Source organism: Microcaecilia unicolor, chromosome 1 (assembly GCF_901765095.1).
Source record: "Microcaecilia unicolor chromosome 1, aMicUni1.1, whole genome shotgun sequence".
Lineage (NCBI taxonomy): Eukaryota > Metazoa > Chordata > Amphibia > Gymnophiona > Siphonopidae > Microcaecilia > Microcaecilia unicolor.
This window is the reverse complement of record NC_044031.1, coordinates 577235668-577374090: the sequence shown is the minus strand read 5'-3', so window position 1 is coordinate 577374090 and position 138423 is coordinate 577235668. Positions and strand designations below refer to the sequence as shown.

General features: G+C 41.8%; 1 protein-coding gene across 1 annotated transcript; it reads left to right on the top strand.

Annotated features, from left to right (window-relative positions):
* The first annotated feature begins 18394 nt into the window (after positions 1–18394).
* Positions 18395–98665, top strand: HAS2 (hyaluronan synthase 2). The gene is made up of 4 exons (XM_030218627.1): positions 18395–18528; positions 75108–75734; positions 93107–93208; positions 95981–98665. The coding sequence occupies exons 2-4, from the start codon at positions 75108–75110 to the stop codon at positions 96905–96907; spliced, it is 1656 nt and encodes a 551-aa protein (XP_030074487.1). The 5' UTR covers positions 18395–18528; the 3' UTR covers positions 96908–98665.
* Positions 98666–138423: the final 39758 nt, after the last annotated feature.

Below are 138423 nucleotides of genomic sequence, written 5' to 3'. Positions count from 1 at the left end.
CTAAAACAAACTAAAGTATGAAACATCTTAAGATTTTTAAGTTCCTCTACAACATTGTCCTATGTAGTTTTTTGAGAACTACTTTAAGGCTGGCAAATGTGTCCAGACTTAGACGTGCATGCCAGTCTCTAAGATATCAGAGAGAAACACTGAAAACAAGTGTTGACATTTGTGTCCTGAAAATTGTGGTCTTCACTCAACATTAATCAAGGTATTTTCTATTGTGAATGAATGGGAGCAGGCGTCACTATTTCTATGATGAAATATTTCCATGGGTTCCCTATCAGGAAATATTTCTTCAGAACAAGGGAGGGTGGATACATGTAATAACCAAACAGTAACAGACTTGAAAAGAGCATAAGATAAGCAAAAAAGATCCTTAAACACATTCTGCTGCGAGAGTAAAATCTTTCTGGGGTAAGGTTTCTGGATTAATTCTTTTTTTTTATGGCCTCTCTCTATGGGTCCAAAGCTCAGCTGATCACTGGAGAACCTTAATTTCTGAAAAATATGCGGGTCAAAGAACAGAATGAAGGCTGTCAGCAACAAGTGAGGAAGGGATGTGGCAAAAGAGCAGAGAAGTGAAAGTGGGAACCGAATGTGACAGGAAAAATTAAAATATGAGTAATGAGTGGGAAGTGATTATACAGAAAGCAGGGCTTAGTAATGGATATATTCTAATTACTTTATGAAAAATAACTATTGTAATTGTTTTTCCTAAACTCCTTCCAATGAATTTTACTGACAACACTCCATTTGCAATGAATGGGATCTCTGATTAGAATGAAAGAAATACGTCAACGTACATTAACATCATATACACAAGGTTTTTTTTGTCTGTTTGCATCAATTTGAGAAACATGGAAAAATAGAAAATAAAATCAGAAAAAGACGAAAGGGGTTATCCAGTCTACTCAAATCAACAGCTCAGTCACTATAATCTCTTCTTCTCCCTCAGAGATCCTCAGTGCTCATCCTATGCTTTCTTGAATGCTTATAATTCACAGTAATACAATTTATATGTATATATGTTTGTTGAAGAGTATCCAGCTTATTTTCGAAAGTGATAGCCGGCCATCTTCCGACACAAATCGGTAGATGGCCGGCCATCTCCTAAAACCAGCCAAATCGGTATAATGGAAAGCCGATTTTTGGACACACTCGCCGGCATTCCATCGCGGAGGCGGCTAAACTTCAAGGGGGCGTGTCGGCAGGGTAGTGAAGGTGGGATGTGGGCATGCTTACGAGATGGCCGGCTTCAGCTGATAATGGAAAAAAGAAAACCGGCGATGACGAGCATTTGGTCGGTTTTACTTGGTCTATTTATTTTCACGACCAAGTCTCAAAAAGATGCCCAAACTGACTGGATGACCACCGGAAGGAATCGGGGATGACCTCCCCATACTCCTCCAGTGGTCACCAACCCCCTCCCACCAAAAAAAAAACCCTTTAAAACATTTCCTTCCTAGGAGGGGAAGCCAGTCGGCCAGCTCGTAAAAAAAAAAAAAGGATCTTGCTGATCAGTTATGTTATGACTTACTTGTTCTGGAGTGCTGTATTTTGTGATACTGTTTTGAGAAATGTTCAAGAAAGACTTCGTACAAATTAAAAAAGTCCCTGCTGTTCATTTTCCCTTGATGTCCGTCCCGACGTGCACTTCCCTTAATAGCCGTCTTTCTCTCCAAAAGTGCACTTCTCTTAATGGCCGTCTTTCTCCCCAAACAGGGAAATCAAAACAGTTTTTGCTCACAGTTTTTTTTAGTAGTAACAGTGGGATTTGAACCAGCCACCTCTGCATTACAAGAGCCATGATGTAACCACTTGGCCACCGCTCCACTTACTTGGCTGTCCCTCCCTTTTGATTATACCCCTTCAGGTCTCTGTCAGCCAATCACAGTGCGTTAAGCTGTCTGTGAGTGGCTGAGAGAGACCTGGAGGGGTATAATCAAAAGGGAGGAAGACCCAAGTAAGTGGAGCTGTGGCCAAGTGGTTACATCACTGGTCTTGTAATGCAGAGATGGCTGGTTCAAACCCCACAGAACTTGAATCACCCAACCTATGGGCTTGGAAAATTTTCTATCAGGAATCTATTTATTAACTTTGGCAAATAAAATAGTCACATATGTGGTTCAAAAATATTACTCATAGAACATGCATACCTTATAAAAGACAAGTTACTACTACTTAACATTTCTAGAGCGCTACTAGGGTTACGCAGCGCTGTACAAAATAAACAAAAAGGACGATCCCTGCTCAAAGGAGCTTACAATCTAAGTAACGAAATGTCAAGTTGGGCAGTCTAGGTTTCCTGGGCAGAGGTGTAGAGGTTAGGTTCCGAAGGCGACATTGAAGAGGTGGGCTTTAAGCAGAGATTTGAAGATGGGCAGGGAGGGGGCTTGGCGTATGGGCTCGGGGAGTTTGTTCCAAGCGTGGGGTAGGGCGAGGGAAAAAGGGCGGAGTCTGGAGTTGGCGGTGGTGGAGAAGGGTACTGAAAGGAGGGATTTGTTTGAGAGCGGAGGGTACGGGTAGGAACGTAAGGGGAGATGAGGGTGAGAGGTAAGGAGGGGCTGTAGATCGAGTACATTTGTAGGTTAGTAGCAGAAGCTGAATGAATACGGTACCTGATCGGAAGCCAATGAAGTGACTTGAGGAGAGGGGTGGTATGAGTGTATCAGTTCAGGCGGAAGATAAGACGTGCGGCAGAGTTCTGAACGGACTGAAGGGGGATAGGTGGCTAAGTGGGAGACCAGTGAGGAGCAGGTTGCAGTAGTCAAGGCGAGAGGTAACGAGGGAGGTGGATGAGAGTTCGGGGTGGTGTGCTCAGAGAGGAAACGGGCGGATTTTGCTAATGTTATAGAGGAAGAAGCGACAGGTCTTGGCTATCTGCTGGATGTGCGCCAGAGAAGGAGAGGGAGGAGTCGAAGATGACACAGAGGTTGCGGGCAGAAGAGACGGAGACAATGAGGGTGTTGTCAACCGAAATAGAGAGTGGAGGTAGAGGAGAAGTGGGTTTGGGTGGGAAGACAAGAAGTTTGGTCTTGGCCATGTTCAGTTTCAGGTGGCGGTTGGACATCCAGGCAGCAATGTCGGATAAGCAGGCCGATACTTTGACCTGGGTTTCCGCAGTGATGTCAGGTGTGGAGAGATAAAGCTGGGTTAAACCTGTATTGCATGGGTTTTTAGATTGGCCCCTGTTTAAACAGAACAATACCAAACAGCCTCAATACAATATTTATAACCCTCATTGTTCAGAGCTAAATTTGAGCATTGAGGGCCCCCTTACCAAGCTGTGGCAAAAGGGGCCTGCGCTGGTGTCAGCGTGGTTTTTGATGTACCCAAGGCCCCCTTTACTGCAGCCGGTAAAGGTAGGTCTTTTTTTTTTTGTTTTTTTTTTTAAGAAATGGCCATCCTGCAAGTGAAGCACTTGCTGCACGGGCATTTTGGGGGGAAGCCCTTATTGCCACCTATTGAGGTAGCATTAAGGGCTCCTGCACTATCCCAGCGCTAAGTGGGCAGCATGCGGCACTGCCCGATTACCGCCAAGTACACACTGGCGCTACAAAAATAAATATATTTTTGTAGCACCAGATGTGATGCCACACTGGGCGTGGGAACTACTGCTGGGCTGCTGTGGTAGCCCACGGTACTTCCTTTTTAGAGAGCAGTAAGCCCACGTTGGGCTTACCGTCACTTTGTAAAAGGGCCCCTGAGTGATACCTATTTTCTCTGATGTGTTTTTAAATATGCTATTTAATAACTTCAAGGAATATCCTTTAGTCATTGTACTTTTTGAGAGAGAAAATGACCGATTCACACTTACCTGTTCCATTCCACTCTCTCACCTTTCCACATAGGGACGCTGTTCCATCCCCTTTATGAGTTGATTGTTCTTCAGTGTATCTTATTCTAGTTCTGCTTCTCAAGGTGTGGTTGTATCATGGAGATTATATATATATATATATATATATATACATACATATATTGCAATCCGCTTAAAGAAATACATGCAGTTAACCAGAGCGTGCATTTAACTGTTGTGACCCAAAGAAACTTGACATCTGATAAACATATGTACAGTACTGTTTATTATACGTACAGTATACAATCTCTGTTAACTGACGTTATATAGTCTCCGTTAACTGACATTAGGCTTACTTGAAGTAATCAGTCATACTCGTCTGTACACTTTTGTGTCTGTGAGTTCCATAGACTACGTCTGCCAGACGGTAAAAACTGTCATAACACCGACATCCAGAGGCCTCCAGATAGGCCCACATGGTTTTGAGTCTCTCCAGCGCTCTTGTAAAAGTGACAGGAGGAGATTGTTGAATTTCGTCAGCATGTGCCTCGCTGCTCATTTCATCATCTGTTTCATCATCAGCCGTTGCCTGCGTGTAGGCGCATATCTCGACATTAGTGCTGTCGTCAGCTGTTTGTAGATCGTAATCAACAGCTACGTAGTGATGAAACTCCTCTTCAGTAACACCGGGTGGGATGTCAATAGCCTGTTCATCTGACGCGTTTGCAACAGCTGCATCTGTTTCGGCCCTCTCCACATCCCTAACAAAGCTTGCCCGCTTGTAGCAGTTCACAATGGATGCCTGTGTAACATGATTCTAGGCTTCTTTCTGCATATGTAGGGAATCCAACAGTGATAGATTACGAGCTACTTCAACAGCACGTTTATCCTTGCCAGGCTGGTCATCCATAATGCTCATCAGACGACATAGAACAAGAGCCCGATAATGTTGTTTGAAATTGGCTATTATGCCCTGATCCATAGGTTGGATCAGAGAGGTAGTGTTTGCTGGCAGGAAGACCACCTTGACATTAGACAGCCTGACATCATCATTGTGTGCAGTACAATTATCACAAAGCAACAAAATCTGACGCTTTTGTGCCCGCATTCTAGTGTCTAACTTCTTTAGCCACTGCTTCCAAATTTCCCCAGTCATCCATGAATTTGGTTAGCCTCGCATGACATAGGAAGTTGCTTAACATTCTTCAAGAAACAGGGCTGTTTCCAGTGACGAGTGGTTCCAACTTCTCACTCCCATCCATATTGCAGCAAAGGAGGATTGTCAGTCGGTCCTTCAAAGTTTTACTTCCTGTAGTTTCAGCTTGTTTGAATGCAAGTGTTCCATCAGGAATCACTTGCCAGTAGTGACCGTTTTCGCCAGCATTGAAAATGTCAAGAGGTGCAAACTCGTTCAAGATGGTAGGAAGAACTGAAACAACCCAATTTTCAGCACCAAAGTCATCAGCGTCTTTTTTCTCAACATGCTGTTCTTGAATTTATGTTGTTCCTCTCCTTCCATCTTTCTAACCATCCATCAGTGGCTTTGAATTCAGTTAGTCCAAGACTTTCAGCTGGCTGATTAGCTTTCTCCATAAGCAGTGGACCACTGAGAGAAAACTATCTGCTCCTGACTTGAGAAAACCACCAAAGAAGAGCATCTTCTAACTCCTCAGCTTTTCCCGCCCGTTATCATTTCCTGTGTGGATTTGTATTGTTTTGCCAGTCTTCCAGAAGCTGATCTTTCTGCTTCAAGATACGTGAAATTTGACTGGGATTGACACCATATTCTTTAGCAATAGATACTTGACTTTGTTTGTTTTCTAATTTTTTAAGAACTTCTATTCGTTCAGCCAGTGTTAAAGTCTTACAGTTGTGCGACGACGACTCCAGTGTACACTCTAACAACATTCTTTCTCTTATTGTGCCTGTGGCAGTTAACCAATGAGATTTCAAATTTACCACTCCTTTGTCACGTGCCATTCAGCTTCCATATTCCGTGCGTGCGCTTATGCGGAGTCTTTCCTGCAAACGAGTGGTCTTAAACCATGCATATAAGCGAATCTTGCACTTATCAGTGGTGCGCTAAACCAAAGTTTGTCCCCATAGAAATTGATGGCGCCAAAAACGGGACCGAAGTACGGCATGCAGTTAAATAGAGCATGTGCTTATCAGACGTGAATTTAAATGGAGTGCACTGTATATAAAAAATGTATTTTTTATTGCATTTAATATTACAATTCCAAGTTTATTCTTGTACAGAAAAAGGAAGAATATATAAACACATTATTATTACTTACTAATTATTACAAGAAAACTCAGTATAATCTTCCTATCTTAGTTCACCATTCTGGGAGAAGACAAGGCACAATATTCAGGAAATATAGTATCAATATTAATTCAGATATGTAGTCCTGATGGGAGAGATCCAAGGACATTCTAAATCAGATTAGGATGTAGATGTCAAAACCGTTCCTGATTCCGGAGATGGTACTCCTACCCTTTTGGATTCCAGAAAAGAACTTAAGTGTAAAGGATCAAAAAAATATATATTTAACAGAATTGAGTTTCACTCCACATTTACATGGGAAGTTTAACCAAAAAAGACCACCTAACTGATAAACTGGAGAACGAAGCTTAAGAAAACTTTGACACCACTTTTGTGTGGCTTTAGATACATCAAGAAATATTCTAATATTATAATTCAAGAAGGTCTCTTGCCTATGTCTGAAAAATTGTTTTAATATCCAGTCCCTATCTGGTTGTAACCCAAGTTGTCTTCTTCTATTATTTGTGTTAAATTTAAAGTATCAAAAACAGCTTCCGTACCTTCAATTTCAGGTTGATTAGCAATACTTTTTTTCTTCTAAGGCTGCAAATAATAAATCTGTGGGATTGGTGGACAAGTTTGTTCCGGTATCTTTAAGATTTCAAACATATATATTTTAAAAGTTATTAATGGTGCAATAGACTCTTGTCTTGGAAAGTTTATTATACGCAGAGTTTTAGATCTCTGCTGGTTCTCTAAATTTTCAATTTTATTCTGTAGCCACTTGTTTTCCTTAATGATATTTAATTGAGTTTGTTGAACCAATTTTATTTCTTTACTATTGTCCTCGTTCTTGTCTTCTATTTGTGCAACTTTTTTTTCTCCAAAATAGATATAGATTCATTGGAATTGAATTGTTTTAGAGACCAAAACCACTTTGAGGAAAACGATGACTCTAAAGACAAAAGCACTTCCCATATAGTTTCCAGCGTTATAGTTGGTGGTTTAGAGGAAATAAATGACTTACTTAGTGAGACTGATAGAACTTCGGAATCGTCAGAGAGATTAGACTCCATCTCCGTAGTTGTTGCAACTGGAACGTCGTCGCTATGTTGAATCACACCCAGCTTCACAAGGGTGTTCGGCAGTTGATCGCTCGGGTCTGGCCCCGCCGCAAGGCTCTCTACTGCCCCTTCGGCTTGCAGGAATCCCTGTACAGGCAAATGTTGCCACCCCTCTCGGCTGGACTGTAGTGATGTGCTCCCAGATACCTGATGTTTGTAGTCGTGGCGAATATCCAGAGAACACACACTCACAGCCGAGGGAGTGGAACAAATAAACTAACCTCGTCCTTTACTCTCAAAGAATAAAGGAGGAAAAGAAGCTAAATCTAGGATTTGTTCCTGAAATGGAAGGACCAAACTTTCAGATTTGCAAATTATCTCTTTCTTTATTGAATACAAATGCAAGCAAATTTTCATTCAAATAAACTCAAATTCACAATTAGTGTGAAGCTTAATAGAACTGCAATAACATATTCAACATTCAAATGTAGAACTACATGTGTATACCCTTAACTTTGTCTGTTTCACCTAAAAAGGCGGAAAAGAACCTTTTCAGATAAGTATTTAAATTGTATTTTATCAAAATCAGATATTTGTGGTTATTCTCTTTCCTGATGTAGAAATTGGTCTCTTTGTGTGCACTATTGGTGTTTTTGCAGGGATCTCATGGATTTTTAATATCTGATGGTCTGTTCCTTTGTTTTCCCTTAAAATGTTGTGAAAAAATAATATATTTCTTTCAACACCCTTGGCAATGTCACTTAGCTGTGGTTGAATTTATTTAGGTGATGTCTTTCTTGCGTTGGAGCTCATCTGGAACCCTTCAGAGGATGACTCCCCCAGATTTCTTCTCCCTAAACCTCACTTATAAAGAAAATAAATGGAGGCAAGACCCTTGAAATCCCTCTGTTCTTGTTCAGGCTCTGGTGACTATTAACCAATTCTCAATACCGTGGCCAAACTCTCTAATTGAAATCAAATAAGTTAAAGGTTTTCTCACTACAAAACCTATTTCTCACTGTTGTTTCCCTAGTCTAAAATGATCCAGCAGGCTTCAACATTCCATCTCACAGACTTCACATAAAAGCATAACTTTTCCCTTCACAGCTATCAGATCAATCTGGAGAATACAGCACACTCAGACAACAGCAGTGCTGGATTTCTTTATTCTGAAGTCAGATTCCAAACCTTGCTTGCACTGAACTCCGAACTCTCACAAACAACACACCTTCCCCCCAGACACAGCTTAATGGCTTCTTTCTTCAAATCACAGATTCACCTCTCAGTCCTTCCCCTGTGTCAGAGTTAAAATCCTTACACACTTTTTCCTGACACCCTTATAGTTTCTTTCACTTAGTATAACTACCAGCAGAAATCACAGTCTCTCAGAACCCGAGTCTCAATTTTTTTCTCCTATTCTAAAAAGAGTAGGCAGCCATGTGTCCACTTAATACCTGAGCCTACAGACTCTCATTCCACCTTCCATGACCTTAAATTCCCTTAGAACTTAACCATTCCATTCACTGCATGCTGGGACATACATACCTCTGTTTCACTCCAAACCAAACTAAATTTGGTTTAAAACTTCTCACAGCTTTCTATTAGTACCCCACCCAAAATACATCAGTTTTTCCTCACATGTATTCAGCAACACAATCATGAAAAAGGCAGTCTATTTATTGAAGTACTCACTTTTAAGCTCAAATCTCAGCACCAAAGCTCACCTTCACTCACTTTCAATATTAAAGTACCCTTTTTCAATATCACATTTCACTTTAAACTCACAAAATCCATACTTTTATTCTTACTTTTACACAGACACATACTATACGTTTTTTCTTTCTCAATCCATGTTCACAGCCCTGGTCTCTCTGCTCACTCCAGTCTCCCTGTCAACTCACCTCCCCCCCCCCCCCTAGAGGATCTGACATCACTCAACCAATCAGTTTGTCAGAGAAAGACAGTTTTTTTTTCTGATCTGTTTAGAATCTCCCTCCCCCAAAGAAGTAAATGCAAAACTTCCTATACAGAGAATTTCAAAGTCAATTTTAACCTGACTTGTACCCACAACAAAAAGGAACATTTTAAAGTACAATCAGGGTTGCCAGATGGGCAGTTTTCCCGCCCAATTGGGCGGTTTTCCGCAACCTGCCGTGGGAAACTTTGCCTGCGGCGGGTTGCGGTTTTTTGGGCTCGTTTTCTTTTTTCTGTGCGGGTTTTGGGCGGTTTTTCGGCCGGCGGGGGTGGGGCTAATGGCGACAGAGGCGGGGTTTGGTGACGGTGGGGGCGGGGCTGATGACGGCAGGGGCGGGGGTGATGACATTGGGGGTGGGGTGTGTGCGGTTTTTGGGCGGGTTTTGAGCAGTTTTGTGTGGGAATTTTTTTTTTTATATGGCAACCCTGAGTACAATCCCCACCTAATCAAGGTTTATTTCTTGAAAAATAAAACCACATTTAAGAAACATCTCACACTTTCTTCAGCTAACTCCATTAACAATTCCCAAACTAAACTTTAAACCTTTTCCAGCCAGCAGCCTCCACCAAAACCCTGGAACAGCCCCCCCCCCCCAGAGCCCCAGAAAAAAACATTTAATATATGTTACCATATATTATACAAACCTTGCTCGACTGCTGGCATAGGCAGCGGATTTCTTATCTCGGGGCCGAAGGAGATGTCAGCTTCAGGCTGTGGGAGCAGTTCACCTCTCTCCGTTCCCACCAGCAGCGAAGACTCATAACCACCCAATGGTCCTGGAATTGCGAATCGATCCATAGGTCCAACTGTTGGCAAAACAGGTACCGCGGGGCCTGGCTGTTTGCCCTTCGTTTAGGCATATGTTAGAAGAAAAGATATTATTCAATTCAAATTGGAACCAGCTCAAGTCCAGGAACAACTTCGCAGTGCTCCCTTCAGGACACCATCTTGTATATATAAACAATGTTTCTTATTTTTTCCTTAATGGGTGGCGGTAAGTGCTCTCGCCAAAATGGCCATACGGCAAGTGCAAACTTGCCACACAGCCATTTCTTTTTTTCCCCCCACCTTTTTACCTGCTGCAGTAAAAGGAGACTCTGCATGTGGCAAAAACACATGTTACCAAAAGTGCAGGGCCCCTTTTACTGCAGTTTAGTAAAAGAACCCCCCAAAGTTGCTCAGTGTATAAGTGTGAGGGGTGAATTCATAGGAGGAGCCTGTGAGACCCATGGGTGTGTTGCCAAGCAAAGCACACAACTTACAGAATACTGTCAGTTGCGTGCATTGAATGGTACACTTAAGTGCACCAACTTATGACCTGTCATAAGTGGGGATGCCAACGTGGCTTGGCACTGGTATTCTGTAACAGCTTAGGTGCTCCCTGAAGCCATTAGCAAACTGGTACTCAGTGTGCTCCATTGTGGCACCTACATCTTGGTGCCAAGTTATAGAAATGATCCCTAATTTCTTAGGAAGACAAGTAAATATCTTCTGTAGCTGAATAACACCATGAGCTACTATGACAAAGGTGTGAGCTAAATCTAAATCTATCCCACTGTCCTCCCTAAATAGCAGCAGATCTATGTACTTTAGCTGGGCACATGTAAAAGAAAAATTGTGAATAGAACACACTACAGGATACTCCTGTTAGCTACATGCTGCAATGTATTTGGACTCTCCAATACTGGTGGAACTCCTGCACTCAGAGGTATAAGTACTAACCCCCAAATTCTATATACTGTGCCTTAATTTCTGTGTGGAAATCGAAGCGTATTCTACAACAATGCACATAACTTAATTGGCTAACTAGCTGATCAGCACTCTTAACTGGATGTTAACAAGCAATTATCAAAACTGATTGGCATTAAGATTTATGCGCACAACTCGCTAAGCGTATTCTGTAACGTGGTGCACCTAAATTCTAAGTCACATAGTTGACAAGATGGCAGGGCACGGGTGTTTCTAAAATTTATGCGCATTATTATATAATACATTCACTCTCCCCTGGATTGTATATAGAGTGTCTAGAAATCAGCACTGAAATCAGTGCAGATTCTATATCAATGCATATAACTTAATCTAATGAGTGCTGATAACAGCACTTAAACAATAATGAGCACTAATTGGCACGGATTAGAATTTAGGTGCACAACTTGCTAGGCGTATTCTGTAATGATGTGCTCCAAACCTCTAATGCACACAGGCAAAAAGAGGTGTAGTTATGGGTGAGGAAATGGACGTTCCTAAATTAGGCCATATCTTGCTAAAGATGTAAAAAAGACTGGAAGCGGTGCAAAGAAAAGCTACAAAAATGGTATGGTATTTGCACTGCAAACCATATGAGAGTCTTGCCGACCTGAACATGTATACCTTGGAGGAAAGGAGAAACAGGGGTAAGATGATACAGAAGTTCAAATATTTGAAAGGTATTAATCCCCAAATGAACCTTTTTTGGAGACAGGAATGTGGTAGAAATAGAGGACACGAATTGAGATTGAAGGAGGGCAGATTCAGGAGTAATGTCAGGAAGTATTATTTTCATGGAAAGGGTGGTAGATACGTGGAATGCCCTCCCATGGGAGGTGGTGCAGATGAAAACGGTAATGGAATTCAAACATGCGTGGGATAAACACAATGGAATCCTGTCTAGAAGGAATGGATCTACGGAACCTTAGCGGAGATTGGGTGGCGACGCCGGTAATTGGAGAGCAAAACCAATGCTGGGCGGACTTCTACGGTCTGCACCCTGATCATGGCTGAATAGATATGGATGGGCTGGAGTGTAAATTTTAAGGGGCTTTGACGTTAGCTTCATAACTTTTAGTAAAGTAACAGTGCTGGGGAGACTTTTACAGTGAGAAAGACAGGGACAAATCAAACTTGGGTATACATATAAAGTATCACATACCATGTAAAATGAGTTTTTCTTGTTGGGCAGACCGGGTGGACCATTCAGGTCTTTATCTGACGTCATTTACTATGTTACTATGTAGTTATAGAATATGGTCCAGTGCGCATAATCTATGTGCTGGGATATATGCCACATTTTTGTTGGTATAAATGAAGCTACGCAGAATTAGGTGCTGAAATATCAATTAAGCATATTCTATAATAAGCACCTAAATCTAGGCACCGATTATAAAATACGCTTAGTCGGCACTGATTACAGAGCTAATTTTTTAGGTGCCATATCTCCCCCTCTGCGCCTAATTTAGGTATCCGGATTTATGCCAAGTAAAACATGGCCTAAACAGACTTAACCAAATTTAGTCACGTGAAGATGCGATCAGCGTAATTCTATATACCACACAGAAATTCTATAAAATTTAGGTGTACTTTAGAGAATACACCTAGACATATGTTTTTTTACTGCACAGATTTTTCAGGTGTCATCCCCCAGAGTCCACAGAGTGCACCTAGAGATCTGCACTGAAATTGGCATGGATTCTATAACAGTGCGCACAGAATCCGCACTGATTTCAGCACGGATCTCTAGGAACACTATATACAATCCAGGGAAAGGCACCTGAAAATCTGCAAGTAAAAAAAAAAAAATTAACAACACTTAACAAGCAATAATGAGCATTAATTGGTACTGATTAGAATCTAGCACTATAGGAATTTTTCATTTGTCATAAATAGTGAACGTACACTCTTCATGAAAGGTTGCTGTATTTATGACACCTGAAAAATCATTTAGATTCCTATCATTTTGTGCTAAAATATTGCTGACCTTTCCTGTTTCCTTTCAAATGAATGCACATCCCTAGCCAGCATTATGCAAAGGAACCTTAACTAGCTTCTAGCTGTGCAAATTGATTCTCCTTCATTCTAGGAATGCTCCTCCAATAGAGTGAAAGCCTATGGGATAATTTACAGCCAAATCATCAAAGCTAGGTACAACATAGCAAGAGGAAACCAATACAGCTTACAATGCAAGCGGGCACAGTTTTTCATAAAGGATATTGTACCTGGAGTGTTGCTGGATGCACAGAAGTGTAGTAAAAACTAACACAGTACTTTCCATAATGAAAAACCGAGGCTCATTACAACTCATTGTTTCAGGAGAAATGCAGCACATGTTGAACATAATCCTGTAAATATAGTACAACTGTCTTGCAATCACATCTTGCTGGATGCATCTGCACTTCTTTGGAATCACGTTGCAGGATTTGCATCTGTAGCCACAAAGAGGATTGTTGTAGTCAACATTAGGTGGCCTAGACTCATTTCTGACAGATCACAGACATTGCTCCTGATGTATCACTAGATATCAAAGTTATCCAGATATACAGCAGGAATTGGGGAAAGTCTGCTACTGATTGTAACAGGTTAAAGATATCCAGATAAACCTATCTGGATAAATTTAAGTTTAAGGCATGATCTGACTAACTGAGACAGCAGGGTAGTAGTGGTTGGGGGGGGGGGGGGGGAGGAGGAGATAAAAGCCAAACATTAGTTGAGGTAACTCCTACTTATCTAAACAAATCTTTTAAATATCAACCACTAAATATTTAGAAGAGGTTAAAGGTTTCCCATAGTATCTTCTTTAACAGAGAATACATAGTTTGGAGTTTACCTCCAGCGGCAAATTCATAAAGTTAGTATACCAGTAGCAGTGTGGTACATTCAGTTTATATAGATGTGTAGTCGAAAACACTGACAATATTTTTAAAATTATTTTTCTGTCATTCCTCATTTGAATTGACCCCCCCCCCCCCCCCAAAAAAAAAACAGCTAACAGTTAGGGATCATTTTACTAAACCGCACTAAAAAGCAGGGGCATAGTTATGGGGGGCCTGGGCCCCCGCAAATTATGTCCGGGTCCCTGGTTTGGGTCCCCAACCTCTACCAGCTGAAGCCTTCTTCAGCGACGCCCGTCTCCGGCACAGCTGCGTTCCTGCCCTGCTCTTCTTGCTCTTCCTGTCCTGTGCACGCTGAAGCTGAATGGCACACTGCTGCGGGACGTGACTGCGGGATGCCTCAGCGTGTCCCGCAGCAGTGGGAATGCGCTAGTGCCTACCGTGGCTTAGTAAAGATAGGTTGAGAGTGACAGAAAGACTGCTGCACCACATATAAGAGAAGATTTAAAAAAAAAAAAAAAGCATGGGTTGAGTACTGTTGGTGACTGGAGAGTGACATCACAGTAGAACTGATCTCTGTGGTAAAATGTGCCATAGCAGCTAACTTTGCCATGTGTCTCCATGTCCATTTTTCTCAGTGATGGAGTAGACAACTGAACAGGGCAGTGGGCCTCTAAAAGACAGTTGAGCCCATGGCCCCAATGTGCAAAGCTCCAGTGCTATAGTGAACAGCACCCACCCCATACCGCAGGAACAGCGCAGAAAAATAGCCCTCCAATGCTCAAAGCTAATGCATTCAAATTATATGCATGCTGTGAGACCGACAGTAAGGGGGAGGAACGTGCATGTGCACAAGTTTTTCGCAGTAAGCACAGCTCTTGTGTACATGAGCCAGGCAAACCCTGACATGAAGCACATAAGTGCCATTCTTCTGCGCCTTTTCAAACATTTTTTCTCACTTGAAAGGCTTATATTTAAGCACAGAAAACAGGCACCAATATCTGTTTTTACATTTCGGGTTGTTTGGACTCTCACACATTTTTTTTCTCAGTACCAGCACTTAGAGGCTTGCTTGGGCTTCTTCCCTTCTAAAACACAAGGAAACTGGCAGATTTTAAAGAGAAAAATCTCAAGAAATTCTTTCAACACCCCCCCCCCCCCCCACCCAGTGCAGCTCCAAGCTGGTGTTATTTTTCCAGTGGTAAGCGCAGAGTTTGTGCATTCTTCTCTGAGCATTGTGAGGGCACAGCAAAAGACCTCATTAACATTGGTTTGACTACATTTAAATATATTTTGTGGCCATCTCTGGTACGAACATTGTTTCCTGCACTAAAGCCCTCTGAGCATTCTGCGCAGATTACCACCAGTGCTAGTCATACACTAATTGGCTCTAATGCCAGCATTGCGGTCCCATGCTCAGAACCTATCTGCGTAAATCATGCTTCTTCATGGCCTCATTATTTTGAGAGGGCCAACTGATTCAGCATCAGTGGGGGAGGGGGCTTGAATCCACTGCAATGCCTTATTTTGGAGGAAGACCAGACAGCTGTGATTGCCCGGGGGAGGGTCTTTCCCAGCAAGAGAGACAGCTGGTTGTCTCAATACCTATGGGCATCTAGAGGGTTAAATTGGCCACTGGTTTTCTTTCTCAATCAGCATTAGCAGTTAGTAGAGAAGCAGGCATCCTATTTTCTCAGTTTACTGTCCATCAAGTAAGCATGTTCCCATCTTGGCATAAAAAAAATTAAAGTATCACATCTAAATGCCAACACTTTTCTTTAAGGGGTGGGAGACTCAAACATATTAACTGGATTAATATGAAGTAGGAAAATAGTCACATCATTTTACAATGCAGTGTGAACAGTTTCATTTAAATCCCCTAAGTACGCATGTTTGTAAATACTATAACCCATAACATTTCTATGCCAAAGGATATTTCACCACACCTCTAAGAAAACACTAAAAAAAAAAAAACCACTGGACTGTCTGAGTGCTGTGCCTTATTTCAAAGGTACACACCCTCCCTCGTCAAACTTCTGCTACATCATTAAAAAAAAAAAAAAAAAGTAGTAGCCCCCTCCCTCCAACCAATTCCCTTAAGTCCCTGGGAGCAGCCAGGGTGGTCAGAACAGTGCCCCAAATGACCTCAAACAGAAAGTGGAACCATTGGTTCACAGTGTGTAATGTCATTTCTGACGGCACAGCCAACGTGCATCAATCAGACCCAGTTAAGTGTGAGGTAGTTCGTCTCCTTTGCCAATAGGCCTCCTCCCAAGATGTTCCAGGGAACTGCTAAAGGAATTTCTGAATTAATGATGAGGATAAGCCTTTAACATGCCCTGCCTGATTTCAAAGCCAGATACATCACACAGCAGGGTCCACTTTACTCCTAAGCACACAGTCCAGCTATATAGGTTGTTTTAGTAAAGTTGTAATCATTCCTTGAACAATTATTACTGCATATTCATGTTTCATATTCCACATGAACAGCTGGGGGGATCCACAAACTGGCATAAATGCTCAGGTAAAGTCAATCACAGTAGCTATTGTGGCTTAAAAAAAAAAAAAGCCCCTAGCTGATTACTAGATTAGAGTACCTCAATCAACCTCCTGACTATGTGTGAGGGCTGTGTGTGTGATTGAGTGTGTTTGTTTATAGAGGGGGAAGGGAAGATCGGACATGGCCTGCCACTTGGTGTTCTCTTACCAGACTGAGATAGATTTCCAGCATCACTCAGATCCTGGGCTGCAAGGCTTTAACAACCCCCCCCCCCCCCCCCCCCCCCCGCTTTTTTTCCCTTTGAAATAATAGTATCACGTCAATCACCTACTTGAAAGTTAGCGCACCTCAGAACTTCCTTGTTTTAAAAATTATAGCCAGAGCTGTCCAGTCCTACCAAATGTAATATGAAACAAACATTCATTAATTCGTCATCCAAGCACCGGTGAAGCCAACTGTTTAAACAGTGCATGTTCTGTGCGCTTCAGGAACAAAAAAACAAAAAAAAAAACCTTTGCGGCAAACACAATTTTGAAAGCGACTATTCTGGCTATTGAAACCTTTCAGCAGCCCTCTTTTCTAAAGTGCCTAAACAGCGCCACTCCCCGGTCACTTTCCGTATTAGCTTTTGGTTGCAACTAGATTAACAGTCACATCAAAATAGGGAAGCACCTACTGTACGGATAACATAGAGGTCACAAATTGGCTTCTGAGCTCAGGCTGTGGCGAAGATTTTATGGGTGGAAAATTCGAAAACGCCACTGGATACTGGATGAACGTTTACAACAAAATCTAAAACATTGGGATAACCCCCTCTTCCTTCCCCACCCCAGAGCTGCTAAGTTACCCATTCCAGGAGGGAGCCTTTTTGGCCGGTCCTGGTTTTAAACGTACATCCCAAAGCCGTGTAATATTTGTAGTACATTCTCAATCCATCGAAATCAGTGGTGCAGGTCCCATGAACCATAGGAGCCAACTTTACAAAATTATTGGGGGTGCTAAGCCCAATGGAAATAACCCCTCCCTGGACACATACAAGGAATTTTCTCAATATTGGGGGTGCTCAAGCACCCACAGAGTCGGCTCCAATGCCATGAACTATGATGAGGTTGGTAGAAAAACAGGACCGGCCAAAAAGGCTCCCTCCTGGAATGGGTAACTTGGCAGCTGTGCTATGAGTAGTAAATAAATACGCAAAAAAAAAAAAACCCAACAACATTTTTTCCCCCCAATTTAGAAGTCTGGTGTTTAAATTTGAGCTTGTTATGCCGCTGCTCTGATTTTGTGCCGGAATGAATAAGGCAAGCCAACCTCGCCTTTATTTATTTATGTGACCTGTGGCTAAATACGGTGTATAAAGGGCTGTTTTGTTGAAGTCACTGCTCGATGTCAAAACTGAGGAAATGGTGGGGGAAAAATATGAATCGTCAGTTTCGTTTAAAGCTATAACCGTACACAAGCTGAAAACTCAATTAAAAAAAAAAAAAGACTTTAAAACACACACAGAAACAGCCTCTCCAAATGTTGGTACATGACTAGGAAATCAGGTGGTGGGAACATGCATGTCTTTTGCAAATGTTTGCAATTAAGCTAGTTGAATGCACTGCAGTTTTGTTTTGTTTTTTTTAACTGGTCCTAGCCAGGTCCGAGACTTTGAATGGGCAGGGTTTTTCTTCTTCTTTTTTTTTTTTTTAAGTCTAGCAAGGAGTTCCCTCCTCCCTTCCTCCGCCCTTAATAAAACAACCTCCACCAAAAGTCTCACTTGTTAAGAGACCCCCTTGACTTGGGAGAAGGCAGGAAAGCAAGCTGGAGCGAGAAGACGGGGAAGAAAAAAATCAAGCCAAGAGACGTCTGGAAAAAATTACCCACTTTGATTTTGAGAAGGCTTCTTGAAACTGGGACTTGTATGATGCATCACCCAAGGCTGCAGGACTGAACACTGATGCTTGCTGCTGCACATCTCAGAACACTTGAAAAAAAGTATTTCCGTAGCAGTCCTTCAGCTTCCAAGAGCAAGTTTGAAATTAACACAAAACTTAGGGAAAGTGAGAAAACCTGCTTTTTTAATTTATTTGCAGTGACTCGGTGCAAGTCTAACTAGAATATCAGCTATTTTTTTTTTCAGCACTCGAGGACACGTGGGGGAAAAAGTACTTCATTTTTTTTAATTATTATGTTTATTTTTACTTGCCCTTTTTATTCGGCTATATTTTTATCTTTTCTTTTAAGTAATTTGAGCTGATATTACCTCAGATCTTGGAAACTAGTCACAAGAAATTCAATACAAGACCACACAGCAGGCTAAAGCTACTTGGAACCATATGATCTAAGGAGAAGCAAGGTATGTGATTTATAAACGCATTAGAGAAAATTCACCACTGAACATCTTGCTTACTTTTGACACTTTTTCTAAACACATTAGCTTTGAACTATAGGGCGCACAGCTGGGGTTCAATAAGTATGCATGAACAAACTTATCTATAAAACTATGAATTTTTTTTGTAATGAGAGTTGCAAAGCACAGATGATTAAAAAGATGACAGCAAAGAAAAAGTTACTTGCAGAAGATAGCGTTGTTCATATTTAAACTACTAGCTCAGGTTTTTCCTCTAATATACATTGTAGTATCTGTAGTTTACCTAGTTTAAAAAAAAATAGGAAAGGTGGGGGTTGGGGGAGGTGCCAAATGTTGAGACCTAGGTACGAGGGTGTCAAGTATCACCTCTGCCACTAGAAAGCGTAACTTGTTACAGTTCATATATCCAGTTGCCCACTTAAAAGAAACAACCCTGGCGCCTGAGAATATTCACCACTCTTAAAGTCCTTTTAAGCACTTACCTGAAACACAAATTACGTGAAAGGCAGTTTAAAGGGGCTGTGGGGGAAGGGTAGAAAGGTTCATTTACTATTCTTTAAAACAACCCCCCCCCCCCAAAAAAAAAATGGTTTATACCATAGGAGCCAGCTTTGTGGGTGCTTGAGCACCCCCCCCCCCCCCCACTATTGAGTAAACTCTTTTGACTGTGTCCAGGGAGGGATAATTTCCATTGGATTTAGCACTCCTAATCATTTTGAAAGGTTGTCTCCTGTGTTCTATGCAAAGGAACTAGACGAAGGAAAACGGAACAGGATTCAAAAAGCATTTGCAAAATGAAAATAAAGGCATGGGAACTAGCGGACTTACAAAAAAAAAAACTGGAACGTACAAAAATTGGTGTCTAGCCCGGGGGAGAGGCTATTGGAAGGCAGGAGAGACTGAGTAGCTGTACGCTGAAATCACATAATTTTGTTCCTCCCTAGTTGGGACACTATCCAAATGGCAGATACAATTGCAGTCTGGCTTAGAGAACCTCTGGGAGGGCGAACGAGACTTTTAATCCCCCACCCCGAAAAAAAGGCAAATGAGCCAATTCAGAGAGAGTGAGCCGAGCATGATATTAAAAACTTTTGGCTGTCACTTTCGAAGTACATCACTAACGTCTCAGATCCCATGTGAAAATGTAACTTTGTTGTTTTTGGAAAGTGATATCCTTAATGGTCGACCTTGTTAATCAGGTGAATGACACGAGCGTTCAAACTTTACAAAATTTCCCTCGATAACGGAAACAAAAGGAGCGAAGAATAGCTTTTTGATGTTCTTTCTCTGTCTAAGGCAGAGCCTGCTGCATAGCCTTCAGTCTGGAAACCCACGTGGCAAATGTGGGGGAATACCTTTGACGTCAGGGTAGCCAAGCCCTCCCTGAGTGACGCCATAGCTGGTTAATGGCTGATTGGTTGACTCTAGGAACTGGGGGTTTCCAAAGGTAGGGGGCTGGAATTGAGCGGGGAAGGCCCCTTGTATGTCAAATGCTTCAGTGATGACAGCCGAGAGATTCCACGCCTCCTTATCCCGGTGCTGTAAGGACAAGCATGTTGCTATCACACTAAAACATTTTCCACTGCTCCTGTCCATCATGTTTTCCTTTTGATTCTAGTGCGGTGAAGGCCTAGGCTCCCATTTAAAAAAAAAAAAGTAACAAAAGATAGTCCGCTCTCTTTCTCTCAGATCCCTCTGTGGCTATTTCCTTCTCTGGATTAGTAAGATAGTGGTTATTGTGGAAACGAATACATTGTTGGGCTGGATGCCAAATCGGTGGCTTTATTCTCAAATTAGATACAGCGAAACTTTGAGGATGTGCTTAGTGAAACAAGTTAAAACAAATAACCTGTTGGATAGGTTTAGTAAAACATGTTTACTGTAAAGGTGCTATTTAAAAAATAAAAAGGAAAAAAAAAACGATGAACCTGAGGGTTCTCAAGTTATGTTTGGCATGGGTGAGGTCGATATATTAAGCATATCAATGCACATTAAAATACAATTAGATTGTGAGCCCTCCAGGAATAGAGAAATACCCAGTGTATCTGAATGGGCAACTCGGATTTGAGCTACCAGTGAAAAACGTGTGTTTTACCCAAAATCCAAATAAATTGGTAATTCCCAAATAATATTTAACTGAAGATGGGTCAATTACGGATGTAGGACAGGTTTTATTTGGACAATATAAATTTAGGTCTGCAGGGTTTGGCCCTCACTCTAGATGTGGTAAAAAGTGCTTAATTTCATTACAATTAGTACTAAGTAAACAACTAAAACTTTAGCAGGATGTATTCATTGATGATAAAAGGCTTTGTGGCTATTCAAAAGCACATTGAGAGGGGGAGTTTCTTCCCATATTTACAGCTTGTTTTAACAACATGAACAGCTCTAGACTGAAGCTAAGTTTACATGAGCTGCACTTAGGCCATCTGGGGTGTAGTTTGAGTAGAAGTGGGGCAATGTTAGAATGTATGAACATATTATATGTAATGTGTTCACACTAGGGTTGGGCTGCCATTGGAAACATTGTCCGCCAATAAGAGTGAGAACAGTGCACACACATACTGTGCTCTCATTAGAATGTTTGCTATTTTGCACATACCCCAGATTCTATATATTGCGCCAAGATTTGCACGTGGAAAAAGAAGCGTGTTCCATAACCATGCATATAACCTAATTGGTTAACAAGCCAACAACCCAATCAGTGCTGATTGCCAATTGGCACTAATTAGAATTTATACACAGAACTGTCTAAGCGTGTTCTATAGCATGCTGCGCAGACATTCTAAGTCGCTGAAATGTGAGCATGGGCATGGAGAGGGCAGATCGTGAGCATTTCTAGAATCTGTGCGCATTGAGGAAAGGAGAAACAGGGGTGATACGATATGGACATTCAAATATTTGAAAGGTATTAATCCGCAAACGAACCTTTTCCGTAAATGGGAAGGCGGTAGAACAAGAGGACATGAAATGAGATTGAAGGGGGGCAGACTCAAGAAAAATGTCAAGAAGTATTTTTTCACGGAGAGAGTGGTGGATGCTTGGAATGCCCTCCCGTGGGAGGTGGTGGAGATGAAAACGGTAATGGAATTCAAACATGCATGGGATAAACATAAAGGAATTCTGTTCAGAAGCTTAGCTGAGATTGGGTGGCAGAGCAAGTGGGGGGAGGCGGGGCTGGTGTTTGGGAGGCGGGGCTAGTGCTGGGCAGACTTCTACGGTCTGTGCCCTGAAAATGGCAGATACAAATCAAGGTCAGGAATACACAAAAAGTAGCACATATGAGTTATCTTGTTGGGCAGACTGGATGGACTGTGCAGGTCTTTCTCTGCCGTCATCTACTATGTTACTATTTTACAATGATCTAAAACACGGTCCGTGCCTAATTTAGGTGTTGGCATTTACACCAGGTTTTATTGTGACTGCCCTTGACTAAATTTAGTTGTGCAGACTGGTGCTGGGCATAGTCTGTAAACCGTATGGGGAAATTTAGGCTTATTCTATAAAGTACACCTAAATTAATGTGTGCTATATAGAACAAGCTTAGGTCAATTTTATTTTGGTGCTGAATTTTTCAGACCTGGAGGAGATTCTATATATGGTGCCAAAAAAAAATCGGCGCTGAAATCAGTGACAACTAAGCATATTCTATAATCGGCACTTAGATTTAGGCGCCGATTATAGAATATGCTTGGTTGATATTTCAGTGCTGATATCTGTGCGCATCCATTTATGCCAACGAAAACCTGGTGTAAATCTCAGTACATAGATTTAGGCGCACTGGGCCATATATTCTATAACTAGGCACCTAAAGTTTAGAACGCCCATGAAATGCCCATTTCCCCGCCCATAACATGCTCCTTTTTGCCTCCATGCGTTAGAAGTTTGATGCACATCATTACAGAATACGCTTAGTGAATTGTGTGCCTAAATTCTAGTCTGTGCCAATTAGTGCTCATTATTGCTTAAGTGCTGTTATCAGTGCTCATTAGCTTGTTAAGGCAATTAAGTTATGCACGGTGTTACAGAATCCATGCTGATTTCAGTGCCTAAATCTATATGTAGACTCGAGTCGCATGTGCCTCTATCAGGAAAGAGCTCACACCTATGTGGAAATAGTTCACACTATGCACATAGGAGAGAATTCTAGTGGCCTAGTGGTTAGAGCACCAGTCTTGAAATCCAGAGGTGGAGGAGTGGCCTAGTGGTTAGTGGTGGACTTTGGTCCTGGGGAACTGGGTTCGATTCCCACTGCAGGCACAGGCAGCTCCTTGTGACCCTCCATTGCCCCAGGTACAAATAAGTACCTAAGCCGCATTGAGCCTGCCATGAGTGGGAAAGCGCGGGGTACAAATAATTAAAAAAAAAAAATCCCAGTGCTGTTCCTTGTGATCTTGGGCAAGTCACATAACCCTCCATTGCCTCAGGTACAAGCTTAGATTGTGAGTCCTCCTGGGACAGAAAAATATCTGATGTACCTGAATGTAACTCTCACCTTGAGCTACTACTAAAAAAAGGTGTGGGCAAAATCCAAAAATAAATGATGTCCAATTCAGCACCAGAAAAGATTAGAGCTAAACATGATTCTTTAAAGGCACACACCCTTTATAGGGTCGTGCTTAGCACCAATTCCCACACCTAACTTTAGGCACCAGCCTTAGGCTGCTGAAACCTGGTGCAAATGCTGGTGCCCGAATAAGGTGTGCTGAGTCAGTTTATAAGTAGGCAAGAACCTTTTGGACTGCCCCGAGACGATCATGGCCACAACCCCTTTTGAGTTATGCAGTAGTTAGGCACCGTGCCTTGTAGAACAGTGTGTAGCCAGATGTGTGTGTGTGTTCAAATTTTAATGAGTGCAAATTAACTTCAATGATTGGTGGTTGGCACATAATTATTGATAGCTATGGGCACGTTACTCAAGTATCTTGGGTGCATGCATAAATCTGGCTGCCATATATAGAATCCAGGGAGGTAGTTTGAATGCTCTTAATATTCATTTCCACAGGAGAAAAAAAATAACATACAAACAATGCATGCATTTACATCTTTAGAATTTGTGTGCTGATAGGGATATTTAGGATTGTATATTATAAAGCTCTGCAGGCACCTATAATGCCTTTAAAAATAGGGGGCATGCCGTCATGCTGGTGTTAGTGCACAGAAAGTACAGGCTAAAGATTGGGGAGGGGGGAGGCTTGGGTTAAGGGGGGGCATAGAGAGAGTGACCCCTGGGTAAGGAAAAAGTTATAAAGTAATTTACAGGAGTACCTGTGTTATGGCTCAAAAATATTAAGGACAAAAATAATTGTGAAAATGTTACTTTTCTTTCACTGCAGACATTTGGTCAAGGCGATAAGTTGTGGCAAATCATGAGTCAAAGATTGTGGCATTAAGATCTGTGCTACGGGGGAACAGCCCTGGCCAGTTAAATACTACTGGTTGGCTTAAAATAGACATAACTGAACTCGCATAGCTTTAGAGCTGATTAATCACACATTCTTTAAGTTAATTCCCACGTTCTGGATAAGTCCACAAATTAGCCAATGCCATACACACGGTATGACACTCATCCAATAGGAAGGGAAGGGAACTGGATACTATCCTCAACTCTCCCAAATATAGCAAAGGCAGCAGTGTTCCAGGTTTAGTTTTGGGCCTTAATTTCCTGTGCCCTGGGATTTGACTTCTAAAATTATTTTTAGTCTGTGTACTTTTTTTTTTTTTTTTTTTTAGTAGCTTCTATGACTTTCCCTGTACCTCCTAACATCTTGTGTAATCACTATTTTACATATCCTCTACTCATTACAAATGTTCCAGCTTCTCCCATTTCTCCTTCTTTCTCTGAAGAAATACTTCAGCTGGGAGGGGGTGGAGTCAAGAGTATAGAATATTTTTGCAAATTAAATTTTTGTTCTCTGACTTGACCTTTATCTGAGGAGGGGTGGGGTAGGGAGGACTGGCTTTTATGGATACCAGTATAAGTGCACAGACATCTTCTTAGTTTTGTTTGCTCTTCTAAAATCAACTAAGTCTGGCAATTGTTTGTATGTGGGATTTTTTTTGTTATGTTTTGTTTGAAAGGATTACTGATCACATTTCTTACATAGAAAAGGGAATCCATTTATCATTGCAAAACCAAATTAAAACTGCAATAAGAATGCAAATATCGAGTAACATCAGCCCAAAACATTTATGGGCCAGTTCTCAGAACTTTGGTAGTATAGAGAATGATGTCAGAAAATACAATAGAACCAGCACGTAGAAATAATTTCCCAATGCTCAACATTAACAGTTATGAGTATATGAATGTGCAAGGAGGAGGAACGAGCCCAGTGCAAAGGCCCTGGAGCGAAGGCTCTGGGTAGCTCAGGGTGGACCTGGGAGTCACCCCGGAGAAGTTGGTGAGGATATGCAGATGGGCTGCAAGTCCTCCACAGAAGCTGGAAGGCAACTGGTGGAAGCACTAGGCACATCGAGCGAAGGCCATGGGTAGCTCGGGGTGGACCTGGGAGTCACCCGAAGAAGGCTGTGAAGACATGCAGATGGGCTGTAAGTCCTCCATAGAAGTTTTTCTGCTCCTTAAATATAAGCTCTTCAAAAACATTTTTTTTTTCACTTGAACAGGCACCAATGTGTGCTTCTGCTTTTATTTTTGCTTGGACTCCCACATATTTGTTCCTAACCACCAATACTCGTAGGCAGTGCATTTTTTTCTAGCGAAAAAGATGCCAGTACTCAAATGACAGGCCACCTTTCAGGGGTGGGATGAACATTGAGGGATCCACCCCACAATAGCCAGGCCACCTACAACCAGTCGCAGAATTGGTGTGTAGAGCCTGAGCTCTTTCATTAAAACTTGGAAACCATGGGTCAGTTTTAGCAGACAATGGAAGAGGTGCCAGTACTCACTACCCGCTCAAAAACAAAAAAGCCCTGCTTGTAGGCTTGCATGGACGTCTTTCCTATTTCAAATAAAATAAAAATAATTTGCAGATTTTAAAAGGAAAATCATGAGAAATCCTCTTCTAACCCAACAGCAGCTGGCAGTAGGTTTCCAGCATTAGGGTAGTTTGTTTTGGGTTTTTTTTTGTGTGCACTGTTTCTCTGTGCATTGGGAGGGAACCACTAATGACCTAATTTGCCTATATTTAAATGCAATTTGTGCTAATCTGTGGCACACAAATTGCTTCCTGTGCTGGAGCCTATTGTGCATGTGGACGCTGGTGCTAGTCCAGTGCTAATAGCCTGGTGTTGGGTTTTGAGCGTAGGCCCATGAGTTTGTTGGAGCCAGAAATTATCAAAAGCATGCCAGTAAGGCTTGTTGCTTTTTCAACAGTGTCATTGGCACCAAAGTGCTAAGACTGCCCAGGGGATTCATTAACACATTAGCGGTAAAGGGAGAACTACTGTAGGTTGGATGTAAGCTAGCCATCAAATCAGATGGCTTAGTAGAGATCATACAGGTGGCAATATTACCTACAGTTTCAAATATGAACTTCCCTGATTGATGCCTCCATTTAACTTCTAATGGGTCTTTGCACTAAACTGTTTTAGGTCTAATGCATGTTAACTTAAATACATTTGTATAATCCCCTATGTACAGCTTGACATAAAACTTAAAATTTGGTTAGTAGCATAACGGTAGTAACATGACCAAATAGAATTTATGCTTATCAATTAGGTAAACTTGGAGGGGGTAAATTGAATCCAGTAACCCCCAGACCAGTATATGAATGTGTGCTGGACTAGATATACCCTTGGATTCTGTTTGCTCAAAGATGGGCTTGCAAACTAATTAGCTTATTAGGTGATAGCAGTTAAATATTGGTGTTAACAAGCACTTGGCAGTAATTAGTTATGTGTGGATCTGCTCTACACCTTATTCTATAACACGTGTGCAACTTCAAAAGGGGTGTGATCATGGAAGGGGGTATGGGAGGGTCAAGGGCACTTTCAAAAATGTTATGGAGAACCTGAGTGCCTAACTGCCAGTTGGGCGTAAGCCTTTGTCAGCCTTTGGCAGGCGTAAATACTTGCGCCCAGAGTTAGGCACAAATTCCCCCTCCCCCTTAAATTCTATAAATGGTGCTTAAAATTGTGCACACACATTGGGTGCATGGCGCCAATTTGTATGCACAATTTAATTGAATCAGCCAATTAGTGTTGATTGGGCCCTTCCAATCAATTAGCGGTAATAAGTGGCATTAAAACTTAACATGTGCATTTTTAGGTGCTGGAATCTGCATGTAAATTTTACCTGTGGCTCCTAAAATGGGGTGTGGCCATGGGAGGGTCATGGACAGATCAGGGTTGTTCAGAAAGTTTGTTCTTTATAGAATATAGAATAAGGGGGATCTGCGCCTGATTTAGGAGTGAGGGTTTTCACCACGGTTTAGTTGGTGTAAATCCTCATGTCTAGTTAGGCACAGTACCTGGCATTAAGTGCTGTTCTACAAACAGTGCCTTACATTTGAACACTGTTTATAATAGCTCTTAATGCGTGTGTGTGTGTGGGGGGGGGGGGGGGGGTTCAGCTCTGTTTACAGAATTTAGTCTAAATGTACCCTAAACTAGTAAGCTATAAAGGTTGTTCCATACAGAGTGACCTTGACAGAATACTAGCTAAGCACTGGGATGATCCATACTAACTTTGGGTGCCTCTTATTGCATTTCCCCATGATATATATGTGTGTGTATGGCCAATTGTTGCTCATATCAATTGGCCAATAGTTGCTAATATCCGACATACAACTATACCTAAAAATCCAAAATTGAGTAAGGACAATGTTACCTCCAACAGGGGGAAATTTTCCAGAAAGCAAATAAAAATTTAGCCATTGGGGTAAACGCTGCAAGTAATGCTGGAGAAGCCAATTGTGCATATGTATGTATATGTGTTATATATATATATATATAGCGTCTACCCCTCTATTTGTCAAGATCATGGAGGGCTACATGGTTTAAGAAATGGACTGTTTACAAAAATTTGACATCCAGCATCCTCTCAATCTCGGTTCAGGAAGAATCACAACACTAAAACCGTGGTGTCAGCTTTGATAGCTTATGCTAAAGATCTATCTTATAAAGGTCACTGTGCAATTGTTATTCAATTTGACTTAAGCAGCACATTCATTTTAACTGACTTTGAACTAATGACTGAAATTCTGAATCATTTTGGTGTTCAAGGTTTTCTAATCACTTGCTGCTATATTGTCAAGAAAGATGGTGGTGGTGGTTCCAATAGATGGAGCCCTCTCAGCGGAGTCCCTTAGGATTTCCCACCCCTCCCTCTTCAACTTATTAATGCAGTCTTGATCAAGCTAAGGTTTTATCTATACGGACGATATCACCGTAATTATCCCTGTTTCTCAACCATGATCTGACAAGGCATCCCTTATCAGATCTTGCCTGTGTCTGCATGATAGGAAACAGTGCTTTCCATAGGCTTAAACTTAACAAGAGCAAAATTAAGTTCTTATGGCTGGGCACTGAATCAGATCCTAGATATGCTGAGTCACTACTATTGGATGGAAACCAATTTCCTGGATCTTCACTCAAAAATCTTGGAAGTAGCGATAGATCACCTGCTGTCTTTTCAGAACCATACCCAGTTAAACAATCTTTCATTACACTCAGAAAACTGAGGATATACAGAAAAAATTTAAACCTAGAAACATTCAGACTCTTGGTCCAATCTTCAAGTCTCCCTAGACTGGATTACTGCAACCTAGCACTAGCTGTCTGTTCAGGCCTCTAAGACTTGTAGCTTCTAAATCTTGTATCCTGACGTATAACCTCGGTACACCAGTTCACACCTGAAGACTAGCTCTCTGAAAGTCCTTTATTTGAATGACATAATGTTTACTCACAGTCAACTGTAGATCAGAGGTTCTGCCCCAATAACAAAGAGTCTCCGTGGTACTGAGAACAACATTAGCTCAGAGTTGGTTGAATGGGGTACAATATCTTTTTTAGTAAGATATATTCAAGGTATAAAACTAAGTACTCTAACAGAGGGTAACACAGGAAAGGGTTAACAAATGGAGCCTACCTCAGACTAAAAGGAACAGAAAAAGGGCACACTGACCCAGTGAGCAGGGGGAAAACCACCAATGGGAACAGAGCCTGCCAACTAGCAACAGCATAACCAATCATATAACAGTTCTATACAGACAGGCTAGTGAAGTCGCGTTGCCTGATAACTACACCCCCCACAATGCATCGCTCATGTGGCTCTGCAGTGAGAATGACAGAAAAAGTGTCACACTCACCCCAGAGCCACATTACAATCTGGGAAAGGCTGTCAGAGGACAGAAAACTGTCTTCTAAATCGGTGATTTGTTGATTTTCAGCTGGCTCAGAATTCTGCGGTTCGACTGATCTTTGGACTACCACAGTTTAAACCACCACAACCCTATTACCCCAAACTGCACTGGCTACCAATTAGCAAGAGAGTACAAATCAAACTAGGTACTACTACCATTTAAAATTCTTGTAGGGGGTATTCCCAAAAACATATTGAATTAGTATCCTTGCTCTGTGATCCTTCTTCAAAGCACAACACCCACAACTCCCTGCAGTTTAAATTTCCAATGTACAAGAACCTAAAGTCAATCAAGCATCTTACTCTGGCTAGCTGTTATTGAATGACAATCTATGGAATCAATTGCCATTATCCTTGATCGTGCACCTATTATCTTCAATTTAGAAAACTCCTAAAAACCTTCTTATTTTGCAAGGCAGGTCTATCAAATGCTTAATCTATGGACTATTGCCTTGATGTTTTAAATTAAGTTCTTAGCTGTTCTATTTATTTGTAATTCCTGGTCTGGTAGCCCAGCTCTTTAACTAACCATGATTCGTCCTTGAACTGGAAAATAAGTATATATTATACTGTTAGAGCAGCCTAATTTTTAGTGCAGTGGGCTAAGAACCTGGGTTTGATTCACACTGCAGCTTCTTGTTTCAATGGGCAAGTCACTTTACCCTAAGTACAAAAGACTTAGGCTCCCTTTTACATAGCTATGTGGCAATGCCGACACAACCCATTCAAAGTGAATGGGCTGTGTCTGCATTACCACACCAGCAACCACTAGTGCGGCTTTATAAAAGTGGGCCTTAGATTGTTTGTTTATTCATTGGATTTAGCTCTGACCTTTTTCAGTGGTAGCTTAAGGTAAGTCACATTCAGGTACATTAAACCCCCTGTTTATTAAGACGCTTTAAACGCTAGTGTGCACTAATGCTAGAGACACCCATATATTCCTATGGGTGTCTCTAGCATTAGTGCATGCTAATTTTTAGCACACACTAAAAACAGCGTGCCTACAGTGTAGCTTAGTAAACAGGGCTCTAAGTATTTTGTACCCCTGGAGGACTAAGTACATAAGTAATGCCACACTGGGAAAAGACCAAGAGTCCATCGAGCCCAGCATCCTGTCCATGACAGCGGCCAATCCAGGCCAAGGGCACTTGGCAAACTTTCCAAACGTACAAACATTCTATACATGTTATTCCTGGAATTGTGGATTTTTCCCAAGTCCATTTAGTTTATGGACTTGTCCTTTAGGAAACCATCTAACCTCTTTTTAAACTCTGCCAAGCTAACCGCCTTCACCACGTTCTCCGGCAGCGAATTCCAGAGTTTAATTATGCTTTGGGTGAAGAAACATTTTCTCCAATTTGTTTTAAATTTATTACACTGTAGTTTCATCGCATGCCCCCTAGTCCTAGTATTTTTGGAAAGCATGAACAGATGCTTCACATCCACCTGTTCCACTCCACTCATTATTTTATATGCCTCTATCGTGTCTCCCCTCAGCTGTCTCTTCTCCAAGCTGAAAAGCCCTAGCCTCCTTAGTCTTTCTTCATAGGGAAGTCATCCCATCCCCGATATCATTTTTGTCACCCTTCGCTGCACCTTTTCCAATTCTACTAAATCTTTCTTGAGATGCGGTGACCAGAATTGAACATAATACTCAAGGTGCGGTCGCACCATGGAGCGATACAATGGCATTATAACATCCTCACACCTCTTTTCCATACCTTTCCTAATAATACCCAACATTCTATTCACTTTCCTAGCCGCAGAAGGTTTCAGTGTATTATCGACGACGACACCCAGATCCTTTTCTTGGTCCGTAACTCCTAACGTGGAACCTTGCATGACGTAGCTATAATTCGGGTTCTTTTTCCCCCACATGCATCACCTTGCACTTAAGTCTGTTTTGTACCTCAGGTAAGAGAGTTAACTGATTTTTGCCCAAGATCACAAGGAACAGCTGCAGAATTTGAATTGGGCATACCTGGTTGTCAGTACAGTGCATTGACCACTAAGCTCCTCATTTGTGGAACTAGTTGGGGCATGTCATTTTTCTTCCATTTTATTGATTTAAGCTCACAATCTAAGGAACCCTGGCCATGTGCCAGTTGTAATGCATTGAGAGAAGGATGCTTTCCTGGAACGGTGGAAGATATACAGATAAAGATGTCTTGGGCATGTTCGGCCATGTTACATTCTGCTTACCAAGTACAGACTTATTTGTTAATTTTACAGTGACTTGGGTTGGCCACTGTTGGAAGCAGGTTGCTGGGTTAGAGGGACTTTGATCTGACACAGTATTGCAATTCCTATGTTCTTATCTGTGGAAGTCAGACCGTGGAATACACAACCCTAATTTTATGTGGGAAGAGTTTTAATTGTATATAGCTCAGACTGCTATTATGCTATTCATTCAAACCTATGAATAACATAGACCGAGAGCAGTTGTAAATCGTAACTTCTGGCCCTGCACCAGCACACTTTTAATCTGCTCAACTTAAATCCACATAACCTTTGGTCATATGTAATTCTACTGCAAACAATTCTGATTTCCATTCTAGTAAATGGAGGGAGGACTGTTTGATGCCTTCCACTACTAGAAACACAGACAAGCAGTCTTATTGCATCTGGGGAAATACATCTGAATCCTCTTTACAGTCCATTCGTTTTTTTTTTTCTTTCTGTTTGTATTGAGTTCTTCCATTCATATTGTGTGCATGTTTGAGAAGCTGTAGAATTACTAGAATATGCTTTACTGTTGGTGAATTTTCAGTTGTGGCAGCAATTACTTTTTAATGCTTCTGAGGTACATATCATTTAAGATTACATATTATTCTTATGCCGATGACATTTCTTTACTGCTCCCTATGGGGGTGGGGGGGGGGGGGAACATCAGAAGAGACCTCCATCTTGATGACAGTGTTTGATGAAATTTATCAATGGGTGTTATTAAACAATTTTGAAGAACCACCTAGATAAAACTAATATCCTATGGGTGAGAGGAAAAGATGTAGAGGTACTGCAATTTAAAATAAAACGTACTTCTGAAATCCCCCTCCAGCCACACATCAGAATTCTTGGAGTGACATTAGATTCTTTGCTGAGCATGGATAAACATGAAACAGTTAAAGCTTTTGTTAAACTTGTTGCGTAGAATTAAACTGTTTTTAGATCTTCCAACAGTTTACAATAATCTAATTGATTTATAATTGTTGCTACTTTTCTTGCCAGGTCTGCTGGATTTCCAAATAGAGAGATTACAGATTGTACAAATCATGGCAGCCAAACTGATCTTGGGGGGGGGGGGGGGGGGGAATCTACTGACCAGGTCATCCTGTTTTTAGTAAGGTTACTCTGGCTCCCAGTAAAGACCTCAATACATTTTAAGCTATTGATGTTTTATTTAAAATTTTATATGATTTAGCCCTTGCATGACAATCTCTTTAGTCTGTTGCTAGACTACTGCTCTCAGCAGAAGAAATTAGGTTAACAATACTTTCCAAATCTGTATGTAGAAAATCTGCTACTAGGAAGAGATCAATTGTAGGTAGTGGTCCTAATCTGTGGAACAAATTATCAATCAGTTTAAGAGATTAAAGCCTACCACAAATTTTAGGAAGGGTGTGTGCGTGAGAGAGCGAGAAAGCCTATCTATTTGTCCAGAGACAGAAAGGTGGTAGAACTAGAGAACATGAATTGAGGTTGCAGGGAACTGACTCAGAAATAATGTTGAGAAATACTTTTTCATGGGGAGGGTGGTAGATACCTGAAATGCCCTCCTGTAGGAGATGATGGAAATGAAAATGGCAATGGAATTCAAAAATGCATGGAATAAACACAAAGTACTACTACTACTATTTAGCATTTCTATAGCGCAACAAGGCATATGCAGCGCTGCACAAACATAGAAGAAGGACAGTCCCTGCTCAAAGAGCTTACAATCTAATAGATGGACTGCAGTTGGAGATGTCCAAAATCGGGTTTCGATTATACCGATTTGGACGTCCCTGGGAGATGGAAGTCCATGTTCCGATTTATGTCAAAAGATGGACGTCCATCTTTTTTGAAAATGACGGCACAGAAAGACCTGCATGGTCCATCCATTCTGCCCAACAAGATAAACTCATATGTGCTAATTTATATGTATACCTGACCTTGATTTGTAGCTGCCATTTTCAGGGCACAGACCGTAGAAGTCTGCCCAGCACTAGCCCCACCTCCCAACCACCTGTGCTGCCACCCAATCTCTGCTAAGCTTCTGAGGATCCATTCCTTCTGAACAGGATTCCGTTATATTTATCCCATGCATTTTTGAATTCCATTACCGTTTTCACCTCCATCATCTCCCGCGGGAGGGCATTCCAAGTATCCACCACTCTCTCCATGAAAAAATACTTCCTGACATTTTCCTTGAGTCTGCCCCCTTTCAACCTCATTTCATGTCCTCTAGTTCTACTGCCTTCCCATCTCCGGAAAGGTTTGTTTGCAGATTTATACCTTTCAAATATTTAAACGTCTGTATCATATCACCCCTGTTTCTCCTTTCCTCCAGGGTATACATGTTCAGGTCAGCAAGTCTCTCATACGTCTTGTAATGCAAATCCCATACCATTTTGTAGCTTTTCTTTGCACCACTTCAGTTCTTTTTACATCCTTAGCAAGATACAGCCTCCAAAACTGAACACAATACTCCAGATGGGGCCTCACCAACGACTTGTACAGGGGTGTCAACACCTCCTTTCTTCTGCTGGTCACACCTCTCTATATACAGTCTAGCAATCTTCTGGCTAAAGCCACCTCCTTGTCACACTGTTTCGTCACCTTCAGATCCTCAGATACTATCACAGCAGATCTGCAAAAAAGCACTTCCATTTATAGAATAGCACAGGGGTTCCCAGACCTGGTCCTGGATGCACCTCATCCAGTCAAGTTTTCAGGATATCCACAATGAATATTCATGACAGAGATATGCATGCACTGTCTCCACTGCATGTAAATCTCTCTCTCTCTCTCTCATGAATATTCATTGTGGATATACTGAAAACCTGACTGGTTGGGGTGTCTCCAGGACCAGGTTTGGGAACCACTGGAATAGCACCTAATTGTTTCTGTGCATGGGGTGTAAATGATGGGAGGAACATAGGCAGGTCGGAGACATTCCCTTAAGATGCATGCAGTATTACACAACAGTGTGGTTTGACATCCAGCTTGCAGGTCAGCATTTACACCAGGTTTCAGTTGGTGTGAATCCTCACACCCAAAGTTGTATGCAGATCCCAGCACTACACACTATAATAGGTACCATCCCAGAATACCCTTTATAGAATACCATTCAGTCCTGATTTTTGACCCCCAAATTTTGAGCTTCATGTTAACTGTATCCAACCTATAATGCTGGTGTGTCTTTATAAAATATTTCCTAAGTAAGTGCTCACTTGCCTCTTTAAAACTAGTCACTGCCTTCATGAAATTGCCCTTATTGTGACTATAAACAGCCTCACAGTCTCTATGTAGCCCACCAGACAGACTGAGCTATAAGTGCACCTGCATTTCCACTGGACTCTCCAGATATTACAGAACTTGGCAGGATGCCAGACAGACTCCAGCTGCTGATAAGTCTATATGGCAGCTTGACAAACTCCTCGCTCACATGGATGCTTGTGCAGCCGCCAGAGCTTCCATCTTTCAATATTAACTTCTTTTGCTATCTGTAGGCCTAACACCCATCACCAAACCAGATGTGCATGGTTCAATGAACTCTCTTGCAGGAAATAAATGAAAATGTTTACAATGCTTTACAATAACATTTCTACTTTTCTTTTTCCTTAAGTAACTTTTTAATGTTTTATGAGTAATATTTTCCAGAGGGGAACTTTTTAATATGTAATGAATTATTGTTTAATATGAATTATGACGGTCTTTACTACAGTGATCTAAAATGATGAATAGAAAGCAAACAACCAAAATAAAATCCACATGCTAATTTTACAATAAGCAAAGTTTGTAAAGTTTCCAACTGTTTTAATTAAGGCCAATTGAGCTTTTTGAGTCAAGAAATAGCCTAGTGGTTCAAAGTTGAGCTGCGAACCAAGGAAGCCAGGGTTCAAACCCAATTGCTGCTCTATATAGGAAGCTTTGGTATAGGGCAATATACTTGCTTTATAATTTACATCAATTTGTCTGTGAAATCTAGGGTTTTGTTAAAATCCTGTGCTTTACAGTTTTTATATGAGTTCGGTCTGGAATATCTGAAATGAAATCTTGGACCATTTTCTGCAAAAGCAGTTTGTGCTACATATGTTCTTTGGGGGTGCTGTACCAGCTCTTTGGCATAAGCTTCCTGTAGAGTTGAAAAGTTTGTCTAATTAATTATATGCTTTTTCATTGTTATTTATTTGACGACCTGGCTTTTTGTGGGATATTTTGGGCCTTTGATGTTTTCATGGGGGAGGGGATTGTTTTGATATATTTTCTCTGTGTTTTAGCTATTGTAGCTTGCTCTGTACACTCTGGGTTGAAATCGCAGGCTATAAAAGCTTAAGTTAAATTGTAAGATTAGGTAAAACATTTATCCTTCCACTGCCTGAGGGACACATTACTCCCCTCCCCCCCCCCCCCCGATCATATAATTAGTGCCCAGATTTGGGTGTGATCCTGAAATCTGTGCTCAAATTAGTTAACAAGTCATGGCATACCCCACGGAACCAACATAAATGCAGAGCAATGAAATACAACACCTAAACTAGGAAACGTACAATACTCAATCCCTTGCCATACTATCCCACCCCTTGCAACCTGCTTGGGACGGACCACACCAGATCTATTATACTCTACACTCTGTATCTGTATTCACCCCAGAGTCTGTAACCACCTCTCCAGAATTATGTAAGCCACATTGAGCTTACAAATAGGTGTGAAAATGTGGGATACAAATGTAACAAATAAATAAACAATGAATTATTGACATTAAGTGGCACTAATTTGGATTTGCGCATGGATCTGGCTGTATGCAATTCTATAATGATCCATGCCCAAATCCTCTTGTGTGGAACCCCAACTGTTGCGTGGACATGGGAGGGACATGGGCAAATCAGGGGCGTTACAAAGAATTATATACTTTTTTTTTTTTTTTTAAACAATAGAATTTGGGGATGTGTGCCCAAGTTGCAAGTACCAGGATTTGTACCAGGTTTCTTCTGGTGTAAGTCCTCATTACCCTAAGTTCTATTACCCTATTAATTCCCCGTTGTCTCTTTCCATTGTTCCATTGTTCTTTTCCTTGTCCTATTCCCTAACGATACCTTGACTCTGCCTTCGCTTAAATTCTCACAATGTAATCCATAACTGAATTGTAACAAATCGTATTTCCATTATTTACAATGTATTGTAAGCCACACTGAGCCCGCAAATAGGTGGGAAAATGTGGGATACAAATGCAATAAAATAAACAATAAAATAAATACCCAAAGTTAAGCATGGGAATCCCCACTAGGCGCTGTTCCATAAACGGTGCTTACTTTTCCTGGCACCATTTTTCTTCAGCATCATTTAATGAATCTGACCCTTAACAGTAAACCCTCTGGGGATGGGGAAATACCTACTGTAACTGAAAGAAGCTCACCTTGAGCTACTGTGGAAAAGGAGTGAGATACTTTTACATTTGAAGATATCAAAACACTTTTTTTGACTTTATTTTTTTTCTTTCTATCAAATTTTTAAATTTAAACTAGACATCTTGCATGCAATTGTTGGCTTCCAGTAGTCAAAGGTCTTGATTAGTGAAGCTTCCCTCCCCTCCCAATATGAGAAGAATTGGGGGGGGGGGGGGGGAGCCTTGGTGAATCGGATCTCGAGTGACTTCTCAAAGGTCAGAGTTGCTAACTTAAAGGGAGAAATTTAAGTCTTCCTTATTGTTACTCGGCCTCAGCCTCCTAATCAGCTTTTCTGTCTACAATAGAGCCATGCACTACAGGTCAGCACATTGCTTTCTAACAAATGAGTAAAGAAGTGCTCCCTAGTGCATTACGTAAATAAGCTGTGCGCTGACACACTGGAAGCACACGCACATGAGTCTGAGCTAGAAGCAGCTACGCCTTGTGTGCAAGTAAATCGGTATTCAGAGTTGCTTGGGCTGCAATGCTAATAGGATGGTATTATTATTAAAACTGTAGGTACAAAGTAGTATTCCAGTACATGCCCAGTTATACCTGCATCCAGAGTTCTATGCACGCACAATGTTTATTTGCTGTGGGTCCTTTGTATTATAAACCAGTGGGGGCACTATTGATATCAAAACCATTACAAGCCCAACACACAACGTTTATTGGCACACAAGGAGTTGCGTTTACATCTATTATGGGAATGAGCTGGTGTGTTTCACATATAACCATCACAAACGGAGGAATATGTTTAACTTTTTCTAAATTTGTTTGGGAAAATCTAATGTACATGTACATAATAAAGTCCCAAAACCTTTTCTTTGACTGAAATATAGATGATGAATTTTCACCCGCCTTTAAAATTTGTATGTTTTATGTGCTTTGGAACTATTATAGACCAACTGTTCTTAACTAGGTCCGTATGGTCTAATTATAGCACATGATTGAATGAAACTTTTTTTTTTTTTTCAAAATGTCTGTTGAAACAACAATTGTGTGAACTAGCTTCTATTTTAATGTCCCTGATCCCGACATGGATCATCTATCGCAATAAAGCTTTCTCAAGAAATTCAATCTGGCTCCAGTGTCTCTCCAACATTGAAGAAAATGAATGAGCGACTCGAACAATAATTTTTTTTAAAGAAGAACTAAGAACATAAGCACTGCCATACTGGAACAGATCAAAGGTCCATCAAGCCCAGTATCCTGTTTCCAACAGTGGCCAATCCAGGTCACAAGTACCTGGCAAGGTCTCTTGAGAAAGCTTCATTGTGAAACATGGTCCATGTCGTGACACAGCTTTGGGCAAAGCGTTCCACAGTTGTGTACTTTATTTAAGAAAAGCTGGATTTATTTATTTATGGTTCATTTATACCCCACAGTTTCCCACAAATGCAGGCACAATGTGGCATACATGAAGTACAACACATGAATTTTACAGCAGAATAAGGAGAGAACACTAACAACAATTAGGGTGACTAATAAGCAGAATTACTAATGGAGTAAGTTTTTTCAAAAAGGAACGTTTTCAACATCTTCTTGAAAAGGTGATGATCAGATTGAGACTTCAGGTTCAGAGGTAAAGCATTCCAAGTTTTCGGGCTGGAGTAGTGAAAAGTAGAGGCAAAAAGAAGTTTGTATTTGACACCCCGGCAAGACGGATAATGAAGTTGGAGATAGGTGCGGGCTGTGTTGATGGCATTTCTAGGTGGGAGGTCTATTAAAGGAATCATGTATTCTGGAGCTGGACCGTAAATAATTTTATGCGTTAAGGTGCAGAGCGTGAAAGCGATTGGCTCTCTAACTGGGAGCCAGTGTAGATTGAGACGTAGAGGCTGCGTGGGAACCATGCGCGATTTGCCCAGGATGAGTCCTGCAGCAGTGTTCTGGGCAGTCTGGAACTTTCGCAGTAGTTGCTCCTGGCAGCCTGCGTAAATCCCGCTGCAGTAGTCAAGGTGAGAGAGAACTAACCAGTGAACAAGTGTGCGGAAGAGCTCTCTGGTGAGACAAAACCTAATGTGCCGCAGTCTCCATATTGCGTAGAACATCCGCTTGGTGGATGCATAAGTAGATTTGTATAATAGACATAAATGCCAACTCTCATGTGCCAATTGTGTGAAATGAGTCGCTTTTGGGGTCCATTAAAACAGGGAAAATTTGCACCTGTGTGATTATGAGGTTTTGAAACATTGGGCTTCTAATGGTTGGTTGATATCAATAGTGCCCCGCTGAATACAAGGACCCACAGCAAATGTTGTGTGTGCATAGAACTATGGATGCAGGTACAACTGGGCATGTACTGGAATACTATTTTGTACCACAATAACACCATGCTATTTATGTACGGAACAACATTGCAGCACAAGCAACTCCAAAGATGTGTGGTGGGGGCCTAGTTTATAACGGTGCCTGGGTTCTGTTTATAGAATGCTAGAATAGCCCGGTATCCACACACCTAACACTTAGGTGCCTGCTGGTACATCAGCCACAGAGCTGGCATAAATGCAGCTCTCTAAATGTGAGAGGTATATGCACGTAGGATCTTAATCTTTTTGGATTTATAAGAATGTTGTTGTTTTAACTTTTAAATATCAAGGGTTGTGATTTGATGTAAACATATAAAGAGAGAGCAATCCACTCTTCATACAAGTTATAATATATACTTTTCTTTTTGTAAATTGTTATTGTAAACTGATTTTAAAGCTTAATGTATTAAGTGGTATATCAAAATTTAAATCTAATAATTTACAGTATTCTGTATGTTACTTCAGTAGTATAGCCAGAGTTCAATTTCTGGATGGGCTTGAAGGTGGACTGGGTGGGCACAGCCCTCGCGTTTCCTCCCCCCGTGCTAACCTCTCCCTCCCTGAAGAGGTTAAAAAAAATACCTTGGTTGGTGAGAATCCCTGCGAGCTGAAGATCACCACTCCCCCCCCCAAAAAATAATAAACCTGGGGTAGTCGCAGCAAACCATCAACCGCCGACAATGATTGCCCCCATGCATGTTTGGTTCATGTGCATGAACTGAATACATATACAGTCAGTGTCAGTGGATGGAGCTACTCAGTACCTTTCTGCTCTCATCTCTCCCTACACTTTACCCCGTGAACTCCGTTCGCTGGGTAAATGTCTCCTGTCGTCCCCCTTCTCCCCCACTGCTAACTCCCGGCTCCGTTCCTTCTATCTCGCTGCTCCCTATGCCTGGAATAGACTCCCTGAGCCAGTATGTCAGGCTCAGTCTCTGGCTGTCTTCAAGTCTAGGCTTAAAGCCCACCTCTTTGCTACTGCTTTCGACTCCTAACCATGACTCTCTTACTCAACACCCTCACTTATCACCCCTACCACTGCAATTTCCCCACCCCTAGCTGTCTGTTCGTCTGTCCAATTTAGAATGTAAGCTCTGTTGAGCAGGGACTGTCTTTTCATGTTAATTTGTACAGCGCTGCGTAAGTCTAGTAGCGCTAATGAAATGTTTAATAGTAGTAGTAGATGGAGGTATGCTGTGAGTGCCCCAGGTTTCAGATAGTTTGGGGAGGGGTGTGTGTGCTCTGGAGAGGACTCTTCAACTGGCAGGGCTTCAGAGCTACACTGAGCAGGTGTGCTGCTGCTGGGTGGGCCTTAACCAAAACGGTGGGCCTGAGCCCACCCATGGCTATGCCACTGTTACTTGTGTAACTGAGAGCTCCATCCACATCCTGCCCATGTATACGCCCCTTTGCATTCATGCTCTATAATTTAGATGCACTGCTGGTGCTTTTCACAGATAAATATACACTTGGTTCTAGTGTTCTAGAACTTTACGCGTGCAAAAGGTGTGTAAATGCATCGGCTTATAGAATAGAGTTGCCCCCTTTGTGGCCAATTATTCAGCAGGATATGACCAGGTAGAAGGGTTATCTGGCAAACTGTGGTAACTGAAAATCTAGGGAGACTGCCAATACACTATCCAGTTAGTGTTTGGGTGGTCTGGGATAGTCAGGATACAGCCTCGAGTTACTCAGGCACTGCTGATATTCTGTAGTGGATAACCTGCAGACAACAAAAAGGGCTGTCCTTTTGGGAAAGGGGTTGGGATTTGATATACTACCATCTTGTGGTTACAAACAATGAAAGCAGTTTATATATTACTAGTAAAAAATGCCCGTTTCCGAAACAAATGAAACGGGCACTAGCATGTGGGTTTTTGTTTTTCTGTTTGATATTAAGGGATATAAATGTTTTTTAAAAAGCCAACAAATTTTTTAAAAGTTGTATTTGTATTGTAATTGTTGGTGTATGTATTTTTTTTTTTTGGGGGGGGGGGGTTTGGGGGATGTGCTGTGCTGGCAAAGTGGGATGGATTGGTGTGTGGCTTTGAGGGTGGTTATTGTTGCAGGGTGTTAGCAGTGGAATGTGTGTGTGTGTGGTTTTGTGTGTCAGGGGGGTTTGTGGGGGGTCTTTGTGTTGGTGAAATGTAAGGGTGGTTGTAGGGGGATCAGCGTTTGCTGAGGGGTGCTGTGTTGTGCTGAGGCAGCAGTGTTGTTTTAGGTGGGCGGAAGGGAGAGGAGCACGTTCTCGGGCCGTCGGTATTTTTTGGCCGTTTCAGGTCGGCTGTAGGTGAACGCTGGAACAGAAATGCGCTTCGGGAAGCAGCGCCATCTTTTTCTGGGGGGACTGGGGCTCGGGGCATCCTCGAGGTGGGAGACGGCTTGCCTGAGGCCGGGGATGGTTGTTTTAGGTGGGCGGAAGGGAGAGGAGCACGTTCTCGGGCCATCGGGGGGTGAACCGGTATGTTAGCTCTGTTTCATGCCGGCTGGAGGGGAACGCTGGAAGAGCAATGCGCTGCGGGAAGCAGCGCCGTCTTTTTCCGGGGGCTCGGGGCATCCCCGAGGTGGGAGACGGCTTGCCTGAGGCCGGGGATGGTATCTGGGGCAATGGTGGGCACGTGCAACTTGTTAAGCCAATTGCACTGATAATTACCAATTAAGCAATTATTGATTTGCATTAATTTAGAATTTACACTCACAAATGTCTAAGTGTATTCTGTACCGTGATGTATGTAAATTCTAAGTTGCATAGTTGAAAAGGGGACAAGGAATGGGCAGATTATGGACATTTCTAAAACTTTGCATGCATTGTTATAGATTACACCTGATCTGTGCCTAATGTATTTTATTATATTTGTATCCCGCACTTTCCCACTAAAAACAGGCTCAATGCGGCTTACATAGTAATAGGTAACACAATTTTGTTATATAAAGTAGGAAATTAAGTATAACATAATAGAAGGATGGATGGGGAGGTAGGTAGAGACAGGTGATAGAGAGAGGAGGGTAAGGTGGGAGATAGATTCTGGGTCAATGTCATTTTCTCTTCAGTATATGTAAGGTAGATGGGTTCATGAGATTAATCTGGGTCTTTTGGGTAGGCTTGTTTGAATAGATGGGTTTTTAGTGCTTTTCTGAATGGTAGGTGGTCATGGATTGCTCGGATAGGTCTAGGGAGATCGTTCCATAGATTTAGGCAATGACATTTACGCCAAGTTTTGCTTGGCATAACTGCCAATGACTAAATTCCTCCTTGCAGACGGGCGCTCGGTGTATTCTATAAACCACATGGAAATTTAGGCATATTCTATAAAGAACACCTAAATTTAGGCATACTTTATAGAATATGCTTAGGCATAATATTTTTTTCAGTACAGTTTTTTTCGTGTGTGATATATATATATATATATATATATATATATATATAAGTATATGTGATATACACACACAGTGCACGTTGGATAAGCGCATGCTCTGTTTAACTGCATGCCATACTTCGGTCCCGTTTTTGGTGCCATCAATTTCTATGGGGATAAACTTTGGTTTAGCGCACCACTGATAAGTGCAAGATTCGCTTATATGCATGGTTTAAGACCACTCCTCTGCAGGGAAGACTCAGCATAAGCGCACGCATGGAATATGGAAGCCGATTGGCGCGTGACAACCAACGACATTTCAAATTTACCACCCCTTTAACTGCCACAGGCAGAATAAGTGAAAGAATGTTGTTAGAGTGTACACTGGGGTCGTTGTCGTCATGGCGGAACTGTAAGACTTTAACACTGGCTGAACGAATAAAAGTTCTTAAAAAAAATTAGAAAACAAAGAAAGTCGAGCATCTATTGCTAAAGAATATGGTGTCAATCCCAGTCAAATTTCACGTGTCTTAAAGCAGAAAGACCAGCCTCTGGAAGACTGGCAAAACAATACAAATCCACAACGGAAATGAAAACGGGCGGGAAAAGCTGAGGAGGTAGAAGATGCTCTTTTTCGGTGGTTTTCTCAAGTCAGGAGCAGACAGTTTCCTGTCAGTGGTCCACTGTTTATGGAGAAAGCTAACCAGCTAGTTCAAAGTCTTGGACTAACTGATTTCAAAGCCACTGTTGGATGGTTGGAAAGATGGAAGGAGAGGAACAGCATAAAATTCAAGAAACAGCATGGTGAGAAACAAGACGCTGATGACTTTGGTGCTGAAAATTGGGTTGTTTCAGTTCTTCCTGCCATCTTGAACGAGTTTGCACCTTGTGACATTTTCAATGCTGATGAAAACGGTCTCTACTGGCGAGCAATTCCTGATGGAACACTTGCATTCAAACATGCTGAAACTACTGGAGGTAAAACGTTGAAGGACCGACTGACGATCCTCCTTTGCTGCAATATGGATGGGAGTGAGAAGTGGAACCCCTTGTCATTGGAAAGAGCAAACAGCCCCATTGCTTCAAGAAAGTTAAGCGACTTCATGTGTCATACGAGGCTAACACAAATTCATGGATGACTGGGGAAATTTGGAAGCAGTGGCTAAAGAAGTTAGACACTAGAATGCGGGCACAAAAGCGTCAGATTTTTGTTGCTTTGTGATAATTGTGCTGCACACAGGGATGACGTCAGGCTGTCTAACGCCAAGGTGGTCTTCCTGCCACCAAACACTACCTCTCTGATCCAACCTATGGATCAGGGCATAATAGCCAATTTCAAACAACATTATCGGGCTCTTGTGCTACATCGTCTGATGAGCGTTATGGATGACCAGACTGGCAAGGATAAACGTGCCGTTGAACTTGCTCGTAATCTATCACTGCTGGATTCCCTACATATGAAGGAAGAAGCCTGGAATCATGTTACACAGGCAACCATTGTGAACTGCTACAAGTGGGCAAGCTTTAAGGATGTGGAGAGGGACGAAACAGATGCAGCTGTTGCAAACGTGTCAGATGAACAGGTTATTGACATCCCAGCCGGTGTTACTGAAGAGGCGTTTCATCGCTACCTAGCTGTTGATTACGATCTACAAACAGCTGATAGCACTGATGTGGAGATATGCACCTACACGCAGGCAGTAACGGCTGATGATGAAACAGATGATATGAGCAGCGAGGGACATGCTGATGTAATTCAACATCCTCTTCCTGTCACTTTTTTGCAAGACCGCTGGAGAGTCGACACCGTGCGGGCCTATCTGGAGGCCACTGGATGTCAGTGCTATGACAGTTTTTACTGTCTGGCAGACGTAGTCTATGGAACTCACAGACCCAATAGTGTACAGAGGACTATAACTGATTACTTCAAGTAAGCCTAACGTCAGTTAACGGAGACTGTATACTGTACAGTGGTGGAAATAAGTATTTGATCCCTTGCTGATTTTGTAAGTTTGCCCACTGACAAAGACATGAGCAGCCCATAATTGAAGGGTAGGTTATTGGTAACAGTGAGAGATAGCACATCACAAATTAAATCCGGAAAATCACATTGTGGAAAGTATATGAATTTATTTGCATTCTGCAGAGGGAAATAAGTATTTAATCCCTCTGGCAAACAAGACCTAATACTTGGTGGCAAAACCCTTGTTGGCAAGCACAGCGGTCAGACGTCTTCTGTAGTTGATGATGAGGTTTGCACACATGTCAGGAGGAATTTTGGTCCACTCCTCTTTGCAGATCATCTCTAAATCATTAAGAGTTCTGGGCTGTCGCTTGGCAACTCGCAGCTTCAGCTCCCTCCATAAGTTTTCAATGGGATTAAGGTCTGGTGACTGGCTAGGCCACTCCATGACCCTAATGTGCTTCTTCCTGAGCCACTCCTTTGTTGCCTTGGCTGTATGTTTTGGGTCATTGTCGTGCTGGAAGACCCAGCCACGACCCATTTTTAAGGCCCTGGCGGAGGGAAGGAGGTTGTCACTCAGAATTGTACGGTACATGGCCCCATCCATTCTCCCATTGATGCGGTGAAGTAGTCCTGTGCCCTTAGCAGAGAAACACCCCCAAAACATAACATTTCCACCTCCATGCTTGACAGTGGGGACGGTGTTCTTTGGGTCATAGGCAGCATTTCTCTTCCTCCAAACACGGCGAGTTGAGTTCATGCCAAAGAGCTCAATTTTTGTCTCATCTGACCACAGCACCTTCTCCCAATCACTCTCGGCATCATCCAGGTGTTCACTGGCAAACTTCAGACGGGCTGTCACATGTGCCTTCCGGAGCAGGGGGACCTTGCGGGCACTGCAGGATTGCAATCCGTTATGTCGTAATGTGTTACCAATGGTTTTCGTGGTGACAGTGGTCCCAGCTGCCTTGAGATCATTGACAAGTTCCCCCCTTGTAGTTGTAGGCTGATTTCTAACCTTCCTCATGATCAAGGATACCCCACGAGGTGAGATTTTGCGTGGAGCCCCAGATCTTTGTCGATTGACAGTCATTTTGTACTTCTTCCATTTTCTTACTATGGCACCAACAGTTGTCTCCTTCTCGCCCAGCGTCTTACTGATGGTTTTGTAGCCCATTCCAGCCTTGTGCAGGTGTATGATCTTGTCCCTGACATCCTTAGACAGCTCCTTGCTCTTGGCCATTTTGTAGAGGTTAGAGTCTGACTGATTCACTGAGTCTGTGGACAGGTGTCTTTCATACAGGTGACCATTGCCGACAGCTGTCTGTCATGCAGGTAACGAGTTGATTTGGAGCATCTACCTGGTCTGTAGGGGCCAGATCTCTTACTGGTTGGTGGGGGATCAAATACTTATTTCCCTCTGCAGAATGCAAATAAATTCATATACTTTCCACAATGTGATTTTCCGGATTTAATTTGTGATGTGCTATCTCTCACTGTTACCAATAACCTACCCTTCAATTATGGGCTGCTCATGTCTTTGTCAGTGGGCAAACTTACAAAATCAGCAAGGGATCAAATACTTATTTCCACCACTGTATGTAATCCTAGCCCTAGCTCTAAGTGACTTGCCCAGAGTCGCAGGGAGCTGCAGTGGGAATCAAACTCAGTTCTCCTGGTTCTCAGCTCACTGTAGTAACCATCGGGGTACTCAACTACACCCACAGTAACCAGGTTTTACACAGACTTTAATGTCTATGCTCCTTTCAGACAGCACCAGCGATTGTCTCATTTTGTGATTTATTTTGGAGGAACATCCGTATACGTCAATTTGAAGACCCCTGAAGAAGGCTTTTTTGGCCGAAACACGGACCATGTAGGGTCCCAATAAAATTCCCTTGGTGCTCTTACTATCTGTGGTTTCAGTCTGGTCTTTCTGGATTTCTTCCGCTTGATTTGTTGTTTTTACATATACAGTATTACATACTATGTAAAATGAGTTTATCTTGTTGGGCAGACTGGATGGACCATACAGGTCTTTATTTGCCGTCATTTACTTTGTTACTATGTTGCTATGTAAGTTGACGTTTAAAAAGAAAATACCACTGTTGTCTATGAGTGTCTCAAAAGTGCAGCACAGTGCCTCTTAGCTACTCATCTCTGACGTGTTTGGATTTGGATTCATCCCCTTCAAGGAAGCCAGAAAAAGTTGCAAGTCCCATATGCTCCCGGTGAAGAGAAGAAACTGGCATGAAATCTTGCTAGTGCTGACCACAGAAGAACAAGCTAGCTTTGTACTCCTCCCAAGACCTTGTGTTTAAAGTTCCAGCAGTAGAAAACACTGTGCTCAGCCTTTGGGTCTTCTTTGTTTTTTTGTTTTTTTCCTTCTCTTCAGTAGCTAGAGGGATTTAAGCGAGCTGTGTACTATGCAGGTTATCACAGAGATTGTTTTTTTTTTTTTTAACTTAGGGTGTTCACAAAGTTGTGTGAAAAAGCTAAGCTGTGCGTCAAGCCTAGTGCACTTTACATCAGGCCCCGATATCTGAGAATATCAGTGGACTCGTCTGGATTTCAGGATTCACTTTAACTTTTTGGCAGTGAAATAGACATTTTCAAGCAGGATGTTTTAATACAAAAATATTGGATCGCTGTTCAAATACTGATGTTAGTCTTGTCTTTTAAAGTCCTGGGGCCCTTTTACTAAGATGCGTAAGTGTCCAACACATGCCAAAAGGGAGTTACCGCCAGCTACCACGTAGCTCTTGCGGTAATTTAATTTTTGGCGCATGTCTGATACGCACGGCCAAAAAAAAATAATTTTTTTATTTTTGGACACACATATTGGACGTGCACCAAATGGCATTTGACACACGTAGGTTATTACTACCCAGTTACCACATGAGACTTTACCGCTAGGTCAATGGCTAGTGGTAAGGTCGCAGACCCAAAATGGACGTGCGGCAATTTTGATTTTGCCACATGTCCATTTTTGGCTGAAAAATGGATCGGCGTACACCCAAAACCCGCACTTGTATTGCAAGCCATTTTTCAGCGTACCTTAGTAAAAGGACCCCCTAGTTAGGCATTTAAATAGTTGTCCTAACATTTATAACTACACACACAAGGTCAGATTCAATAAATGACACCAGAAAGAAAAGCGCTTTGTGCTGATTCCTACTAGGACTTAATTCCTATTGAAACCTGGTTTAAATCCTGGAGCCCATGTTGGACATATAACGCTATGCCTAAATTTGTGGAACACCCCAAACCTGCCCATGCCACCCTTTGGACTGTGTGTGAGTTTGGGCACGCAGCATTATAGAACAGCATGCAGGCAGATACGTGCAAATCCAAATTAGTGCCAATTAGCACCTATAATCGATGATGGCTTGTTAATTTGCATATGCATCTGACCAGTGCACCAACTCTTTTATAGCATCTGGAACTATTTGGCAATATTCAGGCACTAATAAGTTAGATGGAAAGTGCATGCATGCACTGCCTCACTCTTGCCCTGATATCGTCTGGATAGTGCCAGGTTCACCGTTCCCTTGAAGCTGGGCAGAAGTCCTCCAACAGCATTGCTTCCAGTGGGGGGGGGGGGGGGGGTGCTGTTTCACAATCACATTTTTAATAATGAGGGACAGGCAAGCTCTGCAAGACTCCAGGGAATCTGCCTGTCCTTAGCAATTGAAAACACAATATTGAAGCACCTCCAACACTGCTGCCAGTAGGGGGTGAACTGCCACTCAGCTTAAGAGGGCATAGTGAGCAGGACAGAGGGAAGAGTGGCCATGATATTTTCAGAGACACACTATGTAACTATAGTAACATAGTAGATGACGGCAGAAAAAGACCTGCACGGTCCATCCAGTCTGCCCAACAAGATAAACTCATATGTGCTACTTTTTTTGTGTATACCTTACCTTGATTTGTATCTGCCATTTTCAGGGCACAGACTGTATAAGTCTGCCCAGCACTAGCCCCGCCTCCCACCACCAGCTCTGGCAGACCGTTTAAGTCTGCCCAGCACTAGCCCTGCCTTCCAATCACTAGCTCTCCCAATCTCGGCTAAGCTTTTGAGGATCCATTCCTTCTGAACAGGATTCCTTTGTTTATCCCATGTATTAAGCCTGACTAAATTTCTGTAGTGCCCCCCAAAAATGCATGCCAAGCGCTGTTCTAGAAATGATGCTTTAAGTTGTGTGCCATTTATAAAATGGCGTGCAGTACTGGGATCTGCAACCAACTTTTAGGCACGAAGGTTTACACCAACTGAAAACTGATAGTCTAAGCGTAGATCCCCTGAATTCTATAATAGCATGTGCATCTAGTGATCACCCATGGCCACACCCCCTTTTCAGTTGCACACTTAATTTGCATGTACACCTTTATAGAACTGCTTAGCAAGATGCACATGTAAATACAAATTATTACTAATTAATGCCAATAATTGAGAGCTCTCAATTATTGGTGCTAGTACGCTCATTACTGAAATCGCACAAATGCCCAAAATTTGCATGCACATTTTAAGCGCTTATCTATAGAATTTTCCTGCCAATGATCAGCCACGGATAGGTCTGAATAGTACATTTAGCCAGATACTGTTAGCTGAATAAGTGCTTTTTGAATATCAACTAGTCATATTTCTTTTTTCTAGCAGAGGCCTTGAAAATTTTCTATGAATATAGGAGCCAGTCACTGATTTGGCAAAGTACATCTCGTTCCCCGAATGCCATAAATATAAAAAGTGTTGTGCAGTTCCTTTTGGGGCCTGGTTTATTAAGACTCCTCTCATTCTTTATCTATGGGGGAAAGAGTTTAATTGTACCCTTTTTAATATGGCATTGTTGGCGTTTTTTCTAATTTTATTGTACATCAATCAGACCTATTCACTAGAAAGTGGTATATCAAATATAATAAATGATTGTATAATGCCAGCAAACCCTCCTCAAACTCCCATGCTTTCAGTCAATCAAGACACTGGGCTCACTGGAAGGAGTGACTGTGTCCTGGCAAACACTGGTACTCATGTGGGTTTTGACAGGTGTATGTGGACACATCCTCACTCTTGCTGCTGCTGTGTCATCTACAAATGTGGGTGTTACAGGTTTGGGTCCTGCTAGAGAATGATGTCAGACATCACACAAGTGAGAGGATTATTGGCTGTATTCGATGGCACAGAGTGCTCTTAGCAGGGCTTTTTTTGTGGGGGTACTGAGTACCGGCACCTTTTCCATTGTCTGCTAAAATTGACCCAAGGACCCCATGTTATAATGAAAGAACTCAGGCTCTACACACCAATTCTGCCTTGTCATAGGTTCTGTGACTGGTTGCAGGGGGCCTGGCTATTGTGGGATGGATCCCTCAGTGATCACCCCACCATTGAAGGGTGGCCTAACATTTGAGTGCCGGCACCTTTTTTGCTAGAAAAGATGCACTGGCTCTTAGAACTGCTGTCTCATGTGGTGATGTGGGGCTTGGTGCTATGACCAATGTGATGTGCTGAGAAATAAGATATATATTTTAATACACATGGCTTCAATTTCCCACAGGATGGTGAGGAACACCAAAGCACAGATTCTTGGGTGGACAGTGAAGTTTGGAGTTGATGACTTATCAGATCTATAAGAGAAGGAGGGGCAAGGGTCTGATGTTGGATTAGGCCTCTAGTTTATAGTGGAAACAATTACAAAGATTCTTAGAATGATGGTTGATCAATTTCAGGACTGAGGTGTGACAGTGACCATTCCCACCAATCTCAAAAAGATCAATTCTATGTTGTTTCTCTCTATCCCAGCTGCAGTGGTGACCTGCCCACTCTGCTTGGATTAATGGCACAACTCCCAGCGCTGAAGGACCACCTCCTTTCAACTTGTAGAGGTAGTGGGGATCAACTCTGCTTGTCAAACACCACTGGGACTTAGAAGCAGGGGTGGAATTAGGTTTTATGGTTAAGCTATGTGATGCAGGCAGAGACTTCATGCAGGTCTCGTATAGTTTAAATCTGTAAAGCAGCACTCTTTTTGCAGGAGTAATGGCAGTCAATGTAGGGTAAAAATGGAGAGTTGGGAAGTAAACCAGGCTGACCAGGAACAAATATGGAGACTTCTAAGGATGATAAGACATTTATTGGTGAAGACTCGACACAGAACTGTGTTTCGGCAGTAAACCTGCTTCAGGAGTCTTCTTATAATATGTGTAAAAAAAAAAAACATCAAGGGGTCAATGATGGTGGATAAAAAAGTAGTTGAAAAACTCTTGGTCTTGAAAAAGACCTTTTGTATAGAAAACTAAGAATTGCAGTATTAGTGAGCTGTCTCTGCTCTAAGAATTACTAGCCAATGACTATATTTTTCTGTTTGTACTCTGCATGTTAATAATCAATGTTTAGTTTCCTGTAATTATATGACTGGTTTAGTACAGCAGAATTTACCTGCCATATCGGAGTTTATCACTGACTGAGGAATCTGGGAAAACTTGGGTCACCTTCTCCCAGCTCACTACTGTAGTCCATTAAGGATGGGCATTCCATAAAAATGTTTGCTGTCCATATCATTATGGGAATTTTGTGTTTTATTCATTTTTTATCTATCATGGTTTTTCATAAGAGGTACATGCTCTGAAAAAATATGCTGTTTCCAAAATGAATGCACGGTTTTCCAAAGTTTGTGCACACACACAAATTTGCACATGGGTAATAGTTTGTGCATGTGTGCTGGTTCCATTGTCGAGGAAAAAAAGTGTATACTGGTTCTGAAATACTGCACACCATCATCGGTTAACAGAGCACAAATCCGCCCCCCCCCCCCCCCAGATTCTATAAAAGTCATCCAAAGTTGGCTGCCCAGATGTGGGTGTGAATACCAGATGTGCACTGAAACTAGGCAATTAGGTGTCAATGATCACTTATTGTGGTTAATTGGCACTAATTATGAGTTTGCTTGTGTGTGCATGGGTGGGTCAGGGTTGTTCCCAGAAATTTGGTACAATGTGATAGAATACTTGGATTTCCACACTCAACTGCCATCACTTGGATGTGAGGAATCCGCTCTAAGCGCTATTCTATAAAGGTTGCTTAAGACTAAGTGATCTTTATAGAATTGGAATATAGCACAGTGCCTAACTTTAGGCTCCATTTACTGAATCTGACCCTAAATGTTATATTTTCTGCTTGTTTTTTGTTTAGTAACATACAATGACATACTCTTTGCTTGTTTGTTTTTTTGGAAACACCAGCCCACCCCACTGTCTATTCCCTCCCTCTACAGGTGCTCCTCTTTTCACTATCACTATTATTTCTATAGCACTGTTCTGCCCCCATATTCATAAAGGAAAGATGCATTGTTATATTTAATGAGTATTATCTGTATTCAATTACATTGTCTGTGTAATAGCACTGTGCATTAGGACTGCTTTTCCAATAGTTTGTAGTATCCTGTGAGCTTTCCTTATTGGCTGTTAGCTCTGAGCTAGGGTCAGCCCTCCCTCTCTGCACCTGCAGGCTGTGTGTGAGAGCCTAGTGATGCTAGCATGCTTTGGGATCAGCAGCTTTTCTAAGGGCTGATTCTTTCTTAATATATTATAATTCCATCAAGATTTTTCACCATCTCCCCAAGTCATTCCCCCTTTTTATTTTCCCTGAGCTTCTCACCCTTATTCTCCATTGAGTGATACAGCTTTCCTCTCAGCTGGGCTGAGGTTCTGGCCATCATCTTGTCTCTGGGGGTGGCTAGATACAGACTCTATGCAGAAGACAACAATTCTATCTAAGTACTACAATAAAAATTAATGAATCAAGTTTACTAGTAAAGCTTCTACTTGGGGATGGTTTAAACTGGCTAGTGAAGCTACTCTATACTTTGCATAGAACAGTACAAAACATGCACAGCCCTAGTGGGCTCACAATGTCTATTGTACCTGGGGCAATGGAGGGTTAAGCGACTTGCCATGGGTCACAAGGAACTGCAGTGGGAACTGAACCTGGTTCCCCAGGATCTCAGCCCATTTCACTAACCATTAGGCTACTCCTTCCTCTGTAGGCTAGCTAGGGGTCTACCAGGCAATATCAATTCTTATTTTTCTCAAAATTGTTCCCAATTTTGTGGGCGTTTTGTATACATTCATTTTAATAGAGAATTTTATTTAATGTACATTAAACCAATGAGTTTGTTTTGGATTTAGCTAACACCTTTTCAGTGGTAGCTCAGAGTGAGTTACATTTAAGTACACTATTATGATTTGTAAACCCTTCAGAGGACAGGAAATAAGTTTGTACCTGGGGCGGTGGATGGTATAATGACGTGTCTAAGGCCACAAGGAGCAGCAGTGGGATATGAGATGTGCTTCCCTGGTTGTCAGTCTGGTGCTTTAACCACTAGGCGGCTACTCCATTGAGGAATGATAAGGCAATTAGTGCACATTCATCTATTTAGTGTGCACAATACATTTTTTAAGGTACCCTGAAAATCCAAATATGCACTAATGTATACCCCTAAGGCTAACTAAGCAGCAGCTGCAACAAAATTCCTCTCATACTAACTAAAGCTTGGTGGTGGCAACTACTACTCAACATTCACAGCCACACAAGCTTGTTCTGTTCTCCAGGGTTGCTCCAGAGGTAGCTATTGCTGCTTCTGCTCATGGTTGACTCTGCAGTAATTACTGCTTCTACTACTCTTCTTTTCCTCTGCCCCCACTGGTGAGCTTGGTCAAGCAGCTGTTGCTTCCATCCAGGTGTGGCCTGGCTCAGCAAGCAGGTTCCATAGCAGGAAGAGGTAGACAGTTGCTTTAGCACAGTGCAGTTAGTAGGTGATAGAAACGATTGGGTGGGGTGTAAGGGAGATCTAAAACACTAACAGAGAAAGATGATGAGCTTTTGGGATGGATAAAGCTGGTGGAAAAACTGAAAGTATTAGGATACAATGTTGAGGGAGGCATAGAAAAGACAGAAAGAGGCAAGAGGAGGAAGAAAAAAAAGAGGTTGGAGCTGAAAGACTGGTGGGAAAAGCCTAAGGAAAGGTTAGGACTTGTTCATTCCTCCATGATCTATAAGATATAGAGGAGTGAAGACTGCAAGAGATTAAAAATCTGTAAATTAACTACAAGTTAAACATTTCTGTTCTATAGAATTTTAGGTAGGAAGCATTTTATTTCAAATAACATATTTTTTTTTCTGAAGAAGTAGTTGACTTTCCTCTCGCACAAACAAAACATTTATATAAACAGAGGGTTTGATCAGTTTCTCTTCTCCTCCTCCCTACTTCTGAAGGGCTGGCATTATAACACTTGAAGAAATGAAATGTGAGGCTAAGTAGAGCTGTATATTGTTGTGGGGGGAGGGGTAGTCATAAGGGACCATCTACAGCTGTATGATGCAAGAGGGTGGGGTTCAAAACTCAGCTGGGCCTAACAGCTGTGATCACTATTACCACTGCCTAGACTGATAACAGCAGGAAAAGTGAATAATGGAAAGAAAAAGGAGTTCAAATAGCAGGCTGTGTCTGCAGCTTGGAGGTAAAATGAAATTTATGTGGCATTCCCAGGGGAAAAGCTGTATCATTTTGAATTTACTTACCTTTGGGGAGAGAAGCCTGCATGCGATCTGCTTGCAAAGAAAGGGGTGCATCGTTTATAATCTAGTCAAGGATTTTGGAACATAGTAAGCCAATGGCAGGCTTAAGTCATTTATAATAATTACTTAATCAGAAAGACACTGGCCTCAATTCCCCCTTTGGAAATTAAATAGTGGGAAATGCTCCAATAACAGCTGCTGTAAAAGCACAGTTGGGGAATAAGGAAAAAGTCCATCCCAACATGAAAAAGTCAATGCCTTCCACTGTGCCAGAAACCTGCTTACAAACTCTGATCGCTACCATACCTACTTCTCTCTCTCTCTCTCTCTCTCTCTCTCTCATGAATGTAAAAGTAGATATGGCAGTGAATATTATATGTATTCCTAATGCCTATGAAACTATAGGAATCACTTTTTTTTCCCCGACGCCCCATTCCTGGTTTTTAACTTGGGAACAATTCTGTAAAGGTTGCTCAAAATGCTGAATGTAAATTCTATAACAGTATCTGGCCTGAAGTCTTCTGCCCAGTGTGTGGTGGCAGCCAAAAAAACCAACAGACTGCTAGAAACGTTTAGGAAAGGGATGGTAAATAAGACGAAGAATACTACAATGCTTCTATCACTCCATGATGCGACGTCGCCTTCAGTATTACATTCAATTCTGGTCACTGTATCTCAAAAACGATATAGCAGAATTAGGAAAGGTTTAAAGAAGCGCAACCAGAATGATAAAGGGGATGGAACTCCTCTCATATGAGGAATGTCTGAAGAGGTTGGGGCTCTTCAGCTTGGAAAAGAGATGGCTGAAAGGACATGTGATTCGAGATCTACAAAATTCTGAGTGGTGTAGAATGAGTAGAAATACTGGGTATTTTTTTTTTTACTCTTTCAAAAAGTACAAAGATTAGGGGACACTCAATGAAGTTACATGACAATACTTTTAAAACAAATAGGAGGAAATATTTTTTCACTAAAAAAAAAATAATCAAGCTGTAGAACTCGCTGCTGGAGAATGTGGTATCAGTGGTTAACACATCTGGGTTTTAAAAAGGTTTAGACAGGTTCCTAGAGGAAAAGTCCCTAGTCTGCTACTGAAATGGAAGGATTGGTAGCATGGAATGTGCTACTATGTAGGATTCTGCCAGGTACTTGTGACCTGGATTGGCCACTGTTGGAAACAGGATACTGGGCTAGATGGACCATTGGTCTGACCCAGTAGGGCTATTCTTATGTTCTTAAGTTAGAAAGTAGAGCATAAGTGGAATTTGCATGCCAACATTTAGGTATTATTAGTTATGCTGTGTAAAAGGCAGGCCTAAATGTGAGTGTGCAAATTTAGTGTGCTTGTATAGTTTACATTGTCTGAACAACTGCAAAAGTCATAATGACTTCATACGTGTTTGTGAAGACTCAACATATGTCTTTTCGTAAGTCATATGTACCATGCAGATATGAAATGTGGGTACTAGAACTGTACCGACTAACACATTTTACTATTTGGCTGAATACAAATAACGAAAAATATTATTCATGCAAATGATAATGAGCTTTAACAAAACAAGAAATAGTAAAAGAAGCAACGTGAAATTGGAGATCATGCTTATTTCAGTAGGATTTAGCACAATAGAGTCCTGGGTTATTCATATTCAAATTTAAATCATTATTTGACCGAATACTTGGTTCAGCCCTAGTGAATATAACAGCAGCTGTGTGCAGCTTTGAACCCTTTTAACTACATGCACATAGCAGGTTTACTTCTTGTAGTAGGACTGGGAACATTTTTCTGTTATCCATGGGCTTAAGCCTTCCTATTTAGATACTTACCCAGGTCTTGACATTAACTATTGCCGCTGTCCAGATAATAGTGGAGGTGGTCTGCGTAATACTTGGGTATTCAGTGCCAATATCCAGATCACAGCTGTTATTTGGTTGTAAGTATTAACATTGCAGCTAGTCGTGAGCTCGAACTGTGGAGATATTGCCCATTTTTGATGCAAGCTCTTAATTTAATTTAGAATTACAGAGACCAAGAACATAATCTACCTTTTACCCAGCAGCTTCTTAGGTGGCTTCAGATTAATATCAAGTGCACATGTGAGCAGCAAGACCTCAAAATGAGGACATACAAAGGAAGGGGCATTATGGTATGACACGTGGTCTAAAGGACGCCAAATATGAAGTAAATTAAAATATTTTTTTTCACTGCAGCCATCTCTTTATACCTTAATGTTGTTTTGTCCCCCTCTTTCTATACATTGAAAGATTATCTTTCCATACTGAAGAACAAAAGTTTTGCTCACTCAGCTAAAAAAATATTCTTCAAAGCAACAGACCTTCGAATTTATCGGAGGCTTTCCTTGATGTTAACAAAGCTGCATTATAAATTTTTACTAAAATGCGCTAAAATTCAGTTATCATGGCTTAATGCAGGATTTTTACTGCACGGTAGCTACTACTACTACTACTATTTAGCATTTCTATAGCGCTACAAGGCATACACAGCGCTGCACAAACATAGAAGAAAGACAGTCCCTGCTCAAAGAGCTTACAATCTAATAGACAAAAAAAATAAAGTAAGCAAATCAAATCAATTAATGTGAATGGGAAGGAAGAGAGGAGGGTAGGTGGAGGCGAGTGGTTACGAGTCAAAAGCAATGTTTAAAGAGGTGGGCTTTCAGTCTAGATTTAAAGGTGGCCAAGGATGGGGCAAGACGTAGGGGCTCAGGAAGTTTATTCCAGGCCTAGGGTGCAGCGAGACAGAAGGCGCGAAGTCTGGAGTTGGCAGTAGTGGAGAAGGGAACAGATAAGAAGGATTTATCCATGGAGCGGAGTGCACGGGAAGGGGTGTAGGGAAGGACAAGTGTGGAGAGATACTGGGGAGCAGCAGAGTGAGTACATTTATAGGTTAGTAGAAGAAGTTTGAAAAGGATGCGAAAACGGATAGGGAGCCAGTGAAGGGTCTTGGAGAGGGGTAGTATGAGTAAAGCGACCCTGGCGGAAGATGAGACGGGCTGTAAATTTGCCACAGTGCCTTTTGGGGTTATGCTCACTTTTACTGCAGGTCATGTGTTAATGGTCCCATTTGCATGCCGTACCTGCTGAGTCAACTCTGCGTTCTAGTTAGCATGTGGTATTACATGCTAGCTGGCTAATGCTTCCACACCCACTCTGCCCATGCCATGCTCCCTGAGGGGAAATAAATCTGGAAAAATGCAGTAAATATATGATTTAAAATGCAGAAATAGGCTACCACACAACAACTTTTTAAAGTGTTGTGGTAATTTGCCTTGTTTCCATGGCCTTTAAGTTTCAGCAACACATTTAGGATTAAAGAGCCCTTTTACTAATGTAGGCTAAAGTACCGCAGCCAGTCAGGTTTTCAGGATTTCCACAATGAATATTTATGGGAGAGATTTGCTTGCACTACATCTACTGCGTGCAAATCTCTCATGAATATTCATTGTGGATATCCTGAAAACCTGACTGGCTGCGGTGCCTCCAGGATCAGGATTGGGAACCAGTGCAATAGGAAAACATATGGGCTGGGGTGCTGTGGAAAGCTGTTCACAGAGCCAGTAATTGGTAGAAAAAGATCCAGGGAATTTAGTCACTGGCTAGAATCCAAAGAGCACTGTGAACTACAATATAAGATTGCATGATGGCAGCAGAAAGAGAAGAATGAACAGATCTGGACAAGTGTCTCCACTTCTTAAAAAAGTGGTGATCAGTTATGTTCCTAGACTGTGTCTCTTCCTATCTATACATGTGACCATTTTGAGAATGTTGTGACATGTAAAGGATATAGGTGATAGAAATGAAGAGCTCCCTTCAAGGTGCTTTACTGCTATTTAATTTGAATAAGTTTCACTTGTTTAAAAGAGTAGAAAGTAGAAAACCAAGGTAAAGCGAATTGCAGTAACTGATTTTGAAAATGACTAAGAATTAATAGTTTTGGCTTCTATTTAAGACCTAAATTTAAAAGGAGAATTTGCACTTTATTTAAACCCACAAGTTTAATTCCTAAAGAATTAATAGGGTCATGGATGGCAGATGGCAAGAGGTAATCCTGCAATAGAGGAAGAAGAGTATGAAGGTGTGAAAACCCAAAACAGTAGCTTCAGGTAGCTGCTGCCTAATATAAGCAAAAGTCATTACCTGACCAGTAGAGGATATGGGGTGGCTAGCTCATTCCTCAAAAGAAGTCATCTAGGGTCTGTATCTGCTAATGAATAATTGTAGCATGGATCACTTTTTGCATAAGAGGCAGTGAAACTCTTTGAAATAGGAGGTAGGTGGAGCATACTTCATTTCTTAATCTAATTTTTTGTTGTTGTTGTTGTTGTTGGTATAAGCAAGGTTCTAATCTTTCACAAGAAGTGTCTGTTTCAGTTTTTATATGCAGAATTAGGAAATAGACATGATTAGTATACTCAGCAAGTACTTTTCCTTTTGGCATCTGAAACATTTTAGCATCTAACGGCCTCTACTAAAGCAAATGTGATAGAGACCAATTGATACTTGAATTGCACACCATTTTTATAGTATGATATGGGCAGACTTCAGTTCAAACACAAAATATTTAAGCTTTTTTGGTGACCAGAGAAAAGTATGGGATGCTAAGAGTTTAAGGGCCCTGTTTACTAAGCCTCGCTGTAGGTGCACAAACATTTTAGCACATCCATAGGAATATAATATGTCTCTCTCGTTTTGCGCAAGGTAAAAAGTTTGTGCACCTACAGCGCAGCTTAGTAAACAGGGCCCTAAGTGAATAATGTTGGATTTAGCCATTCAGTATGGACATTGCTGAGTCTGTTGCTATGACGGTTTAACAAGTCGTCATACTTGGGCCATGTGCCTATTCCTTTGAAACAGGCTTTTATAAAGCCTGTTTGAAAGAAAAAAAATACTGACTTTAGTCTTCTAATTTTTAGCTAAAATCGTGGAGAAAATTATGCTTCATACAGGTTTTTTTTTTTGTTTTTAGATCCTGAAAATGTTTGATACATTTTCAATTAATTTTTCAATACTGTGCTTAGCAAAAACCATTATCTAGTTTTTGACATTGCAGTATGGGTATGAATTAGGTACTTATGTTTTGGGATTACTTGGCATCTCAGCAGCATGAGGATTCTGAGCCAGTTCTTTATAAAGGGTCACCCAACTGCCAATGCCCCCAATAATCTTCCTCTCCTAATGACACCACAATAGTCAAATATACCCTCCATAGCTCCCCCTCCCACACACACACACACACACTTTCAAGGGCCTACCTTTACTAATCCATGGTGTCTAGTGGGGTTGGGATAGGAGCAATCCTTAGTCACCCCTGCTCCTTCCTGGCATTGGTGACTCTTAGTGGTATGCTAACAGTAATACTTCTAGGGGTGAGGTTGCTCCTGCTTCAACCCCACTAGACACCAGCATAGGAGCCAACTTTTCAAAATTATTGGGGGTGCTAAGCCTAGTGGAAATAACCCCTCTGGACACATACAATGAATTTTCTAAATATTGGGGGTGCTCAAGCACCCACAGAGCCGGCTCCTATGGACACCAGATATTATTAATAGCAGACCCTAAGGGGGGGGGGAACTAGGGGAAAGTAGGGTAATTGGAGAATAAATTTATATAGAGGTGGCAGGGCATTGGCAGTTTGGTCTGCCACTGTAAGCAGCAGCCAAGAATATTGGGGCATTGCTTTGCTCCCAGGACAGAGCAAAATACTGCCAGCATTTTGTGGTGTTCATTCTACATAGGCATAAGTTTGTTTGTTTTTTCTTTTTTTTTGTTTTTTTTTGCATCTCGGTACTATGTATCCCATAGTACCTAATATGACTGTGTAGTAATAGAATATGACCCAGTGTACGTAAATCTACACACAGGGATTTACGTCACGTTTTTGTTAGTGTAAATGGAGGCACATAGCTTTAGGCGCTGGGATAGCAACTAAACCTATTCTGTATACCATGCCTAAATCTAGGCACCACTTATAGAATACACTGAGGCAGAAATGTTTACTGCGCAGATTTTTTAGGCACCTTTATAGAATCTGGCTCTATATGCAGAATTATTGCTTGAGCACACCTGACTTGTGAACCAGAATTTACACCTGGTTTCGGTAGGTATAAGTCTGGCACCAGAATTGGGCACAAGATCAGTGCTTAAGTGCGATTCTATAAGGGGTGCATGCCGTATATAGAATTGCTCTTTGTGCCAACCTGTTCCCACACACATTTTTGAGCACCATTCACGGAATCTAACCCACAGTTTCTAGATCTCTCAATCCAATTCTCTGGTCACCCAGTGAAAGAAGTTTGATTCATCTGACAAAACCTATCTCTAGTATAACCTTGTACTATGATGAAATGACTCAATTTTTGAACTCATCTGATATTTCTCACTTCTGCTGGATTGATCTATTTGATTATAATGCCAGCTTTGGTTTCAGTGATTCACTGTGGGAGGAGATTGTTACCAATTTTATGGAAACACTTTCTTCCATTTATGTATATGAACCTGCCTTATCAAACCTTTAGTCTTAAAAACGCAGCAGGCGTATATATCCAAGTTGTTCCTTGTCTGCATGCAAAATGTACACGTGTGATGCATTTGTACAGTTAAATGAATGTTCAGATTGTTGTACCATGTGATTTGGGAGCAAAATGTACAGAACTATGTGAACGCTGAGCCTACAACTGACAGTAACAGCCCCCCACCACCACCATTTCCACCTTTGACTGTCATATTTGTTCCTAGGATGAGGGTGAATTTATTCATTGAATGAGTACATCTATCTAGAATGACTGGTTGAGTGCTTGAAAAACAAGGGTAATCATCTACTCTAGCATTGTTGCTTATGCTAACTCCTGCCAATTGCCATCACCTCATGCTGCAGTTGGCATACATTCTGACCAGAGGTGGTGTGAATGATTAATGAGATTGCTTTTGTTAGCTTCTGCTTTCATGCATACATATTGAGTGACTCTAGGTTGAAGCCTGCATTGCTTAGCATGAGAAGATAAGCTTGTAAAAAAAGTGTGTCTTGTGTTTGACAAGGCTATATTGTTTTGTTATCAATAGCTGCATTGGGAGAATGCATATGAACCTAATGTAGACAGACTGTGCAGTGAATGTTCATAGTACCCTTGTATGAATCTTGGGCAATGCTTCCTAGGACATAGGCTCTTAGGATGCTGCTTGTAGTCTTTAACTTGATTGTGTATATTTTTCTGCACTTATAATAAAGCACATGTTCAGTTAAGCTAGTGCACTACAGGGACATTACAGCAAAATGCTTTAATGCATTTTTCTTATGCACCAAGCATCCATTAGGACTTAGCACCTTTAGTTATGATATGAATGGTAGGTGGATAGCCTCTTGTAGAAGGCTGTCCCTAGTTAATAGGACTAGGCTTACCATTAGGTGTTCACTAAGATGGCAAAAATGTCTTCAGTGTGGTAGGAGAATAGGACTTAAAAGTCTGCAGTCAGCGTGGCATGGAATTTTCCCGCACAGGCCTGGCGTGTCCTGTCCCCTGCCAACAGAAGTTTGCATCAGCAGGATACAATGCTTGATGACAGGTCTGTGCTGAAGACCATGCTACGCTAATTTACTTTTGTTTCTGCTGGCTCTGGAACAGGTAGAGTGTGGTGGCAGCAATAGCAGGCCTATTGAGGCAGAAGGAGAGAAAAGATTCTGGACACTGAGGGAGGAGAAAGTGAAATGCTAGACTATATGAGGGGAGGAGGTAGAGCCTTAAACCTCCCTATAGCAAGTGGGTGGATGTCAGATACACTTGGGCTGGCCTTGCTAATTAGAACACTTATTTCTCTACAACTGACCAGCCAAATACTCACCTGATAGCTAATCAGGTTGCTGAAGCCAAGTCTAAACCGTGAACCCTGGGAAAGTCACTTAGCCCTCCACTGCTGCAGGTGCAAATCTGAGATTGTGAGCCCACAGGGGAACCTGCATATAATGTATACAGCAGTGATAAAGAAGGAATTTTAATATATTTTGGATGGATCTACATGCTCATGCCAAAAGTCTAAATCATATTACACAATTCATTCAAATCTGTGAGTTAATTTAGCTGACTCAGGGGCCCTTTCACTAGGCTGAGTAAGTGTCTATTCATGCCCAATGTACACCAAAATGGAGTTACCGCCCGCGTGGCTCTTGTGGTAATTTCATTTTTGGCGCATGTCTGATACGTGTGGCTCAAAAATAATTTTTATTTTCGGACATGCATATCAGACACGTGGAAAGTGGCATTTGACTGGTCATTACCGCCTGGTTACCATGTGAGACTTTACCGCTAGGTCAATGGCTTGCTGTAAGGTAGCAAACCCAAAATGGACATGCGGCAATTTTGATTTTGCCGCACATCTATTTTTGTCAATAATTTTAGAAAAGGCCTTTTTTAAAGGCGCGCTGAAAAATGGATCGGTGCGCACCCAAAACCTGCACCTACATTACTGCAAGCCATTTTTCAGCTCACCTTAGTAAAAGGACCACTTAAAAATCATATATATATATATATATATATATATATATATATATATATATATATATATACAGTGGGGGAAATAAGTATTTGATCCCTTGCTGATTTTGTAAGTTTGCCCACTGACAAAGACATGAGCAGCCCATAATTGAAGGGTAGGTTATTGGTAACAGTGAGAGATAGCACATCACAAATTAAATCCGGAAAATCACATTGTGGAAAGTATATGAATTTATTTGCATTCTGCAGAGGGAAATAAGTATTTGATCCCCCACCAACCAGTAAGAGATCTGGCCCCTACAGACCAGGTAGATGCTCCAAATCAACTCGTTACCTGCATGACAGACAGCTGTCGGCAATGGTCACCTGTATGAAAGACACCTGTCCACAGACTCAGTGAATCAGTCAGACTCTAACCTCTACAAAATGGCCAAGAGCAAGGAGCTGTCTAAGGATGTCAGGGACAAGATCATACATCTGCACAAGGCTGGAATGGGCTACAAAACCATCAGTAAGACGCTGGGCGAGAAGGAGACAACTGTTGGTGCCATAGTAAGAAAATGGAAGAAGTACAAAATGACTGTCAATCGACAAAGATCTGGGGCTCCACGCAAAATCTCACCTCGTGGGGTATCCTTGATCATGAGGAAGGTTAGAAATCAGCCTACAACTACAAGGGGGGAACTTGTCAATGATCTCGAGGCAGCTGGGACCACTGTCACCACGAAAACCATTGGTAACACATTATGACATAACGGATTGCAATCCTGCAGTGCCCGCAAGGTCCCCCTGCTCCGGAAGGCACATGTGACGGCCCGTCTGAAGTTTGCCAGTGAACACCTGGATGATGCCGAGAGTGATTGGGAGAAGGTGCTGTGGTCAGATGAGACAAAAATTGAGCTCTTTGGCATGAACTCAACTCGCCGTGTTTGGAGGAAGAGAAATGCTGCCTATGACCCAAAGAACACCGTCCCCACTGTCAAGCATGGAGGTGGAAATGTTATGTTTTGGGGGTGTTTCTCTGCTAAGGGCACAGGACTACTTCACCGCATCAATGGGAGAATGGATGGGGCCATGTACCGTACAATTCTGAGTGACAACCTCCTTCCCTCCGCCAGGGCCTTAAAAATGGGTCGTGGCTGGGTCTTCCAGCACGACAATGACCCAAAACATACAGCCAAGGCAACAAAGGAGTGGCTCAGGAAGAAGCACATTAGGGTCATGGAGTGGCCTAGCCAGTCACCAGACCTTAATCCCATTGAAAACTTATGGAGGGAGCTGAAGATGCGAGTTGCCAAGCGACAGCCCAGAACTCTTAATGATTTAGAGATGATCTGCAAAGAGGAGTGGACCAAAATTCCTCCTGACATGTGTGCAAACCTCATCATCAACTACAGAAGACGTTTGACCGCTGTGCTTGCCAACAAGGGTTTTGCCACCAAGTATTAGGTCTTGTTTGCCAGAGGGATTAAATACTTATTTCCCTCTGCAGAATGCAAATAAATTCATATACTTTCCACAATGTGATTTTCCGGATTTAATTTGTGATGTGCTATCTCTCACTGTTACCAATAACCTACCCTTCAATTATGGGCTGCTCATGTCTTTGTCAGTGGGCAAACTTACAAAATCAGCAAGGGATCAAATACTTATTTCCCCCACTGTATATATATATATATATATATATATATATAATTACAATAAACCAAACAACTGTTACAAAACAATTACATTGATGGCTATCATTTAAAGATCCTCTCATGGACATTATCTTGTTGCAAATTGTTATTAAATCAGCTTTTCCAAGCAAGCAGCAAACAGTGGTTATTTCCAAAAATTGTAGGCATTATTTTCCAGTACATATTTGGTGGGATGCCTATTAAGGCCACCTTAAGGGATCCGTGAAGTATTTTAAACTGGCAAAACTAATAAAGAATGAGACAGAAACTAATAGAAATTTAGCATTTTTAGGGTAGTAACAATGAAACTGTGTTTAAGGTACCGCTGTTGTATTATTCTTAGCCAAGGGACTAGTAATTCTATTTTTATACAGAAAAATCAGGCCATTTATTGATGCAATATATTTGAAAATTGTAAATTATTAGTTTGTAAATCCAGTAAGTTACCCTCCCTGGACACAGCCAAGAGTTTGCTCAATATTGAGGGTGCTCAAGCACCCTCAGAGCCTGCTCTCATGCCTCCCACGCCATTGGCAACAAGTCTTCTCAAATATAGAGTAGTTAATACTGTCAATGGCTGCTGAGATGTCAAGTAATCCCAAAATGTAAGTACCTAATTCGTACCCACATGGCAATGTCAAAACTAGATAATGGTTTTTGCCAAGCACAGTATTGAAAAATGAATTGAATCAAACATTTTCAAGATCTACAAAAACCTGCATTAAGCATGGTTTTCTTCATGATTTTAGATAAAAATCAGCATTGTTTCTTTCAAACAGGCTTTATAAAAGCCTGTTTCAAAGGAATAGGCACATGGCCCGTGCATAATAACTTGTTAAACCGTCATAGCAACAGACTCAGCAATGTCCATACTTAATGGCTTAAGTACGGAAGTGGAGCAAAATCCCAAATTATTCACTTTAACTCTTATGTAGCATCCTCTGGTCACCAAAAAAAATTAAATATTTTGTGTTTGTAAGGTTTATGCTGCCAGAGTGACTCGCCTGAAGTACTGAGCTACCACAGGTTAGTCAATTCCAGGAGAATTAACTGTCCCCCTTATAGTACGGTGTACAATTCTGGAGGTCACAGTTTTGAAAAGATTATACAGAATGGAGTTGCACCAGTCAGTGGTCTTTGTCATAAAGCACATGGGGCCCTATTAGTAAAGTGTGTTTTATTATGTTTTTTTTTCTCTTGCTGCATGGTTAAAAATAAAAACTAATGTGTGGTAAGTGTAAAACCTGTGCAGTAAATGCAAGGGTGTACCCTTAATGTGCCTGGAGGGTGGGAGGGGGTTAGTGACCACTGAGGGAGTAACGGGCGATCATCCCTGATTCCCTCCGGTGGTCATCTGGTCATTTCCTGCACCTTTTTGTGCCTTATTCGTAAAAAAAAAACACGTCTGGGTGAAAACGTCCAAGTGTTAGTCATGGACGTCCCTGCTTTTTTCGATTATGGGTCAAAGACGTTGAAGTGTTAGGCAAGCCCAAGTCCTGCTTTCACCACGCCTCCGATACGCCTTTGAGATTTTGGACGTCCTTGTGACGGATTTTTCGCTAGAGACGTCCAAAATCGGGTTTCGATTATACCGATATGGACGTCCATGTTCCGTTTTATGTCGAAAGATGGATGTCTATCTCTTTTGAAAATGAGCCTGCAAGTGATTTAACTGAGCAGGATACAGAGACATTTGAACCAATAGTAATTGAGTCATTACTTATTCCCTCCCAATGCTGAGAGAACAAAGGCACAAAACCAAAGCTGTTTTTACCGCCGAAAACCTAATGCCAGCTTGGAGCTGGTGTTAGGGTGTCTGAAGAAAGATTTCTCATTGGGCTCTGGGGTTCTTTCCTCACATCCAGAATAACCTTACTATTGCCAGGTACCCCTGGGGGCAGATCATCTGCCAGATCTGCCCCAGATAGTGCTCGTAAGAGCTGTGCCGGCAGATCTAGGCTGGAAATAGCTACCACAATGCTGGCATAGAAAACTTAGGAGTGGACTGGGAATCAGTCTGGGTCTGATCAGGTGTGAGTGCCTGATCTTTTGACCAAACATGTTTACCAGACAGCTCTTGTGCCCATGCTCCAGCCAAGCTCCTCCCCCTTAACTATCTAATGCCCAATTCTAACAGTGCACATTTCTAACAACGCACATACAATTAGCATAGTATTAATGTTGAGCATTGGGAAGTTTGGTTCCCCCCCCCCCCCCCTCCATTCTGCTCATGCAGTATTTTCCCAGTGCTGTTCCCAGGAAATGCAAACAACTTTACATTTCATGAAATTACTCACACTCTCTTTAAATATCTATTTTTATCTTCTCTTTCCTCGCTCTCCCTTTCAGCCTTTGTACAATCTTGCTGCCTTTTTCCTCAGGCCCAGTCAGTGGAAGCAAAAGCAACCTTTTCCTCAGGCCTGCTGGTGGTAACTCCCATCACTGAAATTAGTGTTTAGATACCAGGCTCGAAATTTTAGTTGCCAAGGCAACCTGGAACCTGCGATTTTTCTGTTTTTGTCACAGTGTGTGTGTCTTTTTTTTTTTTTTTTTAAACATGCTAACTTGTTGGATGCCAAAAGCATTTCCCAATCTGGAATTTGGGTGAATCAAATCCTTTGTGAATAAACTTCTACATTCCAGAAACATCAAGAGATGTAGGAAAAACATCCAATTATACCTCAAGCATGAGAAGACAATAACTTAACTTTTTTATACCATATAATTGTATTTGAAGAAAAGCCAGTATAACCAAGAATGCTTCAGTTGTTCAGAATCGTGCTCTCTCATATTTTCCAAATAATATCTATTGTCTTGTCTGGGTTTTTTTTTTGTTTTTTTGTTCCTGCAGTATACATACATTAGCATTCACTTCATTTCACCCTTAGTTTGCTATGTTTTATTTAATGTGTACCCAAGAACTAAACAAACCCTTCAGCCAAAAATATCACAAAAATCAAAGGTCGGTATTGTCACAAAGATATAAACAAGATGGAGTGGGCCCAGTGGGTGGCTACTACAATGGTTAGTGGCTTTCATCATAAGGTATAAGGAGACCAGACTTAAAAGATCCCCATATGTAGACTTTGGAAGAAGGGCAGAAAATGGGAGGTATAATAGATACGTTTAATTATCTTTATGGCCTATAAATGCACAGAAGGCTCAGAAATGAGGGAGTCATAGGATGAAAGTGTTGGAGGCTAATCTAAGGAAATATTGAGTTAATTGGCATCTGGTATGAGGCTTGAGAGGGCAAAAACTCAACAAACTCTGCAGGTAGGATCAGGCTATAAGTGTGGGAAGGGGGGAATATGGAACCTGTAACCCCCCCTCCCCAAATCTCCTCTGCTGTAGCATCAGACCTTCTTCTTCTACCTGTCCATAAACTTCTAAATTTCTTGCAGAGCTGTGGGATCCTCCTCCTCTCCTGTTACTCTGCCTATCTAAGATGGCCACCAGCACCACTTAAGAGTTAAAGTCAGGTATTCTGCTAGTATGTAGTTTCTGTGTAGGGAGAGGTAGCAATCTAATTTGGTCTGTTTTTTTCAGCAGAATGTATTTTGGTAGTATAGGGTGCTAACTTTTTTTTTTTTTTTTATAGTTGGGTTGTTGCTGGATATCTCTGTAGGTCTAGAATGTGTGTTTTCACAAGGTTTGATTACTTGTGTACTGTTTGCTATTGGACAGTTTGATTGGCTGTTGATTCCAGAATTTGTAGTTCACCTATACAAGCATAACTGTGTATCAATACTTTAATACATGCTTTATGGGTCAATAGGTTTAAAAAAAACAGGTGGTGGAGCTGAATTATATATTGGTTTATTCTTTATGTAAAAATGGTGAGATTGTTTTGAAGGAGAGGAGGAAATAGTTATAGGATGGGTTTAGATAGTGGTAAATGTGCATATAACAGCTGTATTTAGTCACATCATTGGAGGGGGCTGTGCATCTATGCCTGTCCAGCCCCATTCCTTCTTGCTCTGACTCTCTGCTTCAGCCTCCTTGAAACAAACGAGAGACAGACCACCTATGGAAAGGGAGGTGGATGCATGGAACAGATGTACTTGGAAAATATTTCATGATCAGTTAATCTCTGTATAGCAAGCTGCTTTTCAAGTCTCTCTTGGCACAACTTAATACAGTAAAGGTGGTGAAGGGGTGGCCCTTGGTTCAGGCAGCCTAAGTGGTATCACACCCAGGAGCCCAACAGAACGTCTTTTTAACCTGGTTCTCTATTTTCTTCATTTAGCACAGGTACACTCATACAAGGGAGCAGGTTGTCTCTGAAGGGGAAGGGAAATATATTTTCCTTCCAGGCCCAGGTGTGGTGTTCCTCTTCACCACAAATAAGCAGAAATAGGGTGATTAAAAACTTTCAGAAAAGTTAGATGTGCAAAATGTGTACTGAGACTTTCTCACACATCCTTTGTGCCTGATCCCTTTCAATAAATATTGGAAGGTATGGTTTCACATTTGCTGGCTGCACCTATTCCCTTCTGCAGCCAACATGCAGATTCTCTCTCTCTCTCTCTCTCTCTCTCTCTCTCTCTTTTTCTCTCCCTTTCTCTCTCTCTCTCTCTTTCTTTTTCTCTCTTCCTTTCTCTCTCTCTCTCTTCTTTCATTTTCCTCCTGTAATTAACCTCCTGGTTGATTCCTTTTTGAGTTCTTTAACTTGTGGCTCAGGCCCTCAGTCTCACTCCATGCTTCAACATACAGATTGAGGGTGGGTTAGTATTACCATATGCTCTCTTATGAGGACATGCATGGGCGTAATTTGACTGTTTCATTTGGGGGGGGGGGGGCAAAGGATGGGCATATTAGCATATTCATTTGCATATATATGTGCAAATGAATATGCTACTATGGAGGATGAAAGGAAGGGAGAAAAATATGGCTTTTTTGGGAATAACTATAATGAATATATATGCGATATCTCATACATATTCATTATGGTTGTTCCCCCAAAAGTCAGCTCTTTCTCCCTTCCTCCTTACCCAGCAACTCCCTCTTGCTCTCCAGTAGTATTTCCCCACCTCTTTACCCATACCATGCCAGTGTTGACCTTAGAAATGCATGATTTAGGCTCTAAAACCCTTTCTGATGGTTTGGTGCCACCTCAGGAAGGCCAACACAGGGCTCTAAAACACCAATACACTACCTAGTGAAGAAAACAAAACAGAGGGCTACAAATACTATACGCTAGCAGAATATTGCACCTTGATCACACATGAAAAACACATGACACAACAGATGTGACACAAGGAACAAGAAATCAAAAAAATATGAATGCAAAATACAGAACTGGAAAGTTACCTCCAGAAGTCAGACTCGACATGCAAAAATACTAGAGAAATTGAAACTTACATGCAAGATATCACAGATGCACATTTCCAAAAGCTGAAATATTTCAATTAATAAATTCTGAATAAAATACTTTTTTTTCTACCTTTGTTGTCTGAGCATTTAGTTTTTCTATTCACTTTGATCCCAGTGTCTTCTTTCCATTTGATATTTTTTCTCTCACCATGTTCACCATCCTCCTGTGTCCTTATGCGTCCAGTCTATCATCTGTAGCCCTGTCCCTATCTTTCCTCCAGTTTCAGCTTCTGCCCTCAACATGGTCCAATCCAGCAGATTCCCCTCCATCCTTGTCCAACATTTCTCCTCTTCCCTCCCCTTCATCCATGTGCATCTCCTTCCTGTCTTACCTCCCTTCCATCCATCCATGTCCAGCAACTCTCCATTCTCCCCTGCCCTCTCCTCAATCCATCCATATCCAGCAAATTTCCTCTCCCTGCCCCCTCCATCCATCCAAGTCCAGCAAGTCTCCTCTGCCCCACCCTCCCCATCTATGTCCAGTGACTTCCCCAGCTCCCCAACAGCCCTCCTCCGTTCCACCCGCCCTGCCTTTAAACCTTTTTAAGTCGCAGCAACGGCACTGGAAACAGCACAGCGGGCTCGCCTCCAGCCTTTCCCTTCCCTCTGTGTCCCGCCTTCCTCTGATGATGTATTTCCTGTTTCCATGAGGGCAGGACACTGAGAGGGAAGGGAAAGGCTGGGGAGGCGAGCCAACTGTGCTGCTTCCAGTGCTGTTGCTGCGACTTAAAATAAAAGATTGAACTACAGGGTGGCATGAACGGAGAGGAAGGCTGCCGGGGAGCTGGGGGCAAGAAGGAGGGACTGAGAGCTGCCTGCAGTCGGGTTGCGTTGGCCCTGTGTTTTGGGGACGGGGCAATGCCCCCTCGCCCCCACCAAATTACACCCATGTACGTTAGTACATAAGTATTGCCATGCTGGGAAAGACCAAAGGTCCATCAAGCCCAGCATCCTGTTTCCAACAGTGGCTAATCCAGGTCACAAATACCTGGCAAGATCCCAAAAAAGTACAAAACATATTTTATACTGCTTATCCCAGAAATAGTGGATTTTCCCCAAGTCCGTTTAATAATGGTTTATGGACTTTTCCTTTAGGAAGCCATCCAAATCTTTTTTAAACTCCGCTAAGCTAACCGCCTTTACCACATTCTCTGGCAACTAATTCTAGCGTTTAATTACAAGCTGAATGAAGAAACATTTTCTCTGATTCATTTTAAATTTACTACATTGTAGCTTCACTGCATGCCCCCTAGTCCTAGTATTTTTGGAAAGCGTAACAGACGCTTCACATCTACCCGTTCCACTCCACTCATTATTTTATAGACATCTATTATAGACTTCTATCATATCTCCCCTCAGCCACCTTTTCTCCAAGCTGAAGAGCCCTAGCCGCTTTAGCCTTTCCTCATAGGGAAGTCGTCCCATCCCCTTTATCATTTTCGTCGCCCTTCTCTGCACCTTTTCTAATTCCACTATATCTTTTTTGAGATGCGGCGACCAGAATTGAACACAATATTCTAGGTGCGGTCACACCATGGAGCGATACTAAGGCATTATAACATCCTCATTTTTGTTTTCCATTTCTTTCCTAATAATACCTAACATTCTATTTGCTTTCTTAGCCGCAGCAGCACACTGAGCAGAAGGTTTCAACGACGACACCTAGATCCCTTTCTTGGTCCGTGACTCCTAATGTGGAACCTTGCATGAGGTAGCTATAATTCGGGTTCCTCTTTCCCACATGCATCACTTTGCATTTGCTCACATTAAACGTCATCTGCCATTTAGACGCCCGGTCTCCCAGTCTCGTATGGTCCTCTTGTAATTTTTCACAATCCTCCCGTGATTTAACGACTTTGAATATAACTTTGTGTCATCAGCAAATTTAATTACCTCACTAGTTACTCCCATCTCTAGGTCATTTATAAATATGTTAAAAAGCAGTGGTCCCAGCACAGACCTCTAGGGAACCCCACTAACTATCCTTCTCCATTGAGAATACTGACCATTTAATCCTACTTTCTGTTTTCTATCTTTTAACCAGTTTTTAATTCACAATAGAACACTGCCTCCTATCCCATGACTCTCCAATTTCCGCTATATCTTTTTTGAGACATGGTGACCAGAATTGAACACAGTACTCAAGGTGAGGTCACACCATGGAATGATACAGAGGCATTATAATATTTTGGTCTTATTTTGCATCCCTCTCCTAATAATCCCTAGCATCCTATTTGCTTTTTTGGCTGCTGCCACTCACTGGACAGACTATTTCAGTGTATTGTCTACAATGATACCTAGGTCTTTTTCTTGAGTACTGACTCCTAAAGTGGACCCTAGCATTAGATAACTATGATTCGGATTATTCTTCCCAATGTGCATCATTTTACGTTTGTCTACATTAAATTTCATCTGCCCATTTGGATGCCCAGTCTTCCAGTTTCCTAAGGTCTTCTGCAATTCTTCACAATCCCCATGTGTTTTGACAACTTTGAATAGTTTTGTGTTGTGTCATCCACAAATTTAATCACCTCACTCATTGTTCTGATTTCCAGAACAGGAAGGAGCCTAAAGTGTGGGGGGTGGGGCTCCCTTGCCATCCCCAGACACCCCCTGCCCCCCATCTGTGGCTATGCCACTGTCCAGGAGCATACTTGGGCTAGAGAGGATCTTGAAAGAATCCTTTACATGAATGTTTATCGCAAATATCTTATCTAGTTTGCCAGCGCTTTTGATCATCTCTGTTCATCAGGATCTGCTTTCCATTTTCTAAGTGCCCTTTTTGGCTTTAACTGCCTCTTCCACCTCATCATTACACCTTGCTAGCTGTAGTTTTGCTGCCTTTTGACACCCTTCTTTTTGATAAGCCCAGGTAAAAAATGTATTCCACACAATGTCAGCTTTCCTAATTCCTGATAGACACTAGAGACAATGGTAGACCCCTATCTGTGTACTCCTTCCCATGATTGATACCACTAAACAAAAACATTAATTCATTTCAGATCATTTTATTTTATGGAAATCACACAAAAGGATATCCATAGGTATTGCATCATTTTCATGTCTAGGAGGAAATCATTCATTAACAATATCCTTACTAAATTGTGATCTAATATTATAAATCTTATCCCTGAAAAATAACGGGCCAGTTGAACTGCGGTAGGAGTGAAATCACAAAACATGTTACTTTTTCCACATTAAATAAGTTATGAGCTATTTATTTTATTAGGATTTATTTACCATCTTTTTGAAGGAATTCACGCAAAGCGGTGTACAGCAAGAATAAGTCAAACATAAGAATAGACAATTACAGTAGTAAAAATATTCAAACAGTACAAAATATGGCACAGAGGGGCATAATCGAACGGGCTGCCCAAGTTTTCCTAAGGGCATCCTCGCAGGACGTCCCCGTGAAGGGGTGGGGAAACCCGTATTATCGAAACAAGATGGGTGACCATCTTTCATTTCGATAATACGGTTGGGGACACCCAAATCTCAACATTTATGTCGACCTTAGAAATGGTCGACCTTAAAGATGGTCGCCCTCAGTTTTAGGCAATAATGGAAACCGAGGGTGCCCATCTAAAAAATGACGAAATCCAACTCATTTGGTCATGGGAGGAGCCAGCATTCATAGTACTCTGGTCCCCCTGACGTCAGGACACCAACCGGGCACCCTAAGAGGCATTGCAGTGGACTAACTGATGCACTAACTGAACGGAAAAAGCCCTTCCCTTACTGATCACTTAGCGATTCGGAAAGGAATGGGCATGCATGAAGGAAATCGCATGCAAACGAGCTGCTCACTGTTAGCTCATTTGCACACAATTTCCTTCCTAAAGAGGGGAAGCCAGTGCAGAGCAGGCAAGCATTATGCGTGGCTGCTCTGCGCATGCCAAAGACTGCTTCATGCACTCAGACAAGCTGCGTGTATAATAGCCATCTACAACCTCAAATAAATTGCCGTCTACAACCTTAAAAAAAACACAAGTCCAAGTGAAAACATCCAAGTGCTCGTCAGGGATGTCTTTTTTTTTTTTTGAGTATGGGTGAAGGACATCCAAGTGTTGGGTGCCTTTGCTATGTCCAAAATGTGGATGTTTCTGTCAGAAGGACGTCCATGCCTTTGCTATGCCTCCGACATCCCCTTTATTTATTTGGATTTTGTATCACAAGTAGCAGCAGTGGGATTTGAACCGGCCACCTCTGGATTGCAAGACCAGTGCTCTAACCACTAGGCCACTCCACTCCCTTGAAATTTGACTGTCCCTGTGGGGGGGCAGTTCAGGACATCCAAAATGTTTGAAAGCAGGACGTCCACGCCTTCGCTATGCCTCCGCTGACACACACACACCACCCCCCCCCCCCCCACACCCAGGGTCCTGCATACTGCTGCGATGGACCTGAGTATGATATTTGAGGCTGGCAAAAAAAAAGTTTTTAAAGTTGGTTTTTTTTTTTAGGGTGGGAGGGGGTTAGTCACTACTGGGGGAGTCGGGGGAGGTCATCCCCAATTCCCTACTGTGGTCATCTGGTCAGTTCGGGCACCTTTTTGTGGCTTGGTCGTAAGAAAAAAAATGGATCAAGTAAAGTCAGCCAAGTGCTCGTCAGGGACGCCCTTCTTTTTTTCCATTATCGCTTGAGGATGCCCATCTGTTAGGCACGCCCCAGTCCCACATTCGCTACGCCTCCAACACGCCCCCGGGAACTTTGGTCATCCCCGCAACAGGAAGCAGTTGGGGACGCCCAAAATCGGCTTTTGATTATGCCAATTTGGGTGACCCTGAGAGAAGGACGCCCATCTCCCGATTTGTGTCGAAAGATGGGCGCCCTTCTCTTTCGAAAATAAGCCTGTTAGTATGCTACATTAAAATGTCAACACAATACACAATAAAACATTTTAATGGACAGCATAAAGTGTAAGCAAAGATGGAACATGTAAATAGAGCAGCTAGTTTAAAGAAAATTGTTTGAACAGTATCTTATCTTTGGGTAGGGGTGGCTAAACATGTTCTGCTATAGTATGTGCAGCCGGTGTCATTTACTTTTTCTGTTAAAGGCCTTTCTGAAGAATCAAGCTTTCACCTGCTTCCTGAAGTAGAGATAGTCTTATGTTAAGCGAAGCCTTTCAGGGAGTGCATTCCAGAGTGTAGTGGCTACTCTGGAGAAGGTTCGCTTGCAGGTATCAACATTGTGTGATATCCTTTTGGAGAGGGTGTGGTTAGGGAAACTCCTTAGTGACCTTGAAGGTGTGTAGAGGGAGATCCAGTTCTTCAAGTACTCTGGGCCATTTCTTTTAAGGGCCTTGAAGGTCAAACACAAAGTTTTAAATTTGTCTCTGTATTGTACTGGTAGCCAGTGAAGTTTATTAAAAAATGGTGTGATGAGGTCACTCACTTACAACCTTCTAGCAGTCTGCTGAAAAGAAACATTTACCCTCCCCTCCCACTTTTTTTTTTTTTTTTTTACAATGCCTCGCTAGTGGCTGCTGGTGCAGTAATGCCAACACAGCCCAGCAACTAGCATGGCTTTGTAAAAGGGTGTTTAGTGCTTAAAACATCATTCCCTATTAGTTTAGAAAAGTTATTTTTTCTTTACCTCATACAAACCATATTTATATGATTCAACTGCTTGTCTCTTAACTTTTTATCATTTGATCTTGCCTTCTTCCAAGTCCTTTCCAGTTTCCAATGTTTTTTTTTAAGCAATAAATTATAATTAAACCATTTATCTTTCCTGTGTTTGGGCCTCTGCTTGGCTTGTAAAGGAGCAATTTCATGATGAAACAAGGCTGTTAAAAATGATGATTTCTATGTTTGCTTTGCAGATGCATTGCGAGAGGTTTATATGTATGTTAAGAATACTTGGAACCACACTCTTTGGAGTCTCTCTCCTGCTTGGAATCACAGCTGCTTACATTGTTGGCTATCAGTTTATTCAGACAGATAACTACTATTTTTCCTTTGGACTCTATGGTGCTATCTTAGCACTACACCTCATCATCCAAAGCCTTTTTGCCTTTTTAGAACACAGGAAAATGAAGAGATCCCTGGAAACCCCAATAAAATTGAACAAGACGGTAGCCCTTTGCATTGCTGCCTATCAAGAAGACCCAGACTACTTAAGGAAATGTTTACTGTCTGTGAAAAGGCTAACGTATCCTGGAGTTAAAGTAATCATGGTTATTGATGGCAATTCAGAAGATGATGTTTACATGATGGACACGTTCAGCGATATCATGGGCAGAGACAGATCAGCTACTTATATCTGGAAGAACAATTTTCACACTACAGGTCCAGATGAGACCGAGGAGTCGCATAAAGAGAGCATGCAACATGTAACTCAGCTGGTCCTCTCTAACAAATCCGTTTGCATCATGCAGAAATGGGGTGGAAAAAGAGAAGTAATGTACACAGCGTTCAAAGCACTGGGGAGAAGTGTGGATTATGTGCAGGTAGGTTTTTTTTTTTGAGGAGTTGGTGTGCCAGTGTAAACAGATGCTAACTAAGAGACTTTTGTGGCATTTCATGCTGAATATCTAAGAAAATCCAAACTCCTTTTCCAAGACAGTGGTGCTTTCAGAAATCATTCTATGTGTTTTATGTAGTCTGAAAGTCCTTTTTCATTAAAACCCTAAGATTAACTGTACAGGTAGATGCAACTTGGCAGTGATACAAATGAATATTAATGTGAAATCCCACATGTTTCTGCAAAATGAAAGAGTCCATGTTTAAAGAACTAAGGAAGTTTTGAAGATAGGTTGAGATGATTCAGTAATTCATATAGACTTAAATTATTCAGAATAATAGTGTATAAGGTATGTTGTAAGTAAATGCAGCCCATGCTATAGTAAGGGTCATGGATTTGATACACTGCCTTACAACCCAAGTTGTTTACATTTAATTATATGCAGGTAATTTCTCTGTCCCAGACTACCAAGAGGTCCTTTTCACTAAGGTGTGCTAACAGATTTAGCATACAGTAGTATGAAAAAGTCCTGCATCACCTGCGTGATAATGATAAGTTTCATCTCAGACCAGCTTTCTGCCCAAATTTAAGGTGGAAAATATTGTGTGCCATTTTATTCATAATTCAAGTTTGCATCAGTTGTATATATGTTTCTGATATTTTTCGGTGCCTGTAATGGTTTTTATCCAGCCCATTGGGGTTCCAATTGTAACTTCTAAATTTGCATTTTTGGATCGACATGAGCCAGTGGCGTTGAGTCTTCTGACCAATGAATATGTTTTAGTTTATAGCCAAGTATTAAAGTTGATAAATTGTTTCAGAAGGTCCTTTTCAGGGCCACATAATTAATAAAAAAAATAATAAAAAAGTAAAAATACATTTAACAGTGTTAAATGTTAATGTTTGAAGAAACTTCAAACAGCTCAGAATACCGCAGCCAGACTCATATTCGGTAAAACAAGATATGAAAGTGCGAAACCCATAAGAAAAAAACTACACTGGCTCCCACTTAAAGAACGTATCACATTCAAGATCTGCACAACTGTTCATAAAATTATTTACGGAGATGCCCCAACCTACATGCTAGACCTCGTGGACCTTCCACCCAGAAATGCTAAAAAATCCTCCCGCACCTTCCTCAACCTACAGTTCCCCAGCTGTAAAGGAATAAAATACAAAGTAACACATGCGACCAGCTTTTCCTATATGAGTACGCAGATGTGGAACGCACTTCCAACTCATTTAAAAATGATCAACTAACTAACTTTCGCAAATCTCTAAAGACCTTTCTCTTCAACAAAGCCTACCACGTGAACACATAACCAACTATAACACAACACCTAGCCACCTTCATTTAGAATGTATCTCTCTAAAACTCCTGACCAAAATTTCTTCTTCTTGTCTTCCTTGACATCTTTGTAACATCAACTAACATAGTAGATGACGGCAGAAAAAAACCTGCACGGTCCACCTAGTCTGCCCAACAAGATAAACTCGCGTGTCATTTTTTTGTGTATACCTTACCTTGATTTGTACCTGTCTTTTTCAGGGCACAGACCGTATAAGTCTGCCCTGCCTCCCACCGCCGGCTAAGCTTCTGGGGATCCCTTCCTTCTAAGGAGGATTCCTTTATGTTTATCCCACGCATGTTTGAATTCTGTTACCGTGTTCCTCTCCACCACCTCCAGTGGGAGGGCATTCCAAGCATCCACCACTCCATGAAAAAATACTTCCTGACATTTTTCTTGAGTCTGCCCCCCTTCAATCTCATTTCATGTCCTCTCGTTCTACCGCCTTCCCCTCTCCAGAAAAGGTTCGTTTGCAGATTAATACCTTTCAAATATTTGAACATCTGGATCATATCACCCCTGTTTCTCCTTTCCTCCAAGGTATACATGTTCAGGTCCGCAAGTCTCTCCTCGTACGTCTTGTAACACAAATCCCATACCATTCTCGTAGCTTTTCACCCCTTCCATTTTTTTCACATCCTTCACAAGATACGGCCTCCAAAACTGAACACAATACTCCAGGTGGGGCCTCACCAATGTCTTATACAGGGGTATTAAAACCTCTTTTCTTCTGCTGGTCACACCTCTCTCTATACAGCCTAGCAATCTTCTAGCTACAGCCACCGCCTTGTCACACTGTTTCGTCGCCTTCAGGTCCTCAGATACTATTACCCCAAGATCCCTCTCCCCGTCCGTACCTATCAGACTCTCCCCGCCTAACACATACGTCTCCCGTGGATTTCTACTCCCTAAGTGCATCACTTTGCATTTCTTCGCATTGAATTTTAATTGCCAAACGTTAGACCATTCTTCTAGCTTCTGCAGATCTTTTTTCATGCTTTCCACTCCCTCCAGGGTGTCCACTCTGTTGCAAATCTTAGTGTCATCAGCAAAAGGCAAACTTTACCTTGTAAGCCTTCGGCAATATCACTCACAAATATGTTGAATAGAATCAGCCCCAGCACCGATCACTGAGGCACTCCACTACTCACCTTTCTCTCCTCCGAGCGAACTCCATTTACCACCACCCTCTGGCGTCTGCCCGTCAACCAGTTCCTAATCCAGTTCACCACTTCGGGTCCTATCTTCAGCCCTTCTAGTTTATTCAAGAGCCTCCTGTGGGGAACCGTGTCAAAAGCTTTGCTGAAATCTAAGTAGATTACGTCCATAGCACGTCCTTGATTTAATTCTCCTGTCACCCAGTCAAAGAATTCAATGAGATTCGTTTGGCACGATTTCTCTTTGGTAAAACCATGTTGTCTCGGATCTTGCAACTTATTGGCTTCCAGGAAATTCACTATCCTTTCCTTCAGCATGGCTTCCATTACTTTTCCAATAATCGAAATGAGGCTTACCGGCCTGTAGTTTCCAGCTTCTTCCCTATCACCACTTTTGTGAAGAGGGACCACCTCCGCCGTTCTCCAATCCCACGGAACCTGTCCCGTCTCCAAGAATTTATTAAACAAATCTTTAAGAGGACCCGCCAGAACCTCTATGAGCTCCCTCAATATCCTGAGGTGGATCCCATCTGGTAAACTAATACAAGAAAATACAAGCTCTAGCTCTAAAACATTCACAGTAGCTCATGCACAATTATATATTTTTTTTCTCTCTCAAAAAAAAAAAAACATATATATATATATATATAATTGCACATGAGCTACTGTGAATGTTTTAGAGCTAGAGCTTCTTTTTTCTTGTATTAGTTTACCAGTGCTCTAGCTATTACTGCAATTGTGAGTGGATCCCATCCGGTCCCACTGCTTTGTCCACCTTTAGATTTTTAAGTTGTTCATTCACACTCTTCCGTGAACGGTGCTATATCTACTCCATTCTCACATGTACTTTTGCCAGTCCATCGCGGTCCAGCGCCAGGATTTTCTTCTGTGAAAACAGAACAAAAGTATCTATTAAGCAAATTAGTTTTTTCTTCATCGTTATCTATATATCGGTTCTCAGCATCTTTCAGTCTCACAATTCCCTTTTTAGTCTTCCTCCTTTCACTAATTTACCTGAAAGTTTTTGTCACCCCTCCTTACATTTCTAGCCATTTGTTCTTCCGCTCACGCTTTCGCCAGACGTCTCTCTCTCTCTCTTGGCTTCTTTCAGTTTCCTCCGGTATTCCTCCCCTTGTTCCTCTTCTTGAGTCTTTCTGTATTTCAGGAACGCCAACTCTTTAGTCTTTATTTTCTCAGCCACTTGTTTGGAGAACCATATCGGTTTACTTTTTCTCTTGCTTTTATTTACTCTCTTTACATAAAGGTTTGTGGCCCTATTTATAGCTTCTTTCAGCTTGGACCACTGTCCTTCCACTTCGCGTTCATCCTCCCATCCCATCAGCTCCTTCCTCAGGTATTCCCCCATTTTACTGTATTCTTTATCCTGGCATGGCTACACCATGACAGGTTTTTGTAAGCCACATTGAGCCTGCAAATAGGTGGGAAAATGTGGGATACAAGTGCAATAAATAAATTACTCTAACACTTGAACTTGATATACATATATATAATACACTAAGAGGCTCATTTTCAAAGCACTTAGCCTCCCAAAGTTCCATAGAAACCTATGGAACTTAGCCTCCCAAAGTGCTTTGAAAATATGCCTCCAGGTATTGAAACTGATTATTTAGCGCCATCTATCCTATTTTTTGAGCCATGTATAGTATGATAAGTACATCAAAATTGAATTTACAACTTATGAACTTGATATATGAATTTGGTTTCATTAACTCATATAGTAGCAGAGAAATAAATGAAAACATTATTTTCTGAACAGGTGATGCAGGACCTTTTCACACCACTGTATGCTGATTGCCAAGTAGCGTTTAGCATGCACTAATCAGTGTGTATTAGTGAAAGGTCCCCTACGTTTTTGCACCTGGGGCAATGGCGCTACATTGCGAATTGAACCCAGTTCCCCAGGTTCTCAGGTCAGTACACTAAACACTAGGATACTCCTCATCTTAGACTTTGGCAAAATCCCTCAGCCACAGAAATGGCTGAATAGCTGAAAATATTTTTGAATTACAGCGCCTGAATAATGGCTCTGTGCTGACGCACTCTTTTGAATAAGGACTTTGGTGAATATTGAAATGGGTTTCACATAAACCTGTATAAAATGAACATTTTATGATGTACATTCTTGGTCCTCCTTGGAATACTCTAAACTAGTTACAGGCCCTTTTACCAAACCAAGTAAGTGTCTACGCGCACCAAAATAGAGTTACCGCTCGATTAGCACATGGCTCTTGTGGTAATTTCATTTTTAGCGCGTCCAATATGCTCTGATGAAAAATTATTTTCGGAAGCGCACAGGTTATTACTGCCCGGTTACCATGTGAGACTAGGTCAATGGCTGGTAGTAAGGTCACGGACCCAAAATCGATGTGCGGCAATTTTGTTTTGCTGTACGTCCATTTTTGGTAAAAAATTTTAAAAGGCCTTTTTTTACAGGCGTGCTTAAAGTGGATCGGCGTGCGCCTAAAACCCACGCCTATACTACCGCAAGCCATTTTTCAGCACACCTTAGTAAAAGAACTCCTTAGAATCCATTTCAAAAAGTTTAGATGCACATTGTACTGAATTTCTGAAGCATTAATGTTCTTGGTGGCTGCCTAACAGCTGCAGTCATGATTATGCACTTTTTTATAACTAATTATATACTTTTTTTAATTCATTTTTTTCTTTGCTTTTGTATTCCATCTTCAGAAACATCTGTTTTTAAGGTCTCTGTCGGCTTCCAAAATCTCAAAAATGTTTTATTTGTGAAAAAAAGCACTCCCAGGCCTCAAAATCCCTTATTCCCATGATGAAAACCAATTATGTTTTGAGTATAGATGAAAATAGCCCTTCAGCTAACACAAAATCCTTAGCCAAGCATAGGGAAGTCTCTTCTCTCTCAAACAAGAATACTAAGGCATGAGGTTTCTGAAAACGGCTGCAATATAAAACAAAAACAGAATGTTTTTTGAAAATAGAAGCTGGAAACTATTGTCTTTTTCTGATCCTAATTGCATAAGCATATGTGCATTGGTGTAACTTAAATTTTAGTAGATGCAAAATCAATTTGATATGGTCAATTTAATATGTTAATCTAGGAATTAATATGCTCAAAATTTTTATGCACAAAGTCCTGGATTCTATAAACCAGTGTATCCCAAGTCCAGTCCTGGAGTAGCCCTTGCCAGTCAGGTTTTCAGAATATCCACAGCAAATGGGCATGAAATAGATTTGCATATAATGGAGGCAGTGTATGCAAATCAAGTTCATTCATATTCATTTTAGATATTCTGAAAACCTGACTGGCAAGGGGGTACTCTAGGACTGGATTTGGGGAAACACTGCTATAAATGTGACTAAAGTTGCACCTATCCAAAGAAACTTTGGAGCCCTTTTACTAAGCTGTGTAAATGTCTATGCACACGCAACGTGGGCCAAAATGGAGTTACTGCCCAACTACCGCGCGGCTCTTGCAGTAATTTCATTTTTGGTGCATGTCCGATACGCGCATCTGAAAAATATTTATTTTTTATTTTTGGGCACGCGTAATGGACGCGTGCCAAGTTGCATTTGGTGCGCTTAGGTCATTACCGCCTGGATTCTTTACAACTAGGTCAATGGTTGGTGGTAAGGTATCAGACCCAATATGGACGCGCGGCAATTTTGCTGCACGTCCGTTTTCAGCATTTTTTTGTTGGTGCACTAAAAAATAATTCTGCGCGTGCCAAAACACGTGTCTACACTACCGCAGGCTATTTTTCAGCGCAACTTAGTAAAAGGACCCCTTTGTTTTTTCTTACGCTTCAGGTAGTGTTGAGATCCAGGACTCAATTAATTCTGTACACTTTTGCAGATAGTGTATCAGCCCAAGAAGGGCAGGCAAGGCAAGAACACAGTGATATTGTCAGTATAAATAAAGTGAGAAAATTAATCTGCCTGGGGATTGCATAAGTACATTGAAAAGTACAGGTGAGAGAGGGGAGCCCTGAGGCATCCCACACACTGCTCTCCAGCTATCAGAAATGACATTGTCTGTCTTAACCACGTAACTACAGACCTTAAGCCCAAAAATCAATCCAGTGCATTTTCATAGATACCACATTGGACAAGATAATCTACCAGCCTACTAAATCAAAGGCACTAGAAAGGTCAAATTGTAAAATGATGGCACATTAACCTTTGCTTAACAAACTCTTTCCCTGTGCCACCAATGCACCAATTACTGTTTCTGTTCTATAGTTCAGCCTGAACCCAGATTTGCTTACCATGCTAATCGGTGCTAATGTCCACTAACAAGCAATTATCAGCACTAATTGGTACTAATTAAAATTTATATGTGCAACTTTCTAAGCATGCTCTGTAAAGTGGTGTAAGTAAATTCTAATGCGGGATCACAAGGGATGTGGCCATGGACGAGTCATAGGTATTCCTGAAAATTATGTGCACGGTTATAGAATACACCCAATCTGCATCTAAATTAGACCCAGGCATTACACCAGGTTTTAGTTGGTATAAATGGCTACACCTACATTTTAGTCATAGGCGCTACGTGTATTCTATACACTGCGCCTAACATTGGTGAGGTTTATTGAATAGTGCTAAGCACAGATTTTTTTTTTTTTTTTAAGGTGTCATTTACTCCAAAATCCATACTAAAATGAATATATGAAACTGATAAAAAGTGCCCGAGTATGAAATGAAGATCTTTTAACTATTTGACTCCATAGATTTTAAAACTAGTCTGTCTGGGTAGCAGCACTGGCTACCTGGATAACTAACGCTCACCAGGCCAAGTTAGTGATATTCAATGACATTACCCAGCTAATGCTATTTAATCTTGTGTCTGACTACCTTGGCACTATCTGGGTAGTGTATGTGTGAAATTAAGGCAGACCTAGAAGTTATCTGGGTACTGTCTGTTCAGTGCCAGTGTTCAGAAAACTGAGGGCAAGTTAGCCAATAGCTGTTTAAACATGTCCGGTTATTGGTGCCACATTTTGGCAGTATCTGGATAACTTCCAGCAGCCACCAAATACAGCATTGTATTGAGGTACAGCCACTGAATATTAAGGTATTAAAACAGTGCTGTCCACATTGCTAAAGTTCCAATCACCCAGCTACCAGTCATAGAAGTAGAGGCATTGGTAGGTACATATGCCATCGTAAGATTTAGGCTTATGATACCTTTCATTTGCTATCTGGTTCCATTCCCCTCTAGCTTCCTCAACCCCTCTCCATTATCCTTAGATTTCACTTCTTTCTTTAAACATTTAATTTGTGCTCTCATGTTCTTCCATCTCTTCCTTTCTGATTTACTCATCCCCAATTATCCTCTCTCATGCCTACACATAACCCTTTCCCTAATTTACTCTCTCCTCTTAGGTACCCCCTGGCATGCTTGCCCTGGCTCTCTCATACCTTCATTACCCCTCTTGTGTGTTTGTGTCTTCTCCTCCCTTCCTCAAATTTGTTTTCTGTACACAGAACCCTGAGCCCTCAGTCCTGGGATCACAGAAAGCTACAGACCTGCTGTTTTTTGCTGTTACAGTCTATCGTATTGTATCTCCACAAAAAAGCAAGTGAATAATGAAAAATAGGTTCAATAAAAATAGCTCCCAACCCCTTCATAGCACATACTTATCTTGTTCTCAAAACAGCCTGTTCGCCGGCACCAAACCTCCAAACAAAAATTGTGCTGGAATTTCAAAAGGACACCATAATGACGTTATTTAGTGATGCAAATTCAAAATCAATGTGCTTTACTGATTCAGTCACAGAAACATTGTCCATTGGATTTATCATTTAAACCCCTGGGATCTGTAGACGTCATGAGATAAATCCAGTGTTCTCTTCTCAGCAATGCTTTGTCCCAATCTTCTCCTCTAGCATTAGGAAAAATCTTGTCTATTACATGGCATTCAAAATCTTTGAATTGGTGCTGATGTATTTTATTGTGTGCCACTAAGGGAGCTTAATATCTCGTATGTAATAAACTATGACGGTGCTCATTCATCTGGACATTTAAACAACGATTGGTTTTCCCTATGTAAATTTTATTACAGGGACATCGGAACAAATAAACAACTCCACGAGATTTACAGTTGGTAAAGTTCTTGAGAAAATAAGTCCTATCAGCCACTGGATTCTGAAAGGATATACACTCCTTTAATTACACACGTTTGACAACAATGACACTTGAAGTGGTCCCTCAATGTATCCACTTGCCGTGTCATCTGTGGTAACACCGCCGGGCTTTCAATTCTTTTAAGTTCTGCCCCCCTCGAGAAGGCGGCAACACGCAAAGAATTGTCTTTAAAAACTGGGTATGATCTCATAATGTCCCAGTTGTTCTTTAAAATTTTGGCCACCTCTTCCCCTCCCTTCATGTATTTGACAACACAAACATTCATTTTCTGATCAGGGTCATGTCTGTCATCCAACAACCATTCACGATGATTGTATTTTGATCTGATGTATGTAGATCTCAAAACCTGATCAAATAGCCTCTTAACCTCTACATCCAAAAAAAACGCACGTTCTTAAGAAGTGAAAGTGAATTGGAGTGCTTGATTCTGCTGATTTAAGCAAGTAACACATTTCTCCAAGGTGTGAAGATCACCCCTACAAAGCAAAAAAATGTTGTCAATGTATCTTTGCCACAAAAAAAAACATTATCGTGAAAGGGGGAATCAGGGAACCAATCCTTCTCAACCTTTGCCATAAAGATTGGCAATAGTAAGTGCAAATGTTGCACCCATTGTTACCCTCAAAATAGGGATAGCTTGGCCAAATCAAACAAAAATTTTAAAGAACTGGTACATTATGAAATTGCACCCGTTTTTTGAAGACCAGTGTCTGTGTGTTGCTAAGCCTGCCAGTGTTACCACAGATGACACGGCAAGTGCATACATTCAGAGGTCACTTCAAATATGGCCATTGTCAGACATGTGTAATTACAAAGGAATGTATATCCTTTCAAGATCTAGTGGATGGTAAAACTATTTTCTCAAGAACTTTACCAACTGCAAATCTCGTGAAGTTGTTTATTTGTTCTGATGTCCATGTAATAAAGTTTACAGGAGAACCAATCATTGTTTAAATGTCCAGATGAACGAGCACTGTCATAGTTTATTACATATGAGAGAGGGAGCTCCCTTAGTGGCACACAATAAAATACATCAGCACAAATACAAAGATTTGGAATGCCATATAATAGAGAAGGTTTTTCCTAATGCTAGAGGAGAAGATTGGGACAAGGCATTGCTGAGGAGAACAATGCTGGATTTATCTCATGAAATCTATGGAACCCGGGGGTTTAAATGATAAATCCAATGGACAGTGTTTCTGTGATTGAATCAGTAAAGCACATTGATTTTGAATTGCCATCACTAAATGATGTCATTACAATGTCCTTTTGAAATACCGGCACCATTTTTGCTGACTGTTTTGAGAACAAGATACTGTAAGTATGTGCTATGAAGGGGTTGGAAGCTATTTTTATTGAACCTATTTTTTATTATTCACTTGACTTTGGTGTCTCCAGGGGAAACTGTAGGTCTTGTGAGCTGTATGAAAAGTAATGTTGGTGAAACGGGTCCCTCTAAACAAATCAAATGGTGCAGTTAAAAAAAAAATTATAAACACTTATCAACACTTATCAACACAATCATATGGAAACAATTCAACTGTATTTAAAGACCCCTCAAGAGGAAGTGTCTTATAATTTAAACCTGCTTGGACAAAAGTCTACTATAAGACAGCCTCCACAACACATCGAATCCTGCAAAATGTTCTAAAATGCCATGTGGTATTATAAGAAACTTAAAATTATATTAATGTTTTGATGTGATCTCAGTAAGGCTAATATACAATCCTTCCAATGCAAAACACTATGCCCAAACTTGTACAAAAACATACTGGGAACCTCACCATAATATAACAGCATTAACTCCCAGGACTCGAAAAGGAAAAAAACCTTTCCGATGAAAAGGAAGCACTGTAAATACTACACAGAGCTCTAAACCTCCAACAGACCACCTAGTAAAAAGGAGGGGATAAAAGAACCCAGAACAAACAGAACTGCTGCATTCTGTACATAGAAACTACATGCTGGCAGAATACTGCATCTTGGTCAGAAGCTCAAAATCCAGACAGACCCTCAACAGCTTTCAGTTCTTCTGTTTTCCTGCTGAGAATGAATAAGTAGTAAGAACAGTGGTGTGACTGAGAAATATTTTTGTTGGCTCTCTCATGTTGCAGCAGCAGCTATACCATTGTCCTATTTCTACAAAGTTGGAATATCTAAGCACACAGCTATGTGTATGAAGGCAGGCAGTCAGCTTGCTGGTTTAAAGACCTGCCAGCGGTTGGCTCGGCTTGGTTAAGCCTTTAGGCTGTTGAAATGCTGCTCAGTTGGCAAACTAGAGTTCAAGTCTACTTCTAACAAGACAATCCTCTGATTAGTAGCAGGACTTGCAGCTGGCAAGGTCTGAAGTCTCCATTCTATTAAGTTAACTAGGTGCTGCTTCTGTGCAACAATTTTACAGTAGAAAAGCAAAACAAATCAAGGCGGCTGTTCTTTGAGACAGGCTACTGTTCTATCATCCTCATGTCATAATCATTCTTAACAAAATATATGTCTGCTTTCCACATAATGTGCAAAAATAAATAAGTATTGCAGCTAAATGGAAAATCTGTTGAAACTGTAACGTTTATGGCAGTTCAGATTTTTGGTTTATTACTATCCACCCCTCCCCCTCCAAAAAAACCTCCGTAAGGTATACTGCCATCCTGATGGGTTATATATCATCTTTCTCCCCTCTCCTCTGGTTCTTCTGTAGACTTAGCCATGTGGCTCTCAGGTTTGAGGCAGGTGGGCAGGACCCTAGATTGTCAGATTTTGTGAAACCCTGAGCCCACAAGGCTAGTACAAGAGTTCTGCTCCCCATGGCTCAGATCTGTTGAGGCACATACTGAAGTCTGTAGAAGTTGGGAGCATTTGTTTTTTCCAGTGGTAGCAATAGCAGATGTGTAGGTGAGACATATCAACCTGGACATCTCATCGACACATCTGGTTGGTGGGAGGCCCCTTGACTTGTAAGGGAAGAGAGATCAGAGATGGATACAGAAAGAGAGACGGAGGACAACAAAAGAGATGACAGGAAGAGGCTAGATGATGGGATTGGAAGAAAGAAAGAAGTGAGACTGAGTGGAGCATATGGCTTCTGAGGGTAATGAGAAGGCCTGAAGAAAGAGTGGACCAATTTAAATATATATGTGTAATGCCCCTCTTATGAGCATTCTTGTGCCTGAGACCAACTTGACTGGAGTCTCCCTTGGTATGGAAGACTCCATTAGGCACTGGAATAGTTGACGCCTGGTACCACCACTTGGGGAAAAAAATGTTATTGGGTGGGATTGGCTTCCTCCCTCCCCCCCCCCCCCCCCCCCCCCCCCCCCCCCAGGAAACTCAGGCCATTATATAGCTTTTCAGCAAGCCTTGTTCAGTTCATTGAACTATTTTTACAATACAGTGGTGGAAATAAGTATTTGATCCCTTGCTGATTTTGTAAGTTTGCCCACTGACAAAGACATGAGCAGCCCATAATTGAAGGGTAGGTTATTGGTAACAGTGAGAGATAGCACATCACAAATTAAATCCGGAAAATCACATTGTGGAAAGTATATGAATTTATTTGCATTCTGTAGAGGGAAATAAGTATTTAATCCCTCTGGCAAACAAGACCTAATACTTGGTGGCAAAACCCTTGTTGGCAAGCACAGCGGTCAGACGTCTTCTGTAGTTGATGATGAGGTTTGCACACATGTCAGGAGGAATTTTGCTCCACTCCTCTTTGCAGATCATCTCTAAATCATTAAGAGTTCTGGGCTGTCGCTTGGCAACTCGCAGCTTCAGCTCCCTCCATAAGTTTTCAATGGGATTAAGGTCTGGTGACTGGCTAGGCCACTCCATGACCCTAATGTGCTTCTTCCTGAGCCACTCCTTTGTTGCCTTGGCTGTATGTTTTGGGTCATTGTCGTGCTGGAAGACCCAGCCACGACCCATTTTTAAGGCCCTGGCGGAGGGAAGGAGGTTGTCACTCAGAATTGTACGGTACATGGCCCCATCCATTCTCCCATTGATGCGGTGAAGTAGTCCTATGCCCTTAGCAGAGAAACACCCCCAAAACATAACATTTCCACCTCCATGCTTGACAGTGGGGACGGTGTTCTTTGGGTCATAGGCAGCATTTCTCTTCCTCCAAACACGGCGAGTTGAGTTCATGCCAAAGAGCTCAATTTTTGTCTCATCTGACCACAGCACCTTCTCCCAATCACTCTCGGCATCATCCAGGTGTTCACTGGCAAACTTCAGACGGGCCGTCACATGTGCCTTCCGGAGCAGGGGGACCTTGCGGGCACTGCAGGATTGCAATCCGTTATGTCGTAATGTGTTACCAATGGTTTTCGTGGTGACAGTGGTCCCAGCTGCCTTGAGATCATTTACAAGTTCCCCCCTTGTAGTTGTAGGCTGATTTCTAACCTTCCTCATGATCAAGGATACCCCACGAGGTGAGATTTTGCGTGGAGCCCCAGATCTTTGTCGATTGACAGTCATTTTGTACTTCTTCCATTTTCTTACTATGGCACCAACAGTTGTCTCCTTCTCGCCCAGCGTCTTACTGATGGTTTTGTAGCCCATTCCAGCCTTGTGCAGGTGTATGATCTTGTCCCTGACATCCTTAGACAGCTCCTTGCTCTTGGCCATTTTGTAGAGGTTAGAGTCTGACTGATTCACTGAGTCTGTGGACAGGTGTCTTTCATACAGGTGACCATTGCCGACAGCTGTCTGTCATGCAGGTAACGAGTTGATTTGGAGCATCTACCTGGTCTGTAGGGGCCAGATCTCTTACTGGTTGGTGGGGGATCAAATACTTATTTCCCTCTGCAGAATGCAAATAAATTCATATACTTTCCACAATGTGATTTTCCGGATTTAATTTGTGATGTGCTATCTCTCACTGTTACCAATAACCTACCCTTCAATTATGGGCTGCTCATGTCTTTGTCAGTGGGCAAACTTACAAAATCAGCAAGGGATCAAATACTTATTTCCACCACTGTATATATTATATGAAAGCATTAAGACATTTTACTAATGAGAAATATTTGATAATCAACTTAATACCAGTGGTTGCTGGACATCCAATGAGGGACTGAGCCAGTCTGGCCTGGCCAATCTCTGCTGCCGGGCTCCAAGTGCTGGTTGCACTCTTAGGAGCTTTTCTGTTGCTGGATTTGGGCACTAATATTGCCCCTGAAGGCCTTGTTCTGAACTTGCTCCAAAGGGATGCTCTATCACTGCTGCACCTATTCCTGATGAGCTGATCTGGTGTCTTCAGAAGAGGCATCCAGTAGCCCCTTTCCTGCCAGGTCCACAGCTCTTATCTCTTTTGTGAGTCTAGCTTTCTCTGATTCCAGCTCTTTAGAGCCTATGTCCTGCAGTTCCAAGATTTCCACAATACTACTAACTAGCATTTCTAAAGCGCTACTAGGGTTACACAGCGCTATACAATTTAAACATAGAAGGACAGTCCCTGCTCAAAGAGCTTACAATCTAGAGGGGAGCCTCCCGGTCAGCTAAAATGCCAAGAGACAGATCCCAGAATATCTCTGTATATTTGAGTAAGATGAGTTAGAATTCAGGGAATCAGGGAAGTCATGGCTAGATTGCCCGCCCCAGTTATATTCAGGTGAGGAATTTTCCCTACCCCCCCCCCCCCCAACTGACCAACTGTGTTTAGTGTGTGTGCTTTATTCACCAACTTTAATAATCATCCCTAAAGTGTGTAAATGTTGATCATTAGTCTGAGCAGTTTAGACATCCAGCCCATTGTGCTGTTCTGTTCACTGAGGGGCCCCTTTACAAAACAGTGGGAGGTGGGTAGCGTGTTCCTAATCGGCACTACCTCCGGGTAGTGCGTGTGCCCTGTGGTAATTGAGTTTGGCGTGCACAGAATCCCATTGCAGAAAATATTTTTCTATTTTCTACCATGGTTGGCGTTCCTGGCGATAATCGGCAGTGTGGCCATGTTGGCACCCACTGCATGGTTACCACACTGGTAACACATGAGCCCTTACCACTAAGTCAATGGCTGGCAGTAAGGGCTCAGGTGGTAAATAGGCACACACACACACACACATTAAAAATGGCCTTTTCCCCAGCCATCGTAAAAAAAGTGGCCAAGCGAGTGCCCAAAAGATGTGCTTACACTACCGCAGCTTTATCAAAAGACCCCTGAATGTATCAAAATGTTACTTTTTCAGATTCCTGCTGCCAGAGGTTTGGCATTTCAAGCGGCAAGATTATGGACTACAATCGCATCTATTTTCCAGTCTTCTCAATCTTATATTGTTTTTAGGAAAAATTTGAAAACTCTTTTTTTGTTTTGTTTGTTTCAGAAGTATGTATCCTATTCTAACTTGATATTAATAATTATTCTGTACTCTAGCCAACATATATATATTTTTTTTAAATTGCTGAATTTATGGCCTGCCTTCCCAGTTAAATAAAACTGGCTTCTTAAAAATTGTAACCTGCTTAAAACTGTGAGGTAACAATGGGATAGAAAATTGATTTACCATTACCAAAACTAACAAATTGCATTCTGTATGTGCATGATAACCAATGTGCCTCTTTTAAGTGAGGAGAAATGCTCGGCACCTGTAACAACCCTGATATATTCTGGATGGACTCTGGTATTTATCATATATTTTGGTAACCCATTGGAAAGAGTTAGCATAATCTAGTTGACTCATGATCAAAACATGTACAAATTTATACGTTGATGTTCTATCTAGTACAGATCTAAGGGACTATTTAAATTTAGTGCTTTAATCAATTTAGGTGACATTGAAGAAATATGGCATCATTTGTCAGCTAATGTAGGAAATTGGTGCACACTAATCCCCAAATTATATAAAAGTTGCTAAAAATTGCTTGCAAAAACTGGGGCATGTGCACAATTGAATAATGAGCTAGTTAGTGTTTGGCTTAAGCAATTATTGACACTAATTGGATTTAATTAAAATATATGCACGTAAATTTAGGTTTGGGTTCCACATCTAAATTTTACAGATGAGTTCAAAGAAGAGGGCACCAAAATGTGAGAGTCATGGGCAGAATGGGGGCATTACTAAAACTTTAAATTGGTAGTGTTAGAATGGGGATACTTGCCTAATTAATGTTCGAAGATTTGCACCACATTTCAGTTGGTGCAAATGGCCATGCCTAAAGTTAGGTGCAATTTTTGGGCATAAGTGCAGTTTATTGAATAGCACTTTTTCAGCCCCGATAATTTTTTGGGCATCATATCTAGAATTTACATCAAAAGGGGTAATTCTATAAGGATGAACACATGTCTGGCTAAACACTATTTTGTAAGTATACTCTTGCATGGTGGAGTTTGGATATTATATTAGTTTTGTTTATACATTTATACTGTCTCTATGGCTACTATAAGTGGTCATGCTTTAAAATACAGGTGCATATTTACTGTGCTATGCAAGCATTCTATGAAGAAAAATAAGCACATAACTCTTCATAGAATGGTTTGGATATGAGCATTTCTTCCAGTTATATGTGTGCAAGTTACAGACCAGTGGTTCCCAACCCTGGTCCTGGAGGTACCCCAGCCAGTCAGATTTTCAGGATATCCAGAGTGAATATTCATGAGACATTAGCATGCACTGCCTCCACTGCCCATGCAATCTCATGAATATTCATTGTGGATATGACCGGCTGGGGTGCCTCCAGGACCAGGTTTGGGAACCACTGTGTTAGACTATATAAGTCTGAGTGTGCTCTAAAACTGGTATAACTGGACATCTAAATGTAAGTCCTGCTGATGTTGGCTTGTGCTAGTTATCAACCAGTCTGCTAGATCCAATCTGGAACAGAATAGAGAAGCAGACCTTATAAAGAAAACCAGTTAATTTATTGGTTGCTCAAAGCTCCCAGGATTTACAAACCAATGCCCGTCATGGCCACATTTCGCCAGAAGTACAGGGCTGTGTCGGGGACAATGAAAACCAGCTGATGTAAAACTACAGACTTCACCAAAGCTGGGTCTATTTTGAAACCATAAAAACCATGGCGAAACATGGCCATGTTGGGCATTGGTTTTTAAATCCTGGGAGCTTTGAACCAACTAACAAATGAACTGCTTTTCTTCATAAGGTCTGCGTCTTTCTTGTGTGCTAGTTATCTGGGCACTGAGAAACCCATTATCTAATAGGTGCTCCCCAAGCAGCATCAGACTCTTATGGAGATGCCAACTTATAGAATTGGTACTTAAGGGCCCCTTTTACCTAGCTGCGGCAAAAGGTCTCACTTTCCTGCAGGAGATGGCCGAGCAGCAAGTAAAGCACATGTCCCACAGCCATTTGGGGGGGGGGGGGCAGCCCTTACTGCCACCCATTGAGGTGGAGGTAAGGGCTCCTGCACTAACCCGGCGATAACGGATAATGGATGCCGGGTACAGTCCAGCACTACATAAATAAATTTTTTGTAGCACTGGAAATGACAGTGTGGTAGGGGTGGGAAGTACCGCCAGGCTGCTGCGTAGCCTGGCGGTACTTAGTGAGCAGTAAGCCTGCGTTGGGCTTACAGCTGCTTAATAAAAGGAGCCCTATATTTGTACCACAGGCAATATGGAAGGTTAAGTTAACTTGTTCGTGATCAAAGGTTAACTTTGTTTCATTGTAAATCGGAAGTTGCATGATCTGTATTGTCCTTTCCAGCAATTTAATTGGGAGTCCTTCGTGTGTTTTTGTTTCATTTTTCTTCATAGGTATGTGACTCTGACACTATGCTTGATCCAGCATCATCAGTTGAGATGGTAAAAGTTTTGGAAGAAGATCCTATGGTTGGAGGAGTTGGTGGAGATGTACAGGTAACGATAGTACTCCTGTACCCTAAATATCTTCCTTTAAGATATTGATGATTCTGTAGATTAGAGTCTTGAGTTTAGATTCTATCAGTATTAGTTCACCCTTATGCAACAGAAAACCTTTAAAATAAGTTTTCCTTTTCTTCATCTAGTAAACGGTCTCCCTTGATTTTTTTAATCTTGTATCTTCCACTCTGTTTCTGTGCCTTTTCTGTGCTAATTGTAGCGCTATAGAAGTGTTAAGTAGTAGTAGTAGTAATAACAGAAGTGCAAAACATACATATTTGATTACATTGAGCAAGCTTGCCTGCAATAGAACTTATGCTTTGAGAACACCAATTGCTGAGTTTTTGTACCCTCAAAGAATCTCTAAAAAGTCAGAAAGCAATTGCCTAAATTTATACACCTATGAATCACCATCCTAATAGGATTTTATATAGGTTTGACAGGATTAGGTCAGGTGAAGCAATAGTGGTACCTAAGGGCATGTTCACTAAAGTGTGGTAAAACCTACAAGTGCTTAATGCTTGATAAAGTTTTAGCTGTTCAGGGAAGTATTTCATAGATTCTCATTGTAGGTTTTTTTTTTTTTTTTTTACTTTACTATGTGCCAAAACCGTGTAGCCAGAATATTACTTCCAGGTTGCAGTTGGTGTACATTTTTCAACTGAAAAAGATTGGAGCCAGGCTGGGATGTAAATGTTTAAATCTGGTCTTACAGGCAGGTGGCATAGACGGCCGAGCCAACTGTACAGTCATACTGACTGACCATATGTGGAAGGTGCAACACTAGAGACTAGATCATCTCTAGCTATTCAGGATATATGACCCTTGAAGTCATTGTCCTCATGTTGATTTTCTGTATTAGAAGCACTTAACCAGCTAATAGCTGAATACCTTAGACCAATGTTTCCCAAGTCCAGTCCTGGAGTACCCTTTGCCAGTCAGGTTTTCAGGATATCCACAATGAATATGCATGAACTTGATTTGCATACACTGCCTCCATTATATGCAAATATTTCATGCATATTCATTGTGGGTATCCTGAAAACCTGACTGGCAAGGGGGCACTGCATTAGACTGCGTCAGCGCTATCCAGAGACAGCGAGATTCAATAAATGGATGTTGGATGCCCAAAGTTAGGTGCTGGGATGATGCACTAAGGGTCCTTGTACTAACGTGTGGTTAAAAAAGGGGGCCTGCACTAGCGTCGGCGTGCTGTTTTTAACATGCACGCTGAGGCCCCCTTTTACTGCAGCAGGTAAAAGGCTGGCTGTTTCCCAAAAAGAAATGACCATGCATTAAGTGAATTGCTTGCCGCATGGTCATTTCAGGGGGGAGCACTTACCACTAGTTATTGAGATGGCAGTAAGGGCTCCCATGCTAACCTAGTGGTAACCGCTGCCCGATTACTGCTGTGTAAGCACTTGCACTACAAAAATAGAAAATATTTTTGTAGCACCGGAAATGGCACGTGTTGGGGGTGGGAGCTACCGCATGGTAACCCGGCAGTAGTTCCAGATTGGTTCACACCAATCCTTTAGTTAAAGGGTCTCTAAACTAGTATACTAGCTTTAGTGTGGATTTTGTGCCTAACTTTGGGTGCAAGCTCTTTATGCCTGCCAAAAGCTGGTGGCAGGTGCACAAATGCAGGTAACATATAACTTACCTAATGTCTTGGAAAACCCCAGACCTGCCTATTCCCTTCCCCATGACCACACCCCCTTTGCCTATGCCCCTCCCATGGCCACACCCCTATTGCATATACCCCTCCCCTTTGGAGTCATGCTGTGAAATTTAAATGTGCATGTTCTAGAATGGAGCACAGGGCAGATTAGTGTGTAAACTCCTAAATAACTGCCAATTAAGTGCTTGTTAACTCCAATAATTGTTAGTGCCTAATTAACTACTTCACACATGGATCTGGGATCTGGGCCCAAACTTGGGCTGCCTAAATTGAGCCTGAATAGTGACAGAGCAGTCGGTTGAGGCAGCAAAAGATCTGGATACTGATAATATTTAATTTACTATCTGGATAAGATATCCAATATATTAGAACAGCTTTTTGCTATCCTAATTTATCTAGATACTATTACTGTTATCTTTAACAATGGCATTGACCACATTATCGGGATATTCACTGTTGGCCACCATCTGGATATTGGCACTGGGTATTGTTTAGTTGCCGTGGCTGGTGTTTAAAAACACTGATCATGGTTGTTCAATATTGGGCTGTCAGTTTTCAAAGCCGTTTATCTAGTTAAGTAGTGGCGCTTGTACCTTGGTTGTCTGTAAATTGCACTCAGACAGTATGACTGAATTTACTTGTATAATTCTATGGCCTGCTTACTCGGCCACGTTTCATGGAGCTGTGAGGCAAGATCAGAAAATGTATATAGATAACTTAAAGTTTGTGCCTTATTAAGCTATCTGTGCTTAAATTCATCAGGACTTTCAAGTTTTCATAGTAAATGCGCAACTTTGGGCAACGTGCCCAGGTAGAGAGTGCCCCCTAGCTTTGTCTAAAAACAGAGCTTGATAATTTGCCCCTAAATATTGTGAGTTTTTTGCACAAATATCATGTTTTAATTAGAACTTATTTCTAACACTTCATGCTGCCATGCTGCTTTTGAATACATATAAATTATTTACTTGGCAACCCAACAATTTGACTGAACTTGCAATACAGAAATCTCAGGATTGAATAAGTTTGATGTACGAGGAGATGACAAATGAATTACATCTTTTTTTTTTTTTTTTTCCTTTCCTTTGCAGATTTTGAACAAGTATGATTCCTGGATTTCCTTTCTCAGCAGCGTCAGATACTGGATGGCTTTTAATATAGAGAGAGCTTGCCAGTCCTACTTCGGCTGTGTGCAGTGCATCAGCGGACCTTTGGGAATGTATAGAAACTCTCTACTTCACGAGTTCCTTGAAGATTGGTACAATCAAGAATTCATGGGCTCCCAGTGTAGCTTTGGTGATGACAGACACTTAACAAACAGAGTTTTAAGTCTGGGATATGCAACCAAGTACACGGCTAGATCAAAATGCCTTACTGAAACACCAGTCAAGTACCTGAGATGGCTGAATCAGCAGACGCGTTGGAGCAAGTCATATTTTAGAGAGTGGCTGTATAATGCAATGTGGTTCTACAAACACCACTTATGGATGACCTATGAAGCTGTTATCACTGGATTCTTTCCTTTTTTCCTTATTGCCACAGTCATCCAGCTTTTCTACCGTGGCCGAATATGGAACATCCTCCTTTTCTTGTTGACGGTTCAGTTAGTAGGCCTTATAAAATCGTCCTTTGCCAGCTGCCTTAGAGGAAACGTAGTTATGATTTTCATGTCTCTCTATTCAGTGTTGTACATGTCAAGCCTACTTCCAGCCAAGATGTTCGCAATTGCCACAATAAATAAAGCAGGGTGGGGAACATCGGGCCGAAAAACGATAGTAGTCAATTTCATAGGCCTCATTCCAATATCTGTGTGGTTTACAATCCTCCTAGGTGGCGTGATTTTCACTATATGCAAAGAGACGGAGAAACCGCTTTCGGAATCGGAACAGATGGTTCTTATTATTGGTGCAATACTTTATGCATGCTACTGGGTTATGCTGTTGACATTGTATGTGGCTCTGATCACCAAGTGCGGCAGAAGGAAGAAAGAACAGTATGACATGGTGCTTGATGTATGATATCTAGTTACTCTAAAAAAAAAAAAAAAAAGTATGCAACAATACACAATCATGAACCCTTATGAGACTTTAATCTAGGAACTATAGAATTAGTGGAATGGAGCAAAGTCACCAAGGGAAATGCAACACTGCTGCTGGAACTTGAACACATGCATTTTTTTTTACAGTTTTTTTTCCCAAAGAAAGCCTTTCTTTGAGAAAATAACACACATTTGAACCTATGTTATCTCCTAGACAATAGGATAACATATTTGTGTTTTATGCACTTTACTGTGCATTTGCTTGACAGTGTTATGTTCTATATACCTCACTGATCATGCTTATGTGGGTGGTGAAAGTAGGGAAGGAGGCCGAAAGCTCTGCGCCTTTCATTATGGGTTCTCCTACTGGCTTGTGAGTTTGTGGTTGTGGGGGTAAATCCATAGTGTACTGGAACCAGAGGTTCTTGCAATGCCTTATAATTTATGAACTTTGTAAAATTTTTTTTTTTTACTTTTGTTTTAAGGAAGGGTCTTTGGTTGCCAAATGTAATGCCAATGGTGAACTTTAAAGCACATTGGGCAATGCTGTATTTTTATATTATTGTATGTTTTATTAATATGCCAATTTTTTAAAATTACATATTTTATATTATCTGCCAAAACATTTTTGTTTTCTATTCTCTTTTAATGTGTTTTTAAATGAATTCCTACTTGCTATTTTAAAACTGGCCAAAATGTGAAACTTTTTTTTTTATATTGGTTCATATCATTCACGAAAGAATAAAATGATTTTCTATACATTTTAAAACTGATGAATAGTTATTTCTGTGAAACATTTGAACTTCTGTCTTGAATTTAGGTTATTGCAGTTTTCAAGAAATTTTTTTTATTTTTTTTTTTAATAAAGATTTTTTCCTCCAAACATACATGTAGTCTTATGCATAACAAAACTGAGTTGTCGAGCTATGCATTTTTTCATAATATTTCAGTGGAATTCTTAAAGATCACATGAGAATCTTGACATAACAGGACACAAATCTCATAAAGAGCAAATTTTCAAAGGCCTGTAAGTACTTTGCTCCTACTTCCCTTTGAATACCAAAGTGTACTTGATCCACTTTTGAAAATTGCCGTAGAAAAATATGCAGAGTTCTGTGCCTTTCTTACAAAATAAAGCACACGGATCAGAAAACATAACTTTGTGAGTTTAGATCAGGGAAAGGAAATGAGACACCTACTCCTTAATCGTGGAAAAATGCAATTATGTATTCTCCATGGATACTTTTACCCAGATAATTTTAGACAATTTACCTAGCTAAACAGGCATTTACCTGCATAAACAAACTCTGCAAATTAACCATAAATAACATGATTATATTGTTACACATTTTTGAAGAGAACAGAATAGAAATCAATAACATTGGGGATGACATTTTAATATGAATGTATATCTCCATAATTTATTTCTTTGGGGGTGGTGGGTGTGCTTAACTAAAAAGGCACTGTGATAAAGCAGAAACTTTCATAACTAACAAATATTTCAGTACTTTCAGTTTAGGAAAGATGTATATGGTGTACTTCTGCTGTAGAAAAACCTACATACATTAGAGTACCCAGGAGGTCTCAGCATGCCAAGCTCTATCTAGGATGGTTTTGGTATGCACACGGTTGAAAATCTATCCCTTATGGTCACAAGATGGATAGCATTAAAAAAAAACAAAACAGTTTTTGGTTTTCAACTGTTTAAATCAAAGCTTTGGTAGATTCCATTCATTTTATCAGATTTCCTAATTTTATAGAAAACTGAAGTAATTGCCTGTATTTATTCTAGCAATTATTCAATGTATTTCCAATACAGAATGTATTGTACAAATGATTCTATTATAAATAAAAATATTTTTGATAAGAGTATGGCTAACTCATGTTTGTCTACATATGTTTTAGACAGTGTGATATGTAAGTTTTACATGATCAAAAATAAAATATGTAAGGGGTAACAGCTCTAGGATTTGATTATACTGTCTTTCTAAGGTACAACCAAAGTGGATTTACATGTATTATGTGCAAATATTTTCTCGCTCCCTAGTGGGTGTTAATCTGTTCGTGAGCCCTTGTGCCTAGGCCGAGGCTTAGGAAGGGTCTTGGCCTAGGGTAGACCAATCAGGTGCCATGCAATACCACAGCCACAAAGTCCCGCACACTCAGGACACTGAACTAGCACCAGCAGAAAAGGGAGATAGACCACTCAGGTGGGCCTCATGGCTGAACTGGAACCAAGTAATACACTAGGGAAGGGTAAAAGAACAACGAGGTGTCCCAAAAGGGACTGGAGCACATGCAATGCACACAGCACTAGCTAGCTAGTGATACAAGGGAAGGGTGACAGACAAAAAGCTGGCAGGTACAGGCTACGACCAGAGGAAGAGAGTGCAAACAAAGGCTACACAAGCACAGGTAGCAGAGGCAAAGCCCGCAGGGGAAAAAGGAAAGCCAATGACAGAATGGGACACAGACTCTACAAGAGCGAAGCTCCACAGGAATACTCTAGGCTGTACCATACAGCTCTCAAATATACTAGGCTGTGCCACACAGAACTCAAGGGAAAGGGAAGCCTCTCATAGGAACATTCTAAGCTGTACCATACAGCACTCAAGGGTAAAGGGAAGCCACTTATAGGAATACACAAGGCTGTATGACACAGCACTCAACGGTCAAGGGAATCCACTCACAAGAATACACAAGACTGACCATACAGGACTCAAAGGTAAAGGGAAACCACTCATAAGAATACACAAGGCTGTGCCACAGAGTCAAATAACAGACACGAGACAAAGGGGAAAGCAAGCAAACAGGGAAAGCTGCCTTTATATACACCAAACAGATAAAAAGCAATGCACACAAGAATCAGGAGGCAAACACAAAAGCAGGCTAAAGGGAAGGCTGCTTTAACACACAAGTCAGGAAGAAACAGGGCTTACACTGCAGTCAAAGGTTTAAAGCAAACAAAGGAGAAAAATAAACAACGTTCTTACCAGAACTCAGCAGCACACAGAGACAGAGCACCCACAGCTGCAAGGAAAGCAAGGTAATCAAGGAAAGCAGCTAGGCTAGGGAAACAATCAAGCATACGCTGGGAACAACCAGCACACAGGGAAGCTAAAAGCAACAAGAAAAGTAAGCAAACTCCAACGGATGCACAGTGTGCTACTAACACAGACAGAGAGAGAGGGAAAGAGGCTCAACTGACGGAATCAAATGCTAAAGCAAAGGCTGTAGGAAGAGGTAAGGTTTAAATAGGTCTGGCTTATGACGTCTGCTCGTCAGCTCAATCCCTGATAGGCCAATCAGAAGTGAGTCCCAGTCATTCCCCTGCCTGTCTAGCAGAATCATAACAGTGGGCTCACAATCTGTTTTGTAACCTGGTGCAAAGGGGAGGGTTAAGTGACTTGTCCAGGGTCACAAGGCGCTGCAGTGGGAATCAACCTGGTTCCTCAGATTCTCGGCACAATGCATTAGGTCACTCCTCTACTCCATTCTTGAAGGTCCATCAAGCCTACCATCCTATAATCAAGGGGTTGCATGTACCAGCAGGATACCGAGGAGATCACTTTTTATTTCACTCTTTTTCTCAGAGATAATTGTGTCTTTCCTATGCTTAAGTAACAGTGGTTTAAAGGTATTTCTTCCAGGAAGTTGTCTAAACCAGTAGCACCTAACCTGATAATGGAGGCACCCCAGCCAGTCAGGTTTACAGGATATCCACAATGAATATTCATGAGATAAATTTACATGCACTACCTCTACTGCATGCAAACGTCTCTCATGAATATTCATTTTTGATATCCTGAAACCTGATTGACTGGGGTAGCTCCAGGGCCAGGTTTGTGAACCACTGGTCTAAATGCTTTTTAAATGCAGCCAAGCAAACTACTTGGACCACAATTTTTAGCAACAATTTCCTAGTTTAATTGTACATTGAGTGATAGTGTTTGATAGTTTAGTTTTGTCCATCTATCTGTATAAGTTTTGAGTAGCTAAAATATGCTTGCCTAGTTTCATTAAAGCAAGCAGATTTAGTCTGAATGATATTTATAACATGCTTTATTGCAGTCAACTTTGCAAGTCATCGATTCTGAGGAAGAGATATAGATATGTGGAGGGGCATTTTCGAATGGGGGCGCCCATCTCTGAGGATGTTCCCGTGAAGGGGCGGGGCATCCTGTATTATCGAAACAAGATGGGCGTCCATCTTTCGTTTCAATAATACGGTCGGGGATGCCCAAATCTCAACATTTAGGTCGACCTAAATGTTGAGATGGTCGAACTTAGAGATGGACGACCTGGTTTTCGGCGATAATGGAAACCAAGGACGCCCATCTCAAAAACAACCAATGCAAGCCCTTTGGTCATGGGAGGAGCCAGCATTCGTAGTGCACTGGTCCCCCTCACATGCCAGGACATCAACCGGGCACCCTAGGGGGCACTGCAGTGGACTTCACAAATTGCTCCCAGGTGCTGAGCCCCCCACCACCCCCCAAAACCCGCTCCCCACAACTGTACACCACTACCATAGCCCTAAGGGGTGAAGGGGAGCACCTACATGTGGGTACAGTGGGTTTCAGGTGGGTTTTGGAGGGCTCCCATTTACCACCACAAGTGTAACAGGTAGGGGGGATGGGCCTGGGTCCGCCTGCCTGAAGTGCACTTCACCCACTAAAAACTGCTCCAGGGACCTGCATACTGCTGTGATGGAGCTGAGTATGACATTTGAGGCTGGCATAGAGGTTGGAAAAAAATGTTTAAAAAAAATTGGGGTGGGAGGGGGTTAGTGACCACTGGGGGAAAAAAGGGAGGTCATCCCCCATTCCCTCTGATGGTCAACTGATCAGTTCGGGCACCCTTTCGATGCTTGGTCGTGAAAAAAATTGGACCAAGTAAAGTCGGCCAAATGCTCGTCAGGGACGCCCTTCTTTTTTTCCATTATCAGCTGAGGACGCCCATCTCTTAACCATGCCCCTGTCCTGTCTTCGGTACACTGCCGACATGCCTCCGTGAACTTTGGTTGGCCCCGCAACGGAAAACAGTTGAGGATGCCTGATTTGTGTCAGAAGATGGGCGTCCTTCTCTTTTGATTATGCTGCTGATAGTGACATAGTAGATGACGCCAACCAGTCTGCCCAACATATATAAACTCATTACATAAAGTATGATGTAATACTTCATATGATCTTGATTTGTCCTTGCATTTTCAGGGCATAGACTGTGGAAGTCTGCCTGGCATGGTCCTTGTTCTAAAACTTCAGACGATGTCATCGAAGCCCCTGAAAAGCTCCACTTAAACCCATCCAAATGATCAGGGCACAGGCTGTAGAAGTCTGCCCAGTACTAGCTTTGCTTCCCAATTACCATTGTTGCTACCTAATCTCCTCTACGCTTCTTTGGATCTATTCCTTCTAAACAGGATTCCTTTGTGTTTTATCCCACATGTTTTTGAATTTCATGTTTTCATCACCAGCTCCTGTGGGAGGGCATTCCATGTATCTACCACCCTCTCGTGAAAAATACTTCCTGACAATATTCCTGATTTTGCCCTTCTTCAACCTCAATTCATGTTCTCTAGTTTTACCACCTTCCCATCTCTGGAAAAGTTTGTTGTGGATTAATACCTTTCTGATTGAAAATTATTATGACTGCTTTGCTTATCTGACTGCTTCACAATTCATAATAGCAAGCAATTTTGATTTACTTTTTACACTAACATAATTAGTGTAAAAAGTAAAATCGAGATTGCTTGCTATTATTGGATTAATACCTTTCAAATCTTTGAACGTCTGTCATATCACCCCTATTTCCCCTTTTCTCCAGGGTGGAGGAGTGGCCTAGTGGTTAGTGCAGTGGACTTTAATCCTGGGGAACTGAGTTCAATTCCCACTGCAGCTCCTTGTGACTCTGGGCAAGTCACTTAACCCTCCATTGCCCCTGGTACAAAATAAGTACCTGAATATATGTAAACCACTTTGAATGTAGTTGCAAAAACCTCAGAAAGGTAGTATATCAAGTCCCATTTCCCCTTCCCTCCCTATACATGTTCAGGTCAGTAAATCTACCTCATACATCTTTCTATGCAAACCCCATACCATTGTCATTGTTTTTCCTTGAACTGCTTTGTCTTTTTACATCCTTAACAAGATACAGCCTCCAAAGCTGAACACAATACTCCAAGTTGGGCCTCACTAACAACTTGTACAGGGGCATCAACACCTCCTTTCTTCTGCTGATTATACCCAGCCTAGCATCCTTCTGGCCATGGCCACAGCCTTGTCAGATTGTTTTCTCACCTTGAGATCCTCAGACACCATCACCCCAAGGTCCCTCTCCTGAGCTGAGCTCACAAATCTCTCCCCTCCTACCTGGTACATCTCTTTTGGAGTTCTGCACCCCAAGTGCATCACTCTGCACTTCTTGGCATTAAATTTTAACTTCCAGAGCTTTGAGCATTCTTCTAATTTTTGGAGATCTCTCATGATTTCTACTCCCTCTGGGGTCTCCACTCTATTGGCCATCTTCGTGTTATCAGCAAAAAGGCAAATGCTTCTTTCTAACCCTTCAGCAATATCTCTCACAGAATCAGCCCCAGCACTGACCCCTGAGGGCACACCACTGCTCACCTTTCCTCCAAGCAGATTCCATTTAGTACTACCCTCTGCCACCTGTCAGTCAACCAGTTTCCAATCCAGTTTACTACTTTGGGTTCCAAGTTCAGCCATCTCAGCTTATTCATGAATCTTCTATGAAAGAGTAAACAACATGTGGACAAAGGGGAGCCGGATGATATTGTGTATCTGGATTTTCAAAAGGCGTTTGACAAGGGTACCTCATGAAAGGCTACAGAGGAAATTGGAGGGTCATGGGATAGAAGGAAATGTCCTATTGTATTAAAAACTGGTTGAAGGATAGGAAACAGAGAGTAGGGTTAAATGGTCAGTATTCTCAATGGAGAAGGGTAGTTAGTGGGGTTCCTCAGGGGTCTGTGCTAGGACCGCTGCTTTTTAATATATTTATAAATGATTTAGAGATGGGAGTTACTAACGAGGTAATTAAATTTGCTGATGACACAAAGTTATTCAATGTCGTTAACTCGAGACAGGATTGTGAAAAATTACAGAAGGACCTTACAAGACTGGGAGACTGGGCGGCTAAATGGCAGATGTTGTTAATGTGAGCAAGTGCAAGGTGATGCATGTGGGAAAAAAGAACCCGAATTATAGCTACATCATGCAAGGTTCCACGTTAGGAGTTATGGACCAAGAAAGGGATCTGGGTGTCGTCGATAATACACTGAAACCTTCTGCTCAGTATGCTGCTGCGGCTAGGAAAGCGAATAGAATGTTGGGTATTATTAGGAAAGATATGGAAAACAGGTGTGTTATAATGCCGTTGTATCTCTCCATGGTGCGACCGCACCTTGAGTATTGTGTTAAATTTTGGTCTCCGCATCTCAAGAAAGATATAGTAGAATTTGAAAAGGTGCAGCGAAGGGCGACTAAACTGATAGCGGGGATGGGATGACTTCCCTATGAAGAAAGACTAAGGAGGCTAGGGCTTTTCAGCTTGGAGAAGATTAGGCTGAGGGTGACATGATATAGACATATAAAATAATGAGTGGAGTGGAACAGGTGGATGTGAAGCATCTGTTCATGCTTTCCAAAAATACTAGGACTAGGGGGCATGCAATGAAACTACAGTGTAGTAAATTTAAAACAAATCGGAGAAAGTGTTTCTTCACCCAATGCATAATTAAACTCTGGAATTCGTTGCCGGAGAATGTGGTGAAGGCGGTTAGCTTGGCAGAGTTTAAAAAGGGGTTAGACGGTTTCCTAAAGGACAAGTCCATAAACCACTACTAAATGAACTTTGGAAAAATCCATAATTCCAGGAATAACATGTATAGAATGTTTGTACGTTTGGGAAGCTTGCCAGGTGCCCTTGGCCTGGATTGGCCGCTGTCATGGACAGGATGCTGGCTCGATGGACCCTTGGTCTTTTCCCAGTGTGGCATTACTTATGTACTTATGACAGTATCAAAGGCTTTGCTGAAATTCAAGTAGATTACATCTAGTACATGTCCTTCATCCAATTCTTTGGTCACCCAGTCAAAGAAGTCTGATTCATTTGGCAAGATTTTCCTTTAGTAAAGCCATGTTGCCTTGAATCATATAACCTGTTGACTTCTAGAAAGTTAACTATATTTTTCTTCATCAGATATTTTTCCTACCACCAACATGAGGTTAACTGACCTGTAGTTTCCCACTTCTTTTTTGTCTCCGCTTTTGTGAAGAGTGATCACATTATCTCATCTCCTGCAGAACCTATCACATCTCTGAAGATCTATTAAATCCTTAAGAGATTCTATAAGAACTTAATATGCAGTGACTCTAGGAAGCAAAATTTCAAAATGATGTGCTTAGAAGTGGAGAAAACCCTCAGAAACCTGGGACAGACAGTCGCAGGTTTAGAGCGAGGTTACTAACATCAAAAGTAACACCAGCCCAGATTCTATCATTGGGTATAAAAACTCCACTGTTTACTTATTAGAATTTTTTCAAGATTTTATCAAACACTTTAACTTTATCTAAAGGTGTGATTCTTAATTGCTGAACTGTTAAACTGTTCACTTTATCTCTCATATACTCTCAGTATTTTCAGTCTTGCAATTCCATTCCTATCTTTTCTCCCTTCCCCCCAATATATATAGATAATCTGCCCCCATTGGGGCAATCTTTAGTACCCTATGGTCCTGCAAAATGTTGGGGAACTATGGGCGACCTGTATAGATTCTGGCGGAAGAACTATCGGTACAAAGTTGGGCACGGATCCCAGATGCACTCGCAAACAAATTGAGCCATTAGCAATAGATATTTAATTGGAGTGGTTAGTGCAGTAGGCTTTGATCCTGGCAACATGAGTTCAAGTCCTGCTGCATCTCCTTATAACCTTGGGCAAGTCATTTAACCCTCCATTGCCCCAGGTACAAAAGCTTAGATTGTGAGACCTCTAGGGACAGAGAAAGTACATGCTTATAATGTGTACAGTGCTGCATATGTCTAGTAGCACTATAGAAGTAATTAGTAGTAATAGTGGTAACAATTTGGAGTTACAAAGTGCATCCCCCCTCCCCCATGCTGTTCTATATCATGCACACTTAACTTTGATAGTGTGCAATTCAAAAGGGACACAGCTGTTAGAGGGGCATGGGCAGATCAAATGGCCTTTCTAGAAGTTAGGTGCAATGTTACAGAATACTGTTATTTGCAGATGTGAATTCTGGCACCCAGACATTAGGCATGAAATCCATGATAAGCTAGTATTCTATAAAGGGCACTTAGCCCTTTAGATAATAAGAATTTAACCATTTACTGAAGTCCCCCATTGTAGACAATTTTCTAATGGGAAGCAGTGCGGCAGTTTCCTGTTTGAAAAACTACATACCAAGTCTCTATGTACTGTAAATCTGCTATTTCTGTGAGCAGGAGAATAGGGATAAAAAGATACTGAATATACAAGTGAAGATTCAAATATATGTGCATTATATCCTGGCATAAACATACCCTCGGGATATTTTAATATGGCTAAAAGGTATTTGCTGAGCAGTAAATTTTCAACTGGGACAATCAAGTACTTAGTTACCTGGATCTCAACTACGTCCCTTGAGAAATTGCCTTCTGTGTACATATTACACAAAGATCCATGTACATTTACAGTTTGTGTACCTAGTCACAAATATTGAGCTTAACAATGTATTGTTCATGATGTGAAACAACCAAGGCTATAAGAAAAAAAATTGCAGCTGAGTTGGCAGCATCCCAGTCTCTAATCCATATAAAATGCTGAACTAATCTATGGTAAGAATAAGCATCTGCTAGCACCAGATGCAAGACCGGAACTGAGAATCCAGAGGGAAGGACTGAGAGGAAGAAATCTTTATTGTAATGTTAGGGTCTGTTTGGCTTTGAATCAGGATTGTGGAGACATCTTTCAAATGCTAGATTCTAGTTAGCGCATTTCCTAGTGGGCAGAATGGTAACATTTGCAATGATGTACATGCTGGTATGGAGGCAATACATCTCAGAATACTCCTGTCTCCACTTTTCATAATTTAACAATGTATTTGCTACAACGAGTGATAAAAGGGCTTAAATGGGTAAGCAGTTTATAGTCGGCAAACAAAATACCTGGTCAAGTCAGTATAAGGCTTAGTAATCACAGTGGCAGGGATGTCCCACTTTAGTTTTAAATTATTCTGATCAATCTTTGCTTTATTTTTTTTGTTGGGGGGGGGGGAATCTGTAGTAAAGCTTAAGGTACATGCTAAGGATGGACAGCGTATAGATGGAATAGAATGCTTTTATATTAAGGTAATGGTAAAAGGGATGAGAGGACTTCCCTATGAGGAAAGGCTAAGACGGTTAGGGCTCTTCAGCTTGGAGAAGAGGCGGCTGAGGGGTGATAGATAGAAGTCTACAAGATAATGAGCGGAATGGAGCGGACACATGTGAAGCGTTTGTTTACACTTTCTAACAATAATAGAACCAGGGGACATAAGATGAAGGTAGAATGTGGTAGATTTAAAACAAATAGGAGAAAGTTTTTCTTTACTCAGTGCGTAGTTAGACTGGAACTCGTTGCTGGAAAATGTAGTGACAGCAGTTGGTATTGCTGAGTTTAAAGGGGTTTGGACAGATTCCTGAAGGAAAAGTCCATTGAGCATTATTAATTTACATTTTTGTTTTGTTTTGGGTTTTTGCCGGGTTCTTGAGGCCTGGATTGGCCACTGTCGGAGACAGAATGCTGGCCTTGATGGACCCTTGATCTTTTCCTAGTATGGCGGTGCTTATGTTCTAGGTTCTAGAGTACAAGCATTCTAATAAAGGAACTTCATATGTTAATTAGATATGAGTGTGTGCACTGAACAGGTATGCCTTTTAGCATATTGTTATGACCCGGTAGTAGTGAGCCCCTGTGCCCCGACTGAGCACGGCAGAGATGGAGTGACGCCGCACTCGGTCAGGCAGCCAGACAACCCTTAGCTTCACCTGGGAAGTGACCACCGTTCACCAAGAGTTGAGCTCCTAGCTGCAGGTGGCCACCAGGACTTCTGGAACCGGCAGGGTTGAACAGCCGCTGACCAGGCTGACAGGCAAGCAGACACAGTCCAATAGTCAAGTAATCCGTAGGGCAAAGAATAGTCAAACCAGTCCAAGGTCTAGGCAGGCAGCAAACAATCGTGGTCGGGAAAACAAGCCGAGATCTGGTACACAGGAAACCAGGAACTGAGGAAAGCCAGTGAACAGAACTCCAGCGTGGACCTCTGAGACAATTGAGGCTGAAGCAACAAAGGACTGAAGGCAGGGCCTTAAGTAGTGGAGGAATTAGGCTCAAGCATGTGCAGCTGATTCAAGATGGCTGCCCCCATCAGAGGTGCCTACGTCCAAATATGGGCTTCCTTCCTGACCTCGTTACTCCAAGATGGCTGCCCCCTCCTGAGCTAGCCAAGATGGCTGCTGTCCTTGATCCAACCAAGATGACGGCTGCCAGAAACAGGAAACAGAAACAGACCCATCCTGGAGAAACCACATCCAAAATAGCCAGCTATCTCAGCTGGACCGCACCTCGCCGGCGAATCGGCCGCGCAGGCCTGGAACCAGTTGAGGAATGTAACACATATGCTTGGTTCAATATTAGTGTTTTATTATATACTATCTGCAAGACCGAAAGCTATTGAAGCCATGTACACTCAAGTACACTATTATTTAAAAGGCTCAGCTGCTAGTGAGCATTGTAGCTTTCAAGAAGAGGAGATATGACTAATATAGTAGAAGGAGCTGGGTGTGATGCAGAATGGAGGATAAGAAAAAGGTGAGAGACAGAGGCAGAGACCAATAAGGAAGCCAAACAGGCTCTTGAATGATATCTGCACTGGCCAAGGATAGCAAAGTAGCCTTGATCATGCATAGTTATGCACATGACTACCTTACTGGGTTTGCCAGAAGAGGTAATGCTTGTATACAACTTGAGCAGAGTTGCCTTTTAGGGCCCTATGGTTCACATTCAGCATCTAAGGATATACTTTAAGATCTAACACCATACCTGAGCTTCTTAAACTCTTAACCATAGTGGATGCATTTGGTGGTACTGAGCAAAATACTTTTCTCCAGATGTTTCCACCAAGCACTGGGCTCTGCACAGACAAACTGGAATGAGTGTTATTTCAACTGGAGACTCCAGGCAGGCCCATAAAGGTTTAAAAAAATATTTATTTATTGGGATTTATTAACTGCCTTTATGAAGAGATTTACCAGACATTACTAGCCTATCAAACATAATGGTTGTGATAAAGAACAAATGTTCATTTGCATACCACAATATTTTTAAATGCAGCTTCAAAAGTAAGTTTCACGTATAGTTGTAATAACAGGAACCTCAGCAGTGGCACCTGACAAGTATACTTCTTCATCAGGTTATACCCACCAACCTCTTCATTGGCTCCTTTAACCTATTTTATCTTTTGAAATTCTCTTGATCTGCAGGCCATATTTCCCTAGCTATGTTTCCTACATTAGGTCAACCTTCTTAAACAAATTATTCATTGAATTTAGTTTTGCCAGTAGTCAATAGGATTCGATATAAAAGATTTGTTGACAGCTCTTTCAGCTATCATGCAGTAAAATTGGGGAACTCTATTCCTATGCAACATCAAGCTATTGCAGATTACTATCTGTTCAGGAGGACTTTGAAAACTTTCTTGTTCAGTAATTATTTTGAATCTTGAAATTCAAATGTGTATTGAATATTTTCTACAACCCACTAGGATAGAGATACTGGGAATAAAATAGGTACTCCGACCAGAGAACGCTTTTGTCAAAGAATTCCAATTGAATTTATAGTTGAATTGGCAGACATAGCCCTGAAGAAAAACTTTTTTTTTTTCTTTTTTTGTTTTGATGGTACTTTCTACCAACAGATGAAAGGCCCCCTCGGTGGTTAACCTCTGTTACAGCATTTGAAGGAAGTTGTTTTTTTTTTAAACAAGAGCTATGGAATGAGCAAATTGTATTATGGCGATGCTATATTGACGATATCATCATGATATGGAAAGGTACAGAAGAGGAACTCCAGGATTTTTATGACACTGACTGATTTTAATACAAACCTGAAATTCCAGATGCCTTCTGATAGGAAATGCATTCCTTTCCAGGGCATTAACATATATATGAAGATGGGACATTTCATAATGATTTGTACAGGAAACCAACAGATGTCAACAAATACTTAGATTTTAAGAGTTGTCACAATCACACATTTAAAATGAATCTTCCATACAGCCAATTCCTGAGATGCAAACGCTTGTGTTCAAAGCAGTGCCGTAGCGAGGGCGGCTGACACCTGGGCGGGTTGCCACTGCGCCCCCCGGGTGCAGCACTGTGCCCCCCCTTGGCGCGCATTCTTACATTGAATTAGGAAGTGAGAGGGGGGCGAGAGGGCCGATCCGCCCCCAAGTACACGTCGCTGGGAGCTGTGTTGGCTCCGCTGGTTCCCTGCTCTCTCTGCCCCGGAACAGGAAGTAACCTGTTCCGGGGCAGAGGGCAGGGAACCAGCAGAGCCGACACCCCCCCCCCCAGCGGCGGGCACCCGGGGCGGACCGCCCCCGCTCCCCCTTCCTGCCACTGGTTCAAAGGACTCATTTTTTAAGAAACAGGCTAATGAGCTGACATGGTGATTTCAATCCAGAAGATATCCCATTGAGGTTATCGGCAAAGGGTACAACAGAGCAGTAGCCACTGACAGATATACACTACTGCAACCTAGAAGAAGAGAATCAAATAATAAGGTTGTATGTCCATTACCATTTACATAGTTTTCATCGGGATTTTGTATAAACATTGGCATATAATTCAAGGGATAGACCATTTTCGAAACAGAGATATCATGATTGCTCATAAGAAAGGATGAAATCGCAAAGATATTAATATTAAAACTTTGTTCATCCCATGATTGGTGAGAGATTTGAACTAAGAAGCTTCACTAAGTGCAAAAGCTCAGGTGCAATTATATTATAAAAATGCCCATGTGGATTGCTCTACATAGGAAAAACCATAAGGCCCTTGAATAAGTGGATTGTGGAGCACTAAAGTGCAATTAAAAAGAAAATATGGAGAAACCACTGGTACAGCACTCCTTAAAAAAGAATTATGTGTTTGAAGATCTTTGATTTTTTTGTTCTCAGCATGCCACATCTTTCATGGAGAGGGGATGATCTGGACAAACTTTATTAGAAACCGAGCAAATATTTATATATGTTTAATACAGTGACACCCATGGTTTGAACCAAGAACTTGATTTCTTAGTGTTCTTGGCTGTGATGTTTATGGTCTATCTGTGAAATTACTCTCTGATTTTGTTCATACTGTATCAAAGTTTTATTTGCCTGTGGAAATTTGGATTGTACTTATGTTGGTTTTAGCATTCTTAACTTGCTTTTTATTAAGTACCAAACATTTTAAAACAGACTGATGCTTTCAATATGTTTTTTAGGAGATGGCTTACCCTCATTTTATCACATTTTTTCATTTCATTTTTATTTTTGGTCTGGTAGGATCCATAATAAGTTGATTTATTCTATTTTTAGCAAGATTGGTTCCCCCCTTTTCAGAGATTTTAGATCATTGGAATGCATTGAGATCACTGAAATGCATAGTATTGCTTCCAGTGTATTCCACCACATTTTTAAAAATCATTTTTATTGATTCTACAGACTTTTGAGATGTTTCTTCATAGTGATTTTAATCGTTATGGATCTTAGAACATCTTAGGATGTTCATTTTATACTTTTATTTTGATGTGTTAACAGGTATATTCATTGATTTTTATTTCACTTTTTGAACATTTTAAAGTTGTTCTTACATTTGTTTTCATCATTTCTCATGATTTCCACTGCTTTTGGACTAAGAATTCCTTGTTTTATATAGGTTTTTTTTTATTTAAAAAAAAAATCTTTATTTATATGTTTTTAGACTAATACAAAAATAATAATACACATGTTTGTAAGAAATGAACAAGCACCATATGGTATAACCAATAAATCATCAAACATTTTACAAAACTAAAATAAAAACAATAAAGCAAAAACAAAAAAGCAAAAAAATAAACAAACAAACAAACAAACCTATTGTATCAGTAGGTTAACAGAAAATAAAGCAAAGCAGTATATGCATATATTTAAAAGAAGTTGATTTTACCTTATAAAGTTACATGTAAGAATCACTTAACATAGTTGTCTAGCAATGACCATGTTTTACAAAAGGACAAAATATGACCAAATTTTATGGCAGCTATTTCCTCATAATGCCTATATGAACAAAGCAAATTCCACCATTCATAAAATGAGACATGCAGATTATTTTTCCAATGTAAAACAATCAAGTGAAGAGCAAGCAAAATCACTAAATTAAACAATTTTACGTGTTTTAATGGAACTGACAAACCAGGGGTGGATGCTTTAAGGATTAACACTTTAAAAGACAAAGCATCTGGAATAGCAAATAACTTCTGAAAAATGTCCCAAATCAATTTCTAGTACGGTTGCAAATTATGACAGTGAAAAAGCATATGATCAAGGGATCCCACTGCAGATTGACATGACCAACACAAATTTGATATGGTACGATTTACTTTAGCAAGCTTTGCAGGCGTCCAATAGGATTTATGACAAATATAATAAGTGGATTGTAAAAGGGCAGCTGACAGAGAAGAATGAATGTTTTTTTTATCCAAAAGAGTTCCCATTCCTTACTGAAAAGTGAAACATTCAGTTCCTTTTTCCAGGCTGAAGTAAGGGTGGAACACATATTCTGTTTAGACAATTGCTGGAGTAATTTGAGTCCTGTAAAAGCCCCCCCCATGTGATAATAGTTCTCTCATTATTGTTTGAAGAGAAACATCCTCTGGATCTACCTCTGCCACCATCCCCATAGCCACTGTGCTGACTGGATCTTGTCTAAGCCTTTTTGAAGCAGGTGACTGTAAATGTTTGACATCTGACTTTGGAGGTTTTACCAGCATCCTTTCTTGGTATTGATAATTCCATTTTCATTTAAAATTTCCTCTGCATAAGTCAGCAACCTGCAGGATTCTGAGTTCCCAAATGGGAGATATGTAGTTAGGCAGCTATCTTATTTGCGCTCGCTAGTTTTTACTATACGTTTTAAAACACATTATGTATCCATAACATCAGCATGCATACAAGTTAGGATGTCACACCATACTTGTTTTCACTGTATTCGCAACATTTTTACCAAAGACTGATCCCAAAGCATATAAGTATTTTAGATTCTTTTATGGTTGACACCCCATGTTAAGTCTTCTTTTAGCTTAGAATGACTTTTTTAATGTTGGTGGACTTTTTTTTTATCTCCATATGTTTAGTGTTTGTTATGTCTTTACAGCTGCACCAAACAGGCTGATTTTGAAGTTTAACATCAGCTGGGTAAGCTTCTCAGTTTGTTTAACCTTCTGTGTACTGGTTTGGTCATTCAGATATTTAGTTTCAATATCTAATATAATAATTCGCACCTCCAACGTTCTGAAGCTGACTCCGTGGCAGCTTGGAAGTGAAGCCGTGAAGCCCTGAAGTGTTCGTAGGCTTCGTATTGCTCCGCCCTCGGAGCCCTGCTGATATTACGAAACAGCCACCTGGCTCAGTTCCTCGCGCCGTGTCCGCCCCTCCCGCCCCTCTCGACAAAACCTCCCCCTGGCTTCAGTTCCTCGCGCGATTCCCGCCATCCCGCCCTCTCACTCCACCTCGGAGCCCTGCTGATATGAAGACACAGATACCTGTCTCAGTTCCTCGTGCAATGACCCGCCCTCCCCTCCCCTCTCGCTCCACCTCGAGCCCTGCTGATATGAAGACACAGATACCTGGCTCAGTTCCTTGCGCGATGTCCCGCCCCCCCCCCCCCTCCGCTCCACTCTGGGGAGCATCCTTGTTACTAGAGGTGATCTCTAAATGGAGTGAATTTGGGCGCAGAAGCAGTGTGGTCACTGGAGACCTGCACTGACACCTGCAAGTTAAAATAATTAAAAATATATAATTTTAAGATAGTGTGCAAAGGTTTTAATGATAGAATTTAGGTATGGGAAGCATGTAGACATGCACCATCAATTTATATGAGCTCTAGTTGAAAGCAAATTAGTCCTTTTTTATAAAGTTCTAATTTTGTTATTTGGGGATGAATTAAAATGCAAAGTTTACATAACACACATTAGGGCACTGCTCTAACCTGAGTTATATAGTTAAAATCCAAAAGCGAAGGTTTTAAGTAATATTTTTAATTAAAAATGCATAATGACATGTTGGTATGTAGCTGTGAGTATGAATAGAGGTTTCTGATTGGCTACACTACTCCAGAAGGGAACCTGACCAGAAACAGTTGGTGAGAGAACAACTGAAGACTTCAAGGAGAAAGGAGATGTATCCTGAGCTGTCTGACTGAGACAATGGAAAGAAAGGAATAAATGAAAAGTTTTTGATTGAAATAATAAAAGAGTGCCTGGGTGTATAATAAGTGAGAATATTTAAAGGCTATAAAGAGGTTTGTAAAAGTTTCTTATTCCAGGCAGATGTATCTTCTATAATTGCAATAAATTTCCAAATAATAATTGATACATAAAGGGGTTGAAATTGCACAATGTTGAAATGAGCACTTACATTAAACTAGTAAAAAGGCCCGTTTCGGAAACAAATGAACGGGCGCTAGCCAGGTTTTCCTCGTAGTGTGTTATGTGTGAGTGAGTGAGTGTATGAGAGTGACTGTGTGTGAGAGAGAGAGTGACTGTGCGATTGTGTGCCAGAGAGAGATTGAGAGTGGGTGCTTGTGTATCTATGAGTGAGTGTGTGTGTTTTGAGAATGACTGTGTGCGAGTGCGTATGTTTGACACAGTGAGTGAGAGAGACCGAGTTTTCACAGAGATACAGTTGTGTGACAGAGTGAGAGTCTGCTTTTCCCCCTACTCCCTTGCCCCCATCCAACTTTTCCCTTTCGTTGGCCCCCCTCCTTTTCCTCCCTCTTCCCCCCTCTCCTGCCTTCCCCCTCCCCCCTCTGTCCCCTCCCACCCTCTAGTGAGTGAGTGTGAGCCCCTCCCCTCTCGCAAGGCCCCACCCCCACTTCTCTGGTGTGAGGATCCCCTCCCCACCTCCCTTTCCCTCTGTTAAGTGGTTCTGTGTTCGTTGCCTGACTTCCTCCTCCTGCATGCCTGTGTTATGGAAAGAGATGGGGCAGGCTTTCCCCGTTTACCCCCTTGCTGGGAGGGTATGTTCTGTTTGGTGATGATGTCGCTTACCGAGGGGGGCACCGGGATGTCCCTATAATTCCTCTATTGGTGCCGCTCTTTCTACCGCCCCGCCCTCGACATCATAGCGTTTTGACACGAGGGCGGATCTACAGTTTTCTCTCTTTTTTTTTTGTCCTCGTCGCTACTCCGCCGTGGCACCCGAAATACTGAGGGGGGGCTCCGGGATCTCCCTGCAAGTCCTCTTTCGGCACCAGTGTCTGTTCCGCCCCGCCCTCGACGTCATCGTGTTGTGACGCGAGGGCGGAGCTACACTCCCCTCTCCGTATTGTTTTTTTTTGGCCTTGCCGCTACCTTCTGTCTTGCTTCCCTGACTTCTTCCCCCTCCATGCCTGCGTTATTCATAGAGATCGGGTCGCTGTTTGGTGGAGGGGGGGGGGGTTCTGATTGGGGACTGGAAATGGCGAGGGGGGGCACCGGGATCTCCCTGCAAGTCCTCAATCGGCTCCAGGAGGAGCAGTTCCGGTGGGCAGCAGCTCCTGCCTGGATCGCTGTTTGTTGGGTGGGGTCCTAGTGGTAGGGGGGGTCCTGGTGGTAGCGTGGCAATGTTGGGGGGGGGGGGTTTGGTGAGGGGAGGTGACTTTGGGGGGTGGGGGCGTTTGAAGGGCGGATAGTGTGTCTCCTAATGGGACGTCATTTTAAGCATCGCTTTTTCGTTTCATTGAGTGTCTGTGCTCCGCCCGCGACGTCATCAATCTTTCTCAGTATTGGATAAGGATATTTTATTCTCGCTGTTCAGATTCCCAAAGCCTAAGGGGTCCTTGAAGTACTACTACTTACCATTTCTATAGCGCTACAAGGCATACGCAGCACTGTACACCATACAGAAAAAGACAGTCCCTGCTCAAAGAGCTTACAATCTAGATAAGACAGGCAAACAGACAGAACAATTAAGGGTAAGGAATAAAGAGGTGAAGATAAAAAGGACAGGGCAAGTGAGCAGTGGTTAGGAGTCAAAAGCAGTGGTAAAGAGGTAAGCACTAGAGCGCACGTATCACAAATTGAAAGGGCTTACCATGGGGACTGAGGTGTCCTGTGGTAATTTTGCAATCTGTGTGCATGCACAGCACGGGGGAGATTCCATATACGGCGCCTAAAAAATCTGCGCAGAAAAGAAAAATTCCACTTAAGCGTATTCTATAAGCGGCGCCTAGATTTAGAATTTGCTTAGTTGATATCCCAGCGCCTAAAGCTATGTGCGTCCATTTACACCAACAAAAACATGTAAATCCCAATATGTAGATTTAGGTGCACTGTGCCTTATTCTGTAATTACACACATAAATTTTAGAATGCCCATGGAATACCCATTTCCCTGCCCATAACTATGTCCCGTTTTGTCTGCACGCATTAAAATTTAGGCGCTCTGCATTACAGAATATGCTTAGCTATTTCTGCCTGTAAATTCTAATTACTGTCAATTAGTGCTTATTATTGCTTGTTAAGTGCTATTAGCCATTCTGATTGGCTTGTTAAAGCCAATTAAGTTACGTGCCCTGTTAGAGAATCCGTTTGGATTTCGGTGCGGAACGCTAGGTGTACTATATAAAAACTGGGGGTAATGTGCTAAAAAATACATTTTATTTTTTTCATGGAAGGGGCATGTCTACAATAATCAGTTAGTGGTGGCACTCTAACTGATTTGCTCATGATAGTGCATGAGCCCTTACTGCCTACAAAATAGGTGGCAGTAAGGGCTCACATGCTAATCTTTTTTTAATGGCCACGTGCTAATGACAGTACTAGTGCATGGCCATTATTGTTGGAAATTGGAAATTGGTCATTTCCGGCTGCACAAACAAATGGACTTAGCGTGTGGGAAAGACCCGTGTAAGGGATTTACTAAGGCCACTTTTTCCCACACTTTTGTAAAAGGACCCCTAAATGAGAATTGCTGGTGTTAACTGTGTCCTCAACAGCTTGAGGAGGTGAGAGAACGTTTACTAGGTAAGGCAGTGGATTGAGAAATAGTGAAAGAATTCAAGAAGTGGTGTGGATGAGTGGCCTAGTGGTTAGATCTGTGGTTCAAATCCCACTGCTGCTCCTTGTGATTTTGGGTAAATCACTTAACCCTCCATTGCCTCAGGTACAAACTTAGGACCAGATGATTGGAAGAGGAAGGCTACTGTGACTCTAACTCAAAAGATGAACATCAACAAGTGAAGAGCCCAGTGTAAATGTTTAAATAATCAGCATTTAGCTAAGAACGCTGCATGAAAGAATTGGGGTTTGATAAGATGCAATGTAATCACAAAAATATGTGATACCATCTTGTTTGATATTATAAGAAAGTTGATGCACGGCTCCTGATGAAGCATGTAAAGTGAAACGGGTTTGGCCACCGTCAAGCCATAGCTAAATGCTCAACTACTTTTTATATATAAAAGAAGATAATATTTGAGAATAAAGGAATATCTGGAATTTTAATACATCATGTTGATTATTTAAACATTTACACTGGGCTCTTCACTTGTTGATGTCCAGAAAAAGGAGGACAGATTGAGCCAGTCTGGGTTTTACTTCCAATGTGTCCTCCTTTTTCTGGAGCCATATGGTAACCCTAAGCGTATCTGACTGTAACTCACCTTGAGCTACTACTGAAAAAGGTGTGAGCAAAATCCAAATAAATAAAAGAACAAAGCAGAATTGTAGCAATGCTAGCAGGCAACCATGACACCCTAAACCAGCCTCATTTATACCCTGAACCCAAATTAAACAACACATAACTATGCTTTTAACACAAAGAACTAAAAACAGAATACCCGAGCCAAACTGTAAGCTCTTAAAAGTTACAAATAATACACCTACAGGCTGACACTCAGAACTGCTACCAGTAATCCAACAGCGCAGAAACCTAGCTCACCAGTGCTCAAAGGAAATGATATTCAAATGATATGCACGCTGTAAAAGTGAAAGCAAAGGGGGGGGGGGGGGGAAACGCTGTGGTGCATACGTAGAGGAGTTTTGCAGTAAGCTCAGCTCCTGTGCGCATGCACCTGGCAAACTCAAACATGAAGCACTCATTGGCATCTGTTTTCTGAGCCTTTAAATGTAAGCCTTTCATTAAAAAAAAAAACAACAACAACTTGGAACACTTACATTTAAACACAGGAAACAGGCGCCAATGTGTGCTTTCAATTTTGTGTTTATAAAGAATGAATCAAGATAAATCCTCTCTTCAAACACCCCAACATCTTACTTCCAGCTGGTGTTATTTTTTTCAGCTGTAAGGGCAGGTTTCTTTTGTGCACTGTTCTCTGAACATTGGGAGGAAATAGGAAATGACCTCATTAACATCTGTTTGACTGCATTAGCATGCTATTTGAGCTAATCTTGGTGCTCTTATTGTCTCCCGCACTACAGCCTCTAAACATTCTGCGCTCACTAATCAGGGGCGTAACCAGACTTCGGCGGGAGGGGGGTCCAGAACCTGAGGTGAAGGGGCACATTTTAGCCCCCCTGGCGCCACTGCTACCACCACCAACAACAACTTTGCCCCCTCCCCCCGCCGACAACCCTCTCAACCCCCCTCCCGCCACCAACTCTCCCCTGCCACCACCATTGCCTACCTTTATTTATTTATTTGTTGCATTTCTATCCCACATTTTCCCACCTTTTTGCAGGCTCAATGTGGCTTACATATTACCGTTAACGGCATTAGCCGATTCTGGTCTGAACAAATACATGGTGTGAATGAATACAAGGTGATATTGTGGTAGATGAGGTACATGTATGGTAGGTACAATTGGGGGAAATTTAGGGAGGGAGGAAGGGAGGAGGAGTCAGGTAATGTCCATTACGTTCTTTGGTTACATCGTGTTGCAGGTAGCCATGTATTTTTGTGTTGAGTCGGTGGGGTATGCTCTTTTGAACAGGTCTGTTTTTAGTGCCGTAGAAATCCACGGGAGATGTATGTGTTAGACGGGGAGAGTCTGATAGGTACGGGCGGAGAGAGGGATCTTGGGGTGATAGTATCTGAGGATTTGAAGGCGACGAAACAGTGTGACAAGGCGGTGGCCGTAGCTAGAAGGTTGTTAGGCTGTATAAAGAGAGGTGTGACCAGCAGAAGAAAGGGGGTGTTGATGCCCCTGTATAAGTCGTTGGTGAGGCCCCACCTGGAGTATTGTGTTCAGTTTTGGAGGCCGTATCTTGTTAAGGATGTAAAAAGAATTGAAGCAGTGCAAAGAAAAGCTATGAGAATGGTATGGGATTTGCGTTACAAGACGTATGAGGAGAGACTTGCTGAACTAAACATGTATACTCTGGAGGAAAGGAGAAACAGGGGTGATATGATACAGACGTTCAAATATTTGAAAGGATTAATCCGCAAACGAACCTTTTCCGGAGATGGGAAGGTGGTAGAACGAGAGGACATGAAATGAGATTGAAGGGGGGCAGACTCAAGAAAAATGTCAGGAAGTATTTTTTCACGGAGAGAGTAGTGGGTGCTTGGAATGCCCTCCCGCGGGAGGTGGTGGAAATGAAAACGGTAACGGAATTCAAACATGCGTGGGATAAGCATAAAGGAATCCTGTGCCGAAGGAATGGATCCTCAGGAGCTTAGTCATGATCGGGAGGCGGGGCTGGTGGTTGGAAGGCGGGGATAGGGCTGGGCAGACTTATACGGTCTATGCCAGAGCCGGTGGTGGGCAGCGGGACTGGTGGTTGGGAGGCGGGGATAGTGCTGGACAGACTTGTACGGTCTGTGTCAGAGCCGGTGGTTGGGTGGAGGGGTTGGTGGTTGGGAGGTGAGGATAGTGCTGGGCAGACTTATATGGTCTGTGCCCTGAAGAGCACAGGTACAAATCAAAGTAGGGTATACACAAAAAGCAGCAAATATGAGTTATCTTGTTGGGCAGACTGGATGGACCGTGCAGGCCTTTTTCTGCCGTCATCTACTATGTTACTATGTTACTATGTAGTGCTTTCCGGAATTTAAGGTGGTCTGGCATAGTTTTTACTATTTTTGGCAGCGCGTTCCATAGTTGTGCACTTAAGTAGGAAAAGCTGGATGCATAAGTGAATTTGTATTTGAGTACCTTTGCGGGCGGGGGACCCCAACCCCCGCCAGCCAGGACGTCAGACTCACAGAAACAGAATGAAGCCTTGCGCCAGAAGAAGAGGACCTGGGCTGGCGGGGGTTGAGGTCCCCCGCCAGCAAAGGTAGCCGACGGCGGCGGGGGAGTGTTGGTGGCGGGAGGGGGTTCGAGAGGGTCGTCGGCAGGGGGGTCCAGGGCCAAATCTATGGGGGCCCAGGCCCCCGTGTCCCCATGTAGCTACGCCACTGTCACTAATGCAGGCACTAGCTTGGTGCTAATCACCTCTCGTGCCCGTGGTTCTGAGCATTGGCCTGCCAGTCCGCCACCATAAGCAAGACTGACCAGTACACTAGGGCCTAGATGCTCAAAACTCTGATGCTATACTGAACAGTGCCAGAGAAATACCACCGGAACAGCGCACCAGAAAAATTCCCTAATGCTCAACACTAATGAGATGTGAATATAGGCATTCTCATAGCACTGAGCATTAGGGATTCGGTGGGAGGATAGTGTCTGGTGCATGCGCTGAAGAGTTGTGCATTAAGGACAGCTCTTAAGTGCATGCCCAGAATCCAAGAGGGGGGAGGAAAAGTAGGAGGAAGAAGTGCCAGTTGCCTAGCGGAGCGACGGCCTACCTGAAGCTGGGCCACGATCTGAAGCAAAGGAGCATGCGCATTACAGTGCAGAAAGGATACAGTGTCCCTCTCTCTCTGCTGCCCATCTTCTGCAGGTCTGTCTGCTGAAGGAAAAGCTCTGCAGCCATTTTCTTGCTCATTGCCACAGCATGTTTCCCAGCCCCGGCTCTCTCCCTGCATGATATCCTGTGATGCAGCTTTGGGCATTGCTTGGTCTATCCAGTGCTAAGCTTTTTTCTGGTGTTGGGGATCTCACCATGGCTTAGCACAACCCTAACAATAGCTCCAAGCTGGTGTGGGGTTTACAGTGGAAAGAAGGCCCTTGTTTGGCATGCTTGTTTGGAAGGCCCTTCTTTGGAGTGGAGGCATAGCCTAGTGGTTAGTGCAGTGGACTTTGATCCTGGGGAACTGAGTTCTATTCCCACTGCAGCTCCGTGTGACTCTGGGCAAGTCACTTAACCCTCCATTGCCCCTGCTACAAAATAAGTACCTGAATATATGTAAACCACTTTGAATGTAGTTGCAAAAACCTCAGAAAGGTGGTATATCAAGTCCCATTTCCCTTCCCCTTCACTTCCCTATCTGCTGAGCATTGAGGAGGAATAGGAATTGACCTCATGAGCATGCATTTGCATCCTCACTGCTCTGTTCCTTCCAGTGCTCTTTTGTTCCCTCACTCCGGAATTCTGAACATTCTGCACCAGTAAGCATGGGAGCTAGTCCAGCGCTAATGACCTTTAGCACCCGTATTTACTTTTGAGTATCAGATTGCTCCCGCTGTGCAGCAAGGTGCATCTAACCCAGGTTCAGTGTACCCATCTACACCATTCAATAACTAGATGAATTAGTGCTACTCTATTAACCCTGACTCGGGTATTCCCACCCTCCAAGCTGCGATATAAAAGCAAAACCAAGAGCAAGTAGTAAATTGCTTTCATTTCTGCCTCTGGGAGCAAAGAGAGCTCTTCCAGCAAATTTGCAGTTTAATCCCCTGACCCAGTGCATTCCTTCCAGTAGGGAAGCCCACTTCTGTGTGAAAGCTTTCTTCTGGCCACCAGGGCTCCCTGACTATTCACAACCCACTCCCCCCAGACAGGGCTTGGGTACATGTTAAGGTCAGCTCAGGCCCTCCACCTTATTACTTTATTTTCCAGTGTTGTCATCTTGTGTTCATTCTGCGTGGCATGATGAACCGAGTGTTAGTTCCAGAAAGCTAGTCAAAAATTATATTAATTTAATATGTAGACATGTCGTCTTATTCTTTTCCCACTTTTAGTAATCAATTTTTTCGGAGAAGTCATGAATGTCTGAAATAAGTACAAATGATCTTTAATTGTGAAGAAATGTCAGAGATCATCTTGGCGCTCTGACATTGTATCCAGAAGAATACCAGGCAGACTAGATTAAGTTTACAGCACTTGTTTGCTGTCCTAATCCTGGTCAGTGTCCTAAATCATGCCAATCTCTGTACTCATTGTGTTTGAAAGTTAATCCATGAATGGTTGTAATTAAATTTTCTGGTCTTCCTCTGTGAGTAGCAAATGATCTCACATGAAACGACCAATTGTGTCTAACAAACCTCTTGGCAGCATTCATGCAGCAACTAGCCCTTAGACCCAACTCAAGTGTCTCTATTTGTTTTCTTTTGAATCTCTGTAAGTTGTTCCACAGAAAAAGGCCCCTAAGCCAAATGAGTACATAAGACACCATTTTGGCCCTGGGAAGGTGTGAGGCCTCCCTGGAGCTGTAAATCCCTTTGGTAATTAAGCAGTCCTCTTACCATTACAAAGGGTACCCTCTACTGACAGGCTTTTAACATTTTGCTATGTGATAACAACAACACTTTAGATGAAAGGTAAACAGAGAGGTAGTTTAGGTGCTGCTGTTTATACTCCAGTTAGAAAGATCAAAGGCCTTGAATAAACTTGTCTCTGTTTATGTCAGTCCTCATCACAGCCTGGGAAAACTATTAGAAGAGTTGTATCCAGGGCTTTTTTTGAGGGGGTATTTGGGGTACTGAGTACCGGCACCTTTTCCATTGTCTGCTAAAATTGACCCATGGACCCCAAGTTTTTAATGAAAGAGCTCAGGCTCTACACACCAATTCTGCCTTGCCATAGATTCTGTGACTGATTGCAGGAGACCTGGCTATTGTGGGGTGGGTCCCTCAGTAATCACCCCTTCCCTGAAGGGTGGCCTGGCATTTGAGTACCAGCACCTTTTTTTGCTAGAAAAAACACGCTGGTTGTATCTATTTGCTGGGTTTCAATTATTCCAAATATAGAAAGGAAAGATGATACCTTAAGTTAGTCCAATAAAGAAAGGTATCATCTTGTTTTCCTTTCTATGTTTTATTTTCTTTTATTTTTATTGATTACCTTTAAAAGTGGACTAACACAGCTACCACATCTCTCTACTCAATTATTACAAATGAAAGTGGACCAAACCTTAACCAGCCGATATTCAAAAAAGGTAATCACCTTATGCATCGAGGGTATCTTTTACTAAGGCACGCTCGCATTTTTAGCGTGCACTAAAATTGTGGGCGTGCTAAACGTTAGAGGACGCCCATAGGAATGCATTGGTGTCTCTAATGTTTAGCACGCCTACAATTTTAGCGCGTGCCAACAATGTGAGTGCGCCTTAGTAAAAAGACCCCCTGAGTATCTGGCTGAAAATACAGATGTTATTGTATTAGTAGTAAAAAAAAGGCCAGTTTCTGACACAAATGAAAGGACGCTAGCAAGGTTTTTCCTCGGCTCCCCTGCAGGCCACCCATGTCTAGCGAACCTCCTCTCTCCCCTGCCCCTCTGCAGCCTGTAAGTTTGTACCTGAGGCAATGGAGGGTTAAGTGACTTGGGATTTTACATTCAGTTTATGCCTGCTGAATAGCAATGTAAATTAATATTCCCACCATCGTTGAATATTGACCCTTAAAACATTAAGACAAGAATAAGATTGGAAAACACTAAGCTGGATTTGCAGTTTTATAAACTTACTTTACATATGATTTGGGTTAATTTCTATCTGCACCAGCAAAACTAGTGAAAAGCAATATGGAATAATTAGAGAAAATCCTTATATGAGAGGAAATGAAGGTACCCCAGAGATCAAAACAGCTCTACTTGTAACAGAAAAGGAAATAGGGCAGACCAGAAAGGTCTGGTGTGTCTTTATCTGCTGAAGAGAGCAGTAAACAATAGGGATGAGAAATTAAACCAGAATGACAATATTATTGACCAGTGCTTGACATACCACCAACTGCATTAGAGAAATGCCACAAGGTGGTTTACAATTAAAAAGAGATATATATAAAGAGGAAAGTAAAGAGAGGAGATCTAGAAGTTTTTTTCTACTAAAGGACAGTGGCGTACCAAGGGGGGGTAGGGGCGGTCCGCTCCGGGTGCACGCCGCTGGGGGGGGTGCTGCAGCGCGCGCCTGCTCCGAGTTCGCTAAACTTTGTCGCTCGTTCGCTGCAGCTCCCTCTGCCCCGGAACAGGTTACTTCCTGTTCAGGGGCAGAGGGAGCTGCAGCGAAGCGAAGTTTAGCGAACTTGGAGCAGGCGCGCGCTGCGGAACCCCCCCCAGCGGCGTGCACCCAGGGGGGGTGTCATTTCGCCGGAGGGGGGGGGCAAAGGTGTCATTTAGTAGGGGGGTCGCTGTACCCGGGGGGGGGGGCATCAGCGCTCCCCCCCGGGTGCCATCCAGGCCAGGAACGCCACTGCTAAAGGACGCTAACAAATGGGCTTAGAACAGTGGTTTCCAAACTTTTTCAGTTCACGGCACCCTTCATGCCTGAGGAATTTTTCGCGGCACCCCCCACCACACCGATCTTCGCCCCCCCGGCCACACAAGTCTCCATCTTTTTTCTCTGCACAAATATAACAGTGCTAGGGTGTCCCTATAACCAGCTCCTCCAAATGACACACTGATTACGATTTATAACAAATTACTACTCTACCTATGAAAAGTTATTCTGTTATTATATTTCCTTTTTGTACATCTGTATGCTGCACAAGCCAGTATGTTTAAACATAGAAGTGAGATTAAATAAAAAATGCTACCAACAATAAAGAATGACAACTTGGATGCAGCAGCTCATAGGTTTGCTTGCTTGTTTTGAATGGGAAGGGAAACCTATTGGCTTCAACTTTTTGACTTCATTCCCTGTTCTGTTTTCATCCAACCTCCTTGGCAGGCGCCTCTGCGAGTCCCAAAGGCCATCTGCTCCCTGTTCCCAGTGGCCTTGACAAAAAAACTCCAAAAGAACAAAAACAAGCGCGGGGGCCGCAGCAGCTTCAGGCGTGCACTCTCGGTTCTGCTGGCCCTCTGCCCCCACTGACTTCAACTTTCAGTCCGGGGGCAGAGGACCAGCAGAACTGACAGCACATGCTTGAAGGCTGCTGCAGCCCTGCGCTTGCTTTTTTTTTTGTTTTTCTGCCGCTGCTGTCTGTAGTAGCAGTTCAGGCAAGAGGGAGATCAGGATTTGCCATGGTACCCCAGAGCAGGGGCGTAGCCAGACCTCACTGTGGGTAGAGTTACCATATGGCTCCAGAAAAAGGAGGACGGATTGAGCCAGCCGGGTTTTACTTCCATTGCTTGAAAGCAATGGAAGTAAAACCCGGCTGGCTCAATTACTTCCATTGAAAGCAATGGAAGTAAAACCCGGCTGGCTCAATCCGTCCTCCTTTTTCTGGAGCCATATGGTAACCCTAACTGTGGGAGAGGGCCACAGCCTGAGGTTGGGGGCATGGTTTGAGTGCCACCTGCCGCCCCCCCACTGCCACGCCTCACCTTGCCTCCTTGCCCCCCCCCCCACTGCCTCGCCTCCTTGCCGCTTCCCCTCACCGCCTCATCGCCCCCCCCCTGCAAAAACAATACGTTTGCTGGCGAGGGTCCCCAACCCCACCAGCCGAAGCCTTCTTCAGTGCCGGTCTCTGGACCAAGTAAGTCGCCCAAGTGTTGTCAGGGACTCCCTTCTTTTTCCACTATAGGCCAAGGATGACCATGTGTTAAGCATGCCCCAGTCCCGCCTTTGCTATGCTTCTCCAACACCCCCCATAAAATTTGGTCATCCCCGCGATGGAAAGCAGTTGAGGACGCCCAAATTGGCTTTCGATTATGCCGATTTGGGCTACCCTGTGAGAAGGACGCCCATCTTCCGATTTGTGTCAAAAGATGGGCGCCCTTCTCTTTAGAAAATAAGCCTGATAGTATATATAGGTACTTATTTATACCTGGGGAAATGGAGGGTTAAGTGATTTGTGCAAAGTCACAAGGCGCTGCAGTGGGCATCAAGCCTAGTTCCCCAGGAACAAAGTCCACAGCACTAACCACTAGGCTACTCCTCTATTCCTAATTAAATCCAGAAAAAAACAGAGGAATGGTTTTTAACAGACATCAGACATACTCAGAATCCCTCTGTTCTTATGTCTAGCTCCCCAATTATCTGGATTTCAACTTTAAAGATTCTAGAAGTCATTTTAGATTATAAACTTTCCTTTAGACTGTTTATATTGTATGGAGCTCATTTTCAAAAGAGAAAAACATTTAAAAAGTGCCATACAGAAGCATTTGGACATTTTGCTTGCCAAAATGTTCAAATCGCTATTTTTGAAACCTATTTTACAGATGCTTATCTATGCAGTTCATCTGCAGTGCATCCAAATTGCAAGGGGGCATGTGTTGAGGGTGAGTTTAGGGCATTGGATGTTTTTCTGCCATAATGGAACAAAACAAAAATGTCCAGGACTAAAACTAAGATGTTTTGAGCTAGACCTATTTTAATAATTACTAAGCCACAGAAAAGTGCTCTAAGGTGCCCTTTTTCAGATCGGCGGTAAGCCCAATGCAGGCTTACCGCTCGCTATTCAGGGATCACCGCCGGCCCATTGTGGCCAATGGTGGTGGTTCCAGGTTGAGTGTGCATCATTTGCGGAGTGTGCATCTTAATGTAAGTGGGTTTTTGGCTATATGTGCCAGTATTAATGAAAGTCGTTGCCTACTTGACTTTATTGAATTGGCTTACAATAAGTGCCCTAAAGTGAGCACCCTGTTATAGAATTACTCTCTTTATGTCTATGAGAAAATTGCTTTCTACATATGGCCCTAAGACAGAGAATATTCTAAAAGCCATTGCTGGGTCCCTAATGTAGAAAAAAGTGTTTATGAAATTAATGGATAACATAGTGAAATTAATGAAAAGGCAGAAGACATACATGCATTTTTTTTTGTTTATTTTAATGTTAGAATTTAATTAAGGTTATACCTTCGAAAGCTTTTGCAGTTATTTTCTTAAATAAGAGAAAGCAGTTTGTTCTATGTATAAGCGATTTTTAAATATCTTCTTATTACCAAGAAACAGGAACGATAGTTTCTTTCATATATCATGCCTTAGCATATTAGTTAAATCAAAGTATTACAAATTTTCTACTTTCACCCACTCCCAAACAGAACTTACAGAAGAGCTTATTCCAGTTCCAAAATGTTGATTACATTGTGTAAGATCAAAAGTAAAAGTTAAGGGCGTCATATTTGTACTTTGGGAAGCTTGCCTGGTGCCTTTGGCCTGGATTGGCCGCTGTCGTGGACAGGATGCTGGGCTCGATGTACCCTTGGTCTTTTCCCAGTGTGGCATTACTTATGTACTTACATGCATTAATTGACAAGCTAGGTACATTGCAAGGGAATGACTGAAGATTCTATGTGTGATTTAACACTGAATTTATTCCCATTGGAGTTTTATGAAGATAAGTCATATAGCAGTTTCCAAGCACATTTGAATAAGAGTGAAGAGGGATTTAAGTCTGGGCAGGTGTTTCGAGCTTCTTCCTCTTGGATCACTCTGCCATCACACTGCCATTAAGTTCCATGCATTTTTTCTCTCCTATTCCAGATGTTGCGGAAACCAGCAGATCCACTGTGCATGTTCAAGGAGACATAATGAGACTCATACATTTTGTAAAAGAGCTAATAAAAAACATTTATTTGACTTTTCAGAGATGCACAGGGCCTTTTGCCAGCCTGTTTCAAATGTAGGATATAAAGGCATTTAGTCACCAGATGTGAAGATTCTGATTTTCTAGACTCAGATACCTTGAAGATAAATTATATAACTGTTTGGATAACTATAAAAGCAGTTGCTATTAGACTTATTTCACTATACTACAAGAAATTCTGGATGTGTGTTAGGTAATGAAGTAAGCATAGTCCCAAAGAATGCACTTCAAATAAATTGCTCCTGTTTGAACTCCAGCATTTAAAAGTGGTGGCAAGTTCTGAGCCAAATTATGCAACTGAACATAAACTCAAGGACCCTGTCTACGAAACAGCTGCTGCTTTCTACCTTACTTGAAAAGTTTCTTCAGCAGTGGTGGGTGAACTGGCTCAGACGAGATTCTAACCTCTACTGAACCAGAAGTGGGAGTTCAATTTGGCTAAGACCATCGGAATAACTTCAGACTCTGAGCTGGCAGGACATGAATGAGAGCTGAGTCCCTTGGCCTGTCAAAGGGATTTGGGGTTAGACACGACTCAGCTAATTCCTGCTTTTACCCTAGCTTGAAGTTACTTCCTACTGTAGCTCTGCACATGTGTTAAGGTGGGAATGTTGGGTATGGATAGCCCGCTGGAAAGAAGAGTAATTCTTTTTTCTGATAACACATCCATGGTTTATGTTATTAACAGTCGCTCTTTGCGGTGCAGTCTTCTTGTGGAGTTGTTTTGCTACATTTCAATGTCTGTCTGTCTACGCAGCATGTTCCTGGAGTTGTGAATGAGCTGGCTGATGCTCTTTCTTGTTTTCAGTTGGCTCGATTCTGGACATTGGCTCTAGATGTTAACAGATGCCAGATGCATTATAGACCTGCTTCTGAGAAGTGGCCGAAACCTCCTGCGAAGGGTGTTATCTCTTAATATGTGGCAGAATTAAGGTTCAGGTTGGGCCTGCTTCTTACATTTCTTGGAGTTCAGTGGTATACCCTGCCCCTTCCCAATTGAGGAGTAGTTGGTGGGTAACTTTTAACTTTAGCCTTTTTGTCTAAACTGGGGGTGTTGGTTGGGCCCTATAGTCACCTTTTTTATTCAGAATTAAGGTGTGGCTATTCTCGGGCTGAATTATTTATCACCCATGTTTGGTTCGATTGTCCATTTTGTATGAGCAAGTGGTGGGGTTGTTTGTAGTATTGACTGATATTTGTTTTTCTGGTTTTAAGATATTATTTAAATTGGCATTCTCAGTTGCCTTTTTCACAGCCTATCACGTAGGTGAGTTGGTTGCATCTCCTTAGCAGGTATCTGTGTCCACTGGTTTGCTTTTGTGGGATATGTTTTTAGAGGGGCACAGTCTTCGGTTGTGTATTAGGTGCTTGAACACAGATCAGGTGAGGTGAGGGGTGTGGTTATTTTAAGAAAGTGTCCCAATTTAGTTGCCAGTCCAGTGCTCTGTGCTCAAGAGTTTATTTTAATGTGGCCAGCAGGAGGCCTGTACTGGCTGGTGCATGAGAATGGGACTCCATTAACGTAGTTTCAGTTTGCTGCAGTACGGTGGGAGAGATAAGAGCAGAACCAGGAGAGGACAGAGCCCTGGAACCCAAATGAGGATAGTGTAGCAAGAAGTAAATTATGATTGACAGTGTCAAAAGTGGCGGATAGGTCGAGGAGGATGAGGATGGAGTAGTGACCTTTGGATTTGGCAAGGAACAGGTCATTGCAGACTTTAGTGATGGCCGTTTCTGTCGAGTGTAGAGGGCGAAAACTGGATTGAAGCAGATCAAGGATGGCATGAGAGGAGAGAAAATCAAGGCAGCGGCTGTGAAAGGCGCGTTCAAGTATCTTGGAGAGGAAGGGTAGGAGGGAGATGGGGCGGTAGTTGGATGGACAGGTAGGGTCTAGTGATGGTTTTTTGAGAAGTGGTGTGACTACGGCATGTTTGAAGGTGTCGGGGACAGTTGCAGTGGAGAGAGAGAGGTTGACAACTATTAGGTGGCAAATCTTGGCTGCAGCTTTATTATTATAAATAAAACTTTTAAGAATAAATGAACATAAATAACTGAATAGGACCATACAGTGTCATACTAGTCCATCATTCAATATATACCTCATCTCTTCACAGCCTGTGGTAACGCAAGACTGCAAATAATTTAAATTATTTTTCAACCCCCCCCCCCCCTTTCTATTAACCTAAAAGCATGACGGTATCGCACGTGCCTTACCGCGTACACATCTAACAATCACCGCTCACTTCTAACTTCTATCACAAACTCTTAAGCTGCAACAAAACCTACAATAATATAAGACCCTAAAACTCTCTAACCATCCAAAACCTACATGGCGGGTGGGTGGGCAATTTTAATACTTAATTTAAATAGAAAATTTCACAAGGCTCTCCTCTCTTTAGCTGACTACTCCCTTCAGCTCCTTTCCCGCTCATACTTCTGTACTCCTACTTCATCCAATCACCTTCCCCCATACTTAAAACCTCTTCACCTGCCCAACATTCTATTGCTAATTCTCAGAAGCACTTCTTTTTCTGGAAGGGCTCAGCCAAGTTATAGCGCCCTCCTTTAAATTAGTAGGGCTAATTTATGGCCATTCCTGTTACAGCAGCAAGCTGGACCCAGGAGTAGGTTAGTGGTCAGTGCAGTGGACTGTAGAGAAAGGGACACAGGTCCAAATCCCACTCCAGCTAGCACACTTGTGGTAGAAATTGTGAGCTTTCAATAATCCACAAAATACCAACTGTACCTATAGATAGGTGACACTGACAGACCTGAGGGCTTTTGTCATGGTGTACAGTTAGGTACAACACCTTTATATGCGTTCCTGGAGGGCTCACAATATAAAATAAAGAGTGTTAAGGTTGGATTTGTACCTGGGTCCTTTTATGTGAAGTCCACTGCACTGATTACTAGGCTGGCCTTTTTCTCTGCAGGGATGTCTGTGGGCCAGTTTACTAGGAATGGTGCCACATAGCCATCCCTGTGGCTTGTTTTTCTCTAAAACTTTTTTCTTTTAAGCTGGTACCTAAAGAAAATGCAATGAGCACAAAAAAGAACGGAAAATTGCAATTTTCAAACAAACAAAAAAAAAAGCTGTTTTTCCAGTTCGAAAATTGCTATGTTCAAGATGAGAAGTTTAGCCATTACCAGCAAAACATCTACAATTGGACTTGGACGTGTTATTGAAAATGCCCCTCCACATTTCTGAAACAATTGCCATACACTGTTATGTTCTGGCTCAAAAATATTCATGTTGCTGTTCTATACCATAAATGTTTATTTGCCAGCGCATATACATTTATGTGCCTGTTTGGATCCTTTGATATTTTATATGTTTATGTTTCCAAAATAGATGCTCCTGACACACATAACCATCACGTAAACATCCATTTCACCAGGAGCCTGATAGAAACTCTGATGCAGTGTTGTCATCGAGCTACAGCTGCTGCCTTCTTGGGCGTTTAAAACGCTGGAGTGCCATCTTTTTCTTATCAGTGCCCCTTGGAAGTAGCAGCCTGTCTTCCACCCCCAAAGCAGTCATGTAAACAAAACTCGTCGAGTTAGGCTCTGAGGACTGCACAGTTTACAGCATATATATATATATATGCTTATTGCCAAATGAAAGATAAGTTTCAGCTTGCACTTTGAATGGGCCATTGCTATAAATCCATGTGAAAAATTAACTGAACATTTAACTCAGCGCACATTTACCTTTTACATTTGCACACAACCGCACATTGGGGCCCTTTTACTAAGATGCGGTAGGGCTAACGCGCGGGTAACCTGTGCCAAATCGAGACTACCGCCGGGCTAATGCAGGCTCCCAGCGGTAATTTCGAAGTTGGTGTGTGCTGTTTCCTGTGGTAGAAAATATTTTCCTATTTTCTACCATGGGGGGCGATCACAGCGGTAATCGACAGCAGAGTCACATTAGTGCATGCTAACTGATTACCATGCATGTAGTGTATGAGCCCTTACCGAAAGGTCAATGGGTGTCAGTAAGGGCTTAGGCAGTAAATAGCCGCATGTTACTTTTAATTTTAGCGCACGGCCATTTACTACCCCAATAAAAAAAATCTCTTTCCCTGCTGAAGTAAAAAATGGCCCAGAGCGTGACAAATTCACGCCTCCAGACTGAAGGCCACTTTTTAGCACAGCTTAGTAAAGGGCTCCATTGTTTTGTACAGTATTAGCTTGTGCTTCCATGTAGCCATATTTGAATCATACAGAAATCCTATTTAGACTATATTGCTGGTTGAAAGGCATATTGTGAGAGCTTCTCCATTATTATAAAAATTTAACTGCTGTTCTGGATATTTATTTATTTATGATATTTATACCCGACATTTTCCCCGCACAATTTTGAGTTCAATGTGGCTAACAAGCTAAAAAGAAGTCATTACAAAATATGAAACAAAATATATAAACCCACACATATCAATAAGGAAAGAATCACAAATACATAAAGACAAACCTCATAGACCTACCAATCAGAAACACAACAGGATCAACACGGACATACTTAAATCTCCACTACCCAAGCTCCAAAGGACTCAAGTACAAATCAACCTGTGCATCCAGCTTTTCCTAGATAAGCACACAACTATGGAACGCATTACCAAAAGTCGTGAAAACAACTTATGATCACCTAAACTTCCGGAAATCATTAAAAACTAACCTGTTCAAAAAGGCATACCCTACCGACCCAACTTAAATGCCTATACCCTGCAACACAACAAAACCAAAGCTTGTAATAATAACTCTTCTTCTCTACGATTCCCTAATGTGTCTCTACACATGAACCTTATTCTACCACAACATTACTGTATTTGTTCATACCGGAATTGGCGAATGCCTTTACGGTACTATGAAAGCCACATCGAGACTGCAAATAGGTAGGAAAATGTGGGATACAAATTAGACCCGCTACCCATTGCTTAGATTAGACCCGCTACCCATTGCTTTTTTGTATCCACAAACTGTAGCAGAGTGTTTCCTTGTGTTGCATTAGATACAAATGTAACAAATAAATAAATAAATTCAATAATAAAGCATAATGGGGAGAATAGAAGGGGAAGATTAGGCACCAGGATCAATTGACAGAAATTATCTGAAAAGATTTCAAAAACTTACAAAAAAACAAATAATCAAGTTGAGATCTTAAATTTTTCGGCAAGGAATTCCACCAGTTAGTACCTTGGTATGAAAAAGTAGCTGAATATATAGATTTATAAACTACTTTCTTATTTATTCAAGGATTTACATTATTGGTTGTACTGGGCTCCATTTTCAAAATCTAGCTCTAAGTCTAGGTGGCAAGTGTAATACATGTGTTAGTAAAAGCTTCAAAGACTGTTACTAGAAAAAGTAGTTTTATTTATTTATTTATAGCATTTGTATCCCACATTTTCCCACCAATTTGCAGGCTCAAATCCTGACGGTACCCTTTCCTTACTTCTACATATCAAGTCAAAGCAAGGTAACCCGGCCTGTGAATGAGATTCTTTGTCTAAGTTGAGCCATCACTGACCTGACATACTGGACCAAAATATGGGCAAAATTCAGAGGTGATCAGAACTGATAAATAACTCAGAGTTAGTCGGTTCTCTAGATCCTTCTACAGTATATACTGTTTATTTAAGGAATGACCATCTGAATAGCAACAGTCATTTAGATAAATAGAGAAACAGTATTCAAGTAAAACATAAACATATGAATGATCTCTGCTCAAAATTTTTTTATTTGCCTTGTTTATAAAACAGTTTCCACTTCTTCCCTATACCTTTGATATAAAGATTTGAATCTCCCAAATGATGTAGCCTTAGGTGACCTGCAAACAAATTTATGCTGGCAGCTTATTTCTCATCTTCTGCCAAGATAATATCACTGAGTTTATTTTGTGTGTGATGGTGACAGCATGAAGCTAATTGAACATTTGTGTTTCTCTTCTGGTAAAGGAACTGTAAGCTAGATGTTTGTATTACTACTGCAGACAACTAACAGATGGTTTTAAAAAACAAGTGGGGAAAGCATGCAGAGCATGCTCATGATGTTCTTTCTAATCTTTTGTCTGTATGTGTGTGTGCGTTCTGTGCATGCATAGCATGTATCGTATATGTGGGGAGTAGCTTGGGGTTGTCATAGAGTTTGCAGGGGCTCTTTTTATGGGGGTGGGGGGTCAGGAATTTTATAGGGTGGTAGGGCAGTTGTGGTGGCTATATTTTCAGTTTGTGGGGTGGTAGTATAGTTGTGAGGCTAATGCAGTTATATGTGAGTAGTTCGGGGCAGTTAGCATGGGAGTATGTTTTTGATCTGGGGCAGTTAGCAAGGTGGTGGGGCAGTTGTGCAGGGTAGTTTTTAGGGTGAGACAGTTTGCAGGGTGTCGAACATTTGCAAAGGGTTATTTCTTTGGGTGGTGCACTTTGCACAGTGGTGGGGCAGTTGGGGTATTTTGGGGATGTGGAGATGTTTATAAGGTATGTGGGGCAGTTGTGGGGTATTTTTTTGGTGTAGGCAGTTAGCAGGGTGGTGGGGCAGTTGCAGTGGGTAGATTTTAGAGATGGGGCAGTTTGTGGAGTGATGTGGCATTAGTGGGAACAATTTGCAGGATAGTGGTCAAGTTGCTGGTAGCAGTTTGTGTAATTTAAGGCAAGTTTCAGGGGATAGTTTTTGGGGTGGAGGTAGTTTGCAAGGTGGGACAGTTACAGAGAGTAGTTTTTGGGGGTAGGGCAGTCAGCAAGATGGTGGGGCAGTTACAAAGATTTATTTATTGGGGTGGGGCAGTTTGCAGAGGGGTCATTCTTGGGAGTGGGAGTAATTAGCAAGGAGTTGGTGCAATTCTGGGGAGGTAATTTGGAGGTGGGGCAGCTTGGATGGTGCTGGAGGAGTTGTGATGGTAATTTTTAGGGGTGGTAGCAGTGTGTAGCATGATGGGCAGTTGTGGGGGAGGTTTTGGGGTGGGGTAGTTTGTGCAGGGAGTGGAGTAGCATGGGGTTTAGGAGAGTAAAGAATGGGGTGGGTCATTTTGGAGGGGGGCTTATTTGTGTGGAACTCCCAGTCCTATTTTGCCCATTTTCAAACTTGTATCTTTTTTACTAGTTTTTCCTTTGTTCCAAGTTTCATCTTATTCCATTAAATGTTCAGAGAATTATTTTGCCTCAGATAGCCAGACATTCTCAACTCCTTAGAAAGAATGAAAATGTTTCAACTCTGCTGACTGACAAGACCTTCACGCTAATGTTTGAGACTGGAATATGAGAAAATGTTCAATATTATAACAACATTGTATATCCAAGACTAAATCAACTCTATTTAGCCTCTAGGGATATTGAGAAAAAGCTGAATATCTGTAGTACTATAGTGGTCAAACAATCCAATTTTCATTTCATCAGTCCAAGTACAGATTTTCTGGGGTTATTTTCTAAAAACATAAAGAAGGACCTTTTTGGTATGTCTAAATTTGATTTTGGATGTTTTGCAAAAAAACATTCAAAAATCTAGTAGTGAACATGGCCATTGTGAACCCATAAAAATGTCCAACTTTTTGTTTCGAAAATGGCCATTTCCTAGACCTTTTTGAGCTCATCTATCTTTTAGGACTATTTTTGGAAAAATAAATCCAAGGGAAAAAACACAAAAACAAACCATTAGGACATTTGGGGGGGGGGGGGGGGGGGGCTTCATTCTTAGTAGATTGGCCACACAGACATCCCAGCAGAGCAGTGGGGCACCCTAAGGAGCACTGTAGTAGATTTCACATAAAAGGTCCCAGGTACACATCTCACCATTACCCCCCTTATATTATATGGTGTGTCCTCCAAAACCCACCAAAAACCTACTGTACCCAAATGTACACCACTACAATATCCCATATGCCTGCAGGTCTCACCTATATATAGGTATAGTAAGTTTTTGATGGGTTTTGGAGGGCTCACACTTTCTACCACAAGTGTTCCAGTTAGATTGGGATATAGGCCTGGAGGTTCCCCCCCCCCCCCTTATATGGTATTTAAGCCCCTTCCCACTTTCTCAAGTAGTTGGCCACCTAGATGTGGAGTCCCACAGGCCTTGTCTTTATCCCAAGTTTTGTTTAATATCTTCATGGGTTCACTGGGATATTATATGCATTTTTCTTTATATTACATTTTCTCCTATGTGGATGACATTTTTATATTAGTGTCTATCATTTTAGCATTTGAAGAGGGTTATAAAATGATACAGGACTGTATAAATAAAATACAAAATTGGTCATCTGAAAATTATTTAAAGCTTAATACAGATAAAATGAAATTACTTTACTTCTGTGAGACATTGTTGGATATGCCTAAAACGTTTACTATAAAATTCAGGAGAGAACCTAAAGTTTGGAACTTCTTCAAGGGTACTAGGTGTAGTACTTGATACAAAACTGAATATTTTATTTATTTATTTATTTTATTGCATTTGTATCCCACATTTTCCCACCTATTTGCAGGCTCAGTGTGGCTTACAATACATTGTAGTGATGGAAGTACAATATGTTACAACATAATTATGGTTACATTATGAGGCGTTAAGTTAAAACGAAGTCCAGGTATTGTTAAGGAGTATAAAACAATGGCAAAGAACAACAAAACAATAGAAGAACACCGGATACTGATCGGGCAGCAAAGCAATAGCAAGAGATCGTTTGGGTATAATATTTTCTGTTTTTTACCTGTAAATTAGGTTTAAACGTGTTAAAAATTGCGGGGGATAAGAGTACAGAAGAGAATGTATTGATGCATTGCTAACAGTGTGTGTGGACTTCATGTGTTTTGATTCTTTCGATAAATTTTTTCGAAAAGATTCTCCATGTAATAGAATTTTCTTTAAACTACATCAGTTGTAGGCAGTGAGTTCTTTCTTTTTTACAGAATAATTTTGTGTGATAGTATAGATGATAATTCCCTCACATATTGATTATTGCAGTGTTCTGTATGCTGGTAAACATCAACAGTTATTGAATAGATTACAGCTATTACAGAACACTGCAGCCAGGCTGATATTTGGTTGTAAGAAATATAATCATGTGTCACCTATTTTGAGGGAACTTCATTGGTTGCCAGTGAAAGCGTCGGTGGACTTTAAAGTGACCTGTAAAGATCTTCACAGGTGATGCTCCGATTTCTCACAGTCAGTTATTAACTTACCCTTCTAGTAGAATGACAGTTCACTCTACCTCTTTTTAAAGATTAGGTTTTCCTTCTTTTGCTTATCAGTCTGATAAGATTTGGAATACTATTCCTGTTTTTATTCAAACAATTCCAGATTATTTAAAGTTTAGGAAGGCTTTGAAGTCCTATTTGTTTGATAGATATTAAGACTTTTTTTTTAAACTTAGTATACCTTTCTGTAAACTGTTTTGATTCCTTGGTTGATTTAAGCAGTATATAAGCAACGGAATGGAATGGAATGGCCAGCGCACCACCATTTTGAAGAGGGCGTTCTCAGAGGCAGAAGGGAGTAGGCATCCCTCCTGCTTCCTACCATGAGGCATATGGAGGGGTCTGGAGATGGGATTCCACTAGATGGCAAGGCCCTGTGGTGACTAGGGGGTTGGGCTCAGTCTGGACCGGCATGGCCTGGCCGGGGTTCCGCTGGGTTGGGTCGGGTTGGTAGGCACTCTGGTCCATCAGGCTATTCTTTAATGAGAGAGGCTAGGAGATCTTTTTTAGGTCTCAGGGGGAGGGGAGGCTCAGGCTTGGGAAAAGGTTTGTGGGGCAAGGGGTCATAGTATGCTTCTTTTTGTTGTTGTTTTTGACTTTCCTGTTGGTACCTGAGCTAATCAGCACTCAGGTACTGACAGGAACGTTAGCCCAGAATAATGAGCAACAAATTACTGCCACAATTTTAATGCAACATGAATTTGCATACTTATTACTCTGAGCATGCTGCACTGGATTTGCAGTAGAGTTCCCTCTGCTGCAAATCTTTTGAGCATTCAGTCATGAGTCCCCTAGTCCATCCCAACCAGGTCCTCCAGACCTCAGCCTCTTGCTAGAGAATTCTAGAATGGTAGCTGCTGGATGACCAGTGAGGGCCTGAGTCAGTCTGGCTTGCCCATCTGCTGTATTCAGGAGGAGCCTCCGGGGGTCCCTTCCCTGCCACTGTTTGCCCAGCGATCGGTAGCATGGAAGCTTGCTACTATTTTGGATTCTGTCAGGAACTAGTGACCTGGATTGGCCACTGTGGAAACAGGATACTGGGCTAGATGGACCACTGGTCTGATCTAGTATGGTTATTCTTATGTTCTTAAAGAGCGATTACATTTACGGGTTAATGTTATAGAATGATGGGGTATCTAGAGATTGACATATGCTGTAACTGGGGAATGGTGGTAATTAATTCTTCTGTACCAACCTAGCCTTCTTTTATCAGCCAGTGGTTGACCAAATAACAGTTCTTTTGTCTAGGATTTCAATGGTCTGAAGCAGGAAGAG

What these genes read in the sequence shown, in the direction of transcription:
- HAS2 (XM_030218627.1), top strand. Translation starts at nt 75,108, where the DNA reads ATGCATTGCGAGAGGTTTATATGTATGTTAAGAATACTTGGAACCACA. An exon ending in GAAGTGTGGATTATGTGCAG is followed by an intron (nt 75,735 to 93,106) that starts GTAGGTTTTTTT and finishes TTTTCTTCATAG; the next exon opens with GTATGTGACTCTGACACTAT. An exon ending in GAGTTGGTGGAGATGTACAG is followed by an intron (nt 93,209 to 95,980) that starts GTAACGATAGTA and finishes TTTCCTTTGCAG; the next exon opens with ATTTTGAACAAGTATGATTC.